This window comes from Melanerpes formicivorus, unplaced genomic scaffold (assembly GCF_026170545.1).
Source record: "Melanerpes formicivorus ecotype bairdi unplaced genomic scaffold, bMelFor1.0.p_v2 SCAF_121, whole genome shotgun sequence".
Taxonomy (NCBI): domain Eukaryota; kingdom Metazoa; phylum Chordata; class Aves; order Piciformes; family Picidae; genus Melanerpes; species Melanerpes formicivorus.
In genome coordinates this window covers 915907-1052873 of record NW_027142473.1, presented here as the reverse complement: position 1 = coordinate 1052873, position 136967 = coordinate 915907, and the positions used below count along the sequence as shown (strand labels likewise).

The following is a 136967-nucleotide window of genomic DNA, read 5'->3' as shown; positions in this document are numbered from 1 at the left end:
TTGGTTTCCTTCCTGTGCCCCTCCTCTTCTTCCTCTGCCAGGATCAAACCTGTCTGCATGCTGATCACCTCTGCTGCCTACGCTCAGCCCCGCGCAGGGCTACAGCGAGCTGCTGTGATTTGGTTTTGTTGCTGATCTGTTGTAATTTTTTTTTACCAAGTCCCTTTAAGCCCTTCATAAATAGCTCAGGACCCACCCAGGCCTGTTTCCCAGCCTTGTTTCTCCCTGTTTCCCAGCTTTATTTCTCCCCATGCTTGGTTTCTTCCAAGCAGGTTTAAATCCTTGCCCATTTTTACCTTTGCTGTTGAGTAACTAACAAAGGTAAAACTACAGCAATGACTTAGCTCTGCTCCACTCCAATGGGCAGCTCTGTAGATCAAGGATCTCCCTGGGAGCTGCTGCATGAACTTGATGCTCCATCACCTTTATCTGCAGGAGCTCTAGCAGGGATAACCATTTTCTTGAGGAGCTCCTAGCTTTCCATGTGGATTGAAGACTTCAGGACTTGCAGGCTGTGAGGTGAAGGGAAGTCATTCTGCCCTGTGCTCAGCACTGGTTAGGCCACACCTTGACTCCTGTGTCCAGTTCTGGGCTCCTCAGTTTAGGAAAGAGGTTGAGATGCTGGAAGGGGAAGAGAGCCCTGTGAGGAGAGGCTGAGGGAGCTGGGGTTGCTTAGCCTGGGGAAGAGGAGGCTCAGGGGAGATCTTCTTGCTCTCTCCAACTCCCTGAAGGGAGGTTGTAGCCAGGTGGGGGTTGGTCTCTTTTCCCAGGCAGCCAGCACCAGAAGAAGAGGACACAGTCTCAAGCTGTGCCAGGGGAGGCTTAGGCTGGAGGTGAGGAAGAAATTCTTCCCAGAAAGAGAGATTTGCCATTGGAATGTGCTGCCCAAGGAGGTGGTGGAGTCCCCATCCCTGGAGGTGTTTAGGAAGAGCCTGGATGAGGCCCTTGGTGCCATGGTTTAGTTGATCAGATGGTGCTGGTGAGAGGTTGGACTTGGTGATTTCTAAGGTCTTTTCCAACCTGGTTAATTCTGTATTCTGTGAACTGGTTGCCCCCTGGGAGAACCCAGGAGATGCTGCAAGCCCAAGGGGAGCTGCTGGATCCAGATGTCCAAGGTTCACCAAATCCAAGTTCCTAAGACCCCATTCTGGAATGTCTGGAGCTGGAGGCCTGGTAGCTTGCAAGGGAAATAACTTTGTGGGTGCTAGAGAGGTGTCCCAGTGATTTTTGGCTCTTGGCTTGCAACAGGAAGGCTGAAAGCCTAGAGGTAGGTTTGCCTATAAACTCTCATCCTACAGGCCTAGGCCTCTGCTCCTGACCCCTGAAAGCTTGCCAAAGCCCAGGTCTACCTCACAGAAGGAGTACCTAAAGATGAGCAACCTGGCATGTTTCTACAGTGCTCCACTTGCAGTGTCCTGTGGCTGCTGCTCTTGTGTTCCTGCGCTGAAGGCTGGAGGTACCAAATCAACACAGGTCCCCCACATGCATCTCTGTAGGGTCCACCCAGGCAGGGACCCTCATCCAACCTGCCCCATGTGAACCATTGCTGCTGGGGAACTGCAGTGCAGCAGCTCCCATTGAATCCAGCCTGACTGTGGCTTGGGAATATCTGCAACCCACACTCCACTCTTGGTCACTGCTCTGCTTTCTAAGCCTCTCTCGCTCCTCCTCTCCCTCAGTCTCCCTGAGCTGGGAGGTGAGTCCCCAGCCACAGGTGAAGGACTCACTGCACAGCCCCCCTGGCATTTTGGACGGTGGAGCTCCCAGCCCTGGGAAGAGCCCTGCAGCCACGCCGCTGCCGCCTGACACCGAGCACCTCCGATCGCAGGCGCGGGGTAAACAAAGAGCACCCTGCTGGAGCTGCCTCTCTCCAGGAAAGCTCAGCAACCGCTGTTTACAGGTAAACAGAGGTGCAGTGCCTGCTGGGGTCCGCTGCGAGGCTCCCGGGGCTGGAGGCTGCGCACCCAGCCGTGCCTGTGAATCAGCTGCGAGGTGCCAGTGCGGTGTCATCAGCCGAGGCAAAGGGCATGTTTACTGCAAGCAGAGGCACACGCTGCACTCACATGCAGCAGCAAGGCTCTGGGGGTGCAGGCAGCTCGCTCTTTGCATAGTGCTTTGATGAGTTTTCCACGAGGAGCCTGCTTTTATTGTATATATGGTTGGGTGTTTTTTTTCCACCTACTTTTTGGCATATTTTCCCCAGCAGCAATTGCTTCCTTCCCCCCCAACACCCCCCCCCCCCCCCGTGATTGACTTGGAGGTTTGGTTTGGTTTTGTGTTGGGGTTTGGGGTTTTTTGGGTTGTTTGGGTGGTTTTTGAGGGTTTTGTTGTGGTGGTGGTGGGGTTTTTTCTTTCTTTCTTTCTTTCTTTCTTTCTGATTTTTTTCCCCCCCTCATGTTCTGATAAATGTTTGTGCTTTTTTTGGCATCTCATTACACACCTCAGCAAACCTGACTGCAAGCCTGACTGCTTCTAAAGCTCCTGCCAGAAGAAATTCATTGCTCCCCTGAATTTGCTGTTCACATTCCTCCTTCCAACTGATATTTTTAATAAGAACTCTGCTTGCTAAGAATAGCTGTTTACCACCTCTCTGGGCTCCAGCCTTCTACTTGGACTCAGATCTCATCCTTGGCTTAACTGGCTGCCTTCAACAAAGCTCAGCACGGTGTGAAGGCTCTGTGGGGACCCTCCCAGCATGCTGCCCAGTGTCCTCAGGACATGCAGCAAGGAGCCAGCGCCGGCACTGGCACGCTGCAGCCTCCAACCTGCCTGGGGTGGCAGAGGGGCAGGGATTTTCAAGGCTAAGCCCAGGCTTTCCCAGTCCCTCTCCATGAATCACTTTGTTTCCCCCAGTGCTGCCCGCCACCAGCTCCGAGCCAGGTCCCAGCACCCCTCTCCTCCATCATGCTGGCCAGGTTTTTAAGCCCCTTCCCCCCACCCCTCCTTCTTTTTGTCCTTTTTTTCCCCCCCTGTCCTCCAGACCAAGCCCTCTTATTAGATATGCCCTTTTCACTGACCCTGAATTATTGCTACCCATGGTCTTAGAAGAACAGTGCTGTTTGTTAGTCTAAGAGCACATGTGACAAGCCTCTTCCTGGCCAACACCAGAGGTTGCAGCAGAGATTTCCAGGCCAAAACCCAAGTGTTCCAGCAGCAGCTCTGAGTGTGAGCAGTAGGGTCAGAAGCAGACAAAGGAATCAGCATCTATCTGGGGACCTACTGAGCTTTGGCTTTTCTAAGCAGGTCTCTTGCTGCTCAGGCAGCTTCCTTACATAGCCCCCATTCTAGATCTCCTCTCTTCCACTCCTTGTAGAGTCTCTCTTTGTGTGCCAGGGTGTCCAGCAGCTCCTTGCTCATCCAGGCAGGTCTCCTGGCATTCTTCCCTGCTTTCCTTTTTCTGGGTATGCTTTGCTCCTGGGCACAGAGAAGGTGATCCTTGAACACTGAGCAGCTGTCCTGGGCCCCTCTTCCCTCTAGGCCTTTGTCCCATGATACTTTGGCCAGCAGATCCCTGAAGCCATCACAGTCTGCATGCCTAAAGTCCAGGGCTGTGTGCCTGGGATACTCCTCCTAGTCGTCCTGAGGACCTTCAGCTCTGTCGCTTCATGGTCACAAAGTACTGGCAGACACCAATCAGAGAGACCTGCACAGACATAGTTGAGAGCACCCCAGACTCTCCCCGGGCTGCATCCAGCCTTCCTCAGTGACAAACATCCCTTTCTCATGGCAGCCAGGCTGCCAGCAGCACTTTAATGCTGGGGAATTTCACTGCAGCCCCTCTGCAGCGGGCGCTGCCCGGCCCAGCCTGCCCAGCGGTGGCAGGGAGCGGGACGCTAATGGGGAAGGGCATCCCAGTCCATAGGGGTCTGGCCTGAAGAAAGGTTCCCAGCTCTGCAGCAGCTCTTTAGGGCTTGCAACAATTTGCAGATTAGTGTTGGCACTTGCAAGGCCGTGCTGGCAGCAGGACCTTTAACCAAGACAGACAGATTCCCTGCTGCGGCACTGTTCAGCAGGCTTCAATGGAATACCCACGGCCCTGCAGCTTGGGTGATATTGGGTCAAGCTTTTTCCCTTTCACTGTGTTTCCCACCCCCACTCCTCCTCCTCCTTCCCATCCTCCCCCTGCTGCAGGTCAGTGCCACAGAGGGCTGCCTGTTGCCTCTCTTCTGCCTTTGTGCTGTGGGAGGTGCAGGGGGAAGATCATTTTTATAACTCCTTGTACCAGTGCAAGCAGAGCTGATGGTAACAGGCAATCAAATCTTCTGCTCCGAGGCATAAGCTGCTTGCCTGCAGGGTCAGGGAGGAATTTCACTCTTCCTTCCCTCCTGGCTTGGAGGCTGTTCAGCACCAGCACAGTTTGAGCCTCACCCCCAAAACACTCTTTTATTCTTATGACTATTCCAGGGTTTTTTAACGCTTTGCTGCATAGCTGTGAAAAATTGCAGAGGGAATGATAGATATTTGTGGTCTTTCCAAGGAAGGTCCCCAGCAGCAACCAGCAGAGAGTGGGGCTGGGGGAGCTGCTCATGGCTCTGCTGGACCTTGGGGCAAAGCCCTGCAATGGCATGAAGCTGCCTTTCCTCTGGGGGGTTCTGACAGCCTCCCTCTGATGTCCTTTTCCCTCTCTGTGGCACGCCAGCGGTGTTCTGCTTTGAGCTTCCTTCTCAACTCCCAGTCCCTATGGGTGCTGGATTCACCTAGACTAACCCTTTACATGTGCCTGAAGGGTGGAAGCCCCGGGGTGGGAGATGCTCCCTCCAGCACCCGAGCATCCCAGCTGTGCCCCTTCCCCAGAGACCAAGAGGCTCCAGCGTGGTCAAGGCGCAGCAGCGAGACCCACGGCGCACACGCGAGCAAGTACGAGCAGGGAAACCACCGCTGGGGAGGCAGGAGCTCAGCAGCCAGCCAGCTGTCCTCGGGTAACAAACTCTGGGCCACCCACATCAGAGCACCAACCTCAGCTCCCTCCCAACAGAAATGACCAGGGGCAAATCTGAGCGGCAGAGCCAAGGCCGAGACAGGCACAGCTATCGGCGCGGGGGAAGAGCAGGCATCAAAGGCAGCCTGGCCTCCGCTGCCGCAGCCCCGGGCTGCCGTGCTGGGGAGGATGGAGCCACGGGGCGGCCTCTCAGCACCCCTCAGCACCCCTCAGCACCCCTCTTCTCCAGCTGGATCCGTGGAGGGCTGAAGCCGCTGCTGCCGGGGAAGGAAGTGCGAACGTGCGAGGGCGCGAGCCCCGGGTTCGGGTGTTGGTGATGTTTTTGGGTCGGGTGGTTGTTGTTGTTGTTGTTGTTGTTGTTGTTGTGTTGTTGGCTTTTTTCTTTACTTTTTTTTTTTCTTTTCTTTTGTGTTCTGAAACCAATAATTAAATTAATAAGAAACAAAACTCAACAATCATTAAAGCAAATTAAGTGTGAGGTCTAAGCCACTGGCGGGAGCCTGATCTGAAAGCAGCACAGCAAGCCCTTCTGTTTCAGAGCCCTGAGAGTTTGTCTGGTGCAGATGGTCAGGGAGCCAGAGAGAGCGAAGGAGGGCAAGGGAGTGACAATCACAGAATCCTTTGGGTAGGAAAAGCCCTTTCAGATCATCCAGTCCAACCATTACCTAACTCTGCCCAGGCTGGGGCTAAGCCATGGGCCTCAGCACCACAGCTCGGACTCTTTAAAACACCTCCAGGGATGGGCATTCAGCTACCTCCCTGGGCAGCCTGGGCCAGGCTTTGAGAGCCCTTTCAGTCAAGAAGTTTCTTCTAACGTCCAACCTAAATGTCCCATGGTGAAACCGGAGGCTATTTCCCCTTGCCCTATCACTTCCTACCATGGCTAACACAGGATATGGCCTGCAGATGGCATGGGACCCTCCAGATTTGGTGTGTGAGCAACAGCAGCACTTTCCCCCTCACTGTGCACCAAAGGAGCATTTGGGTGGCTGTGGATGACTCCCTCTGGCTCCACTCCACAACCTCCAGCGTGCACAGGGTTGAAACAAGACAACCTTGCCCCAGAATCAGAGAGCTTTCAGGCCTAGAGGGGCAAGGAGAAATGCATGGGAGGTGCTGTGTTCAGGGGTGTGGTTGAATCACCCAGCTCTGCTAAGCATCTTTTAGGGGCAAGAAAATCTCACTGACCCTTGCAATGTTTGCCCATCTGCCCTCCTCACCTCTCAGGGCTGCCTTTTAGGTCCTAACCACTAAGTCAGCCCAAACCAAAGGCCTCCCCAACATACAGCTGTGTCTTAGTGCTACAGCCACCAGCTCATCCCTTTGGCAGGGGTGAACTCCCACATCACACAAGGCACAGCTGTGTCCCCCCTCAAGGGGCAGACCGAAGGGCTTCATCTGCCAGCCTCCAAAATGCTGAGCTCCAGACCTTCTCCCAGAGGGCAAAGCCCACAGCCCTGAGACCAGACTTCCTCACCCACCACAACCTGATGGCATCCAGGCTGTGATGCTCAACCTTTTTTAAAAGTCCTTAAATTGCCTTTTCCTTATTTGTTTGTTTGTTTGTTTGTTTATGTATGTATTTATTTATTCAGCTGGGTCTCTGTCCATCCCAGTTCCTGAAGATGGAAGAGTGGAAAGCGTCCTTTTCCCTCAGGGCTGATCCCCTTGGCCATCTCTCATCAGACACTCCTAGGACCACAGTGCCCAGCAACCCAGCTTCTGGGGGCTTCAGCTCTTGGGGGGCCCTAGAGAGGGGACCAGGATATTCTGGGCCACCCTGGGTGGCAGGGTCAGCAAACTCCCGGGCTCAGAGGAAGCAGTGCTGGCTACTTCCCTCCAGCACCACTCTGCAGCTCCCTCCCCACCTCCCCACCCACGTCCCTCCGCCGGGGGAGCCGCGGCGGTGCAGCCTGCCCAGGGCTGGCAGGTCTGCGCCTTGCAGAGACATCAAAGTCTCTGCTGGAATGTGTGTGGCTCTGCCGGGCTGCGGGAGATACGGAGCCAGGGATGATGAAAGAGATACCGTGATGGTTATCAGCCCATCAGATGGAGGGGAAGCTGAGCGTCGGGCTTGCCAACAATACCTGTTATTGTTCCTCCCCTCCGCGGTGCTTTATTAAGTGCTATAATATCAGTTTAATATTCATGCAGCTCTGCAGCCATTCCACCACTCCCCCCCCCCCCCCCCCTTCCTCCTCCTCTTCTCCTCCTCTTCACTTTTCAACATATTCCACCTTGGAAAGTGCCTTTCTTGCACTTCCTGGGAGCTGGCTTTCCCTCGGGGCAGCAGGTGTTTGGGTCCGCAGCACCCAGGCACCGTCCCTCTCCGCACTGACAGAAGGGGATTTTCTCTTGGTCTTTTGCTTTGCTCCCTTCCCACCTCCTTCCACCCACCCCTGCCCCCTTTTCCTTCAAGTGAAAGCCAATTAAACCCCGTCCTGCTCAAACGATGCCATTGTTTCACTATCAATGCAAGGGAGGAGCTGGAAGCCCGTGGCCATGCAGTGCTCAGGCTTTGGTGGGATGTGTGCCCCCAGGACATCCCTTCCACCTCAGCCTAAGAGTGCTCCGAGGAGGGCAGATGCTTTCCAGTGGCTGTGCATGGTGTTGGGGTTTGCTCCAGCCAGCCTTGGGGTGATCCAATGGAAGCACAGCAGTTTGCCTCACATTGGTGGTGCAAGGATGGAGGTGTCCCTTTGTCCATCCTTCACAGACTCTCCAGACTTCCTTACTCAGCTCAAAGAACAAAACTGTTTGTGGGCTGGATCTAAGTGTGGGTACCCCAGAAACTACAGCAAGGCTTCCCCAGCCTCCCAAACCTGGCAGCAGTGCTCCCCAGCATCATGACAGGCCAAACCCAGGCCAAACCAAAAGCCTCAAAGTGGCCCAAAAGCCATGGTCCAAACCTTCATCCTCCTGCCCTATCCAGATTCACAGACTCACAGACTGCTCTGGGCTGGAAGGGAGCCTCCAAGGGCAGCTTGGCCAAGCCCTGCAGGCAGCAGGGACAGCTCCAGCTAGAGCAGGCTGCCCAGGGACACAGCCAGGCTGAGCTTCAATGGCTCCAGGGACAGAGCCTCAACCCCAGCCCTGGGCAGCCTGTGCCAGTGTCTCCCCAGCCTCCCTCTGCAGAACTTCCTCCTCAGCTCCAACCTAACTCTGTCCTGCTCCAGGTTCAAACCACTGCCCCTGGGCCTATCCCCACAGCCCCTTCTGAACAGTCCCCTCCCCAGCCTGCCTGCAGCTCCCCTGCATATATTGAACTGCAGCTCTGAGGTCTCCCTGGAGCCTTCTCTTCTCCAGGCTGCACAGCCCCAGCTCCCTCAGCCTGTCCCCGTAGGAGGAGAGGTTCTTCAGCTTCTGATCATCTTTGTGGCCTCCCCTGGACCCTTTCCAGCAGCTCCAGGTCTCTTTTCTGTTGGGGGTCCTATCCCCAGACCAGTGGCAGCTTGTCACAGCAGCTTTGCTGGGGATGGTGCCCATCATGCAGTGCACAACAGGTTCAAGGGGCAGGATGTTTCTTCAGGCATTATCCCCCTGAGGAACCCCAAGGAGGTTTGTTGTGCAGCATTGCTTTCATCCCAGAGGAGGAGGAGTGCCTGTCCCTGGATCCCTGGGAGCAGTGGCTTGGTCTGGTGGCTCTAACCCATTGAGAAAACAGCAGATCTGGGAGTTGTTTCATGAATAAATACCACAAAAATCTCCTTCTAAGAGGTTTAGCAGCAGACAGGACAGCAGTGCTGCCCCTTGGAGCAGAGGCTGCTGCTGAGGACACTGGGAGTAATTTGGAGTGGAGGCTTCAAACCTGATGCTGGGCTGCTAGAATCATGGAATTGTTTGGGTTGGAGAAGCCCTCTGAGCTCACCCAGTCCAACCATCAACCCAACACCACCATGGCCTCTAAACCATGTCCCCAAGTGCCATAGCCACAGGTTTCTGGAACACCTCCAGCCATGGGGACTCCATCACCTCCCTGGGCAGCCTCTGCCAGTGCCTGACCTCTCTTTTCTTGCCTGCATGCTCACAGTGTTGCCTTCCTCCTGCCTTGCTCAGTTGTGATCCATGCAAAACCCAGAGCCAGAGATTGCTGTGGGCCCAGAGGCCCACCCAGGCCTGCTGGCAGGGTGAGGAGCACTGCAGCCAAGAGCAGAGCCCAACAACAGCAGCACCTCCACCTGCCGCCCAGCTCCATCCCAACGTTTACCTGCATTCTGAGGCAGCAAAATCCACTCCTAACCTTCTTCCTGGGTTCAGTAACTGAGCATTTTCCCTTGGAAATGAGGTGGGGAAAAGGAACCTCTGAAACCATTAGAATGAAATTAAAATTTAAAAAAAGGCCTCTGTGGGATAATTGCCCAAATGGCCCCAAGGGCTTTGGGATCCCTCCCAAACCCCAGCTCTCTGCTTACCAGATTTGAGCAAAACCTTCCCTTGTTTGCTGTGCTTGGAGCACCTGTGGCAAAGAGAACTGGGAGTGCCCAAAGTCTGATGGCAGTGATGGAGGCACAGAGGGGACAACCATGAGATGATAGAGCACAGGGGAGGAACAGGAGAGACCCAGCCCAGCCAGGGCACAGGGGATGGACAGCAGAGCCCCATCCCAGCCAGGGCACAGGTGAAAGACAGGAGTGTCCCATGCCAGCCAAGCCACAGGTGATGGAGAGCACACCCCCATCACAGCCAGGGCACAGGTGACAGACAGCAGAGCCCCATCCCAGCCAGGGCACAGGGGATGGACAGCAGAGCCCCATCCCAGCCAGGGCACAGGGGATGGACAGCAGAGCTCCATCCCAGCCAGGGCACAGGGGATGGACAGCAGAGCTCCATCCCAGCCAGAACACAGGTGAGGGACAGGAGTGCCCCATGCCAGCCAGGGCACAGGGGATGGACAGCACATCCCCATAACAGCCAGGGCACAGGTGAGGGACAGCAGAGCTCCATTCCAGACAGGGCACAGGGGATGGACAGCAGAGCCCCATCCCAGCCAGGGCACAAGTGACAGACAGCAGAGCTCCATCCCAGGCAGGGCACAGGTGAGGGACAGCAGAGACATATGCCAACCAGAGCACAGGTGATGGACAGCAGAGCTCCATCCCAGCCAGGGCACAGGGGATGGACAGCAGAGCTCCATCCCAGCCAGGGCTCAGGTGATGGACAGCAGAGCTCCATTCCAGCCAGGACACAGGTGACAGAGAGCAGAGCTCCATCCCAGGCAGGACACAGGTGACAGAGAGCAGAGCTCCATCCTAGGCAGGGGAAGGCATTGGCCATCCACCACACTCTGGAGGCAGGGTATCCTAAGGTGTCCCACTCGCAGGTGGGTCAGTTCTGGCCCCCGGAGCTGTGCCCTTCTGTTGGCTGCCAGCAGCAGGTCTGCCGGGCGGCGCCGGGCGCGGCGCAGGGTGCAGGTTGCGGCTGCCGGCTGCAGCTGCGGCTGAGGTATGCGCAGCTGGGCTCGCTGGCAGCGCGGTGCCGGCCCGGAGTTCCCCCGAGTTCAAAGCTCCGCTGCTGACTTTGTACCCCGCTGGAAGACACTTCCCCGGCCGCCTTCCGAGTGAGATCTCATAGCTGCAGGACAGAGGCTTTTCATCATCTGGCCTCAGCCCTTTCTTTCTCTCTCTCTCTCTTTCTTTCTTTCCCCCACCCTCTGCTCTTTTTTTGGTAACAATATCCCTACAGAGAACAGAAACAAACAAACCACCGCCGGGTCCCCGGGCTCAGCAGCCTCACCCACCCGCAGCGGCCGACCCCCTTGATCCCCAGATTGCTCCATCCCCTGCAGCACCCCAGGGGCACGGCGGTGGCAGAGCTGAGGGGGCAGCGGGGCTTTGGCAGCCGTGGGGAGCCCCACTCGCCCCCGGGCCCAGCTCCGGGTCGGGAGGGGGCTGCTTTGCTGGGGTAACCACGGTTCAACCCAGGGCTTGGCGTCAGGCTGGTGTGCAAACGTGCTGCTGCTCTGCTCTCCTGCAGGGCTTCTCCTGGGAGCACAGAGCCATTAGGGCGTTCTCCCTAGAAGGAGTGGAAGTGGTGGATGAGAAGCTCAACAGGAGCCAGCAGTGAGCACCTGCAGCCCAGAGAGCCAAGCAGAGCCTGGGCTGCAGCAAGAGAAGTGTGGCCAGCAGGGCCAGGGAGGGGATTCTGCCCCTCTGCTCCACTCTGCTGAGACCACAGCTGGAGCTCTGGGGCCAGCTCTGGAGCCTCTGTGCCAGGAAGGATCTGGAGGTGCTGGAAGGTGTCCAGAGAAGGGCCACGAGGAGGAGCAGAGGGCTGGAGCTGCTCTGCTGTGAGGACAGACTGAGGGAGTTGGGGTTGTGCAGGCTGGAGAGGAGAACGCGCCCAGGAGACTTCATTGTGGCCTTCCAGGATCTGCAGGGGGCTCCAAGAAAGCTGGGGAGGGACTTGTGAGGGTGTCAGGGAGGGATAGGACTGGGGGGGGTGGAGCAAAACTAGAAGTGGGGAGATTGAGATTAGATGTTAGGGAGAAGTTGTTCCCTATGAGGGTGGTGAGAGCCTGGCACAGGTTGCCCAGGGAGGTGGTGGAAGCCTCCTCCCTGGAGGTGTTTGCAGCCAGGCTGGATGTGGCTGTGAGCAACCTGCTGTGGTGTGAGGTGTCCCTGCCCATGGCAGGGGGGTTGGAACTGGCTGAGCCTTGAGGTCCCCTCCAGCCCTGACAATTCTGTGATTCTATAGTGCTTGGGGTACATCAGTGGAACCATTCTGTGGCACTAACACCTCAGCTCTGACTGCAAAGCAGAATTTAGCCCTAAAGGAGACCAGTAGTGCCCTGCATCCTCCTGCCAATCCCAAGCATCAGCTTCACAGCTACCTGTGAGGTACAAACCTCCACCAGTGCCACCTGCATCATTCTGTCTGTCGAGGGCTGTCTCTTGTGACTGTCACCAAAGCCATGCACTGCCATCAGGAAGAGGGGAGACACTCATAAGCTCTTGCATGCCCAGCAGAGGTGCTGTGTAGGGCTGCAGGGGAGGTCCATCAGCAGGAATGTTCCCTGTGACACTGCAAAGGGCTTGAGTCAGTCAGAGATCTTGACAGGCAAATAGAGGCCTTGGAGCAGACAAGGCTAGAGGAGAGGTTTGCCCTGCCCCAGGCATGTGTCCCTCTCAATGCAAAGCACCCCTGGTGCTCCTGTGCTCCCTGCCCAGCACCTTGCAGGGTACATGAGCTCAGCTGGGATCAGGGATCAGCTGAGGTCTTGGCTCACAGGGCTCAGCTGTGCTGGGAGGCTGCAGCTGTCCCCCACACATCAAAAGGCTCACAAGTGAGAGTGGAAGCCTTATGGAGGGCAGGGAAATCCATGGAAATGCACCAATAGGGCTTGACTTTGGAAATACACAAATAGTCTACCTGGACCTCAGCAAGGCCTTTGACACTGTCCCCCACAGCAAACTCCTGGCCAAGCTGTCAGCCCCTGGCTGGGACAGCAGCTCTCTGAGCTGGGTTAGGAACTGGCTGGAGGCTGAGCCCAGAGAGTGGTGGTGAATGGTGCCACAGCCAGCTGGCAGCCAGGCACCAGTGGTGTGCCCCAGGGATCAGTGCTGGGCCCTGTGCTCTTTAACATCTTCATTGATGATCTGGATGAGGGCATTGAGTCCATCATCAGCAAATTTGCAGATGACAGCAAGCTGGGGGCAGGAGTTGATCTGCTGGAGGGTAGAGAGGCTCTGCAGAGGGACCTGGACAGGCTGGGCAGATGGGCAGATGCCAAGGGCAGGAGATTTAACACATCCAAGTGCCAGGTGCTGCACATTGGCCACAACAACCCCAGGCAGTGCTACAGGCTGGGGTCAGAGTGGCTGGAGAGTAGCCAGGCAGAGAGGGACCTGGGGGTGCTGGTCGATGGTAGGCTGAACATGAGCCTGCAGTGTGCCCAGGCAGCCAGGAGGGCTAATGGCATCCTGGCCTGCATCAGGAACAGTGTGGCCAGCAGGAGCAGGGAGGTCATTCTGCCCTGTACCCTGCCACACCTTGAGTCCTGTGTCCAGTTCTGGGCTCCTCAGGTTAGGAAGGAGGTTGACTTGCTGGAACAAGTCCAGAGAAGGGCAACGAAGTTGGTGAGGGGTCTGGAGCACAGCCCTGTGAGGAGAGGCTGAGGGAGCTGGGGTTGCTTAGCCTGGAGAAGAGGAGACCCAGGGGTGACCTTATTGCTGTCTACAACTACCTGAAGGGGAGTTGTAAACAGGCAGAGGTTAGTCTCTTCTCCCAGGCAGCCAGCACCAGAACAAGAGGACACAGTCTCAAGCTGTGCCAGGGGAGGTTTAGGCTGGAGGTTAGGAGGAAGTTCTACACAGAGAGAGTGATTGCCCATTGGGATGTGCTGCCCAGGGAGGTGGTGGAGTCACCATCACTGGAGGTGTTCAGGAGGAGACTTGACAGGGTGCTTGGTGCCATGGGTTAGCTGTTTGGGTGGGTTGGATTGGTTGATGGGTTGGACACGATGATCTTGAAGGTCTCTTCCAACCTGGTTGTTTATTATTATTATTATTATTATTATTATTATTATTAACCCCAAAACCTTCAGCAAAGCAGGAAAAGAGACTCAGCTCTTGAGAGGTGGTTAAAGAGGAGGTGTTTGAGCCTGTGGGAAGCAGTGTAGGACCCTGGGCTATGACAGCTGGGCCATTTGAAGGGGCAAAATGAAGCAGTGGCACTGGTGTGCCCAACACCTCGCGAGGGCACAGCCATTGGAGCGGAGCTGCATCGATGCCGATAATGCCAGACACAAGACCAAACGTTGGGAGTTGCTGGGTGACCTAAATCCTCTTCCTAATTCTGAAGCCATATAAACCTGATACTTAACCCACAGAATGAAGTGGCAGAGGTCTAGTATGGGGCACAGAGTCAGAGTCTCCCTTTACAGTAAATAGGGAGGTCAGGCACGGGAGCGGATAAGGATCCCGGGCAGGGGTTGGGGCATTGTTCAGAGCTGTTTGGAGGAGATAAGATTTCTGACATCCATCATTGCTGCTGTCAAACCCCAGAGGTTGTGAGCTTGATAAGAAGTTGTCGTGGTTCCACGCTGTGAGGAGGCTTCCTTGGGTGGAGCACAGAGATTTTAGCCAAGGTGGATTCTGCCCTGCGAACAGGCAGCAGGGCTGAGAGCACGGCAGGGACCTGCTGCACCTCCACCTCCGGAGGCAGTGCTGGGCACAGGCTCTTGAGCTACTTTTGCCTATTGTCTATGCATTCATCTTTTGGTCTGTTTCACACAACCCCAGAGTGCCAGGCTGGAGGGACCCCAGGCTCCTCTGCTCCAAGCCTGGCAGGTCCTGGAGCAGCTGAGATGAGCTGGCCCAGCCCCCTGGCAAGCTGAGCCTGCAACCTGTCCCATGCAGGGGACTCCACTGCTGCCCCTGGGAGCTGATCCCAGGGCTGGCTGTGCTCCTGGGCTGCAATGGGAATGTCCCCAGCAGTAGCTTGTCCCCATCACCCCTGGGCTTTGCCATGGCACTCCTTGTGCCAAGGGAGTCTCCATGCCCCTGGTAGCCACCCCTGATGTGCTGGGCCATGGTGATAAGGCCTGCCCTGAGCCTTCTCCTCTCCAGGCTGGCCAAGTGCAGCTCTCTCACCTGGCAGGGCTGCCAGCCCTCTGATCATTCTCTGGCCCTTCTCTGGAGCCTCTCCAGCCTGTCCACAGGTATTTTTGTACATCAGGGACCAAACCTGCAGGCAGTGCTGCAGGTGTGGTCTGACCAGCACTGAGCAGAGTGGGAAAATGGCCTCTTTATCTCTGCTGGTGATGCAACCCAGCATCCTCTTGGCTTTATTTACTGCTTTAATTATTTTCTCCCAAGCCAGCACTCAGCCCAGGCAGGTAGCTATTTCTGCTGCCCAAACCTCCCTTGCTGAAGGCCTTACCCCTCACTGGGCTCTCTGTCACTCTGGGCCTCTCCATCCTCTCTGAGATGGAAGCCAAGGAGCAAGCCTCCCTCTCCAGAATGTTCATGTGGGAAAGCCACACAGGGCGTGGAGGGATCTCAGCCTACAGAGCTCAGAGCCTCTTCAAAGCTGCAGCACAGAAGCTGTTTACCCTGCAAACAGAGCCACAAGCAGCCAGGGCAGTCATTCTCCTCATGCTCCACTCTTCTGGGGAAGAAAGGCAGCTCCAGAGGTGCTGTGCCCAGACTTAAGAGCAGCAAAATCCTCCTGGTGTTGTTTCTGGGGGTGGTGGATGGGGTCCTCTGAAATCAACTAAGCAGAAGAAGGGCAAAGGTGCAGTAAGAGATCCTCATCTGAAACTGCAGCTTGCCAGAGGAGACACACAAAGTGATGATGGACTTGCTCCAGCCCTCCTGTGCCCAGGCATGCCTGGCTGCTCTGCCAGCATGGCCATCCAGGAGGAGCTCTGGGAAACAGGGGCAGTCCAGGGCTAGCTGGCATCATCCATCCCAAGGAGCTGGTTTCCAGGAGGGGAAAATTAGACTTCAGATGAGCAACAAGTGAATCATTTACTCCTCTCTGATTATTAGGGGGAAAATCTGGGCTGGGATGACAGGTTCAGTGAGTTACTGCTGCAGGTACCAGACTGTCAGGGGGTCCTGCATGAAGGACCCTAAAATGCAGCCCTGAGATGGCTGAGTGGGGAGGGAGAAAAGACTTTCCCCAGACTGGAGGATGGAAGGGAAGAAAAAGTCTCTGTCAGTGATGTGGAACATGGAGCAGGGCAGAGCAGCATCCATCCCTGGGGAGGACAGATGGTACCCACCCAGCACCCTGAGCACCCAGCAGGTCACAGAATAGGTTGGGTTGGAAAGCTCCTCTCATCCAGCTGCCTGCAGTGAGCAGGGACACTTTCAAACACCTCAGGTTGCTCAGAACCCCATTCCAACCTGACCTTGAAGGTTTCCAGGCATAGGGTATCTGCCACCTCTCTGAGCAACTTGTTCCACTGTTTCACCATCCTCACTATCAAACATGTCCCCTCTTTTAGTCTGGAACCAGCTGAGAAAAGCAAGAGGAGGAGCAGGGCAGGCTGCTGTCAGAGCACCCACGGGTGTCACTTTCAGCCACAGGACAGCTCTGCCACACTTCTCAGGGCTCTCAGATGTAGCAGTGCCTTGGGCTTGGCCACTCTGCACTCTGATGTCAGCACTGGATAAGGGCAGCAGAGGCTGCCTGGCCATGAAAGCAGCCTGAGCCCTTCATGTATCGAAGAGGGCTCCAAGAAAGCTGGGGAGAGACTTTTGAGGGTGTCAGGGAGGGATAGGACTGGGAGGGATGGAGCAAAGCTAAAATTGGGAGATTCATATTGGCAGCAAGCTTTGGAGCAGTCTGCCCCCAAACCTTGCTGTGTGGAGCCATGTGAGGGATGGCTTTGCCACACAACATGGGAGAGTGTTGATCCTTCACAAGCCTCTGAAGCTTGATCACCATCGAGGCACCTGCAGCTGACTCCACCACTGCAGGGGTGCCCAGCACAGGGGGCAGAGGACACACAGCACTTACCTGTTTGGGCAAGCCAGAGCCTTTTGTAGTATGGCTGCCAGAAAGGTGCCCACACCCTGGGTTATTTTAAAGCTCTCTCACCACCACCACACAGACTCTCCAAGCCCTGCCCCAACCACAGAGCACCTGGCAGAGGAAAATTTAATCCCACAAGGCTGGACAGGAGGGGAAAGCACATTTGGTGGCTGAAAGCCAAGCAATGCCACAAAGCTTCTGGTCCAGCCAGTACCACTCAGCCCACTGGGTGCTGCTGGATCCTGCAGAGCTGCCCTGGGCACACAGCTCCAACAGCTGCCTGGATCACATAGAATCATAGAATTGTTAGGGTGGGAAGGGAGCTCAAGGCTCAGCCAGCTCCAACCCCCTGCCATGGGCAGGGACACCTCACACTACAGCAGGTTGCTCACAGCCACATCCAGCCTGGCTGCAAACACCTCCAGGCAGGAGGCTTCCACCACCTCCCTGGGCAGCCTGTGCCAGGCTCTCACCACCCTCATAGGGAACAACTTCTTCCTCACAGCCAATCTCAATCTCCCCACTTCTAGTTCTGCTCCATCCCCCCCAGTCCTATCCCTCCCTGACACCCTCACAAGTCCCTCCCCAGCTTTCTTGCAGCCCCCTGCAGATCCTGCAAGGCCACAATTAGGTCTCCTGGGAGCCTTCTCCTCTCCAGCCTGCACAACTCCGACTCCCTCAGGCTGTCCTCAGGGCAGAGCAGCTCCAGCCCTCTGCTCCTCCTCGTGGCCCTTCTCTGGACACCTTCCAGCCCCTCCAGATCCTTCCTGGCACAGAGGCTCCAGAACTGGCCCCAGAGCTCCAGCTGTGGTCTCAGCAGAGTGGAGCAGAGGGGCAGAATCCCCTCCCTGGCCCTGCTGGCCACACTTCTCTTGCTGCAGCCCAGGCTCTGCTTGGCTCTCTGGGCTGCAAGTGCACACTGAGAGCTCCTGTTGAGCTTCTCCTCCCCCAGCACCCCCAAGGCCTTTTCTGCAGGGCTGCTCTGAGGAATGATCTGAGGAATTTCCCTGTGATTGCAGGAATAGTTGGACCAGATGTGTGTGTGCTGTTCTGTAGTGAATCCATATCCCCAACCTCTCCAGAGAGAGCCCAGGTCCCACTGTCCCCCAGCACAATGACACTGCTACCCCATCCAGAGCAGCAGGGCTGCACTGGAAGCCAAATGCTACCTGACAGCACTATGGGAGAATGAAAGTCCAGGATGGGCTTTCCCCAGGAGTTAGGCACCATTGTGCCTCCAACTAAGAACATGATCCTGCTACATCCTGGGAGTACACAGCCAAGCCTGGAGGACACAGTTTCAGAGTCACTGAATAGATCTGCTTGGAAGAGACCTCCAAGCTCATCCAGGCCAACCCTCCACCCAGCACTGCAGGCTCAGCACCGAACCATGGCCCTAAGCACCAGCTCCACAGCTGCTGGCACACCCCCAGGGATGGGCACTGCAGCACTGCCCTGGGCAGCCTCTGCCAAGTTCTGAGATCCCTTCCAGGGCAGAAAGATTTCCTGAGCTCCAGCCTGAGCCTCCCCTGGGACAGCTTGGAGCCATTGCCTCTGCTCCTGTCCCTTGCCACCAAGGAGCAGAGGCTGTGCCCCCTCCTCACTCCAACCTCCCTGCAGGAAGCTGTAGAGAGCAAGGAGGTCTCCCTCAGCCTCCTCTTCTCCAGCCTGAACACCCCCAGCTCCCTCAGCCCCTCCTCTAGCCCACGGGCTCCAGGCCCTTCTCCAGCCTCACTGCCCTGCTCTGGACACCTCCAGCCCCTCAATGTCCTTCAGATGCTGCTTGTAAGCCCATGTGCTGCAGACTCTTCACCAGTCTTGTTGCCCTTCTCTGGACACACTCCAGCACCACACCACTCAGGTGCATCTGCAACCTGCCCATGCAGTACCAGGCTCCAGCCACAGCCCCCCCCCACCTTTGGGTATTTATTTCCACCTAATTCTCTCAGTCTGGCCCCAGATGATTTCTGTCATGGGGCTGGTTCCCACCATCTCAGTTGGGCAGCTGGAAGTGTCCAGGGCACAGGGTGAGCTGCGGCTATGTGTTTCTGCTGTGGGAAGAGAGGAGACAGGGCAGGACGATGCCAGTACAGCTGGGAGAGAGCAGGAGGCTGCTCCTGCTGCTGCTGGAGGGATGAAGGGAAGGGGATGGGCAGGGAGAGCTACAAGTGGAGTGCATCCCCAGCCCAGAGCTCCCACCTGCCATCACCACAGCACCACTGGGGTGCTGGAGGCTTTTCCCCACCTGAGCACTCAACTGCTCACATCACTGAGTGCTCCACGTCCCCCAGTGCCACCTGAGTGCCACCTGACAGGGGAGGAGCAGCGAGGCGATGCTGCCTGTTTTGCTTGTGCTGGCTTTGCAGAGGTAATTGCCAGCAAACACCACAGCTTGATAAGCAAAGCCCTGGCAAGCTGCAATTTCTGAAGCATCTTCAGCTAAATTTGTAGCGGTTGTCTCCAATTTGCAGCCCTGTTTGTGTCTGGGAGGAAGGCACACACTTGCTCAGCTCCCTCCTCGTGTTGCCACTTGCCTCACACAGCCATGGAGGTAGAAGGAGGATTCCCCTCACTTTATGCAGCTTGGCTTTGACTGAATAGCTTCCAGTTACCTTGAAACCTAATCTTCTTTTGAACTCTTTTTAAGTCGGTTGCATTCTTGGAAGGAGAGGAGCCTGCGAACTTGTATCATCTGATGAGAGAGATAACAGCTCTGCAGAACCTACACCCAGTGGCAGGCACAAGCCAGGAAACATCTGCACCTGCTCCCATGGAGAGAGCACCCAAGTATCAGAGGAGCTGATTTGCCTTTCATGAGTCTGGGGAGGTTTGTTCCAGCAGGGAGCTTCTCAGAGATGTCCTGGCTGCCCGCTCTGGGAGGCCGAGATGCTGGTCTGGGATGTGCTGCAAGACAAACCAGCGCCTGGACGGCTCTGGATGAAGAAGATGTTTGTAATTTGCTCTCTGGAGTGCTCTGCTGCTGGTGAGGTGGGCCTGTGGAAAGAAGCTGGGAGCCCTGCCCCTCCTTGGATCCAGACTTTCCAAGCTTTGCTCTTCCTCTTGCCCTAAACCAGGCAGAGTAACAAGATATGCCCCAAACTCAACTCTATCTCCCTTGCCAGCCTAGTTCCCAGTGCCAGCAGCTACCCATGGCCAAATCACTTAGTTTCTGATGCTTACATGCTAGTGGCCCCTATTCTAGGGGGGATCTCTTCCCATTGTGACCCCAAGCCCTTGCCATTGGGTTGAGCTATAAGTATTGGGCAGCCTGCCTGGTTTCCTGCACTGGTGTACCTCCCTGCAGGGTCCAAGTGCCTGTGATGAGTGCTGGAAGAGCCTACGTGAGAGAGACAGCCAGGTCTGTTTGCTCTCATCCCTTCCTCCACCCAGCCTGGCCACAGGGCAGAACGGTGGCCACCACCTTTGGTCTCCACCATGGAGCAGAGGAGCATCAAAGCAGGGGAGGGCTGGAGACAGGAGAAAAGCTGCTGCACGTCAGGTCGGGAGGCAGGGCTGGATGATGAGCAACCAAGCTACCCAAGGGCAAAGATCTGGGCCCTCAGGACTCCTGTGGGGAGCTGTGGTGACGCCACCTTTGTCATGTGCCTTCAGTGCTCCTCCATGGCTCCTCGGATCCTGGGCTTCAAACACAGCTGCTTATCTCCTGCATTACTCAGCGGCTGCCTGTGTGTGCCCCAATGCTCTTCAAAGCGCAGTGCTCGCCGCAGGGACCAGACCAGATGATTACATGGGAGCCACTCAGGATCACCCATGGCAGGGGCTGCGAGGGCCAGGGAGATGCTCTGGGGCAGCTGGGAACAAAACTGCCCTAAAATGGCTGATTGCCAGAGCCATCTGAGGCAATACAAAGGCTACATCCAAAGCAGTGTCACCAGTAAGATGAAGGAGGGGATTCTGCCGCTCTGCTCTGGTGAGGCACAACCTGGAGCACAACCTCCAGTTCTGGTGCCCCCAACACAAAAGGGACCTGGAACTGTTGGAGAGGGTCCAGAGGAGGCCACCAAGGTGATCAGAGGGCTGCAGAACCTCCCCTGTGGGGACAGGCTGGGAGAGCTGGGGCTGTTCAGCCTGGAGAAGAGAAGGCTGCAGGGAGACCTTAGAGCAACCTTCCAGTACCTGAAGGGCTCCAGAAGAGCTGAGCAGGGACTTTTGACAAGGGCTGGGAGTGCCAGGATGAGGAACAATGGATTGAAGCTTGAGGAGGGCAAATTGAGACTGGAGATTGGGAAGAAACTCTTTCTAGTGCAGGTGATGAGCCACTGGCACAGGCTGCCCAGGGAGGCTGTGGCTGCCTCCTCCCTGGAGGTGCTTGATGAGGCCTTGAGCAACCTGGGCAGGGGGTTGGAGCTGGATTGATCTTGAAGATGCCTTCCAACCCAAACCATGCCATGAATCTATGAATTCATGTAACAACTCGGGAGCCTCCTGTAAGGTCTCATCCTTAGGGGCTCCGAGCAGCCTCTGCAAGAGCAGACGTGTACTAATGGCTTTTCCTTTTTTAGCAGTGTTATTCCCGAGTGGGATATTAAAGAGCTACCCCAGAGCATCTGGGCAAGCAGCTAATTCCCCTGAAACCCAGGGTGGTTCATCAGCCCAATCCATCCACTTGGAGCTCTTCCCAACACTTTGAACGCCAGGCATGGGTTTCAAACTGTGACGAGCGATGGTGAGCGAGAGGAAGCAGCCAGCCCCTTCCCCCCTCTGCAGTCATTTGCACATAAAAAGCAAAAGGCAAAAAGGTGGTGAAAATCTAAATTCTGGTTCCAGAGGGGGTGTGCAAGCTCTCAGCTGGAGCACTGGAACAGGCTGCCCAGGGAGGTCACCATCCCTGGAGGCGTTCTAGAAACATACGGCCATGGCACTTAGGGTCGTGGTTTGGGGGCCGTGGTGGTGCTGGGTGGATGGTTGGACTGGATGAGCTTGGAGACCTTTCCTGTGATTCTCTGAGATTGGTCTCTTGACCAAAGCAGGCTCTTTGTCCTGACAACCCCTGGGCACTGCTGGTGCTCAGGAGGGACTTTTCCCCTTGTATACATTTTTTGAGACATAATCCTCTCTGTTTGGTTTTACCTTCCCCCGAGAGATCAGTGCCTGCCCCCTCATCCATGGTGGGATGGCATCAGGGGTCCCCAGCGCCCGGAGAGAAGCCTCTTTGTCAAGTAACCCAACTGGAGCCCCCCCCCCCAGTACGTGATGGTCAGCCGGCTGGTTGCGGGGCCCTGGGAAAGGAGGGGAGTGGGAGTGGGACGGGCTGCTGCCAGGCGAGTTCACAGAGCCCACAGCGTGCTCCTGCCCACATCTGAGCAGCCGCGGGGAAGGCGGGCGGCAGGCAGGGAGCTGCGGAGCAGATGCCTTGCTCCGGTGGGCCGCCCGCAGCCGGCAGCCGGGGGGAAGGCGCGGCCCGCACCGGCGCTCCCGGCGGCTGCGCTTTGATAGGTGCCGCGGAGCCAGCTCCGGCAGCGGCCAGGCAGCCGGTCCGGGAAGTCGTCGTCTATCTTTGTTCTCCTCCTCCTGCCTGGCTGCGGGATGACTCATCCCCTTCAAACCGGCGAGGCTATTTCTGACACGAGGAGCTACTTGGCGTGAGTAAAGATGGAAAAGCCTGCCCCATAAGTCGGGATGATAAAAAGCAGCATAATTATGCTTTATATAGCAGACTTCCAGCTAATGGCTTGCTGCTTCGGCTCTTCAAGACCACACACGCTTTTTTTTTCCCTTTCCTCCCTCCCCCCCCCCCTCCCCTTTTTTTTTTCCAGGGGAGAGGTGTGGAGGGTTAATTTGGGACTTTTTTAGCTGGAACAGGAGATCTGTGTGGTCCCGTAGGCTCCTGTGTAATAATTCTTTTAGCTTAATATCTTTTGATCTCCCCTAAGTTATTCATCAGCCCTGAACAACACGCTGCTTGACAGACAGAACTTTTCCCTGGTGAAGGGGAGCTTCCTTGGGCCTCCAAACAAAGGCTGGGTGCAGAGCTTCCCTGGTTCCTGCTCCAAACCATGGGCAGGGGATGGGGATGCTGAGTGGAGGCAGGCAGGAAAGGGAGGAAACCAAAGGGCAGAGGTCAACAAAGGAAGGTACAGCTTAAAGGAAGAAAAACAAAATAAACCCCCCCAACCCTCCCCCAAAAGGAGAGGGGCTGGGGAGTTAACAACCAGTAACAATTGGGGGGAGGGGGGTTACCCACTGAAATGAAAGTGAGAAGAGGAGGAAGGGCTGAAGTGAGAGACAGGTAAAGGAAGAAAGTTAGTTCAAGTCATCCCAAGGCATGCAGTGACTCTCTGCTCCAGGTATCCACGGGGAGCAGACATGGAACATGGCAGGGAAGGGAGTCTGAAGGAGGAAATGGTCATGGATCAGGAACTGGGTTGAGATGCTCACAGTCTGGGAACCAGACTGCCTCATCCTGCAAAAGCTGTCCTTTTGGGAAAGACAGGAGGGAAGACCACCTCCAATTAAAGATCAGCCCCAGCTGCCTACAGCTGAGCAAGGAGGAAAGTGTTCTGTCCAGCTAAGCCCTGTGGCCTGGGATCAACAGCATGGCAAGCGCCAGCACATCTCCCAGACACCAGGAGGGACAGCACAGTTTCAGTGTCAATGCTTTGGAGCCTTACTAAATGCTGTAAGATGCTGGAGTCACCCTCAGGACATGGGAAGCTCCTCTGGGGAGACAGCAGCTGCCATGGGCTGCAGGACCCAGCTGAGAGCGAGCAGGCAGTGACCCTGTGCAGGAAAAGGTCAGCTGAAGGGGAGATCATTACTAGAGCTCCCTAGGGATCATCATCAGAAATCATCTCATGTCCCCCTGGTGACTTCAAAAGGCAACAGCATGTTGATGAGGCAACTGAATTCAAAACATGGGGGAAGGAGGAAAGGCAGAACCAGCCTGGGAAAAGCCATGAAGAGCAGTCCAGAAAAGCTAACTCCAGCAACAGGGACACCAGCACTGGGGTGGCACTGGAGAGCACAGAGGGCAAGCTGACACCTTTAGGATGATGTTCATCTGACCATGAGTTGGTCATCTGAAAGGAGTCCAGTCCCACTCCCTAGCCAATGCAGAGAGAAGGGCAGGTCCAGAGGGTAGCTTTGTCCACCCAAGACGTGTGTTGACTGTTGTATGGCTGAATTCCATGGCAGAAAGGGAGCTCTCCAGTAGGCAGCAGCAGCAACAGCTGTTGCTTCAGGTACATTGTGTGTGGGTATCATAGAATCATGGACTTGTTGGGGCTGGAAGGGACCTCAAGGATGCCATGGGCAGGGACACCTCACACTACAGCAGGTTGCTCACAGCCACCTCCAGCCTGGCTGCAAACACCTCCAGGGATGAGGCTTCCACCACCTCCCTGGGCAGCCTGTGCCAGGCTCTCACCACCCTTCTGGGGAACAACTTCTTCCTCACATCCAAGCTGAATCTCCCCACTTCTAGTTTTGCTCCATCCTCCCCAGTCCTATCCCTCCCTGACACCCTCACAAGTCCCTCTCCAGCTTTCTTGCAGCCCCCTGCAGATACTGGAAGGCCACAATTAGGTCTCCTGAGAGCCTTCTCCTCTCCAGCCTGCACAACCCCAACTCTCTCAGGCTGTCTCCATGCAGCCCACTGGAGATGGAAAGCACTTGCTCTCCTGGATGGTTTCCCTATGGAGAGGCACAGACAGTGCAGGACAGAGCACAGTCACAAAGGCAGGGAGCCCTGAAGACACCACCAGCATCTCTGCACCACCTGCTTCAGGAAGTGATGGTCACACAACAGTGCTTCTTAGTCCCAGCATGGAAGAGATCACAGCAACACACTGAGGAGCTGAGTACCCCAGAAAGTGGCAGGAGGTAGCTAACCAGCTTGGGGCTGGCTGCTGGCACATCCCCAGCTCACAGGAGTAGGGATTTTGAGTTTCATCATGGAGTCTAGAGTGGTGAAAATCCATCCTTTGGCCTCCTACCAGTGCTGCTCTTCTAAGGCCTCTGTACCTCATGTGGTACAGTAGCCAGGAAGGATTCCAACTGTATTAATCACTGAGAGATGACATTTCCCTTCCTTGCCTTGCCTGGGTGCCCACATTTATCCTGTAGGGTGCAAAGAGAGCAAAAGAAAGCTGAACAAATGCCACCTTGAGGCACCTGTAGCAGGGTCACCTTGGTTCTTCCCTGGGGGACCTACTGCTGCCAGGCCTGAGGTAAGCCCTTGTGAGGCCAGAGATTGAGGGAGAGCCTTCTTCAGCTTGGTGCCCACCACATGTGTCTGTGCTGCTGAGACCTGCCTCCAAGGAGAGCCCTGGGCTAACAGCAGAAAACAGCAAGGGACTTCTGATGCCTGAGAAGCAAAAGAACAGATGCAGAGGTGAGAAATACCAGTCCCAGTGACCTGTGGCCACTCTTGGCGAGCTACCCAAAGCAGAGGTTCTCTTTCCAAGCTTTAACTCCATCCTTGCAGCAGAGCAGACAGGTCAAAGCCTGCTTTGAAGCCAAACCCAGGCTGTAGCCTGTATGCCCAGGCAGGCACATGGCCAGGTTCACAGCATGCATTAACCCTGGCTCTCAGGGCTTGTGTGTGGCCAGTCTGGGTGGAAGCTTTGGTGGAAGAGCTGAGGCTGCATGGGAAGCAAGCTCCTCAGGAAAGGGACCAGCAATGCAAGGGCTGCAGCAGAGCCAGGTGGCCACTGGGCTGACAGGAGCAAAAGCTCCCAGACTGAGAACTGGACACAGTATTCCAGATGAGGCCTCACCAGGTTCTCCTGCCCCTCTACTCTGCCCTGCTGAGACCACACCTGGAATATTGTGTCCAGTTCTGGGCTCCTCAGCACAAGATGGAGCTCAGGGAATTGATTGAGAGAGTCCAGCACAGAGCCACAAAGATGCTGCAGGCAGTGGAACATCTTCCTCACCAGGAGAGCCTGAGGGAGCTGAGGGCTCTGGAGCTTGGAGAGGAGGAGCCTGAGAGGTGAGCTCCTTGCTGCTGCTAAAGCTGTGCAGGGGGAGTGCCCAGAGGCTGGAGCCAGGCTCTGCTGGGGGATGCCCAATGCCAGCACAAGGGGCAGTGGTGGAAGCTGAGGCAGAGGAAGTGCCATGGACACAGGAGGAAGAATTTTTCCTCTGTGAGGTGACAGAGGCCTGGAGCAGGCTGCCCAGGGGGGTTGTGGAGTCTCCCTCTCTGGAGATATTCAAACCTACCTGGATGTGTTCCTGTGTGACCTGCTCTGGGTGCCCTGCTCTGGCAGGGGCTTGGCCTGGATGAGCTCTGGAGATCCCTTCCAGACCCTAACATTCTGTGACTCTGTGATCTGCCCAGAGCAAAAGCTCCCAAAATGAGCTGACAAGAGCAAAAGCAGCCCAGCACTGGGAACCAGCACATGTGGACAAGAGCCAGGATCGAGATCCTAGCTGGGAATGGCTGTGAGGAGACTCACTCCAGCCAAGCCTCCATGTGGCACTCCCCAGCTGTGGTGCTTTGGCAATGCCAGCTCATGCTGGCACTGGGACAAACCCAACCTTGGGACAGTTGCAGCACCCAGATGTCAGGGAAAGCAGGGCCATGCTCTGATCCCTGCTCCCATGAGGGCTTTGCAAAGCAGCCCCCTGCCCACACCCACTGCCCCATCCCAGGACTACCCAGGAATAAAGTCTGTGTGAAAGTGCTGGGAGGGCAAAGGGCAGAGCTGCTCATGCAGGGCCTGGATGTGGGAAATCTGCAAGGTTATTGGCATGAATGTTCTGTTTGGGGCTGGAAAATGAAAGAGTATGGTATTTAGGTGTGGATCAGAAAGGAACAGTAAACAGTGGGCAAGAAGGTAGCCAGGAACTGGACTATGACAAATGGCAAAGGCAGCTAAAGCCATCAGAGAGCTGTGGGTCTGGATCTGAGCAGCAGAAGGAAGGATGCAAAGTAAAGCCAGGACTGAGCTGACAAATGTGTTTGTGCCCTTCAAATACAGCAAGCTACAGATGGGATCCTGGTGCTGGTTTTCTATGGGAAGCTTGAGGGTGGTGGTGGAGGCTTCAGCTGTGGGACATCTGCACCTGTAAGGACTGAGGATAAACCAAGTGATAGGCTCAGTGCTGGGGACACTCCTGGCTCAGCATCCCTGAGACTCTGCTCTGAAAGGGGTAGAAATACACAGGGGGAAGTTGAAGCTGTGGCTAAAAGCTGCCCCTCCTGTTATCCTCGGGGACTACAGGAAAGTCACTTTAACCTCAGCTGAGAAGCAGGCTCTGACTAAAGCTCTGTTGCCTTAAGAGATGCACTCAAGTACTCCCCTGAAGCCCACAGCTGCTGCTGCAGAAGGGCACCGCTCTCCCATGAGCACTCAAGCCAGCCCTTGAGGATGTCTCAGACACCCCAGAGCCTCTCAGATGGCCTCAAGTGCCATGTGTGGCTGACAGAGTTTAACCCTCAGAGTCAGCAGAGCTGCTGAAGAGAGCTCCCATGGCCCAGACAGCTCTGTGGAAATGTCCTCAGCTTTAGGGCCTTATGGCTCAGTCCTGAGTCCAGGCAGGCTCAGAGTAACTCTGCACTGCAGCTGGAGGATCCTTTTCCTGCTCATCCCTGAGCCACCAGCTTTCCCAGCTGTAACAGAATCACAGAATTAATCAGGTTGGAAAAGACTTTTGAGCTCATCAAGCCCAACCTATCACCCAACACCATCTAATCAACTAAACCATGGCACTGAGTGCCTCATCCAGGCTCTTCTTAAACACTTCCAGGGATGGTGACTCCACCACCTCCCTGGGCAGCACATTCCCATGGCCAATCTCTCTTGCTGGGAAGAATTTTTTGCTCACATCCAGCCCAAACCTCCCCTGGCACAGCTTGAGACTGTGTCCTCTCTTTCTGCCACTGGGTGCCTGGCTGTTGCACAAGGCAGCCTCACAGCTCATAAGCAAGGCAGAATTTGTGCATGCAGTAGGTAAAGCCTCAAGAGACAGCAAGGGAGCCCGTGGGTCCAGTGGCTAATGCTGCCCTGTGCTGTCAGCAAGCTGGCTGCTACATTCAGATCAGGCACATCGGTTTGCACCTGCTGGAGAAGTGGACCCAAGCAACATGACAGGAGAGCTGCTTCGTCTGTCACAGCTTCCCTCTGCATAGCAGCTCTGGAGGTACTTCATTGACTGCAACGTCCAGATGCTACCTGATAAGGTGGTGCTGTGCCTGGAGGAAACAGCTGTCTAGAGAGACTTTAATAATGACTGCCTTGCAAAAGGGCCTCAGTGCTGTGCAGCAAGTGTCCTCATCCAGCCTGTGAAGGAGAGGTGCGCTGAATCCTGGCCCCCAGCTTTCCTGCTCAACCAGCCTGCTGGGGAAGGCTGATGCGGAAGGAGATGCAATCAGGGCAAGCCGGTGGAAAGATAACTCATCAATTCCCCAGCGGCTTGGGATATTCCTTCAAAGGCCCGTCCAATTAGACACCTGATTTGCATGTCTTTCCCATTTGCTGCAGGTACTCATTAGGGGCATTTAAATACAACCCTGACTGCAGCCCCACAAAGCCCTGGGTGGATGCTTTTGAGAGGCTCATTTTCGTTTATCGGAGCTGTCAGAAGTTGCAATTACTGGCGAGCGGGAGACAAAGTGTGCTATCAGCTCCTGGCATCTGCCTCCATTCACACCCCCCCTGCGAAAAGAAACGGCTGGGCAGTCTTCAGAGATCCCAGAGATCAAATCTCTGCGGTCCCACCAGAAGGACAAAGCACAGGGACCCTCAAACACTGGGCTCACGCTCAGCTCAGCCCCCTCTTTTTAACAGATTTGCACCCAAGTGGTTGGTCCTGGTCCATGTCAACTCCTACCACAGCTCAGACTAAGCTGGGGACAGCTCTTCTCCCTTCAGCAAGAGAGCAGGGCTGGGACCTGCCTGTCCTCGGCTGCAGTATCTCAACCTTTGGGCAGTGGGGAGGGGACCGCCCTGCAGTCCCCACACAACAGGTCTGTCTTGTCCTCCTGTCCTCCCTCCCTGACCTTTGCTGTTCTATCCAAGACTTGCAAGCTCCCTCCTGGCTTTTTAGGCTGAGCAGCTGTCTCAGCGTCATTTGAGCTGAATGAGGACTGGAGTGGCATGTGGACCCAGCTGCAGCCAGATGCTCAGCTGAGAGTTTGGCTTTTCAGAGGCAGCTCAACCTCACCAGGCCTGGTTCATGGCTGCAACATTCAAGCTGCCTCTCTCACGTGGGTGCTGATCTCTACCAAGATCGATTCTAGCTGGAAACTGCCCAGAAGTTTATTTTCATAGAAGATGCAGGGACTGAATGTCCTCAAGTTTGCCTTTCCAGAGGGGGAAAACTTGCCTGAAGTTGCCCAAAGCTTCGCAGAGTGCTGGGGAAGAAGAGGTTTGAGAACTGATGGATCCTTGAAGAGCTTAAAAAATAGTCAGCCCTCCCTTTCTCCTTCCACCCCCTCCCCCCTTGGCAGAGCAACAGAAGCAGGGATGGTGTAGACACAGCTGTACCCACACAGGAGGGCTTTGGTCAGCGTGCTGTGTGTTACTGTGGGAGGCAGTGCTGCTAAACACGCCCTGGCAGGAGCAATCTGGGCAGCACTGGCCCAGCCTAGGACAGGATTTGTCCTTAGCTTGCACAGAGACAGCTCCAAGCTTGGCAAGGATGGCTCCAGATCCCCACATCTGCCAGGCCAGGAGACCTGACCAGGCATGAGGGCGCTGCACATCCACCATATGCAGCTTCTGGTGGCCTTCTGAAGGGGGCTACAAGAAAGCTGGGGAGGGACTTGTGAGGGTGTCAGGGAGGGATAGGACTGGGGAGGATGGAGCAAAACTAGAAGTGGGGAGATTCAGATTGGCTGTGAGGAAGAAGTTGTTGCCCATGAGGGTGGTGAGAGCCTGGCACAGGCTGCCCAGGGAGGTGGTGGAAGCCTCCTGCCTGGAGGTGTTTGCAGCCAGGCTGGAGGTGGCTGTGAGCATCCTGCTGTGGTGTGAGGTGTCCCTGCCCATGGCAGGGGGTTGGGACTGGCTGAGCCTTGAGGTCCCTTCCAGCCCTGACAGTTCTGTGATTCTATGATTGCCAGCAGGTGCTGGACAGGTGCTGGAGGAGGCATGAGAGAGAAACCAAGGATGACCCCAACCCCCCACCCAGCCTGGCCTCAGCCAGCCCTGGGTGCTGCCCTTGTGCCCCAGCACCGCACGCAGGGAAGCAGGCAGCGGTGTTTTGAAGGAAGAGAACCATGTCAGCCCCATCCCAGCCTTTGATTTCTGCTTGAATGTTCTTGTAGAAGGTATAAAGGTAGTGTCTCTAATGAGATTACACATTATAGGCAGCGAGGAGCTGTCAAAGGGCTGTTTCTAATGGGATTAAAATGTATAGCACCCAGTTCTAGCTGTAATTGCATTACAGCCCAAAGGAGAGCCTGCAGTGTAAACTGCAGGCAGGTCAGGGATTCGGCTCACAGTGCTGCACTTCGGTATCTTCTGAGCTGCTTCCCTGTTTTCCCTTTTTTCCCCGGTCTTGGATGAAGAACAAAGAGGGAGAAGATTTAGCAGAGTGTCAGGAAGTGACTGGAGGCTAATCCCTCTGCTGACACTCCCCAGCACCAGGGGGAAGTAACTGAGATCAGCCAAATTGGCATATCAAAAGCCTTCTAATTATGTCACTGGTGGCTTGAGCCAATTCCTAACATTCTTATTCATGGAGTTTCCAGCACAAGAAAACCCTCCTTAATCTGAGCTGCTGTTGTGCAGAAGGCAATGTCGTGGACGGGTTTCTCTTTGTCGGTGCTGGGGGACACTGGGATGGGCTCCCCAGCCACGGGGCTGCTGCCCTGTGTGAGCTCAGGATGTGGTGGGGCATCCCCCAGATGCTTTTGTGCAGCAAGGTTCTGTCAGCATGGACCTATTATCCAAACACCCAAATCAGTTCCCTCCTCCTCAGGCACTTGCACTTTGGCCTTGGAGAGCAGCAGGAAGCTCACAGTCACAGAACTGTCAGGGTTGGAAGGGACCTCAAGGATCATCCAATTCCAAACCCCCTGCCATGGGCAGGGACACCTCACACCCTCTCTTGCTAACAAATGATGGTGTGGCAGGAGAGACCTTGCCTCCCTGCCGTCCACACAAGGTTGTGCAGCTCAGCACCAACCAATGTGCCACCAAACCCCACTTGCAGGTCGTTCAGTGACCTGCTGTTAAAGCCACCAGAGCCAGTAGCTTGTTTGGCTCTGTCCCACAGTCTAGCTCTTAAAGAGTTGCTCTTCCCCAGCTCCTCTCCCCAGGTTTCTGTTCCTTGCTGCCACCCCAGTGCAGCAATGGGGAGGGTCCATGCCAGCAGGATGTGCCCATGGCCATCAAGCAGTCAGTGGCAAGGACGAGCCAAGGACCCAGGGCATCCTGGCAGGCAGTGTCTGTCCCACCTGTTTGGTGCCTTTCAAGAGGGACACGCAGCTGGCTCAGAGGTGTGACTTTAAAGCAGTAGTAATGCTCGGTCTGTAGGTAGCACTTTTCATCTGCAGCCTCAAATCTCTTGACAAGTATTGCTCACAGTAGCAGAGATCTGAAAAGAACAAAGGAGTTGGGTGCCTGCCCATCTTGCTCCTTTGTAATATGCAAAGAGGGCCAGAAATCACTTTGTTCATGTTAGATTTTCTTCTTCTAAGGTATTAGAAATGCAGATCTTCATTGCTCCAGAGCAAACAGTGCATCCCTGTCATGGAGCAGATCCTGAGCAGGTGATGCTTGAGCAAACAGGGAAGTGATTTGTTCTCAAGTGACTTTAAATCACTGCCTTCTGCACCTTTCTGTTGCTATTGTTGCAACTCAAGAGCCTGCAAAACACCGGGGAGCAAAGAGACCTCTGGTAAGACCCCAGCAAGACAACATCACTGTTGGGTGGAGCTAAGGTGCTCCAGCCCCATCTCACATGCTGGAGCTGCTGTATCCAGCAGTGCCCAAGCCACAGGTGAGCTGTGCAGAGTACCCAGGCAGGGCACAGGGCCTCTGGGGCTTTGGAAAGCTCTCTGTGCCCTTTATCTTTGGCACATCTGTGAGGATGGAGTTTGAGTCCATGTCTGAGAGTAGCACACAGAGGCTTCAAGGTCAGTGCTGTGGAAAGCAGCACCCCGGGCAGCACCCAGACCTCTCAGCTCCTCACACGGTGTTTTGCCCTCATCAGTGCCCTCCTGCCCCAAAGCCACCCTCCCTGGGAAACACCTGTCCCTGGCTCCAGCATTCCCACTGCCATGTGAGACTGCCACTGCTGCTGGGGAGGGAGTGCTGAGAGCCTGCTGGACCCACAGCTCTGTGGCCAAGGACGCAGGCAGTGTCTCTGAGCCCCCTCTGCCCTCCACAGGCCTACAGATGGGAAGGTGAAGATCTCCCAACCTACGCAAGGCAGGGCAAAGATCTGGCACCCCCTGAGCGCCCTGCAGCACTTGATCAAAGGCACTGGGCCCAGGGAAACGTGCAGAGCCCAGTGTAGTCCTGAGGTGGCTCCTAGGGGATGAAACAGGGGTGCAGGCCATCAGCAGGGCGCTTGGGCTGAGGGTCCCTGCTCATGATGGCCAGGGACAAGCTCCATCTTCATTGGTGCCAGGAGCAGGAGCGGAGAGAGTTGCCAAGGTCCTGGGGAGACAGCAGTGGGGGCAGAGGTCTCCTGACGCCACCCACTGGGGAAGTGGCAAGAGCAGGACCTGACACAGGTTTTCAGCAGAAGGCAGCACGGCTCATGGCTCAGCCACATCCCATTTTTTACCAGTTAACACTGGCTGGTTTTCCAGCCCAGCTGCTTGGGATGAACAGGGGGTGAATGAAAAACTCATCTCCTCTTGCATGGTACAGCTGGGAGAGGAGAGGATATAAGCTCCTGCCTGTTTCAGATCCCATCAGTGCTTTACTGCAGGGATATGACAGCCAGGAGCAGGGCTGGTGACACTGAGGACATGTGGAGGCCTCTCCCCAAGCACCTCCTGGCTAACAGGGCCAGAGAGGGATGGGGGAGGAAAACAGGCTCAGGAGCAAGAGGCAAAGACACCTGGACACTGAGCACCAGGCCATGCTATCAGTCCCGTCCAGCCACCTGTCTTGCTGACCTTCTGGCAGTGGGTCTTGTCCTGGGGTGAGCTGGTGGGGAGACAGCCCCTTCCCAACCCAGAGCCCCAGCACAAGCTCTCCCTCCTCGACAGCAGCTCTGCACCACAGCTCACGCTGCTGACGCTTGGGGCAGGGGGGGGACCCATTTCCACTCCTTCCCCTTTGGGTAAGCTGGAGCAGAAAGAAGCCACTCTGGCTCCTGAGAGCTGCCTCCCTCGTGATGCCAACAGGCAGAGCCAGGAGCCTGGCCAGGGGCTGGCTGCAGCAGCTGCACGCTCCAGCCCCTACCCCGGGCCCCGGGTGCCACTCGCCTCCCCCAGCTCCGGCATCACCTGCCTGTTTATACGGCAGATCTGAAAGCTGCTACCTCCACCTCTTTTTATACCTTGGTCTAATCTAGATACTGTTAATGATATTTACTTTCAAGATGCTCACCTTAGATTGGCTTTTCAACATCTAAATTAAGCGTTCCATCCCAGGCTTTGATATCATGACGGCACTGCAGCTACCTTTGATCATATCTCCTAAGTGTTCTCATTAGTAATCAACATTACTTACTTAAAATAAACACATGTTTTCTCCAAGCTTTGTGGTGAGGCTCCAGCAGCCGCAAAAATTCCCCTTCAGAGGGCTGGTATCATCCGAGGGCATTCACGTCCATCACCCTGGAGATGGCTGCTGCTTGCCCCGCGCTCTCCCAAGCGCCGTCTGCTGACACCCAGCCTGCCAGGGGAAGGCTCTGACATCCCTAACATCCCCCCCTGAGCTGCTGTTCCGTGGAAGCTGAGCCGAGGGGAGCTGCTCTTGGCGAGCTCCACCCTTCCCATCCCGGCCTGCCAGGCTCCGGCAGGAAACAGCTCAGCGGAGGGGAGCCTGAGCCCTGCCTTGAAACCACCAGAGTCATCCCAGGGCTTGTCACAGAGGTCTTGCCATGAGAGGCAGCTCCTCTGTACAGCCCCTGTGTGACTTAGGCAATAGAAGGCCTTACAATAAAGGTCCCTCTGAGATGCAGAAAATGGTGATAAACTGCTCTGGTTTGGGCGAGCTCTGTGTGAATCAGCTGCACCCTGGGCAAACAAACCCTGCCTGGCTCAGAGTCCCGCAGCTGACACACTTCACATTGCTAATGAGCAGCTTTGTGCATGAGCAGCCCTGACTCACCCCTGCTGGCATCTGAGGAAGCCTCCAGGGAAGGCAGATAGCTGCCTCTCTTCTTCCTCCAGTTCTGAGTGTGTCCCCGCGTCCCCTTCCACCTCCTCCCTGTGCTACTGCCCTTGTTCCCCACTGTTCTTCAGCATCTCCATTCTGGTGTCCCACGGCTCTTGGTGACCCCAGATCCTCCAACTGCAGCAGCTGATGGTGGGGAATGGCAGAGGAGGTCGACCCCGGGATGCGGTGGTGGTGGTGCTGGGCTCCCACAAGGGCTTCCCCAGCCTGCCTGTCTCCGGAGGGAGAGGACCATGCCACCTCCCTGCCCGCAGGGCACAGAGGGATCGGGGACACAAAAAAACCCTGCCAGGGGGGTGGGATTTGCAGGGCTTAACCCTTCCCTGCTGCTGATAATGCTTCAGCCTACCCGCTCCACCCTTTGACAGAAGCAGCAGGTCTACAGCAGCCGCTGCTGTTGATTACACTAATCAGTCCCTAATCAGTCCCTAATGCCCCCTGAACTCCCGTTTTAAAAGGAAGCCATTCAGCACCTCCAGGCCTGAGACGGCCCTGGCTGAAGGCAGCTCTAGAGGCTCTGCAGAGGGAGGCAGAGTGCTGCCAGGTAGTGGCATTGGCTCAGCAGGCTGGGCAGGAGGGCAGGCAGGCAGGCAGCGTTCCCCAGCCTAGGAGCAGCCCCCTAGACCCATGGCTCCTTCTCCATGGAGGAATCCCTGGTGTAGGGGACTGCCTGTTCCTCCACTGAGAGGTGCTGATTCCTGGTGGGGGAAGGAGCCATCAGTGAAGCAGGAAGGAGGAAACGGGATGAAGGCTCTGGCAGTCCAGGAATAGCGCTGCTGGTTTGACTCCCAACAGCAGCGTTTGGCTGACCAGAGGTACTTTTGGACACCTGTTGAATCAGCACCCCCTGGGGAGTGGAGAGGATGAAGAGGGTTTTGGCTTAGGAGACACAATGGGGATGAAGTCCCATTTATCCTCCACTCCAGTGCCATTTATCCTCCACTCCAGTGCCATTTATCCTCCACTCCAGTGCCACTAATCTCTGCAGCTCCTTGCTGCTCCATCCCCATCCCTATGAGGCTCAGCAGCTGGGAACGAGCTCTAGCCCAGGCCTGGGCCTTTACCTCAGCCACACAACTCGCCTCCCGCCTTTAGGTCCAACTTTCTCTAGAAACCAGGCTGGAGTCCAAATTAATTTTGTGTGTGTGCTGCTGGGGTGATTAGATCTGCAAAGCAGCAGAGCCACAGCCTGCGCCAGGCTGCAGCGGCAGCGCTGCCGGGGCACGGCCCCAGCTTCCTCGGCAAGTCAGGTCCTGCACAGCCTGTAACTAATGATTTTTCTGCCCTGGCTGGCTGTCAGTGCCCTGGCTGGCTGTCAGTGCCCTGGCTCTCAGCTGCTCACACAAACACCCTGCGTGTGCCTCCTTAGCATAGCCTGATCTGCAGATAAGGCCTGGAGAGGAGAGCAGCGCTGGGGCACCCCTGGGACACCTCACCCTCGGTGCTCAGCCGGAGATGCTGAGGTCAGGAGAGGCAGCAGGGTGCTGGGAGCAGCATCCCAAAGCCTGGCTCCAGCCCTGTTGTGCTGCTTTCCCCTCTGCCTTGTTGGGACATTCTTCAGGCTTGTTTTCTGTCCTGTTATTGAGGGCTGGGCCAAAGCCCAGAGCTGTCAATGGAAGTGTACTGGCTGGTCCCATGCCTGGATACCACCACCCTGACCACATGGGAATGGAAATAGAGGGGGATGGTAACTCCCAGAAACTTTCCAAGTGTCACCTGGGTGGATCCAGGCAGAAGAACCATGAGTGAGAACCAGGCACAAGATACCTTCTTCAACAAGCATAGTATCATAGAATCACAGAATGGGCTGGGCTGGAAGGGGCCTCCAAAGCTCATGCAGGCCAACCCCCTGCAGTCAGAAGGGACACTCTCCACTAGATCAGGTTGCCCAGGGCAGGATGGTTGTGAAGGACAGCAGCAGATTTAGACCCAACCCATGCCAGCACTCATCAATTTTGCTAACTTGGAAGAGTCTACAGGCAATATCTTTGGGAGAGGACAGAGGTGCCAATGGCACAGCTGGGCAGGGGCCTGCAGCACATCCCACACTGTGCTGGGGAACAGCTGGGAAAGATCTCTCTACAGTCAGCAGGGACATCCTCCACTGGATCAGGTTGCCCAGAGCCCTGTCCAGCCTCACCTTGAATAGCTCCAGGGAGGGAGCCTCAACCACTCCCCTGGGCAACCTCCTCCTGTGTGCCAGCAGCATCATAGTAAAGAATTTGTTCCTTACATCCAGCATGTGCAGGTTCCCAGGGTTTCTTTGTGGGAGATGTTGGATGCTGACAGGATCTCCTCCTGACAAGTTAGGGTTTCCATCCACATTCCCACCCTTCTCCAAGCCACAAGATTCATCTCTGCAGGTGGGCTCTGCCGTGGCTCACAGCATCTCAGACCAGTCTGGGACACACTGGGTGTGCTGGAGTGGCACAGGAATGCCCTGCAGTGGAGAAGCTCCAGGCTGCTCTGCTCTGCAGCCATCCTCTTGCAGCCATAGTGGTGTGTCCATGTTCCCAGGCTCTCCAGCAGCCTGGTGGGAGGCAGTAAGGAAGGGAGAATACTCATTTTATAACCTACCTCCTGGAAGCTACTTGTGGCACATTCACAGCCCACAGCAAGAGATAGAATCCCATCTTCTGTGACAAGACTCAGAAGAGTTTGATGCTGTCTCTCCCACAGCAACTTGCTGAAGCAATTGGCTGCTCATGGCAGCCTGGGGAAAAAATGGGGTGATGTCCAGGCTCAAAGAGTGCTGGGGAATGGAGTTAACTGCAGCTGGTGGCTGGTCACCAGTGGTGTTCCCCAGGGATCAGCACTGGGGCCAGTTCTCTTTAATGTCTTTATCAATGATCTTGGCAAGGACATTGAGATTGCCCCCAGAAATGTGCAGATGACACCAAGCTGGGTGGCAGTGTTGATCTGCTTGAGGGCAGGAAGGCTCTGCAGAAGGGCCTGACCAGGCTGGATCCATGGCTGAGTGCAAGGTTCAACAGGGCCAAGCGCTGGGTCCTGCACTTGTGGAACAACAACTCCAGGAAGGGCCCAGGCTCGGGGCAGAGTAGATGGAAAGTGTCCAGCAGTAAAAGACCTGCGGGTGTTGATCAACTGAACATGAGCCAAGGGGTGCCCAGGTGGGAAAGAAGGCCACCAGCAGCCTGGCCTGGAGCAGCAGTGCTGTGGGCAGCAGGAGCAGGGCAGGGATTGTGCCCCTGGGCTCAGCACTGGGGAGGCCACAGCTTGAGTGCTGGGGTCAGGTTTGGGCTCCTCACTCCCAGAAGGACCTTGAGGAGCTGGAGCAGGGCCAGAGAAGGGCAACAGAGCTGGGGAAGGGTCTGAGAACAGGGCTGGGGAGGAGCAGCTGAGGGAGCTGGGGGGGTTTGGTGTGGAGCAGAGGAGGCTGAGGGAGACCTCACTGCTCTCTGCAGCTCCCTGAGAGGAGGCTGCAGCCAGGGGAGGTTGGGCTCTGCTGCCTGGGAACAGGTGATAGAAGGAAAGGAAATGGCCTGGAATTGTGCCTGGAGGTGTTCCAGAACCCTGTGGCCATGGCACCTGGGGCCATGGTTTGGTGGCCAGCACTGCATTGGACTCAATGATCCTGGAAACCTTTTCCAACCCAAAGGGTTCTGTGCCTGTGGGAGCAGGCAGGCTGAGCTGCACAGTGTGACATTCACAGCACTCACCAGTGAGCTCCTGAGGTGCTTAGTTCTGGAGCTGAGCAGGTCCCTCAGCTCCCTTTGTAGTCACCAAAGGCCCTCTGGAGGCAGGATTCACCCAGCCTGCCTGCAGCTGCCTTAACACAAACTGAACTGCAGCCTGAGCTGCCCTGGCTATGCAGGTTAGGTCTCCACCAGTCCAAAGGGAGCACAGTGAGACCTCTGGACCTTTCCCCCGCTGGCATCCAGCTGTGTCTTTCCCACCCTTGGTGACCAAAGCTGGCTGGGATAGGGATTCACACTCAAGGAGAAGACCCAGGGTAGGTGAGGCCCCCAGAGCCAGAACGAGGAGAAAGATCAGCAAAATGGATTTGGGGGTGAAAAAACTGATCTGTCCCACAGGGATGTCCCTGCTTGGATGGGAGCTGTGCTGATGCCTGCTCAGGGCAGGGAGGACCTCCGTGGTGGACATTAGTTCCTAGGGCACAGTGGGTGGTTAGTCCCAGCTGCCTGTGCCAACTAGAGCTGGGCAGAGGGGTTGGCTGTGGACCCCCAGCAGTGCCATGCAGTGCCATCATGGCACAGGTCAGCTGGTGGCTTTAGCCTGGCTTAATTAACCCCCCCTGCACCAACCCAGCCCACCCTGCTGCTGCCACCAGAAGGAGATGACAACTCCCTGAAAGCAGGTTGGAGTGAGGCCAGTGATGGTCTTTTCCCCCAGGTAACCAGCGACAGGATGAGAGGAAATGTGCTGAGGCTGTGCCAGGGGAGATGAGGAAAAATGTCTTTGCTGCAGGAGTGGTCAGGGACTGGCAGAGGCTGCCCAGGGAGGTGGTGGAGTCCCCATGCCTGGAGGTGTTCCAGAGCTGTAGCTGTGGTGCTTCAGGACATAGTTTAGTGCTCCATGATCTTAAAGGTCTTTTCCAACCTTACTGATCCTTTGGCACTTTCCAGCACTGCCATAATGTTTGCTGCAGAAGCATCTTTGTGTGTGGCTTGGCCTCTCAGCTTGCCATCTCTGTGTTGCAACTGTTCACCTGATGCCTGCACACCTGAAGTTTAATGCAAAGCAGAGCAGCAAACCTGCCATGCCAGTGCTGACCAGGACACTCTCATGCTCAGCTGCTGTCACCAGCTCTCTCACCTGCTCCATAACCCTCCTCATTCACTTCCTTTATCCTTCATCCCTTCTGTTGTTTATGCTTGGCTGTCACTCAGGTGTGGTAGCTGTACAGGAGGTTATTCTTTGCATTACATCTCCTAAACAGACTGGAGCCTCCAAATCTGACAGCAGCAGGAGCAGATCTACCTCCCTCTGTCCCTTTCTCCCCATCCCATGAGCTGGCTGCCACCCCGAAGCAGCCTCTCACAGCCTCTTTCCACTACAGCACTTCTACCCACACTCCTTTGAGGTGCTTCCAAAGGATACTGCCTCAGCATGAGCCTTGAGGAAGAGGTTGTGTGCTCAACCCAGCTCCATCTGCCACAGAATGGTGCAGCTAGAAGGGATCTCTGGGGATCACTTCAGTCCAATCTCCCTTTCTTGTGCCCATGCAGTGGCTGAGCCAGCTCAGCACTAACCTGGCAGGGCTTGGGCCAGCTTTGCTGAAAAAGATTCTACAAGGCTGGATCTTGAGGGGCTGCAACCAGGACCCCTAAAGCCATACAAGATGCCACCTGTGCCAGAAGATGGCAGAGGACCAGCACTGCTCTGGTGTCCCCTCACCACCCACCTTGTGCCAGCACTGATCTCTTGAGGTAGTCCTAGCTCACACCAGCAGGAAGGGGAAGAAGTTGTGCAGGTGTAGCTTGTACCAGCTTGCCAGGCAAGAGATCAGTGCAGAGGAATGTACCTGCAAGTACCCCCTCATGGATTTACCTTGCAGCCTCTGTCACAGAGACAGAACTGTCACCTGGGCTCACACCCCAGCCAGACATTGCCATACAGAAAAGGGTTTGGTCACCCCTGGGAGAGGAGAAGCTAAGAGGATTTCTGTTCTGGCCTGGCTCTCCATTGTGCACATGGCCACAGAATGGACAAGCCAGGCTCCCCAGCTGACCACCCAGCAGAGGCTGTGCAGCCCTGCCCAGGGCATCCATCAACCAGCATTCTGCTGTGGAAACCTGCCAAGGACCTTCTCCTCTTTCCATGTTTTTTCTGGGAAGCCAAGCTGTAGAGCTAGCCAGGCAGAAGCAGGACAAGCAGGAGCCTGGGAAGGGCACAGCTTGCACCCACTGCTCAGCCTGGGTGCCTTCAGGAAGGGGAGGGCAAACCTGCTGTCAAGTCAGCAGCAAGTCACAGAGTCACAGAATGTTAGGGGCTGGAAGGGATCTCCAGAGCTCATCCAGGCCAACCCCCTGCCAGAGCAGGGGCACCCAGAACAGCTCACACAGGAACTCATCCAGGCAGGTTTGAATATCTCCAGAGAGGGAGACTCCACAACCCCCTGGGCAGCCTGCTCCAGGCCTCTGTCACCTCACAGTGACAGAATTCTTCCTCCTGTTCCCATGGCACTTCCTCTGCCTCAGCTTCCACCACTGCCCCTTGTGCTGGCATTGGGCATCCCCCAGCAGAGCCTGGCTCCAGCCTCTGGGCACTGCCCCTGCACAGCTTTAGCAGCAGCAAGGAGCTCACCTCTCAGGCTCCTCCTCTCCAAGCTCCAGAGCCCTCAGCTCCCTCAGGCTCTCCTGGTGAGGAAGATGTTCCACTGCCTGCAGCATCTTTGTGGCCCTAAGTCCTGCACAGATGTCTCCTCTCTGCAGCAGACAGAGGGGCACAGCCACGCCTGGCTGTCACCAGCTCCTCCTGTGTGCCGCCTAAGCAGTGTCAGGGACGTGCTCAGGAAGCCCAAGTGTGCACCAGGACATGGCACAGCCCTGGAAGCCCCTGGCTGGATCCTGGCACAGGGGTGGCTGTGCCAGACAGGGCCCCAGGGCCTGTCTCAGCCACCCACTCCTGCATCACCTCCTGGGACCCCACCACGAGGCTTCTCTCCACAGGGCCTTTGCTCGGCAGGCAGATCAAAAGGCCTCCAGCCCCCTGATGGCTCCTTTGGTGCTGAAAGGCTCCCCTGGTTACCTCACCATCAGCTGCACCCATGAAACAAAATCCTGAAGGTTTTAGACAAAGCTGAGGTTTGAAATGAGAGGGCGAAGGGATGACTCAGTGCCTTCAAATGCCAAAGCCTTCTCCTCCGTCCTGTTTGTGCAGCAGCTCGCACAAGGGGTCCAGGTGCACGCCTAGGGCTCTGAAACACCGCCACAATTAAATCATCAGGCTAATAGCAGCTCTACTCCCACCAGCAGCCTTCCCTCCCCGGCCTCCAGCAGTCAGCTCTGCTCAGCAGCACCTCTGGCAGAGGTCATTTGCTTCAGCCAGCTGGAGACTGACCCCCTGTCTGGCCACTGGTAGCCACAGCCGCAGCATGGCTGTGGCCATTGGTGCGTACTGCTGCCTGCAGGAGCAGCCCTGGTGCTGGGTAAAGCAAGGATGGGGCAGGAGGCAGTGGCCCCAGGGTCCTCTGGTTGCCTGTGGAGTGGGGCAGGGACGGGCAAGGGGGGGTTGAGCTGGTATTAGAATTGTAGAATGCTCCAGGCCAGAAGGGAGCTCCAAAGCTCATCCAGTCCAAGCTCCCCACACTCAGCAGGGACATCCTCTACCAGATCAGGTTGTCCAGAGCCCTGTCCAGCCTCACCTTGGATACCTGCCCACCTCCCTGGGCAACTTGTTCCAGTGTTCCACCACCCTCGTACTAAAGAATTTATTCCTAGCATCCAATCTCAATCTGCTCTTCTCCAGCTCAAAGCCATTGCCCCTGGTGCTGTCCCTGCAGGCCTTTGCAAACAGTTGCTCTCCATCCTTCTTGTAGCCCCCTTCAAGTACTGACAGGCTGCTCTAAGGTCTCCCCAGACTGTTCTCTTCTCCAGGCTGAACACCCCCAGCTCCCTTAGCCTGGCCTTGTAGCAGAGCTGCTCCAACCCCCCAGTCATTCTCGTGGCCTCCTCTGGACTTTCTATTAGCTTCATGTCCTTCCTATATTGAGGGCTCCAGACCTGTACAAAGGACTCCAGGTGAGGTCTTACCAGAGCAGATCCCCTCTCTGGATCTGCTGGCAATGCATCTTTTGATCATTGGGGCTATGAAGGTGGTGAGCACCCTCCATGGGACTTTCCCAAACAAGACCCCCAGCTGTAGGCACCTCCCCAGCTGGGAGCAGCTGGGGTCAGTGGTCACAGCTGTGTCATCTGGTGCTAAATGCAGGCAAAGGGGAGCAGAGAGGGGCACAGAAGCTCTCTTCTCCCTTTCCACCTGGTGAATCAGCTACACCAAATTCCAACCCTGAAAGCAGAGTGGATACAGCAGCAGCAGCTCCGTGGCCTGGCAGCACTGTCTGGGGGCTGGGATCACGATCACTGACTTGCTCTTGGCCACTGAACCCAGTGGGAAGGCAGCCTGCAGGAGAACAGGGCTCCATAGACACCCTGGGGACACTCTGCCCGGCTCCTGGCGTCATCCAGCTGCAGCCCCTTATGGACCTCACCGCTGGCAGCCAGGGCTGAGGGAAGAGGGAAACAACCTCCCCTCAGCCTGCTGCTTCCCCTGCCAGCAGCCGCTCCGGGCTGAGGGCAGCGCCGCGGAGCAGCTGCGCTTATCCCAGAAGAAACAGCGCCACCTGCTGGCAGCCTTCGCTCCCTGCCCGGAGAGCCAGGGGCAGGGGCTCAGCCCCCTCCTGCTGCTGCTGCTGCTGTCCCTCGGGATCATGCCTGACTGAGCATCACAGAATCACAGGACGTTAGAGCTTGGAAGGGAGCTCCAGACATCATCCAGTCCAACCCCGCTGCCAAAGCAGCATCACCCAGGGCAGTCTGCACAGGAATGCATCCAGGTGGTTTAGAATGTGTGCAGAGCAGGAGACTCCACAACTTCTCTGGGCAGCCTGCTCCAGGCCTCCAGCACCCTCACTGTATAGAAGTTTCTCCTCATGTTGAGGTGAAACCTTCAATGTTCAAGTTTGTATCCATTGTTCCTTTGTCTTATTATTGTGCACCACCCAAAGGAGCTTGTCCCCCTCCACTTGACCCCCACCCCTCAGCTATTGACAGACATTGGTCAGATCCTCTCTCAGCCTTCTCTTCTCCAGACTAAACAGCCCCAGGGCTCTCAGTCTCTCTTCATAAGGGAGATGCTCAAGTCCCCTAAGCATCCCACAAGGAGGCATGCTGGTGGGTATCTCCTTAAGTGTCCCATGTACAGGGCATGCAGGTAGCTGAGAGCCCCACAGACACCCAGGGGTAGGACAGCCTCCACACCAGGGATACAGACCTTGGGCACCCCCCAGCTGGAGGGGAAGGTGCTGGTCACTGTCCCCCAATAGGGTTTAATTAACCTCTGACCCCATTCACCATAAGTAATGAATAAAGCTAACCCCCTCCAGCTGGCTGCTCCATCTCATACAATTCCTCAGTACAGCTTTCCCCTCCCCCAGTCTGTGAGCCTACCCAATCCTAGCCTGCGGGGTGCTGGAGTTACAGGGGTTCCTGGAGGGGTTACTGAAGAAAGTCCCTTGGCTGAGGTCTGACCCAGCACAGCAAAGTCAAGGCAAGGCTCCCACCGAACAGCACGGCCACAACCAAGGCCACAGCACTTACATGTAACCAAGACTGGGCTATTATTTCTCCTCATGGTTTTATCCAAGACTTCATCCCTTCAGAGCTCCATCTCATCCTACAACAAGGAAGCCAAATTATAGAGAGGCATGAAGCACAAGGACAAGGGTAGAGTCTTGCATCTAAGAAAAGAACAACCCCATGGAGCAGTAGAGGCTGGGGGCTGACCAGCTGGAGAGCAGTGTAGGGGAAAGGGATCTGGGGGTCCTGGTGGACAGAAGGATGCCCCTGAGCCAGCAAGGAGCCCTTGTAGCCAAGAAGGCCAAGGGCATCCTGGGGTGGATTAGAAGGGCTGTGGTCAGCAGGTCAGAGAGGTCCTCCTTCGTCTCTGCTCTGTCCTGGTGAGGCCACACCTGGAATATTGTGTCCAGTTCTGGGCCTCTCAGCTCAAGAAGGACCTCAGGGAACTGCTTGAGAGAATCCAGCACAGATGTACAGAGCTGCTGCAGGCAGTGGAACAGCTCCCTGTGAGCACAGGCTGAGGCAGCTGGGACCTGGAGCTGGGAGCAGAGGAGCCTGAGGGCTGCCCTCAGTGCTGGGATAAAGCTGTGCAGGGCTGGAGCCAGGCTCTGCTCAGGGATGGCCAAGGACAGCACAAGGGGCACTGGGGGTAAGCTGGAGCAGAGGAGGTGCCAGGGGAACAGGAGGGGAAACTTTGTCCCTGGGAGGCTGCTGGAGCCTGGAGCAGGCTGCCCAGAGAGGTTGTGGAGTCTCCTGCTCTGGAGCCTTTCCAGCCCCCCCTGGATGTGTTCTGTGTGCCCTGCCCTGGGTGCCCTGCTCTGGCAGGGGGCTGGGCTGGATGATGCCCAGAGGTCCCTCCCAAGCCCTCATGTTCTGTGATTTTAACAGAACAGGTAACTAAGCAGATGGAGTCAGAAGCCCCCCCGTGGATGTGTCCCTGTACACAAGACCTCTACATCAGATCTGCACACACCTAACTCCTGAAACGAGAGCCCAGTGTGAAAAAACAACAAACACTGCAATAATTCTAATTATGCCACACACTCTGCCTAACAGATTTATTTTTAATGGCAGTCATTTTAATAGCTCTGAGGCCCTGAATTAGTCCAATCTGCTCTTAACTACGTTCCCTTTACACACGAATGTTAATCACTTGTCCAGAGGGTCGGGAGCCCGGGCTGAGCCCGCTGCACGGCAGCACTTTTCTCCCGAACCTGTTTGCTTTTAATAACAGCTTTAATGATGCACTCGGGGCCTCGTAACCGCGGTTAGTCACAAAGAGAGAAACCAGCTCCAAAAACGCCTGCTCCGAAAACTAGGCTACAGGGGATGGCCGGCGGCCTCCCAGCCGCGGCAGCCTCCCAGCCGCGGCAGCCTCCCCCGGCCGCCGCCCTGCGCCGCGGCGCTGCCCGCGCTCGGCATGGGCGCTCCGGCCGCGGCCGCGCAGCCACACCACAGCTTCCCAGCCGGTTTCGGGGTGACCCGGGGACCTCGAGCAGCAGCAGAGTCATTCGGGGTGAAGGAGTGGTGCCAAACGTGGCCTCGCCCCCTCCCACCCCTGCTGCTTGGCGGTTGGAGCTGGGGAGACACACGGGAGGGTTTCAAAGGTGTTCCTGGGCTGGGGCAGAGGCATCCCGGGGCTCTCGCTGACGTCACCGGCAGAGACGTGCCAGAGGGAGCAGGTTTGAAACATCACACCCACCATCCTTAAAAAAAAACAAGAAAAACACAAAGAACCCTCAACAACACCACCAAAACTCCAACTCCCACACTTGGCTTTACAAGAGCTGGAAACACAACCAAATGAGGAGGCAGGAGGCAGCTGCTCTCTGCTTTTGTGCCCAGGCCAACCCATTCCTGCAGGCCCACAGCCCAGCCAGCCCCACTCATCTCTCAGCCCTCTTGGCTGGGACCCCATGGGTACATCCAGCCCAGCAGAACTCACAGCTTACAGCTCCCTACCAGAGAGAGTCACCCAGCGGTGTGGCTGGCAGGGCTCTGCTCTCCCTGCCTGTGTCCAGACCTGTCCAAGCCCAGACCTGTGAAATCTCACGCACTGAGGAGCTGCTGGGAGCTGCCCCTGTGACCCGTGGGTGTAGAACCAGCCTGACCCATCCCTTTCCACCCACAGTGTGAAGGGTCACTCCATGGGGTGTCACTGATCTCCCCAGGGTGTGGTGGGTCTGTGGTTGTCAGGGCTGGAGCTACCCCATGGTCACTGCACCTCTCATTCTGTGCAGGAACATTGCAGGGTGTTCACAGATCCACAGATTGCATTGAGCTGGAAGAGACCCTCAAAGGGCACCTTGTCCAGCCCCACTGAGGTCAGCAAGGACACTTCCAGCTAGAGCAGGCTGCCCAGGGACACAGCCAGGCTGAGCTTCAATGGCTCCAGGGACAGAGCCTCAACCCCAGCCCTGGGCAGCCTGTGCCAGTGTCTCCCCAGCCTCCCTGGGCAGAACTTCCTCCTCATGTCCAACCTAACTCTGCCCTGCTCCAGGTTCAAACCACTACCCCTGGGCCTATCCCCACAGCCCCTTCTGAACAGTCCCTCCCCAGCCTGCCTGCAGCTCCCCTGCAGATATTGACCTGCAGCTCTGAGGTCTCCCTGGAGCCTTCTCTTCTCCAGGCTGCACAGCCCCAACTCTCTCAGCCTGTCCCCATAGCAGAGGTGCTGCAGCCCTCTGACCATCTTTGTGGCCTCCTCTGGACCCACTCCATCAGGTCCATGAGCCTCTTGCGCTGGGGGCCCCATAGCCAGACGCAGCACTGCAGGAGAGGTCTAACCAGAGCAGAGGGGCAGAATCCCCTCTCTCCATCTACTGGCCACGCTGCTTTGCATGCAACATGCACCAAAAAAAACCCAAACCCTTGTGGATGGGTCCCCAATGTAACCAGGGCAGACCCCACCGGGCTGCAGCTCTGCCTGCACGACAAGCATTCACCAGGCTTGAACCAGCTCCGAGTTGGATCCCTTCTGCCCCAGGGCCCGAGCGAAACAGGCAGTGGAATCCAGCAGCATGTTGTGCACGAAGAGATGATGGCAGAGATAACCTTATAGCTAATAATAACCCGGGGATCCGAGCTGCTGAATGGGGCCTATTGAGCGTTTGAACGCAGGCATTCCTCGGTTAGGCTGCGCTGCCTACAAATACTTCACCTGAGTCTTTAAATACTAATCACAGAATTCACATGAAGGCTTTTTTATCTTCAAAGTGCTGTAGGAAGAAAAAAAAAAAAAATAGAGTTCGTTAATCAGGTATAATTAAAGGGCACAAAATATGCCTTATTTAAGCACAGGGAGCCAACCGAGGCAGCGTGAAGCCTTGGTGGGGACCCTGAGCATCTCTCCTGCCGCGGACACGATTTTCCCGGAGCGGTGCCCAGGCGGTGCCTTGCTTGGTTCCCAGCGGCTCTGCTCAAGCTGTCTTCCTGACATGTGTTAGGCTGTATGTCTGCCATGCAGGAAATAGGGTTTGAAGCTCACAGCCAGGAGCAAAAGCTGAGATTGAGGCTTTAATGAAGCTGGGATTGAGTGGCTAGGGTGGTTCAGTGAAGCAGCAAATGCAAACACATTATCACCTGAGAACTTGCTCCAATTTCACACCAATTAACTAGGAATGAGAGAGGAGGGCTGGGGCTCGCTGCAGAGATGCCTGATAATCCCGTGAATGGGCAGAAAGGGCTCGCTCACAGCCCTGCTTCTGCCAAGAGGAGTTTGTGCCTGGCAGTTTTGTCTGGAGGAGCGAGCGTGTCCTTACTGCAGCTTTTATTAGCACGTATTGAAAGCCCTTACAGCAATCCAGATGCTCCCTTGAGGGGGCTGGAAAGTAATAAAGCAATAGCTGATTATTTGATTTCTCTGCCAATGTGTCACATCACATGGGGAGAGGGAAAGGGCAAGGGGAGAGGGAGAAGAGGGCTGAGACCTGGAGGACTGCTGGTGCAAAGCTGATCGAGGAGAATATCCCATCCTCAAGGAGTCCCATAGGATGCTCAGCTCTGGTTCTAGGGTGGGTTGGACATGTGTAGGTCTGAACTCCACAAGGAGGGCAGAGCAGGTCCCCAGAACTCACCTTGGTGGTAGCAGTGGAGCTCATCCCCATCCCTGCACTCAGCTCCCCTTCCTCCTGAGCTATTTCCCTTTTTTCCTGCTGGGATTATTTCCAGGTAAGGAGTTAGGGTGGAAAGAGGGCAGCAATTTAGGAGTGCTATTAAGCAGATTTCCACGGATTAGATGCTAAAACAAATCACATCCTCAGTGTGCTGTGCCCCACATCACTCCCCACTAGCTGCTGGCTTCGATGCCTGTGAGCAATCCTGCAGCCCACACTGGCCATGAGATGCCCTGCAGTCAGCAGGCTGAGCTGCAGCCACTTCTGGTGTTCAGGTGAAATCTTCTCCTCACTTTGAAATGCACCAGGTAGAAAGAGGCTACCACAGATGCAAGGGCAGGAATCACTTGCTGGGCTTCATACTGACAACACCAGGCTGGAGAAGGTCTCAAGGAAAACGGGGGTTTGGATCTTTTTTTGGTTTGGGTAGGAAGTGTTTGAGAGGTAGACTGTATCCCACCTCCTGCTGGGGAGGGTGCCAAGGACAAGGCAAGAGGCGCTCCTCATCCTCTTCAGCACAGTCAGATGGATGTGAGCAAAGCCCTCCAGGCTCAGCATTATGGCACTGTTGCTGGTCTTGTCCATCAGTCATGAGCAGCAGCACCTTAAACCGTGGCAAAGCAGCAGCCACCTGGCCAGCAAAGCACACCAGTGTCCTTGGGTGAAACAGAGGAGGCTGAGGGGAGACCTCATTGCTGTCTACAACTCCCTGAAAGGAGGTTGTGGAGAGGCTGCTGCTGGTCTCTTCTCACAGGTAATTAGTGACAGAACAAGAGGGAATGCCCCCAAGCTGTGACAGGGGAGGGTTAGACTGGACAGTAGGAAAAAATATTCCCAGCAAGAGTGGTCAGGGATTGGAATGTGCTGCCCGGGGAGGTGGTGGAGTCCCCAACCCTGGAGGTGTTTGAAGGTGATTTGGATGTGGTGCTTGGGGCTATGGTTTAGAGTTGACCCTTGCAGAGCAGGGCTGTGGGCTGGAGTTGGTGATCCTGAGGGACTTTTCCAACCTGGATGTTTCTGTGATTCTGTGACATGGATTGGAGGCTCTGATGTTGGGTGTCAGGATGCACTTCACCAGGGGACTGCAGCGTTTGTAGATGACAAACCCCATGTGCATGGTCAGCCCTGGGCAGGGGCTGTGCCCCCAGGGGGGTCCTCAGCGCTGTCCCAGAAGCTGGGAAGCTGTGTTATCCCTGAGATCTGGCCTCTCCTGCTCTCAGCAGGGAGCTCCAACGAAATAATTGCAAGAAAGGTGCAAACAGGTCAAAAGCACTCACCCTGCTCCTCACTCAATGCTGAATGGCTCGAGGCCGTGGGAGGGGCTGAGGTATCGCTCTTTAAAATCAGGCAAATCTTTTCTCTGGTGATGGATAGCCAGCCAGCGACCAGGACAAACCATAATACCCTGAAAACCCACCCAGAACAGACCACCCCACTAAGAGCCAAGGAGAGTGCTGAGGCTGAGTGAAGTTTATGCTTCATTTGTGAGCAAGGAGGGTGCTCCCTGCCCTGCTGCGAGTCTGGTTTTCAGCACCCTGCTCACTCCAGGGCTGTGTTCCCTTCTGAACAGACCTGGGGAAAAGTTGTGGCTTAAATGAGCAGGAGTCAGCATCGGCTCAGCAGGGGGATGCTCTCCCCTGGGGCAGTCAGCGTGGGGAGGGACACCTTGCTGCAGCTGTTCCAGCCATGGGGAGCGGGGACCTGCAGCCCTTCCCTCCCTGCAAACCTCTCTCCCGGGCAGGAAAAACACTGCTCAGTGGCAAATCTCCTGCACCATACACAACGGTGTAAATCCACGGGGCTCTTCCTGTCTGCTCTCTGCAGCCTGTAATTATCTTAAAGGCAACAATTAAAACTATTGAGACGCATGTGATGGGTTTAGGGAGCAGAGCTTTGCTAATCCCCACAAGCATCCCGGAGCAGCGGAAGCGAGGAGCTCCCAGGGGTTGGATGCTGCTGCCTTGCCGGGCAGGTAGGGACCAAGCATTGCTGCAGCGCAACCGAGCTCGGGCTGAGGAAGTGACAGCCAGTGTGGGACCCCAGGAGTCACCCAGGTGGCAGTGCCCAGACTGGAGCCAAGGGCTGGGTGGGCTGTGGGAGGGTCCCCCTGGTCCAAGCCCCATCTGGATGCTTGCTAAGGTCACAAAGAAAGCTGGTGACAGCAAAAAGTCATCTCCCTGTCCATGTCAGTCCAGATCTAGCACAGTCAGTCCTGCTCTATTCCATATGCCAGATACCAAAACAGCCAGAGAGGAGTCAGAGAGGTGCAGGGGATTGGATGTGGCACTTGGTGCCATGGTCTAGTCATGAGGTCTGTGGTGACAGCTTGGACTCGATGATTTTTGAGGTCTCTTCCAACCTTGGTGATTCTGTGATACTGTGATTTCTGGAGAGACTCCAAACCCACCTGGACACGTTCCTGTGTGACCTTCTCTAGGTGACCCTGCCTTGGAGAGGGGCTGGAATTGATCTCTAGAGTTCCAACCCCCACCTTTCTGTGATGCTGTGATTCATACACAGCCCCTTCTGCCTTCCTTGCCCTTCACTGCAGCATCCCTCTGCTTTGTGCTCACATCTCCCTGTGTACCAGGCTGTGCAGTTGATGCTCTCTGAACAGGGAATCACAGCGTCACAGAAACGTTCAGGTTGGAAGAGACCCTCAGGATCACCAAGTCCAACCCAGAGCCCTGCTCTGCAAGGGTCAACTCTAAACCATAACCCCAAGCACCACATCCAAATCACCTTGAAGCACATCCAGGCTTGGGGACTCCACCGCCTCCCTGGGCAGCACATTCCAGTCCCTGACCACTCTTGCTGGGAAGTTTTTTTTCCTAATGCCCAGTCTAACCCTGCTGCAGCCTGAGGCCCTTCCCTCTTGTTCTGTCACTAATGACCTGTGAGCAGAGACCAGCATCAACCTCTCCACAGCCTCCTTTCAGGGAGCTGCAGAGAGCAGTGAGGTCTCCCTCAGCCTCCTCTGTTTCACACTAACCATGCCCAGCTCCTTCAGTCTCTCCTCATCAGATTTATTCTTCAGGCCCTTCCCAGCTTCCTTGCCCTCCTCTGCCCTGGCTCCAGCACCTCCACATCTCTCTTGTACTGAGGTGCCCAGAACTGAAGCCAGCACTCCAGGTGTGGCCTCCCCAGAGCTGAGTCCCAGGGCACAATCCCCTCCCTGCTCCTCTGGACACAGCATTGCTGATCCCAGCCAGGAGGCCTTTGGCTTTCTTGGCCCCCTGGGCACACTGCTGGCTCCTGTTCAGCTGCTTGTCCATCAGCACCCCCAGGTCCCTTTCTGCCAGCAGCTTTCCAGCCACACTGCCCCAAGCCTGCAGCATTGCTTGGGGTTGTTGTGCCCCAAGTCAGGACCTGGCACTTGGCCTGCTTGAAGCTAGGCTGTTGAAGGGAGTCCCAAAGCACGAGCAAGGAGATGGAGGGTGAGGAACTGCATGAAGTATCACTGCCCTCCTGTGCTCAGCACTTCTTCTTTGTTTCTTTTTTCCCCAGGAACTGTTGTCTTTACTCTTGTTCTGGAAGCATCTCCCTCCTGGAGCCACGTTGTGTGTGCTTTTGCACTCTGCTTTCCTTAAGAAGCAGTTTCTAACCTGCCCTAAAAGTGCTGAACAACTGAGAGAGCATAAACTCTCAGTTCTCAGTAGCTCAAGATGTTGAAGTGCTCAGGGTGATCTCAGGGGTGTCAGGGCAGCTGCTGGCTCCTCTCCTTCCTGGCCCTTTAGTGCCAGCAAGGCAACACTTTTCCTCTCCCCCATATCATCTTCTGTTGTGACGTGGTGTAAACATTTCTACCAGTTGAAAAATTTCTCCAGCTGCTTCCTTTCCCAAACCAAATCTTTAATCAAGTATTGAATTTCTGAATGCAGGATGGCTTTGCAGGTCACAGATTGCACTGGCTTGGAAGGGAGCCTCCAAGGGCATCTTGTCCAAGCCCCTGCAGGCAGCAGGGACACCTCCAGCTAGGGCAGGCTGCCCAGGGACACAGCCAGGCTCATTTGGGAGGTCTCCAGGAATGAGGCCTCAACCCCATCCCTGGGCAGCCTGTGCCAGTTTATTTTCTCCTTTCTGTAGTTCTCTCTTTCCTCATTTTTAAACTGCAGATATCTGGGGAATGTCCTCTTCAGAGCCACTTCTGTTACTGCTCATATCAACAGCCCCATGGATTCTCCCAGCCCTGTGCTCCCTTTGCCAAAGAATGAGCCTGTCCACGACCCTGGGAGGACAGGGAGGACAGAAGAGCCCACAGCAAATCCAACCTTCAGCAGATGGGACCTCAAAAACAAGGAGGCTGTGGCTGTTATCTGAAAAGTGAGGAGACAGCGAGGCAGAGAGCATCTCCTGGAGGGCTGCACTGCCCCAGCTCAGGGTGCCCTGGCAGCAGGCAGTGAGGCTGTCCTGTGTTCTCTGTGCATTTTCACACACACTCTGCAGATCTCAGGCTACAAATCACAGAAGTGCATCCTTGAATGTTCTTATTCAAGAGCCACACATGTGGAGCTTGCTCCTCACTGCTGCTGGCTGTAAAGAGCCAGGTCCAGCCATGGATGAATGTAACAGGCTGAAAGAGTTGGGGCTGTGCAGCCTGGAGAAGAGAAGGCTCCAGGGAGACCTCAGAGCTGCAGTTCAATATCTGCAGGGGAGCTGCAGGCAGGCTGGGGAGGGACTGTTCAGAAGGGGCTGTGGGGACAGGCCCAGGGGCAGTGGTTTGAACCTGGAGCAGGGCAGAGTTAGGTTGGACATGAGGAGGAAGTTCTGCAGAGGGAGGCTGGGGAGACACTGGCACAGGCTGCCCAGGGCTGGGGTTGAGGCTCTGTCCCTGGAGCCATTGAAGCTCAGCCTGGCTGTGTCCCTGGGCAGCCTGCTCTAGCTGGAGCTGTCCCTGCTGCCTGCAGGGGCTTGGACAAGATGCCCTTCGAGGGTCCCTTCTAACCTGTTGCAATCTGTGAGTCAGTGATTTGGGCTGCCAGGCAGGAGCTGGTTCCATTCACCTGCACCTTGTCTCTTCCCTCCCACACGCCTCACAGTGGCTGTGGAACAGGAACTTGTCTCATGGGAGAGCTGTGACCAGGCTGTCCTCCACCCAAGCTGTATCTTGTCCCCAACTCCTCCAGTGCTACAGCAGGTGGCCAGTTTCTGAGTTTATTGATCAGCAGCAGTTTTGGGCAAGCCCAGCCCAGCTGCCATTAGGGCAGGAGGAATGCCAGGTGTAGGCTGTTCAGCACTGCAGTCACAGAGCAAATCTTACTTGGGGCTGCTTTCCATCATGTGTACATCTGACTTCTTTGCATTTCTAGAGGGCTTTAGTGCTGAGTCTCTACTTGAAGGTGGGGAGGTGAGAGGCGGAGCCCAGAGTGGTGGTGAATGGTGCCACAGCCAGCTGGCAGCCAGGCACCAGTGGTGTCCCCCAGGGATCAGTGCTGGGCCCTGTGCTCTTTAACATCTCCATTGATGATCTGGATGAGGGGATTGAGACAGTCATCAGCAAATGTGCAGATGACACCAAGCTGGGAGCAGATGTTGGTCAGTTAGAGGGCTGAATGGCTCTGCAGAAGGACCTCGACCGACTGCACAGATGGGCAGAGTCCAACAGGATGGCATTCAACAAGTCCAAGTGCCAGGGGCTGCACTTTGGCCACAACAACCCCAGGCAGAGCTACAGGCTGGGGTCAGAGTGGCTGGAGAGCATCCAGGCAGAAAGGGACCTGGGGGTGCTGATTGACAGCTGCCTGAACAGGAGCCAGCAGTGTGCCCAGGGGGCCAAGAAGGCCAATGGCATCCTGGCCTGCATGAGGAACAGTGTGGCCAGCAGGAGCAGGGAGGTCATTGTGCCCTGTGCTCAGCACTGGTTAGGCCACACCTTGAGTCCTGTGTCCAGTTCTGGGCTCCTCAGTTTAAGAAGGACATTGAGAGACTTGAAGGTGTCCGGAGAAGGGCAACAAAGCTGGGGAGGGGTCTGGAGCACAGCCCTGTGAGGAGAGGCTGAGGGAGCTGGGGTTGCTTAGCCTGGAGAGGAGGAGGCTCAGGGGAGACCTCATTGCTCTCTCCAACTCCCTGCAGGGAGGTTGGAGCCAGGTGGGGGTTGATCTTTTCTTGCAGGCACCCAGCACCAGAACAAGAGGACACAGTCTCAAGCTGTGCCAGGGGAGGTTTAGGCTGGAGGTGAGGAGAAAGTTCTTCCCTGAGAGAGTTGTTAGCCATTGGAATGTGCTGCCCAGGGAGGTGGTGGAGTCCCCATCCCTGGAGGTGTTCAAGAGGGTATTGGATGTGCCATGGTTTAGTCATGAGGTCTTGGGTGACAGGTTGGACTCGATGAGCTTTGAGGTCTTTTCCAACCTTGGTGATACTGAGAGGGCAGCAGGGCTGGAGGGAGCTCAGGTTTCCCCAGGAAGCACAACCTGCACTGGGAGATTAATAGTGACCATGGGAGGAGGATGGGGATTTACCCTGGGTTTTTTTTCACAGGAAGGGTGAAAAACACCCGGGGAATTCAAGAAGCAAGTGAGAGGGATGGAGTCCTGTCTCCAGACAGAGAGCTTCGTAAGCCAACAATGATGAACTCAGCAGAGTGACGTTCAGTAGCCTGCGCTGTGCCAGAGATCAAACCAAGTGATCTCCTCTGCCTTGAAAATGTATGAAGCTCTGCAGGGCATGTAGCCTCTTGGGAGTCACATCCTTGGAACTTCCTGGAGATGGCTGCTTTCCCCGGGAAGGACCTGCACAGGGTGGTGAGTTTCCAACGGGAACAGGTTTGGCCTCATTCTCCGCTTCTCTCCTGCTGCAAGGAAAGCAGAGCCGAGCTCCAGAGCCTGCCTGCCTCTTTCAATGCAGACAGAAAGGGCTGGGTGTCTGTGCTTAATTACAGCCGAAAGAGCTGCATTTAAAAGACAACAGCCAGCTATTTAATTAATACTTATCATTAGCACACAGAGCAATGCCTGGCAGCAAATTGCAACAACAAAGCAACTCCTTTTTATTCCGCCCCCCCCCCCCCCCCCCCCCCTTTTTTTTTTTCCCTTCCCCTTGCACTTGGGATGAATTAATTTTAAGCAAGGAGCACACAAATGATCTGCAGGAGATTTGAGATTACTTCTGCTGGAGTGAGAGCACTGGCAGAGCAGGTATTGCCTTGGGACTGCAGAGATCTAAGAGAGCAGGCTTTGCAATCTCCAGCTCTCCTGGGCAAGAAGCTTATCTCCTCCTATCCATCTATCTCTCTCTCTATCTCAGCACTCACGCTGGGCTCATCCCCGTGGCTGAGCGCCTGCTTGTCCTCATACCTGTCCAGGAATTACACAGCATCCCCGGGCTGTTATAAATAGTAATTCAGCTCCCAACCCCTCAGAGCCCTGCTTTGAAGCACTGCCTTAGAACTCACCACGTTGCCTGCTCCTCCTCCCAGCCCACCAAGGCAACGCTGGAGCAGAGGGGCAGCAAAGGGAATGTCCCCAGATCACAGCAACCTGACCTAGTGTGAGGTGTCCCTGCCCGTGGCAGGGGGGGCTGGAACTGAATGATCCTTGAGGTCCCTTCCAGCCTTGACAACTCTATGATTCTGTGACTCTATCAGCTCCCCAGGTGGATGACCAGGAGTTGGAAGATGGGGATGGGCATCATGGCAAAGCACAGGGGAAGGCTGGACTGCCCTGCTCGTGGGCAACAGCATCGTCTTCTGCAGTCCAGTGGGGATTGTTCCTACATCCCCCTCGAATTCTAACCCAGCCAGCACTGCAGGCAGCTCCCCCTCAGTGAGCAGCACTCACTGGCACTGCCAGTGGCTGGGGTGCTGAGCCACAGCGTGGCTCTGCTGCTGCTCTCTCCATGGGCTGCAACACCAGGAGATGACTGCTAGCTCCGAGCAAGACAGCTGAAAGGGAAGCCCCCAGGAGAGGCAGACAGATCCCAACCCACACACAGGACAGACAATCCCCTGGTGGAGGTGCCCACAGACAGCTACAGACTGCAAGGGGCTTTGGTGAGATGCTGGGTAGACTCCTCCAGCTGAGCCATAAGGACCCTATTCCTCTCCCAGTTTCTAGCCCAACACAGCCCATCTCCATTCCAGCTCTCTCCTTGAGGCATGTGAGCGTTAGGAACACATCCCAGCCGTGTCCGTCAGTGAGAAGGGACCTCTGGGTCCCCATGAGGGATGGTGTCTGGCTCATGGGCATCACAGTCTCCTGGACCATGTTGGTCAGCTCAGCCTGTGGGGCAGGACCTGAAATTGGTTATTTTTTCTGGAGCTTGAGCAGCTGATGAATTATTTCTGAAGTCTGGCTTGGGTTTGTGATCAGCTCTGGGAAGGTGAAGAACTAAGATGCTGCTAAGCCCAGGAGCGTGGCAAGCTGCCACAGCCCACAGCTACTCACCTGAGTGTTGGCCTGCCAGCCTTCCTTCCCAGTCCTGAGGATGGCTGAGCAGAGCCCCGAGCACCCAGTTTGGATCCAGTGGGAGCTGCCTGAGTGGGAGCAGCCAGGGATGCTGTGAGCAGGGGTCCCTGAGCAGGTGGTGGCACATGAGAGGCCTGCATGGCCAGCTTCATCCCCACACCCCAGGCAGCTGCCACCTGCAGCCAGGCACTGCCCTCTGTGGGAGCCCAGCCTGGCTCTGCTGCCTCTGCCTGCACCATGACACAGGCTCTGCCAGAGAAAGGTTTCATTGCCCCACTCCCATCTGCTTTGGACCAGCAGCACCCTCACCCCACAGGGCTATCCTCAGAGGTGGTTGGTGATCAAACCCTTTTCACCCCACATGGGCATCCCAGGTGGGAGGTCAGAGCCTTTGTCCATCCTGCTGCCCTGGGGTGCTGGGAGGGCAGCGTGGGGATGCATTTGCTTTGCACTGCCAGAGCCCACCAGGGCTTTACTGGGCTGCAGGCCCAGTGCCCCTCACCCTGCCCTTCCTGCTGCTTCCCTGCTGGGGATCTGGGTCCAGCCCTTCCCCCTCCCACCTCCCCCTCCTGCTGCAGTCCCAGGCAGAAGCCAGATGTGTAACCTCTTGCTTGGATGAGGAGCTGGGTGTGATTTCAGGCCTCTGTCCCCTCACCCAGAGTCTGGAGCTATGATTAAGAGCTGAAACTACAACTGGGCAGCCATGCCTGGCTGGGAACCACACGAGGTAGGGAGGCAGACCTGAGGTGGTGGAGTCCAGTCAGTGCAACCTCTGCATCCACCTCAGGGGCAGCAGATCACGGCAGGCAAGGGGCATCAAGGGGCTTCTCACCAGCACCACCAAGGACCTGCTGCAGTGCCCCCCAGCGCCAGGCCAACCCTTAGGGCAAGGCTGTTCCTGAGGAGAAGGCTGCACTGCTGCTTCTATAGGAGGCTGCTTTGGCTGTTAAGGAGGGGAATGCTGGCCCCATGAAACATCAGACCTCTCCTGGACCCCACCACCGTTTCCCTCCCAGGTGCTCGGTGCACACACCCAGCGGAGCTGTCAGCTTTAGAAACATCAGAAGCATGCAGGAGCTGCAGGTTTTCCCACCACAATCAACACAGCGTTTCCCTTACCCCATTACCTGGGCTGGAGCAGCCCCAGCCCCAGCCCCTGCCCTGGCTGAGGTGTGGGTCCCTCCTCTGCTGAGGAGTTTCGGTGGGACGGCAGGAGGCAGCGCGGGGCTGGGGGGAGCCAAGGAGCAGGCTGCCCAGGTGCCAGCAAGGCAGCCTGCAGCCAGGCAAAGCTTCCCACCCCCTCCCCCCGCACATTCGGCACCATCCCATGCCGACTCACTTCACAGAAGGTGCTTTCACCCCGCTAAACGCCACTAAACCTTCACATTAATCCTCCCATTACAGGACTTCCTTTGATGTCAGAGGGGGAATTTTGGGATGGTGAAGGGGGATTTTTTTCCCCCCACTGATGTAATTAATCCTTTTTTTCATTCCCTCCCCTTTTAGGCACAAGAGATTCCTGCCAGATGCATGGCTTGTGGAGGCAGCTCCCACACAAGGTATTTATATATTTCTCTGTCTGTGATGGGGAGGTGGCATTGAAAGGCCTGAAGTCTCAGGCAGCAGATAAAGGGAATTTCCCATTTGCCTCAGTGGTGGAAGCTGCCCAGGAAGAGTCTGCGGCAGCACGAGGACCCAAAGCTGTGAGATACAGCACTGGAGAGTAAAACCCTTAAGGGACCACTTTTGTCTGCTTCTGAACTACCCATCTGCTCCATCCAGGCAGATGTGTCCAGGACAAGCATCTGCTATTGATCACTGAGCAAGCCTCCATGCCTGGGAATGAGCCCTGGCACTGCTTAAATTACAGGGATGGGTAAAGCAGATCCACCCCACATCTGCAAAGATTTCCCGTTGAGCATGGAGTCACAGGATGCTAGGGCCTGGAACAGACCTCCAGAGATCATCCAGTCCAACCCCCTGCCAGAGCAGGGCACCCAGGGCAGGGCACACAGAACACATCCAGGTGGGACTGGAAAGGCTCCAGAGCAGGAGACTCCACAACCTCTCTGGGCAGCCTGCTCCAGGCTCCTGCAGCCTCACACCAGAGAAGTTTCTCCTCCTGTTGAGGTGGAACCTCCTGGCTGCCAGCTTGTCCCTGTTGGTCCTTGTCCTGTCCCTGGGCACCACCAAGGCCAGACTGTCAGCTGGGGTGCTGCTGGGGTGCTACTGGGGTCGCTGGGTACCCCTGCACAGGGCTGGAGCAGCTGGATGGTGCTCAGGAAAGTGGTGACTGTGGGTGGTGCTGAGGAAGCTTTCTGCAGTAGCAAGGGATGCTGGAGCAGGAGGCTTAATTCAGGGCTTCAGTCAGTTTTTATGAATCAGGAGGAAAGAGGACAGAGCTGCAGAGCTCTCTGCTGGAACTGGTATCAAACAGTCTCCCTGACCACAGCTGTCTGTCCTGGCTGAGAACTCACTGCACAGGGAGCACAGGCTCCATCCACTCCCACTGCAGCACAGGGCTCTGCTGGCTGGCACTGCCCAGCCCTGCCCTGGTAGCTCAGGGCTGTGTGGCTCCCTGCCCAGCCCTGCCCTGGTGGCTCAGGGCTGTGTGGCTCCCTGCCCAGCCCTGCCCTGGTGGCTCAGGGCTGTGTGGCTCCCTGCCCAGCCCTGCCCTGGTGGCTCAGGGCTGTGTGGCTCCCTGCCCAGCTGCCCCCCACTGCTCTGCTGCCGCTGCGATCCGCTCCCGGAGCAGCTGTGCCCAGTCCTGGTCCCGCTCCAGGGGTGTGGATCTGGTCTCCATGGCTGTCAAGGCTGTGATTCCAGGGGGGAGCTGGGGAGCCAGGCCAGCTCGGAGCACAGCCTCTTGAAACTTGGCTGGAGAGGCTGGAGCTAAGCAACACCTTGGTGTGCTGCAAAGGAAAGAAAAGCAAGCCCTGAGCTGCTGCAGGAAGAAGTGATAAATCATGGAATCATTAATGTTGGAAAAGACCTCTAAGATCATTCAGTCCAACCATAACCCAACTACCATGACCGCTACACCACGTCCTGAAGCACCACAGCTTCTTGAACTGTAGGCATGGGGACTCCACCACCTCCCTGGGCAGCCTGTGCCAATCCCTGACCACTCTTACAGCAAAGAATTTTTCCTCATCTCCAACCTAAGCCTCCCCTGGCACAATTTCAGGCCAGTTCCTCTCCTATCACCTGACAGAAGAGCCCAACCCCCACATGGCTGCAGCCTCCTCTCAGGGAGCTGCAGAGAGCAAGGAGCTCTCCCTCAGCCTCCTCTGCTCCACACCAAACCCCAGCCTCCCCAGCCCTCTTCTCCAGACCCTTCCCCAGCTCTGTTGCCCTTCTCTGGCCCTGCTCCAGCTCCTCAAGGTCCTTCTGGGAGTGAGGAGCCCAGAGCTGAACCCAGCACTCAAGCTGTGGCCTCCCCAGTGCTGAGCCCAGGGGCACAATTCCTGCCCTGCTCCTGCTGCCCACAGCACTGCTGCTCCAGGCCAGGCTGCTGGTGGCCTCCTTGCCCCCCTGGGCACCCCCTGGCTCATGTTCAGACAGCTGCCAGCCAACATTTCCAGTGCCCCCCCTGTCTGTCTCACCCATCTGGCTGGCAGTAGTGGTAGTGAGCAGCCAGGGCCGAGTGTGGGCACAGCAGGTAGAGGTTCTCCTCCCAGCAGCGCCGCATGGCTCCCACGATGTCCTCATCCGAGGCCGAGCAGGAGCGCAGGGTCGCGGACAGCTGTGAGCCAGGGGGAACAAAGGTTTGCCCAGGACATCACCACCCACCACAGTGCCTGCCAGGCTGGTCCCACAGGCACTCAGCAAAGCAGCTGGGAATGGGGAGGCTGGAGGTCCCCAGGGACTGCAGACAAAGGAGTTGCTCAGCAGCTGGGGCAGGAGGCACTGCTGGGAAGTGCTGTGGGGCTGGGGCCAGAGCGAAGGGTTCCATCCACAGGGGCTGGGGGGGTGGAGAGGAGCCAAGGCTCAGCTCCACACCATTTTCATGCTCCCAGGGAGCTTCTGAAGCCCACCCCAGTGGAGATGCTCTTCTCCCTTAGAATCACAGGATCACAGAATTGTCAGGGCTGGAAGGGACCTCAAGGCTCAGCCAGTCCCAACCCCCTGCCATGGGCAGGGACACCTCCCACCACAGCAGGTTGCTCACAGCCACATCCAGCCTGGCCTTCAAAGCTTCCAGGGATGAGGCTTCCACCACCTCCCTGGGCAGCCTGTGCCAGACTCTCACCACCCTCCTACTCAAGAACGTCTTCCTGAGCTCCAGTCTAACCCTGCTCTGCTCCAGCTTCAAACCATTCCCCCTTGGTCTGTCTGCAGACACCCTCAGGAAAAGTCTCTCTGCAGCCTTCCTGCAGGATCCCTTCAGCTATTGGAAAGCAGCTATAAGGTTCCCCCAGAATCCTCTCCTCTGCAGGCTGCACAGCCCCAGCTCCCTCAGCCTGTGCTCACAGCAGAGCTGCTCCAGACCTTGAAGCATCTTGGTGGCCCACTTAGACTCACCCCAGCAGCTCTGTGTCCTTTTGGTGCTGGAGACACCAGAACTGGAGGCAGAATTGGAAGTGGGGTCTCAAACACCACAATGTGAAACTCTTCTGGCCTCACACTCAAGCTTTTGGTAGGAAGATCTCCACTATCCCAGACAGACAGAATGGGATGGGTTGGAAGGATCCTTTAAAGGCCAACCCCCTGCAGCCAGCAGGGACATCTGAGGACAGACTGAGGGAGTCTGACAGACTGGGGGGGATGGGGAGAAGTGGGGAGATTCAGCTTGGGTGTTAGGAAGAAGTTGTTCCCCATGAGGGTGGTGAGAGACTGGCACAGGTTGCCCAGGGAGGTGGTGGAAGCCTCCTGCCTGGAGGTTTTGAAGGCCAGGCTGGAGGTGGCTGTGAGCAACCTGCTGTGGTGTGAGGTGTCCCTGCCCATGGCAGGGGGCTGGAACTGGATGAGGCTTGAGGTCCTTTCCAGCCCCTAACAATTCTGTGATTCTCTGATCTGCAACCAGAGCAGGTTGCTCAGAGCCCCAACCAACCTGACCTGGAATGGTTCCAGGGATGGGGCTTCCACCACCTCTCTGGGCCAGGGTCTCACCACCCTCAGGGTAAAAAATTCACCTTTGTGTTGAGGCTGAATCCCCCTCTTGTAGTTCCAACCCAGCAGCCCTTGTCCTGTCCCATACAGCTTTGTCACACCATGTGAAGATTCATTTGGTGACTTCCTTCACCGTGGAGGGGAGAGGAATCCCTTATCAGACCAGTACCTGGAATCCCTTATCAGACCAGTACCTGGAAGTACTTACTGTAATTGTTTAATTCTGAAACCCACTTGAGAACAGCTGGTAGCTACAAATCCCCTCCCACAGGGACACAGAGGGCCCTGCCCAAGTGAGGAACTGACCTTCCTGTGCAGGTCCTGCGGCAGCTGCAGGCTCCTGCTGGCTCTGAACTGCTCCATCAGCGCCCGCGTCCGGCAGCTGTCCGAGCCCGACAGCAGCCACAGGATCCTCTCCATGTTGTAAGGCTCCTGGGTTAACAAGGCAGGAGGTGAGCACCAGAACTCTCAGGCAGGAGATATCCCCTGTGGATTCTCTGGTGTCTAATTAGAGTGGAGGTCCTACTGCCACGTGTGTCGTGGTGGGAGCTGAGGTGAGCTCTGTGTCTTCCCCCTGCATCCTGAGACAAGTCTCTGGGATCACAGACTGCAGTGGTTGGGAGGGAGCCTCCAAGGGCAGCTTGGCCAAGCCCTGCAGGCAGCAGGGACAGCTCCAGCTAGAGCAGGCTGCCCAGGGACACAGCCAGGCTGAGCTTCAATGGCTCCAGGGACAGAGACTCAACCCCATCCCTGGGCAGCCTGTGCCAGTGTCTCCCCAGCCTCCCTCTGCAGAACTTCCTCCTCATGTCCAACCTAACTCTGCCCTGCTCCAGGTTCAAACCACTGCCCCTGGGCCTATCCCCACAGCCCCTTCTGAACAGTCCCTCCCCAGCCTGCCTGCAGCTCCCCTGCAGATATTGAACTGCAGCTTTGAGGTCTGCCTGGAGCCTTCTCTTCTCCAGGCTGCACAGCCCCAGCTCTCCCAGCCTGTGCCCATAGCAGAGGTTCTCCAGCCTCTCATCATCTTTGTGGCCTCCCCTGGACCCTCTCCATCAGGTCCATGTCTCTCTTGTGTTGGGGGTCCCAGAACTGCAGGTGAGGTCTCCCCACACCTGACATCACTGATGTCCTTCAGACCTCTGACCTGTGAGGGCAGTCTGTCAGTGACCATCAGACAGCAAAAACATCTAACAAAGGGACAAGTGGCACACAGGCAGTGTGACCACATCTGCACAGCCACCCCGAGCAGCCCAGGCTGGTAACAGCCCCTGCAGCTGCCAGCCAGCAACACCCTGGGCTCCTGGGCACTCACCCAGCTGCTGTGTGCCTGAGCCAGACAGCAGCTCCCTGCAGGGCTGCCCCACAGCCTCCATGGGCATGCAGGGCACGTGCAGGGCACATGCAGGGCAGGCCTGGCCCGCATGGCTGTGCAGCAGTTGCTGTTGTGACCCTGCAGCAAAACTCAGTGCAGGACCATGCAGGAGGGTCCCAAACCCACTGCCCTGACCACTGCCTCACCCCTGCACAGGCACCAAGATGTTTCCCCCTGAGCACAGCCAGCCCTGGGATCAGCTCCCAGGGGCAGCAGTGGAGTCCCCTGCATGGGACAGGTTGCAGGCTCAGCTTGCCAGGGGGCTGGGCCAGCTCATCTCAGCTGCTCCAGCACCTGCCGAGCTTGGAGCAGAGGAGCCTGGGTCCCCTCCAGCCTGGCCCTCCGGGGTTCTGGGATACATTCATCCATTTTTTTTGGCTGAAAGGAACAGACAGGACCAGGGGCACACAATCCCCAGTCCTATCACACCTGGGCTTGAGTCCTGCTCTGGATGAGCTCTTCATACCCTTCAGCAGCTGACAGTCTGTGACCTTTTGCCTTTCCATCCTGTCCTGCCTTGGACTTACTCAGCCTCTTGTGTCCTTATCTAGGTGGTTTATGGCCCCAGTCCTGTTCTTCATCTTCTCATCATCACCTCCCAGAGCCTCAGCTTGTAATCATCAGCCTGGTCTGGGTGTACCCTGCACTTTGCTTTGGGCTGTCCTCTGCTTCCCAGCCTGGCTGTCCTGAGAAGCTGTGTGTCCACCTTTCAGTGATGTGCTGCTGGGGGTGCCTCCATCACTGCCCTCCTGACACCTCTTCCCCTGTCTTCTTCTGCTCCCACACTCAGACCTTCCTCTTCACCCTCCACTCATACCACCCTGTGGTTTACACTGCAGCCATCACATTGACACCAGTAAGCTGAACTGGGCCAGGACACTGGTCTAAGCCCTGGCCTTGCCATTTCAGTTATTAGCCATCCCTCTGGTCTCTTTGTCCCATGCCACTGGAGCTGCTGGGTCCCAGTTAGAGGTCATGCTGAGGACTGTTGCCAAGGAAAGTCCTGCCATGATGACATGAGGCATGTGGTGCTCCCTGACCTCATTGCCAGAGAGGAGTCCTGGTTGGCTTTGGGAACTGCAAAGACACAGCAGCTGCTGGGATTCTCCTGGGATTACTCCTTCCAGGGCTCATCCACACACAATCACAGAACCACAGAAGGTTGGAAGGGAGCTCCAAAGCTCATCCAGTCCAACCCCCTGCACTCAGCAGGGACATCTTCCACTGGAGCAGGCTGCCCACAGCCCTCTCCAGTCTCACCTGGAATAGCTCCAGGGATGGAGCCTCAGCCACCTCCCTGGGCAACCTGCTGCAGTGTCCCAGCAGCCTCCTGGTGCAGAACTTGTTCCTCACATCCAATCTCAATCTGCTCTTCTCCAGCTCAAAGCCATTGTCCCTGGTCCTGTCCCTGCAGGCCTTTGCAAACAGTCTCTCTGCAGCCTTCTTGTAGCTCCCTTCAGGTCCTGGCAGGCTGCTCTAAGGTCTCCCTGGAGCCTTCTCTTCTCCAGGCTGAACACCCCCAGCTCCCTCAGCCTGTCCCCATAGCAGAGCTGCTCCAACCCCCTGAGCATTTTTGTGGCCTCCTCTGGACCCTCTCCATCAAGTCCAGGTCCTTCTGTTGTGGGCTCCAGACCTGGACACAGCCCTGCAGGTTTCACCATGAGACTCTGATTTACCTTTTACTCTTCATTAGTGTCTATCTGGAAAGTTTGCTCTGTTTCAGCTTGGTCTGCAGAAGAGGCAACCTAAAGGGGTTGTGCATGCTCCACCCTTAAAGGTTTCCAACACCCAACTGGACAAAGCCCTGAGTCACCCATGCTGACCTCAGGGCTGACCTCCTTGAGCAGGTCCCAACTAGAGACCCCCTGAACTCCCCTCCAGCATGAATGATCTGTTGAGCTGTGGAAACATTTGCATGGATGCTGCAGATGTGAGCTGAACAATGATGTCCCATGCAGCTGCACAGGTTGATGTGCAGAGGGACACAGCCATCCAAGTCCTTGGCACCTCTGGACATCACCTGGCTGCCTTCCCTTGTGATCCCAGAGTCTGGCACACACCTAGATGCCTCAGCAGACAATGCTGCTGAAGGAACATGGACCAAAAGCGGGGGGTCCAGCTATCCTTTGAGCCCTGAGAAGCCCCCAGAATTAATGCCTCAGGAGGAAAGTCAAGCTGCAGACCACAGCAGCCTGGTGATAGGAGCATAATGGCTCAGTGACCACAAAGCATGGCAGCTCCTCCAGCCTCCCAGGTGCCCCCTGGGTGTTTGAAGAGCTTTTGGACAATCCAGGTAGCTTAAGGCCATGGTGATGCACCCCCAAGTGTTTCACCCTTTGGTCACTTGTTTGGAAGCAGATCCAGTCCCTGTGGATCACAGGGAAGGTGTGAAAAGGGAGGTGCTTGCTTCCAGGTGCTTGCATTCTGTGCCTCTATGGCTTCTCATTTCTGAGGCTGCAGATGGCCATGGAAGAGGCATTTCTTCTGGGCTTTCCTACCTTCCTCTTGGTATTTTGCTCCTGGTGGAGCCTTTCAGAAGCATGAAGAAAGCCCTGGAGATGTGATGGGCTTTAGAATTGCCTAAGTGCCACCTTTTGAGAAATTGTCCCTCTCTTGCTCACCTTGCAGGGAGCAAAGCCCCAGAACACCAGCATTTAACAACGAGGTTTACCAAGTCAGGCTTGAAAAGTGAGGCAGAAGGTGTGTGAAGAAGGTGTCTGTGCACAAATGCTTGCTGTGTCTCACACCTCTTACTGCCTGGCATGGCCAGTGGCAGAATCATGCTCTCATGAACCAGGCAGAGCAGAGAACAAGAGAGAAAAGATGATCACAAGCTCTACTACTGGGTATCTTTCCCTCTGTGGCCAGTTCATTACATACCTGAATGTCCATGGCTGAAGCCAAGGTGGCCTTCACGCTCTGGGAGAGGGAGAAATCTCCATGCTGCACAGCCCTGTGAATGATGTCATTGCTGTTAACCACAGCAACGAGTCGAATGGGCAGCCCCATCCTCTGGGCAATGCAGCCAGCTGGAAACACAGGGACACAGGTGACTGATGGACAGCATCCACAGGAGGTGTAGCAGTGCATGGAGCAGGTAGTGCAGAAGCAGACAAATGTGGTCCCTTAGTGGACTCTGAGGTGTCTGTCTCAGTGTTTTGGTAGAGCACCAGACGACAAAACCCAGGGATGCAATGCCCCATCTGCCATCAAACACTGACCCTCCAGCAGCTGCTCCTGGGAAGAGTGATGGGTAGGGGACCAAGAGGCCAAGCAGCTGCTCTTCAAGCAAGAAATCACAGAATCAAAGAAAACATCCAGCTGGAAGAGAGCTCCAAGCTCACCCAGCCCAAGCCTCCACCCAGCACTGCAGGCTCAGCACCAAGCCATGGCCCTAAGCTCCACAGCTGCTGGCACACCCCCAGGGATGGGCACTGCAGCACTGCCCTGGGCAGCCTCTGCCAATCTCTGAGATCCCTTCCAGGGCAGAAAGATTTCCTGAGCTCCAGCCTGAGCCTCCCCTGGGGCAGCTTGGAACCATTGCCTCTGCTCCTGTCCCTTGCCACCAAGGAGCAGAAGCTGTGCCCCCTCCTCACCCCAACCTCCCTGCAGGGAGCTGCAGAGAGCAAGGAGGTCTCCCTCAGCCTCCTCTTCTCCAGCCTCAACACCCCCAGCTCCCTCAGCCCCTCCTCTAGCCCAGGGGCTCCAGGCCCTTCTCCAGCCTCACTGCCCTGCTCTGGACATGCTCCAGCCCCTCAGTGTCCTTCCTGGAGGGACAGCTCAGAGCTGAACACAGCACTCCAGCTGTGAAGCTTTTGGGCTCTTGCAGATTATTAATGCTGCCTCAGACAGGCAGCCTGGAAGTGGAATGAATGCAACTGAGTGCAGCACAGCTGTGCACCTATTTTGGGACTGAGATAACCCAGGACTCACCTTCAGAAGGCCAGACAAGGCAATTAAGAGTGGTTCCCTTGACTGTGCACTAACCTGCACACCACACAGGACTCCACACCTCTGTTAATGTCTTAGGAAATCAGAACCACAATATTTTGCCTCTTTTCTGAACCAAACACATTCTGCCCTCTTCTAGTGTGCCCAACCTCAAGATAGCTCCAGCCATCATCAAAGGGTGGTTTGGGACTTCTGCAGCTTGCAAATCAGCAGTGACAGCTGAATGAGTAACAAGCAGGCGTGAGTAATGAAATGCAAGTGGTTCTGAAGAGATCCCAGCAGCACCCAGAGTGGGTGTTTTAATAAGCAGCAGTGCTCAGTATCTGCAAAGGGCTTGCAGTCCACAGGTCACTGCACTCTTCCTCACCTAACCTATCTTTCCCCCCTCACCTGTGATGTTTCCTCCTCCTCCTGTTGGCACAACAATTTCCACCAGGGGCAGGGGGGTGGTGTCCAGGGCCGGGGCGCACTGGAAGTAAGCGTAGAAGTGGTGAGCGATCTGCACCATGATCCTGGACCAGTTGACAGAGTTCAGGCTCATCAGGTTGTATTTTCTGGCAAAATCCACATCAGCAAACAGCTCCTTGATGGGCTCATCGATTTCGTCGCTGTTCCCACGAGCTGTCAAGAGCAGAAGGGAAAGATTAGATCTGCCAGCATCAGCACAGCAGGCACCAGGTCCTTCTGCTGAGAAACAGGGCCAGCTGCAGGCCCTGCTGCACCCTGAGCTGCCGCTGTGCCAGAGGAGCTGTGTGAGCTGGGGGTGGGCAGCAGAACAGGAGTGCTAGGGGGGATTCTGCAGACATAGCATGCTGGGCTCTTGCCTAGACCAAGGAAGGTAAATGGCTTATGCCAAGGAGGTAAATTGCTGCATCCCGTGAGATCCCAAGGCAAGACCTGGCTGAACAGAGGAGTCACAGAATCAATCAGGTTGGAAAAGACCTGAGAGCTCATCAAATCCAACCTAACAACCAATAGCTAACACCACCTGACAACTAAACCATGGCACCAAGTGCCACATCCAATCCTTTTCTGAACACCTCCAGGGATGGGGACTCCACCACCTCCCTGGGCAGCACATTCCAATGGCCAATGACTCTTTCTGGGAAGAACTTTCTCCTCACCTCCAGCCTAAACCTCCCTGACACAGCTTGAGACTGTGTCCTCTTGTTCTGGTGCTGGGTGCCTGCAAGAAAAGATCAACCCCCACCTGGCTACAACCTCCCTTCAGGGAGTTGGAGAGAGCAAGAAGGTCTGCCCTGAGCCTCCTCTTCTCCAGGCTAAGCAACCCCAGCTCCCTCAGCCTCTCCTCACAGGGCTGTGCTCCAGACCCCTCCCCAGCTTTGTTGCCCTTCCTGGACACCTTCCAGCAGCTCAATATCTCTCTTAAACTGAGGAGCCCAGAACTGGACACAGGACTCAAGGTGTGGCCTAGCCAGTGCTGAGCACAGGGCAGAATGACCTCCCTGCTCCTGCTGGCCACACTATTGCTGATCCAGGCCAGGGTCCGTGGCAGAGTCCATGGGACAGCTCAGGCACCCAGTGGTGTTTCCTGCCCATGGGCATGGCACAGCAGCGGGGGATGGACCACCCATGAAGGCGAAGGTACAGAGGTGACCTTCAATTGTCTTGGTGCCAGGAAATGGTGCTGAATACAGGTCAGCTACACAGGAACTGCCTGCATGGAGATAGCTCTGATCTGTGGCCAGGAAACAAGGAAGCCCTGAACCATTTGGTCATCACACTGGGGATGGCTGCTGCAGGCTCAAACAGGGACAGTCTGTTACTGTGCTTCTGTCTGACCCAGTGACCGTGGTGGCAATGACCTGGCTGGCTGCAGCTGCTAAAGCAGCAACCCCCTGACTTTTGGGGTCCTAGATCTGCCACAGCAGGGGCATACAGCAGACAGCTCAACAGCAATGCCAACCAGCAAAGACGTGGACGTTGTCTTCAATGACTGTGGTCATCTGGAGTTCCTGTATCTGGGTGCAGAGCCCCTTGGGCAGCAGAACAAAGATATCCATGTTCTTCTGCCCTCTCACACTCTCGATGGCTGAGCTCCCTGTGTCCCCTGAAGTGCCTGTTTCAAAGTGAAGAAGAAGCAAGAAAAGCAAAAAATTCAATCACAGAACTGTCAGGGCTGGAAGGGAGCTCAAGGCTCAGCCAGTCCCAACCCCCTGCCATGGGCAGGGACACCTCACACCACAGCAGGTTGCTCACAGCCACATCCAGCCTGGCTGCAAGCACCTCCAGGCAGAAGGCTTCCACCACCTCCCTGGGCAGCCTGTGCCAGGCTCTCACCACCCTCATGGGCAACAACTTCTTCCTCACAGGCAATCTCAATCTCCCCACTTCTAGTTTTGTTCCATCCCCCCCAGTCCTATCACTCCATGACACCCTCACAAGTCCCTCCCCATGATGAGTTAGGCAAACTTGCAGTGCTGCACTGTAAGAAGATGCAGGGATGCTCCATGAGATGCTTTTTGATGGAGCAGCCACCCTGGCATTGCCCAGAGACCAATCACCAGCCACATACAAGGCAGTACCACCCTGGTTCATCCATGGGGAGGATCATAGGCTCACAGCTCCCAAGGTAAAGAAATTTTCACCCCCCCCCAAAGGGATGTACTCACCCACCAGGATAGTGACATGCTTCTGCTGTTTCTCCAAGAAGTACTGCAAGAACTGCCCGGTGCAGGACAAGGACAGGTCCTTAAAGGCGTAAGTAACCCCATGCCACAGCTCCAAAACATTCAGCCCACCCTTCAGCCTGGACAGATGGATGATGTCCTTGTGTCTGAACCTGCTGAAGGCCCTGTCAATCAGGTCTGGAGGGGGAAAGGTGCTCTTAGATTGGGCTGAGAAGCATTTTCTGACCCACAGCTTCCTTCACTTGTGCTCTTCATGCTGCTGGGAGGCTTTCTACATAACCAAAGACTCTAAATTGCAGAAGTGACAGATACCTAACAAGTTATTCTTAGTTATTAGTAGTTGTTAGCTACTAGGAGCAGCCCAGCCCAGTGTCACTGTGCTTGATAGCTGCACGCAAAGTTACACCCAGGGCAAACTGCGGTAAAATACAATAGAGGGGCCTCAAATGCCACCACAGCGCAGCAGAGAGAGAGACTGAAGCTGCCCTCTGCTGGCAGTGAGAGCTGATAAATGTCACAAACACGCAAAGCAGGGTCTGGAGGAGAGCATGGAGCAGCAGCAAGCTCTGGTGGGAGGGCAGGTCTGGAGCCCCGCAGCAAGCAGCCCAAGCTCCTGTCTGCACACAGGCAACGCCTGCTCTTCTCCAGGAGGTGACAAGCCCCAGGAAGATGACAGGGGAGGGGATGACAGAACGGAGCAGGCAGTACGCATCAGGCTCCATCCTCCGGGGACACGCAGCCACATCTGACCGCTCCCAAATCCTCAGCCGGTGGCTGCGGGCAGCTCCCGGCACGGCTGGGGCTCACCGTTGAGCGTGGTCGGCGGCACCAGCGCGGCCGGGATGAAGAGGGCACAGAGCTCCTTCACCAGCTCCCGGTAGGAGAGGCGGCTCCACCGCCGCAGGGTGTCCCCATCCAGCGAGGGGATGTGCTGGGGCATGAAGAGCCCCCCGTCGGGTGCGTAGCCGGAGAAGAGGGCTCCCTCGAAGTCCACAGCCCCCACGCCTCCCCGTGTGCTGACGTACTGCATGGGTGCTGGGGAGGCAACACCGTCAGTGCTAGGGCCCTGCAGCTTCTCTCCTGCCAGGAACAGCCCAAGCTGGCTCCCCACAGAACTTCCCCTGCGCCTAGGCAGAGCTCCTCAGGGAACAAACCACCTCCTGCGGAGGCAGCGGCAGGGCTGCGGCGCAGCGGGGCCGGCAGGGGGCACGGGGGGGTTGCAGGCAGTGGGATTTGCACTGCAGGGGCTGCTGCCTCCTCACCCTGCGGTCCCCGCGCACTTCCCACCCTGCCCAGGAGCCATTGCCCGGCCGGAGCAAAAGCCCTGACGGCACTGAAGTCACTGTACCAAGTACGTCATGTCCCTACGGGCTGCCTGCCAAAGCAAAGGGAAAGGGGGGGGGGGGGGGGGGGGGGGGAGAAAAGAGAAGGGGAAAAAAAGAAAAAAAAAAAAAAGGGGGAAAAGGAGGGAAAGCTAAAGAGAGGAAAAAAAAAAGGGGGGGGGGGTGGAGAAAAAGAAGAAAAAGAGGAGGAAAAAGAAAAGGAAAGTAAAACTAAAAAGAGGAAAACTCAGCGCCGGCAGGAGCGGTGTTTTCAGAGCAGGTCGATCACAGGGGTGAAGCTAAGGGCAGGATTTAACTCGGCGTGGGAAGAGCTGCGTTCAGTCTGCCGGAATCGTGCACACCCCACCGGGCAGCCCCTGGCCCTGCCAGCAGCGGCACCTCCTGACCCAGGGAACCCCCCCCCCCCGCCCCAGCCCTTCCCACCTGGGCCCCTCTGGCCAGCGCTGAGCCCCTCGGCGCGGCACAGTCACACAGCCACCTGCCCCCGCCCAGAGCCAGCGGCGCAGCCAAGCGACCGCCGCCGCCTGCAACCCAGCTGCCTTTGCACCGGTGCTCACGGAAAACTGCTCCCCGTTGCAACCAGCCCAGGATGTTCTTCTCATGCAGTCGCTGCTCCTCTAGCTGCAGCACCGCTGCTGCAAGCAGCAGCCCTGCAGCGACCCCGAGGACGATGCAGGAAAGGTGGAGCCGAGCTGCGCTTGGAGGTACTGGGCAAGAGGCGGCAGGGCACAAATCCAGTTAAATATTAGGAAATAGCTTCTAACAGAGAGGGTGATGAGGCACGGGGCATGGAGAGCTTGTTATCACCACTGCCACCACAGGGGAGCTCAAAATTCGACTGGGGAAGCACTGAGCTGCCTGATTTATCTGTGCAGTTGGATTTAAAGCTGAGGCTGAACCTGCTTAAAGCAGAGTTTGAGTCAGAAACCTGCATAGGTCCCTTCCAGCCAAACTCTGCCTGTAACTGGGCTGTGCAAAGCTTGCAAGGATGGGATGTCCCAATAGCCCCATCCCACCCATGGGGAAACTGAGGCACAGGAGGGAGAGGGGACCTCATTGTTCCTTGCAGGGAAGGAACGTCTCTTTTCTTACTCTTTAACAAGCAGTGGTTTTCAAAGGGCAAGATCAGCACAGGAGTTGTGGCTGCACAGTCCAAGAGTGCAGCCACTGTGTGCTGCTGGAGCATGTGCAGGGACTTCAGCCCAGGAAAACAAGGTGCAGAGGATGGCTGGTAGCAGCCAGCTGTGAGCTGGGAAGCCCAGGTCTGCAGTAAGGGACACAAAGCAGCAGAGTCCAACCCAGCATCGTTGCCTCTCCAGGTCTGGGGAGTACCTGGAGCTGTGAGAAACATCTCTGGTAGAGAGCAGTGCAGTCATTACCCCAAGCACCAACATGGAAATAGACTTCTGCAGCCAGCATGCAGCAGGGACTCTTCTGCAAGCTTCTCAGTGGGAGGCCAGAGATAAACTTCAGGCTCTGGGCAAAGATCACAGAAGCAGAGAATCATTATGGAAGGGAAAGACCTTTAAGATCGTTGAGTCCAACTGTAACCCAAATACCATGACCACTAAACCACATCCTGAAGCACCACAGCTACAGCCTCTTGAACACCTCCAGGCATGGGGACTCCACCACCTCCCTGGGCAGCCTCTGCCAATCCCTGACCACTCCTGCAGAAAAGGGACTTTTCATCATCTCCAACCTAACCCTCCCCTGGCACTACTTCAGCCCCTTGCCTCTCATCCTATCACCTGAGACTAGGAAGCAGAGCCCAACTCCCACCCCACTGCAGCCTCTTCTCAGGGAGCTGTGGAAAGCAATGAGGTCTCCCTCAGCCTCCTCTTTGCCACACTAAACATCCCCAGCTCCTTCCAATGGTTAACAACTCTCTCCTCACCTCCAGCCTAAACCTCCCCTGGCACAGCTTGAGACTGTGTCCTCTTGTTCTGGTGCTGCTTGCCTGCGAGAAGAGACCAACCCCCACCTGGCTACAACCTCCCTTCAGGGAGTTGTAGAGAGCAAGAAGGTCTCCCCTGAGCCTCCTCTTCTCCAGGCTAAGCAACCCCAGCTCCCTCAGCCTCTCCTCACAGGGCTGTGCTCCAGACCCCTCCCCAGCTTTGTTGCCCTTCTCTGGACACCTTCCAGCATCTCAACATTTTTCCTAAACTGAGGGGCCTAGAACTGGACACAGGACTCAAGGTGTGGCCTAACCAGTGCTGAGCACAGGGCAGAATGACTTCCCTGCTCCTGCTGGCCACACTGTTCCTGATGCAGGCCAGGATGCCATTGACCTTCTTGGCCCCCTGGGTACACTGTGGGCTCATGTTCAGCTGCTGTCAACACAGTGTTAAAGGCTTTACTGAAGTCCGTGCAGACTGCATCCACAGCCTTTCCCTCATCCACTGTGCAGGTCACTGGTCATAGAAGGACGTGAGGTTGGTCAGGCAGGACCTGCCTTTCATGGTCCCGTGCTGGCTGGGCCTGATCCCACCCTTGCCCTGCATTTGCCATGTGAGCACACCTGAGATGAACCTCTCCATAATCTTCCCTGGTACCAGGGTCAGGCTGACAGGCCTGGAGTTCCCCTTGGAAGATGGAGTTGCTCAAGGTCAAACAGAGCAGCAGCAGCAGAGCAGCAGGCAAACAGCAGCTCTTGCATAATGTATCTGACTTTACCCAGTGGACCAGAGTTCTGCTGATGGTCTTCCCTTCTTGGCCACTTCCAGAAGTCATCTAGAAGGAGAGCTGCTTGCCTGTAATCACATCAGTTGTGGTGCCCAAGCAGCCCACACCTCCCTGCCACCAGGAGGTCTCCCTGCTCAGCTTTTCTACAAAGATGAAGCCTGAGCCACTCAAACCTGCTGTGGGTCCCCCCCACACCTGCAGCCCCCAGGTCCTCATGGCACACTGGTCTGTAATGGGGTGTTGGCCCCTAGCATCCTGGTCCATTCACTGGAAAAAAAAGAGGCAGCAGGGCTGGGTCTTGTTCTTCAAGAATGACTCAGGTCACTGAAAGCCTCCAGGTTCACCTGGCCAGCTGAGGCAAGTGGCCATGTCCCTGAAACAGAGCCTTAGCTCCCTGTCATGTTCCAGAGGTAGCTGACAACAAACCCTTCATAACATCTCTGGACAGAGCAGAGCAATACTAGAAATGAAGCAAATGCTGAGAGCTGCAGGACACTTCACCTGTCTCCTCTGACCTCTCCCAGTGTGCAGAGGGGAATTCACTGCACTCTCTGCCTACACAGAGGCAGAGCACACCTTGAGCCCAGCTCAAAGTTACGCCAGAATGAGGAAGGGAAGGGACTTTTGACAAGGGCTGGGAGTGAATGGATTGAAGCTTGAGGAGGGCAGATTGAGACTGGAGATGAGGAAGGTCTTGCCAGTGAGGGTGGTGAGACACTGGCACAGGTTGCTCAGGGAGGTTGTGGATGTCCCTTCCTGGAGGTGTTCAAGGCCAAGCTGGATGAGACCTTGAGCAGCCTGTGCTGGTAGGAGGTGTCCATGCCCATGGCAGGGCATTGGAACTGGGTCATCATTAAGGTCCCTTCCAACTCAAAGCATTCCCTGAATCGATGAAATGCCCAGGAAAAGCTGCACAAGCTGATAGGTTTCATTGCCAGTGTAATAATTAATACAGCAACGTGCAGCTGATCACCTCCACAAGGGTCACCCAGTACACCCCAGCAGCACCTCAGCCACTCCCTGCTCCGTGGGGCTTTATGCCTCTGGGCCTTTACTTAGCAGGTGTCTCATTCTTTCAGTGTCTGATAGCTCTGCCAGATGCCCTCCATCCTCTAATGGATTTATTTTCATCAAGTGAAGAGTTTACAACGAGGTTGATGATTAAAGACACAGAGATCTGGTGCTGAGGGACGTGGTTTAGCACCAGGCTTGGCAGAGTTAGAGAGTGGTAGGGCTGGAGCATGTCCAGAGAAGAGCAAAAAAGGCTGGAGAAGGGCCTGGAACCCCCGGGGCTAGAGGAGGGGCTGAGGGAGCTGGGGGTGTTCAGGCTGGAGAAGAGGAGGCTGAGGGAGACCTCCTTGCTCTCTACAGCTCCCTGCAGGGAGGTTGGAGTGAGGAGGGGGAACAGCCTCTGCTCCTTGGTGGCAAGGGACAGGAGCAGAGGCAATGGTTCCAAGCTGCCAAAGGGGAGGCTCAGGCTGGATCTCAGGAAATCTTTCTGCCCTGGAAGGGATCTCAGAGATTGGCAGAGGCTGCCCAGGGCAGTGCTGCAGTGCCCATCCCTGGGGATGTGCCAGCAGCCTGTGGAGCTGGTGCTTAGGGACATGGTTCGGTGCTGAGCCTGCAGTGCTGGGTGGAGGGTTGGCCTGAATGAGCTTGGAGGACTCTTCCAACCAGATGTGTTCTGTGATTCTGTGCTGTTCTTGAAGGCCTTTTCCAACTCAGAGGAGCCTGTGGTCCTATGATTCAGCAATGCACGTCCCATGCAGCGCCCCTGCCACAAAGAAAAGCTCTAGCAGGATAGCTGCTGTTCCATATCTGCAGACAGAAAGGGCAGCAGGGCTGTTGCCAGAGTTTGCTGTGCCCTGGGCCAACCAGCAGTGACAGCCCTCCCTAGTGAGGTCATCAACAGCAGGGACTGCTTGTGTGGCAGCCACAGGTGAGCAGAGAGCACAGGGGAGGCATGGGGGCATGCACCCCCACAAGGCTGTTTCTTGGGAGGTCTTTCCCTATGCTCAGCCCTGCAAGTTCCATGAACTCCAGGTGAGAGCTCCACAGCTTCAACAGCATTTGGACTTTTAAAAAGCAAGGAGGGGAAGAAAGTGCCCACTGGGGCTCCTCCACTGCAGCACAGACCCACAGCTGGAAAATGGCATAGCCTTTAATTAGCCTGTCCTGGTGTGAGCTAGGCCAGAGCTAATTCTGGTCAGGGGTTTGCCTTCTCAGCTCAGTCCCTGCTCAGAGAGGCACTTTCCAGGAGGATTTTCTGGAGAACCTGCCCTAGAGACAACGTGAAGCTCACCAGGGTCTAATATCTCAGATCTTCCTACTGAATCCTCAAACACAGGAGGGCTCTGAGATTTCTCACACTCCTCAAGAATAGCTCCAAGGCACCATGGCCATCCCAAGCTAAGGCACAGTGGCCTCCCAAGGTCAGCAGTCAGGTCCCTCAGCATTTTTGCCCATTCCCACACCACTCCTTCCCACCTCCATTCATCTTCCCAGCATCCAGCGCTGCTTGTCTGACAAACAGCCTGGAAATGCTCATCTGGCCACATAGCCATTGTCCAACCCTTGGGAGGAAGCCCCAGCACAGGCCCTGGACTCTGCAGCCACAGGCTACATGCTGGAATCTAGGGAGAAACACCAGGCCTACGCACAGGCTCAGCAGCACCTGAGCCTGGCTAAGTCACATGTTCTGTGTTCACCTAGGTTGCTCTTATTCAAACCTGTTCATCTTTAGGAAGATGGGGACAGTCTGCACTTGAATCTGTATGACTTCCAATGGAAAGCCTGTTGGCCCTTCTGGGCGCTTTTGACCTTCATGTCTGACTCCAAAGAGACTCTTGCACACCAAGCACCTCAAAAGGCCATAATCTGTGTTCTGAAAGTGCAGAGTGGCAGAGCTGCTGACCTCACTGCTTACTCCTCTCAGAACAGAAGGCTCCACCACTGAGGAACCGCTGTGCCCAAGATGCCCTCCAGGCTCCAGCTCACATCCAGCTCCCTCTTTGCTCATAAACCACAGAGCCAGAGGAAAATTTGCAGGGCTGCCAGGAAATGAGGCCCCTGGACACAAGGCACCTACAAACCACAGCACCCCAGTGCCACGCCATGACCTCACTGCTGACACCCCACCTCTTCTGGGCTGGGCTCACCTCTGCTGACAGCCCTGCCAGCATAAAGCCGGCCCAGCGCCTCTCTCCCTCACAGACGCCTCCTGACGCCTTCTCCTGCGCTCTGCTCCCTCCACCAGGTCAGCCTCCAGCCCCTCACCCTCCTTCTCCTGCCCCACTGGCCATCTCTCTCACACCCCCGAGCCCCTGCGCTCCCTCCACACCCTCTCTCTCTTCCAGGGACCCTCCACCCCACACCCATGGCCTGCTACGACCGCTGCCACCCCTGCGGACCCACCCCGCTGGCCAACAGCTGCAACGAGCCCTGCGTCAGGCAGTGCCAGGACTCCCGCGTCTTCATCCAGCCTTCCCCCGTGCTGGTCACCCTGCCAGGACCCATCCTCACCTCCTTCCCCCAGAGCACCGCCGTCGGATCCTCCTCAGGGGCTGCCCTGGGCACCGAGCTCAACGCCCAGGGAATGCCCATCTCCTCCGGCGCCTTCGGCAACGGCTACGGCTACGGCTTGGCTGGCCTGGGCTATGGCTGCGGCGCCGCAAGAGGCTCCTACCCCTGCTGAGGGCCCTGCACACCAACCCTGACACCACACGCAGCCTGCAACAGCTCCTGCAACACAAGCCCCTGGCCTCATGCTCGCCCTGCTTGCCCCTCACACTGCCTCCCTTCCTGTGCCTTGCTGCTCCTGCCTCTGCCCTCTGCTTTGCCCTCAATAAACTTCTCCTGCAGACCAGACCCACATGCCTCCTCTGAATTTCTTCTCAAGGCCAGGCCTCACCTGGCCTTTGCAGTCGCTCAAAAAGGTCAACAGCAGCTCTCCTCACAAATACGCCACCAGCAACACCTCACAGCAGCACCTTGGGAGGGTTTGGATTGTGACACAGCCCCAGCTGTGCCTCACACAAAGGCTCCAACACCACAACGTTCCTCTGTGATGCCTCTGGCCAAGTCCCTCCACAGGCTGCTCAGCTGACCACCAGCCTTGCTGTCGAACCCTCACTTGGTGTAGTGCTTGGTCCTTCTTGGACCATCTGCCTGGCCAGTGTACCCATTCCCCCCAGGTGGCTGTTCCCAGGCCATGCTCTTACCTTCCTATGGCATCCTCAACTCACCCCCTGGGGAGCAGCCTTAGGACACCATTTCCTCTTCACTGCAGGCTCTGGGCTAGTGTTGTAGTTTTTGCTGGGTGCCCTCTGCTACAGGGGTGCTTCCTGTGTCCAGAGCCCAGCCCATTGGGTGGACACAGGTAATTAGGTATTTCCTACCATGATTCCTGCACCACTATAAAATCCACGTCGAGGTCTGGCACTTCCTCTTTTCCTTCCTCTCCGCCACCCGGTAACTGGGGGATATGTCTCCCGGCCGTGGCCCTGGTTAGGACCAAAGCCATGGGGGGATGGGCAATCTCAGACCTGGCCAGCTGAGGCTCGCCTAGCAGTGGGGGCGTGGGGAGGGAGGAGGAGACCTGTGGGTCTTTGGAGCACCCTCAGGTGGGGATGGGATCGTTCAGGGTCTGTTTTGGGGTCTCTCTTGTCACTGTGCTTCTAGCTTTCTGCACGCACTCACTGTTCTCTATTTACACTTTCCATCACTTTGGCAATCCGTTTGTCTGGCTCGTTATTTCTGCGCGTGGTGGGGAGGGGCTTTGCCCCAACCCATTACAACTAGCATTCTCCAGCCTCACAGGGGAAAACGTCTGAGCTGAAGAGGCCATGGGGGTGGGTTGGAAAAGGGCCTGAAGACCTCTCTTCAAACCAAAAGACCCAGCCAGAACACCACAGAGTAGCACTAGGAGACTTCCAGAATGTAACTCAAACCATTCTCATGGCCAAATTCAGGCTTGGACGCACCAAGGCTCTTCTGCCCACACCTCAGCCATCCTCTCTCCCTGGCACCACACTCCTGAAGCACAGAGTCACAAGTTGGAAATGTCCCTCAGTAGAACTGACTGCAGCCTTTAACCAACACTCCCAATCCAACTCCAAACCAGTGCCCTACGCACCACAGATAGAACAGAGTTTTGGTGACCCTCATGCCATTGTCCCCCCATGGCCAGAGCCCTCTCTAGAACATTCCTACCCTCAAGCACATCCGTCTTCCTGTGGATCTTGGTGTCATCTGCAAGCTTCTTGAGTGTGCCCTCCATCCCCTTGCCCACATCAGGGTTAGAAGATCCTAAAGAGAACAGGCCCCAGCGGAGCCCTGCAGAACAGCACGGCTGAGCAGCCCCCAACTGGATTGGCCTCCATCCACCACCACTCTATGGGCACAGCCATGCTGCCAGTTTGGTCTCCAGGGCAGAGTCTGCAGCTCCCAGCTGTGAGCAGCCACTTTCTCCAGGAAGAGCCTGTGGGGCACACTGGCCAAGAGCTTCCTAAAGCCCTGCTGAAAACCACCCAAAGCTTCTCCCTCACCCACCACGTGGGGCACTTGTTATGGAAGGAGATCTGCTCAGGCAGGCAGCACCTGCCTTTCAAAGCCCTTGCTGACTGGGCCTGATGGCTCAGTTCTCCACCGTGTGCTGTGGGATGGCATGCACGATCATCTGCTCCATCACCTTCCCTGGCACCAAACTCACACCAACAACCCTGTAGCGTCCAACAGTCTTGTTCTGGCTCTTTGGTGCCATGGGCAACACCTTGACAAATGTCCATTCAGCTGGGCCAACCAGGACTGCTGGGAAACAATGGAAAGTGTCTTGGGGAGCTCCTCCACCAGCTCCCTCAGTAGCCTTGCCTGCCTCCATCCAGCCCCACAGACCTGGCTGTGTCTCACTGGTGCTCCTTACTGACCATTTCCCCTTGGAGAAGACAAAGGCACTTCTGCTGTGCAGAAGCAGGAGCAATCCTACTTGGCTTTGCCCTCTCTCATTGTCTCCCTTCAGAAGCTCACAAAGCCCTTGGAGTCCTCCTGGGTTCCCTGCTTTGGCATCCACAGGTCAAGAAGTCTTCTCTTGAGGAGCTCCAGCCCAAGCTCTCTATGCAGCCAGCCTGCCCTACCCCAATGCCTTCTCTTTCTCCAGGAAGTGGTCAAGAAGCCTGTGCACATGGCACTTTGGGACGTGCTTTAATGCCCATGGTGGGGCTAGCTCAATGGTTGCACTTGATGCTCTTAGAGGTCCTTTCCAATCCAAACAATTCTCTGATTCTGGGACTCGATGACCTGCTGCTGAGCCACCCAGAGGTCCTGCTTGAAGAATGTCTGCTCATGCCTGCTCATCCTGGACTCCTGTGCCCTTCAGGACGGCCTCCCAAGATCCTTTGTCAAGCAGGTTACCAAACAAGGCCAAGTGTGTCCTCTGCAACTCCAGGGTGGCAGAGCTGCTGACCTCACTGCTTACTCCTCTCAGAACAGAAGGCTCCACATTGAGGAACCGCTGTGCCCAAGACGGCCTCCAGGCGCCAGCTCACACCCAGCTCCTTCTTTGCTCACAAACAACAGGGCCAGAGGAGCCGTTGCAGGGCCAGCAGGAAATGAGACCCCCGGCCACAAGGCACCCACAAACCACAGCACCCCAGTGCCACGCCGTGACCTCACTGCTGACACCCCACCTCTGCTGGGCTGGGCTCACCTCTGCTGACAGCCCTGCCAGCATAAAGCCGGCCCAGCGCCTCTCTCCCTCACAGACGCCTCCTGACGCCTTCTCCTGCGCTCTGCTCCCTCCACCAGGTCAGCCTCCAGCCCCTCACCCTCCTTCTCCTGCCCCACTGGCCATCTCTCTCACACCCCCGAGCCCCTGCGCTCCCTCCACACCCTCTCTCTCTTCCAGGGCCCCTCCACCCCACACCCATGGCCTGCTACGACCGCTGCCGCCCCTGCGGACCCACCCCGCTGGCCAACAGCTGCAACGAGCCCTGCGTCAGGCAGTGCCAGGACTCCCGCGTCTTCATCCAGCCTTCCCCCGTGCTGGTCACCCTGCCAGGACCCATCCTCACCTCCTTCCCCCAGAGCACCGCCGTCGGATCCTCCTCAGGGGCTGCCCTGGGCACTGAGCTCAACGCCCAGGGAGTGCCCATCTCCTCCGGCGCCTTCGGCAACGGCTACGGCTACGGCTTTGCTGGCCTGGGCTATGGCTGCGGCGCAGCAAGAGGCTGCTTCCCCTGCTGAGGGCCCTGCACACCCCCCCCGACACCACACACAGCCTGCAACAGCTCCTGCAACACAAGCCCCTGGCCTCATGCTCACCCTGCTTGCCCCTCATGCTGCCTCCCTTCCTATCCCTTGCTGATCCTGCCTCTTCTGTCTGCTTTGCCCTCAATAAACTTCTCCTGCAGACCAGACCCACATGCCTCCTCTGCCTTTCTTCTCCCAGGCCTCTGCCAGCCTCACAGGGGACAATGTCTTAGCTCAAGAGGCCGTGAGAGTGTGTGCAAAAAGGGCCACAATGTCTCTCTTTGGTGTTCTGTCCTGAACAACAGCTCCACAGGACAGCACAGCAGGGTTGACGTGAGGACACTAAAGCTCTTCCATTGCCCCTAGAGATGCCTGGCCTCAGACCATCAATGCAGCCTGTGCTGACCCCTCTGTAGAACCCTCCTACTCTCATGCTGGTCAACGTTCCTACTCATGTTGGTGTTGTTTGTAGACACACAGAGGGTGCCCTCAATGCCTGCACTCTGAAAAGCATGGAGATACCAATGAGCTCTGCCCCCATGTGTGAGCTCTGCAGAGCACCACTTGTCAGCAGCCACCACCTGGAATCACCTCCATCCACCACCACCTTTGGGCCCGGCTATGCTGTCAGTTTTTTATCCAGTGCAGAGGAGACACGTCCAAGGCAGCAACAGCCTGGTTCTCTGTAAGGGTGCTGTGGGTAGTGGTGTCAGAGACTTTGCTGAAATTCAGATGAAAACCATCCCCAGCTGCTCCCTTTTTCACTCTGTGGATCACTTTCTCACACATAGCATCCTGTCAAGTCCATGCAGGACGACTTTCAAGATGCCCTGCTGAACAGGGCCTGATCTCCTCCTTGTTCATTGCCTTCCATAAAGTTCTCCTGCACACCAGCCTTAGGTGTCTGCTCTGCCTTTCTTTTACCAAGCCTCTGCTACCCTCAGCCAACACAAAGCCAGCCCCTATTACAAGAGGGATATGAGCATGCTGGAAGGTGTCCAGAGAAGGGCCACGAGGAGGAGCAGAGGGCTGGAGCAACTCTCCTATGAGGAGAGACTGAAGGAGTTGGGGCTGTTCAGTCTGGAGAAGAGAAGGCTGCCAGGTGACCCAGTTGTGGCCTTCCAGTATCTGAAGGGGGCCTACAAGAAGGCTGGGGAGGGACTTCTCAGGATCTCAGGGAGTGATAGGACTAGGGGGAATGGAATGAAGCTAGAGGTGGGGAGATTCAGGCTGGACGTGAGGAGGAAGTTCTTCACTGTCAGAGTGGTGAAGCCCTGGAATGGATTGTCCAGGGAGATGGTTGAGGCCCCATCCCTGGAAGTGTTTAAGGCCACGCTGGATGAGGCAGTGGCCAGGCTGATCTAGTGTGGGGTGTCCCTGCCCATGGCATGGGGTTGGAACTAGATGATCCTTGTGGTCCCTTCCACAATCCAATCTGGCTGTCCTCTGATGTAGATGATTCAGAAGTCCAAAAACCAGGAAACAGAAAACAGTTTGTCTCTCCACAGACAAAGCAAAGAAAAGGAGCAGGGACTCTCAGGTGACGCAGGGCTCTCAGGGTTCTCAGGCCTCGTGCACCGTAGACTCCTCATGGGTTCTTCCTTTGGGCACGATGTATCTGTACGACACTCTGAAATTAAACTCTCTCAGCTAAAGTTAAATTTCTTTGTGGAACACACTGAATTTCACCATTCACACACGTGATTGGAGTCCTACACTGAGGGGATATAGGCTCTTTAGGAGAGACAGGAGAGGGAGAAGAGGAGAAGGGTGGCTCTGTATATTAGGGAGTTGCTCGATGCCACAGAGGTTGAGGTGGAGAATGAAGGGATTGAGAGCCTGTGGGGTAAAATCAGAGGGCGGCCTAACAGTTCTGACATCCTGGTTGGAGTCTGTTATGGACCACCCAACCAGGAGGAGGCAGCAGATGAAACATTCTATAAACAATTGGAGGCTGTCTCAAGATCATCAGATCTTGTCCTTGTGGGTGACTTCAACCTGCCAGATATCTGCTGGGAACTTAATTCATCAGAGAGGAAGCAGTCCAGAAGATTCCTGGAGTGCCTGGAGGACAGCTTCCTGATGCAGCTGTTAAGTGAGCCTACCAGGGGTCAGGCTCTGCTTGACCTGCTGTTCTCCAATAGAGAAGGGCTGCTGGGAGATGTGATGGTGGGAGGCTGCCTAGGGTGCAGTGACCACGAGATAGTGAAGGTTTCAATATGCAGGGAGCTAGGGAGGAGCACCAACAGAACCTTCACCTTGGACTGCAGGAGGGCAAACTTCAGCCTGTTTAAGAAACTTATTTGCAAAGTTCCCTGGGTAGCAGCCCTCATGAACCAAGGGGTCCAGGCTGGTGGGAGCTGCTTCAAACAGGAGCTCTTGAAGGCACAGGAACTGGCAGTTCCCATGAGCCAAAAGATGAGCCCAGGGGAAGGCTCTGGGCCTGGATGAGTAAGCATCCCCTGGAGGAGTTAAGGGGAAAAAAGAGGCTGTATCACCTTTGGGAGGAGGGGAAGGCTTCTCCTGATATATTTAATGATGTTGTTAGATTATGTAAGAGAAAAATTAGAGAGGCAAAGGCCCAGTTGGAACTGAAGCTGAACACCTCTGTGAAAGATAACCAAAAGCATTGTTACAAATACATTAACACTAAGAAGAAGGGCAAAAAGAACCTGCACTCCTTATTGGACCTGGAGGCGAACACTGTGACTGAAGATGAGGACAAGTCTGAGGTCCTGAACACCTTCTTTGCCTCACTGTTTAACAGCAAGGCAGGAGGAGTTCAGGACGAGTGGCCTCCTGAGCTGGGTGATGGGGTCAGGGAGCAGTGTAGTGCCCCGGAAATCCATGAGGAATTAGTACGGGAACTGCTGAGCCACTTGGACACTCACAAATCCATGGGACCGGATGGGATCCATCCTAGGGTGCTGAGAGAGATGGCAAATAAGCTGCCAAGCCACTCTCCATCATTTTCCTCCAGTCCTGGCTCACCAGACAGGTCCCAGATGACTGGAAACTGGCCATTGTGGTCCCCATCCACAAGAAGGGTGGGATGGAGGAACCTGGAAACTCCAGGCCTGGCAGTCTGACTCCAGTGCCAGGGAAAATGATGGAGCAGATTATCCTGGCGGCAATAACTGCGCACCTGAAGGACGGCCAAGGGCTCAGATCCAGCCAACATAGATTTAGGAGGGGCAGGTCCTGTCTGGACTTCAGCAAGGCCTTTGACACTGTCCCCCATAGCAAATTCCTGGCCAAGCTATCAGACCCTGGCTTGGACAGCAGCACTCTGAGCTGGGTTAGGAACTGGCTGGAGGCTGAGCCCAGAGAGTGGTGGTGAATGGTGCCACAGCCAGCTGGCAGCCAGGCACCAGTGGTGTGCCCCAAGGATCAGTGCTGGGCCCCATCTTCTTTAAAATCTTCATTGATGATCTGGATGAGGGGATTGAGTCAGTCATCAGCAAATTTGTAGCTGACACCAAGTTAGGAGCAGATGTTGGTCAGTTAGAGGGCAGCAGGGCTCTGCAGAGGGACCTCGACCGACTGGACAGGTGGGCAGAGTCCAACAGGATAGCATTGAACAAATCCAAGAGCCAGGGGCTGCACCTTGGCCACAACAACCCCATGCAGAGCTACAGGCTGAGGTCAGAGTGGCTGGAGAGCATCCAGGCAGAAAGGGACCTGGGGGTGCTGATTGACAGCTGCCTAAACATGAGCCAGCAGTGTGCCCAGGTGGCCAAGAAGGCCAATGGCATCCTGGCCTGCATCAGGAACAGTGTGGCCAGCAGGAGCAGGAAATTCATTGTGCTCTGTGCTCAGCACTGCTTAGGCCACACCTTGAGTCCTGTGTCCAGTCCTGGGCCCCTCCGTTTAAAAAGGACATTGAGACTTGAAGGTGTCCAGAGAAGGGCAATGAGGCTGGTGAGAGGCCTTGAACACAGCACTGTGAGGAGAGGTGAGGGAGCTGGGGTTGCTTAGCCTGGAGTAGAGGAGACTCAGGGGAGACCTCATTGCCCTCTACAACTCCCTGAAGGGAGGCTGTAGCCAGGAAGGGGTTGGTCTCTTCTCCCAGGCAACCAGCCCCAGAACAAGAGGACACAGTCTGAAGCGGTGCCAGGGGAAGTTTAGGCTGGAGGTGAGGAGAAAGTTCTTCACCAAGAGAGTCATTTGCAATTGGAATGTGCTGCCCAGGGAGGTGGTGGAGTCACCATCTCTGGAGGTGTTCAAGAGGGGATTGGAGGTGGCACTCAGTGCCATGGTCTAGTCATGAGGTCTGTGGTGACAGGTTGGACTTGATGATCTTTGAGGTCTCTTCCAACCTTGGTGATACTGTGATACTGTGTTCAGGCTGGAGAAGAGGAGGCTGAGGGAGACCTCCTTGCTCTCTACAGCTCCCTGCAGGGAGGTTGCAGTGAGGAGGGGGCACAGCCTCTGCTCCTTGGTGGCAAGGGACAGGAGCAGAGGCAATGGTTCCAAGCTGCCCCAGGGGAGGCTCAGGCTGAATCTCAGGAAATCTTTCTGCCCTGGAAGGGATCTCAGAGATTGGCAGAGGCTGCCCAGGGCAGTGCTGCAGTGCCCATCCCTGGGGATGTTCCAGCAGCCTGTGGAGCTGGTGCTTAGGGACATGGTTTGGTGCTGAGCCTGCAGTGCTCGGTGGAGGGTTGGCCTGAATGAGCTTGGAGGACTCTTCCAACCAGATGTGTTCTGTGATTCTGTGCTGTTCATGAAGGCCTTTTCCAACTCAGAGGAGCCTGTGGTCCTATGATTCAGCAATGCACCTCCCATGCAGCAACCCTGCCACAAAGAAAAGCTCTAGCAGGATAGCTGCTGTTCCATATCTGCAGACAGAAAGGGCAGCAGGGCTGTTGCCAGAGTTTGCTGTGCCCTGGGCCAACCAGCAGTGACAGCCCTCCCTAGTGAGGTCATCAACAGCAGGGACTGCTTGTGTGGCAGCCACAGGTGAGCAGAGAGCACAGGGGAAGCATGGGGGCATGCACCCCCACAAGTCTGTTTCTTGGGAGGTCTTTCCCTATGCTCAGCCCTGCAAGTTCCATGAACTCCAGGTGAGAGCTCCACAGCTTCAACAGCATTTGGACTTTTAAAAAGCAAGGAGGGGAAGAAAGTGCCCACTGGGCCTCCTCCACTGCAGCACAGACCCACAGCTGGAAAATGGCATAGCCTTTAATTAGCCTGTCCTGGTGTGAGCTAGGCCAGAGCTAACTCTGGTCAGGGGTTTGCCTTCTCAGCCCAATCCCTGCTCAGAGAGGCACTTTCCAGGAGGATTTTCTGGAGAACCTGCCCTAGAGACAACATGAAGCTCACCAGGGTCTAATATCTCAGATCTTCCTACTGAAGCCTCAAACACAGGAGGACTCTGAGATTTCTCACACTCCTCAAGAATAGCTCCAAGGCACCATGGCCATCCCAAGCAAAGGCACAGTGGCCTCCCAAGGTCAGCAGTCAGCTCCCTCAGCATTTCTGCCCACACCCAGTCCCACACCACTCCTTCCCACCTCCATTCATCTTCCCCAGCATCCAGCGCGGCTTGTCTGACAAACAGCCTGGAAATGCTCACCTGGGCTCATAGCCATTGCCCAACCCTTGGGAGGAAGCCCCAGCACAGGGCCTGAAGTCTAGGGATAAACACCAGGCCTACACAGAGTCTCAGCTGCACCTGAGCCTGGTTAAGTCACATGTTCTATGTTCAGCTAGGCTGCTCTTATTCAGAACCTGCTTCTCCTTAGGAACATGGGGGCAGTGTACATTGAATCCATATGACGTCCAATGTAAAGGCTGCTCACCCTTCTGGGCGCCTTTGACCTTCAAGTCTCACTCCAAAGGGACTCTTGTACACCAGGCAACCCAAAAGGCCATAATCTGTGTTCTGAGAGTTCAGGGTGGCAGAGCTGCTGACCTCACTGCTTACTCCTCTCAGAACAGAAGGCTCCACCACTGAGGAACCGCTGTGCCCAAGACGGCCTCCAGGCTCCAGCTCACACCCAGCTCCTTCTTTGCTCACAAACAACAGGGCCAGAGGAGCCGTTGCAGGGCTGCCAGGAAATGAGACCCCCGGCCACAAGGCACCCACAAACCACAGCACCCCAGTGCCACGCCATGACCTCACTGCTGACACCCCACCTCTGCTGGACTGGGCTCACCTCTGCTGACAGCCCTGCCAGCATAAAGCCGGCCCAGCGCCTCTCTCCCTCACAGACGCCTCCTGACGCCTTCTCCTGCGCTCTGCTCCCTCCACCAGGTCAGCCTCCAGCCCCTCACCCTCCTTCTCCTGCCCCAGTGGCCATCTCTCTCACACCCCCGAGCCCCTGCGCTCCCTCCACACCCTCTCTCTCTTCCAGGGACCCTCCACCCCACACCCATGGCCTGCTACGACCGCTGCCGCCCCTGCGGACCCACCCCGCTGGCCAACAGCTGCAACGAGCCCTGCGTCAGGCAGTGCCAGGACTCCCGCGTCTTCATCCAGCCTTCCCCCGTGCTGGTCACCCTGCCAGGACCCATCCTCACCTCCTTCCCCCAGAGCACCGCCGTCGGATCCTCCTCAGGGGCTGCCCTGGGCACCGAGCTCAACGCCCAGGGAATGCCCATCTCCTCCGGCGCCTTTGGCAACGGCTACGGCTACAGCTTGGCTGGCCTGGGCTATGGCTGCGGCGCCGCAAGAGGCTGCTTCCCCTGCTGAGGGCCCTGCAAACCCCCCCTGACACCACACACAGCCTGCAACAGCTCCTGCAACACAAGCCCCTGGCCTCATGCTCGCCCTGCTTGCCCCTCACACCGCCTTCCTTCCTGTCCCTTGCTGCTCCTGCCTCTGCCCTCTGCTTTGCCCTCAATAAACTTCTCCTGCAGACCAGACCCACATGCCTCCTCTGAATTTCTTCTCAAGGCCAGGCCTCACCTGGCCTTTGCAGTCGGTCAAAAAGGTCCACAGCAGCTCTCCTCACAAATATGCCACCAGCAATACCTCACAGCAGCACCTTGGGAGTCTTTAGATTGTGACACAGCCCCAGCTGTGCCTCACACAAAGGCTCCAACACCACAACGTTCCTCTGTGATGCCTCTGGCCAAGTCCCTCCACAGGCTGCTCAGCTGACCACCAGCCTTGCTGTCGAACCCTCACTTGGTGTAGTGCTTGGTCCTTCTTGGACCATCTGCCTGGCCAGTGTACCCATTCCCCCCAGGTGGCTGTTCCCAGGCCATGCTCTTACCTGCCTATGGCATCCTCAACTCGCCCCCTGGAGAGCAGCCTTAGGACACCATTTCCTCTTCACTGCAGGCTCTGGGCTAGTGTCGTAGTTTTTGCTGGGTACCCTCTGCTACAGGGGTGCTTCCTGTGTCCAGAAGCCCAGCCCCTTGGGTGGACACAGGAAATTAGGTACTTCCTACCATGATTCCTGCACAACTATAAAATCCACGTCGAGGTCTGGCACTTCCTCTTTTCCTTCCTCTCCGCCACCCGGTAACTGGGGGAGATGTCTCCCGGCCGTGGCCCTGGTTAGGACCAAAGCCATGGGGGGATGGGCAATCTCAGACCTGGCCAGCTGAGACTGGCCTAGCAGTGGGGGGGTGGGGAGGGAGGAGGAGACCTGTGGGTCTTTGGAGCACCCTCAGGTGGGGATGGGATCGTTCAGGGTCTGTTTTGGGGTCTCTCTTGTCACTGTGCTTCTAGCTTTCTGCACGCACTCACTGTTCTCTATTTACACTTTCCATCACTTTGGCAACCCGTTTGTCTGGCTCGTTATTTCTGCACGTGGTGGGGAGGGGGTTTGCCCCAACCCATTACAACTAGCATTCTCCAGCCTCACAGGGGAAAACGTCTGAGCTGAAGAGGCCATGGGGGTGGGTTGGAAAAGGGCCTGAAGACCTCTCTTCAAACCAAAAGACCCAGCCAGAACACCACAGAGTAGCACTAGGAGACTTCCAGAATGTAACTCAAGCCATTCTCATGGCCAAATTCAGGCTTGGACACACCAAGGCTCTTCTGCCCACACCTCAGCCACCCTCTCTCCCTGGCACCACACTCCTGAAGCACAGAATCACAAGTTGGAAATGTCCATCAGTAGAACTGACTGCAGCCTTTAACCAACACTCCCAATCCAACTCCAAACCAGTGCCCTACGCACCACAGATAGAACAGAGTTTTGGTGACCCTCATGCCATTGTCCCCCCATGGCCAGAGCCCTCTCTAGAACATTCCTACCCTCAAGCACCTCAGTCTTCCTGTGGATCTTGGTGTCATCTGCAAGCTTCCATCCCCTTGCCCACATCAGGGTTAGAAGATACTAAAGAGAACAGGCCCCAGCGGAGCCCTGCAGAACAGCACGGCTGAGCAGCCCCCAACTGGATTGGCCTCCATCCACCACCACTCCATGGGCACAGCCATGCTGCCAGTTTGGTCTCCAGGGCAGAGTCTGCAGCTTCCAGCTGTGAGCAGCCACTTTCTCCAGGAAGAACCTGTGGGGCACACTGGCCAAGAGCTTCCTAAAGCCCTGCTGAAAACCACCCAAAGCTTCTCCCTCACCCACCACGTGGGGCACTTGTTATGGAAGGAGATCTGCTCAGGCAGGCAGCACCTGCCTTTCAAAGCCCTTGCTGACTGGGCCTGATGGCTCAGTTCTCCACCGTGTGCTGTGGGATGGCAGGCACGATCATCTGCTCCATCACCTTCCCTGGCACCAAACTCACACCAACAACCCTGTAGCATCCAACAGTCTTGTTCTGGCTCTTTGGTGCCATGGGCAACACCTTGACAAATGTCCATTCAGCTGGGCCAACCAGGACTGCTGGGAAAGAATGGAAAGTGTCTTGGGGAGCTCCTCCACCAGCTCCCTCAGTAGCCTTGCCTGCCTCCATCCAGCCCCACAGACCTGGCTGTGTCTCACTGGTGCTCCTTACTGACCATTTCCCCTTGGAGAAGACAAAGGCACTTCTGCTGTGCAGAAGCAGGAGCAATCCTACTTGGCTTTGCCCTCTCTCATTGTCTCCCTTCAGAAGCTCACAAAGCCCTTGGAGTCCTCCTGGGTTCCCTGCTTTGGCATCCACAGGTCAAGAAGTCTTCTCTTGAGGAGCTCCAGCCCAAGCTCTCTGTGCAGCCAGCCTGCCCTATCCCAATGCCTTCTCTTTCTCCAGGAAGTGGTCAAGAAACCTGTGCACATGGCACTTTGGGACGTGCTTTAATGCCCATGGTGGGGCTGGGTCAATGGTTGCACTTGATGCTCTTAGAGGTCCTTTCCAATCCAAACAATTCTCTGATTCTGGGACTCGATGACCTGCTGCTGAGCCACCCAGAGGTCCTGCTTGAAGAATGTCTGCTCATGCCTGCTCATCCTGGACTCCTGTGCCCTTCAGGACGGCCTCCCAAGATCCTTTGTCAAGCAGGTTACCAAACAAGGCCAAGTGTGTCCTCTGCAACTCCAGGGTGGAAGAGCTGCTGACCTCACTGCTTACTCCTCTCAGAACAGAAGGCTCCACATTGAGGAACCGCTGTGCCCAAGACGGCCTCCAGGCTCCAGCTCACACCCAGCTCCTTCTTTGCTCACAAACAACAGCGCCAGAGGAGCCGTTGCAGGGCTGCCAGGAAATGAGACCCTTGGCCACAAGGCACCCACAAACCACAGCACCCCAGTGCCACGCCATGACCTCACTGCTGACACCCCACCTCTGCTGGGCTGGGCTCACCTCTGCTGACAGCCCTGCCAGCATAAAGCCGGCCCAGTGCCTCTCTCCCTCACAGACGCCTCCTGACGCCTTCTCCTGCGCTCTGCTCCCTCCACCAGGTCAGCCTCCAGCCCCTCACCCTCTTTCTCCTGCCCCAGTGACCTTCTCTCTCACACCCCCGAGCCCCTGCGCTCCCTCCACACCCTCTCTCTCTTCCAGGGCCCCTCCACCCCACACCCATGGCCTGCTACGACCGCTGCCGCCCCTGCGGACCCACCCCGCTGGCCAACAGCTGCAACGAGCCCTGCGTCAGGCAGTGCCAGGACTCCCGCGTCTTCATCCAGCCTTCCCCCGTGCTGGTCACCCTGCCAGGACCCATCCTCACCTCCTTCCCCCAGAGCACCGCCGTCGGATCCTCCTCAGGGGCTGCCCTGGGCACCGAGCTCAACGCCCAGGGAATGCCCATCTCCTCCGGCGCCTTCGGCAACGGCTACGGCTACGGCTTGGCTGGCCTGGGCTATGGCTGCGGCGCAGCAAGAGGCTGCTTCCCCTGCTGAGGGCCCTGCACACCCCCCCTGACACCACACACAGCCTGCAACAGCTCCTGCAACACAAGCCCCTGGCCTCATGCTCGCCCTGCTTGCCCCTCACTCCGCCTCCCTTCCTGTCCCTTGCTGCTCCTGCCTCTGCCCTCTGCTTTGCTCTCAATAAATTTCTCCTGCAGACCAGACCCATATGCCTCCTCTGCCTTTCTTCTCCCAGGCCTCTGCCAGCCTCACAAGGGTAAAAGTCTGTCGAGGGTTGGGGGGAAGGGCGCAAAGCCTTCTTCCCCCCCCGTAAGTAGAGGGAAGAAAATCGAAAGGAAATAAAAACAGAGCCTTATTAGCAAAGGGATTGTGTGCTATATTTACAAAGCAGTTTAGGAAATGCAGGTTTATGCACAGAATTTAGAGTATTTACAATATATACAGAAATATACAACAAAGTAACACAGAAATGAGAGTTCCCTCCTCTGCTGAGGGGGGTTCCCCACCCCTGCTCCCCCTTCTCTCCCCCTTTCCCCAGAGAGGATTAGAAAGAGAGAAAAAGAGAGACTGGTAATTTAAGCAGAATTTGTTAGTAGAGGCCTCACGCTTTTATCAGCTTCAAGGTCAAGCCTGGCCAAAAGCCCAGAAAGCTGCGAGCTGCAAAGGGGAAGAAAGAAAGACTGACCAGAAAGCTGCTGTACTCCCAGTTCAAAAGGTGCTTTCTCCCAATCTACCAATGAAATTAGTTTAGATCTGTCTTTCGTTTATAAACATTCAGCCACAATATGCCCTTTCTTAAAGGGACAGCCTCAAACGGTCACAACGTCTGAGCTGAAGAGGCCATGGGGGTGGCTTGGAAAAGGGCCTGAAGACCTCTCTTTGAAACAATAGACCCAGCCAGAACACTGTAGAGTAGCACAAGGAGACTTCCAGAATGTAACTCAAGCCATTCTCATGGCCAAATTCAGGCTTGGACACACCAAGGCGCTTCTGCCCACACCTCAGCCATCCTCTCTCCCTGGCACCACACTCCTGAAGCACAGTTGGAAATGTCCCTCAGTAGAACTGACTGCAGCCTTTAAGCAACATTCCCAATCCAACTCCAAACCAGTGCCCTACGCACCACAGATAGAACAGAGTTTTGGTGACCCTCATACCATTGTCCTTAGCCATCAATCCCCCATGGCCAGAGCCCTCTCTACAACATTCCTACCCTCAAGCACATCCGTCTGCCTGTGGCTCATGGTGTCATCTGCAAGCTTCTTGAGTGTGCCCTCCATCCCCTTGCCCACATCAGGGTTAGAAGATACGAAAGCGAGCAGGCCCCAGTGGAGCCCTGCAGAACAGCACGGCTGAGCAGCCCCCAACTGGATTGGCCTCCATCCACCCCCACTCTATGGACACAGCAGTTTGGTCCCCAGGGCAGAGTCTGCAGCTCCCAGCTGTGAGCAGCCACTTTCTCCAGGAAGAGCCTGTGGGGCACACTGGCCAAGAACTTCCTAAAGCCCTGCTGAAAACCACCCAAAGCTTCTCCCTCATCCACCACGTGGGGCACTTGTTATGGAAGGAGATCTGCTCAGGCAGGCAGCACCTGCCTTTCAAAGCCCTTGCTGACTGGGCCTGGTGGCCTAGTTCTCCACCATGTGCTGTGGGATGGCACGCACGATCATCTGCTCCATCACCTTCCGAGCCAACCTTGCACGGGACAATGCCTGAGCTCCGGAGGCCTGGAGGGTGGCTGGGACAGGGCCACAGGACCTCTCTCAGGAAGAGGTAGCTGCCAATATCCCAAGACACACAGTCTGGCTGCTGGGCTCTTCCAGAATTTGCCACAAGCCCACCACTTGCTCCAAGCCTTCAACACCACACCACTCTGCTGCTCATACTTCAAATGCACTCAGGCTGCTCCAGGGACACTTGGCTGAATCTCTTCCCACCAGCCAGGCTGAACAAGACCAACTCTCTCAGCCACCTCCTGATCATCATTCCACACTCCTTAGCATTTCAAGGCATTAAAATAGAATAGAATTAACCACCTTGGAAAAGACCTTTGAGATCATTCTCTGCATCCACTCCAGCATGCTCATGTCCTTCCATGGCTGTGGCCCCACAGCTGAGCACTTCACAGCAGCTCAGCTCTCATGAGACTTGAGCAAAGATGGAGATTCGCCCTGCCCACTGACACAGCCCCTGCCCGATCAGCTCGTCTCGGGGCATGCAGTGGACACAGCACCAAAGGCTTTACCAACACTTCAAGGTGATCACCTCCCATGGCTTCCTCCTCTTCCACAAAGCTCCTCACTTCAACACCAAAGACATGCAGGCTGTTCAGACACCACTTACTCTTCCTAAGGCCACACCAATCACTCCCTCTCACCTTCCTGTCCCTTTCAGCTTGGCAGTGCTCGCCTGGACAAATCCTTCTACCCCCTGTCCTTCCAGCAAGGTCAGGCTCACCAGGCACTATTCTCCCACATCCTGCACCTTGATATTTTTCCATTTACTAAGAGCAGGAGCTCTGTGCCATTCTTCAGGAATTCCTGCAGGACCAGGACCTTCAGGAGCTAAAGGAGAGTGGCCCCCAAGGTCATTACCCAGCTCAAACAGCACTGGTGGCCATATACAATGCTGCAAAGCCAGCAGAGCAACCTAGGCTGACAGGAAATGAGACCCCCGGCCACAAGGCACCCACAAACCACAGCACCCCAGTGCCACGCCATGACCTCACTGCTGACACCCCACCTCTGCTGGGCTGGGCTCACCTCTGCTGACAGCCCTGCCAGCATAAAGCCGGCCCAGCGCCTCTCTCCCTCACAGACGCCTCCTGACGCCTTCTCCTGCGCTCTGCTCCCTCCACCAGGTCAGCCTCTAGACCTTCACCCTCCTTCTCCTGCCCCAGTGGCCTTCTCTCTCACACCCCCGAGCCCCTGCGCTCCCTCCACACCCTCTCTCTCTTCCAGGGCCCCTCCACCCCACACCCATGGCCTGCTACGACCGCTGCCGCCCCTGCGGACCCACCCCGCTGGCCAACAGCTGCAACGAGCCCTGCGTCTTGCAGTGCCAGGACTCCCGCGTCTTCATCCAGCCTTCCCCCGTGCTGGTCACCCTGCCAGGACCCATCCTCACCTCCTTCCCCCAGAGCACCGCCGTCGGATCCTCCTCAGGGGCTGCCCTGGGCACCGAGCTCAACGCCCAGGGAGTGCCCATCTCCTCCGGCGCCTTCGGCAACGGCTACGGCTTCGGCTTGGCTGGCCTGGGCTATGGCTGTGGCGCCGCAAGAGGCTCCTACCCCTGCTGAGGGCCCTACACACCCCCCCTGACACCACACACAGGCTGCAACAGCTCCTGCAACACAAGCCCCTGGCCTCATGCTCGCCCTGCTTGCCCCTCACACCGCCTCCCTTCCTGTGCCTTGCTGCTCCTGCCTCTGCCCTCTGCTTTGCCCTCAATAAACTTCTCCTGCAGACCAGACCCACATGCCTCCTCTGAATTTCTTCTCAAGGCCAGGCCTCACCTGGCCTTTGCAGTCGCTCAAAAAGGTCCACAGTAGCGTGGTGGGGAGGGGGTTTGCCCCAACCCATTACAACTAGCATTCTCCAGCCTCACAGGGGAAAACGTCTGAGCTGAAGAGGCCATGGGGGTGTGCCTGAAGACCTCTCTTCAAACCAAAAGACCCAGCCAGAACACCACAGAGTAGCACTAGGAGACTTCCAGAATGTAACTCAAGCCATTCTCATGGCCAAATTCAGGCTTGGACGCACCAAGGCGCTTCTGCCCACACCTCAGCCATCCTCTCTCCCTGGCACCACACTCCTGAAGCACAGAATCACAAGTTGGAAATGTCCCTCAGTAGAACTGACTGCAGCCTTTAACCAACACTCCCAATCCAACTCCAAACCAGTGCCCTAAGCACCACAGATAGAAGAGAGTTTTGGTGACCCTCATGCCATTGTCCCCCCATGGCCAGAGCCCTCTCTAGAACATTCCTACCCTCAAGCACATCCGTCTTCCTGTGGATCTTGGTGTCATCTGCAAGCTTCTTGAGTGTGCCCTCCATCCCCTTGCCCACATCAGGGTTAGAAGATACTAAAGAGAACAGGCCCCAGCGGAGCCCTGCAGAACAGCACGGCTGAGCAGCCCCCAACTGGATTGGCCTCCATCCACCACCACTCTATGGGCACAGCCATGCTGCCAGTTTGGTCTCCAGGGCAGAGTCTGCAGCTTCCAGCTGTGAGCAGCCACTTTCTCCAGGAAGAGCCTGTGGGGCACACTGGCCAAGAGCTTCCTAAAGCCCTGCTGAAAACCACCCAAAGCTTCTCCCTCACCCACCACTTGGGGCACTTGTTATGGAAGGAGATCTGCTCAGGCAGGCAGCACCTGCCTCTCAAAACCCTTGCTGACTGGGCCTGATGGCTCAGTTCTCCACCATGTGCTGTGGGTTGGCACTCAAGATCATCTGCTCCATCACCTTCCCTGGCACCAAACTCACACCAACAACCCTGTAGCATCCAACAGTCTTGTTCTGGCTCTTTGGTGCCATGGGCAACACCTTGACAAATGTCCATTCAGCTGGGCCAACCAGGACTGCTGGGAAAGAATGGAAAGTGTCTTGGGGAGCTCCTCCACCAGCTCCCTCAGTAGCCTTGCCTGCCTCCATCCAGCCCCACAGACCTGGCTGTGTCTCACTGGTGCTCCTTACTGACCATTTCCCCTTGGAGAAGACAAAGGCACTTCTGCTGTGCAGAAGCAGGAGCAATCCTACTTGGCTTTGCCCTCTCTCATTGTCTCCCTTCAGAAGCTCACAAAGCCCTTGGAGTCCTCCTGGGTTCCCTGCTTTGGCATCCACAGGTCAAGAAGTCTTCTCTTGAGGAGCTCCAGCCCAAGCTCTCTATGCAGCCAGCCTGCCCTACCCCAATGCCTTCTCTTTCTCAAGGAAGTGGTCAAGAAGCCTGTGCACATGGCACTTTGGGACGTGCTTTAATGCCCATGGTGGGGCTGGGTCAATGGTTGCACTTGATGCCCTTAGAGGTCCTTTCCAATCCAAACAATTCTCTGATTCTGGGACTCGATGACCTGCTGCTGAGCCACCCAGAGGTCCTGCTTGAAGAATGTCTGCTCATGCCTGCTCATCCTGGACTCCTGTGCCCTTCAGGACGGCCTCCCAAGATCCTTTGTCAAGCAGGTTACCAAACAAGGCCAAGTGTGTCCTCTGCAACTCCAGGGTGGCAGAGCTGCTGACCTCACTGCTTACTCCTCTCAGAACAGAAGGCTCCACATTGAGGAACCGCTGTGCCCAAGACAGCCTCCAGGCTCCAGCTCACACCCAGCTCCTTCTTTGCTCACAAACAACAGGGTCAGAGGAGCCGTTGCAGGGCTGCCAGGAAATGAGACCCCCGGCCACAAGGCACCCACAAACCACAGCACCCCAGTGCCACGCCATGACCTCACTGCTGACACCCCACCTTTAGTTTAGTTTTTAGTTTAGGAAATGCAGGTTTATGCACAGAATTTAGAGTATTTACAATATATACAGAAATATACAACAAAGTAACACAGAAATGAGAGTTCCCTCCTCTGCTGAGGGGGTTCCCCACCCCTGCTCCCCCTTCTCTCCCCCTTTCCCTAGAGAGGATTAGAAAGAGAGAAAAAGAGAGACTGGTAATTTAAGCAGAATTTGTTAGTAGAGGCCTCACGCTTTTATCAGCGTCAAGGTCAAGTCTGGCCGAAAGCCCAGAAAGCTGCGAGCTGCAAAGGGGAAGAAAAGACTGACCAGAAAGCTGCTGTACTCCCAGTTCAAAAGGTGCTTTCTCCCAATCTACCAATGAAATTCGTTTAGATCTGTCTTTCGTTTATAAACATTCAGCCACAATATGCCCTTTCTTAAAGGGACAGCCTCAAACGGTCACAACGTCTGAGCTGAAGAGGCCATGGGGGTGGCTTGGAAAAGGGCCTGAAGACCTCTCTTTGAAACAATAGACCCAGCCAGAACACTGTAGAGTAGCACAAGGAGACTTCCAGAATGTAACTCAAGCCATTCTCATGGCCAAATTCAGGCTTGGACACACCAAGGCGCTTCTGCCCACACCTCAGCCATCCTCTCTCCCTGGCACCACACTCCTGAAGCACAGTTGGAAATGTCCCTCAGTAGAACTGACTGCAGCCTTTAAGCAACATTCCCAATCCAACTCCAAACCAGTGCCCTACGCACCACAGATAGAACAGAGTTTTGGTGACCCTCATACCATTGTCCTTAGCCATCAATCCCCCATGGCCAGAGCCCTCTCTACAACATTCCTACCCTCAAGCACATCCGTCTGCCTGTGGCTCATGGTGTCATCTGCAAGCTTCTTGAGTGTGCCCTCCATCCCCTTGCCCACATCAGGGTTAGAAGATACGAAAGCGAGCAGGCCCCAGTGGAGCCCTGCAGAACAGCACGGCTGAGCAGCCCCCAACTGGATTGGCCTCCATCCACCCCCACTCTATGGACACAGCAGTTTGGTCCCCAGGGCAGAGTCTGCAGCTCCCAGCTGTGAGCAGCCACTTTCTCCAGGAAGAGCCTGTGGGGCACACTGGCCAAGAACTTCCTAAAGCCCTGCTGAAAACCACCCAAAGCTTCTCCCTCATCCACCACGTGGGGCACTTGTTATGGAAGGAGATCTGCTCAGGCAGGCAGCACCTGCCTTTCAAAGCCCTTGCTGACTGGGCCTGGTGGCCTAGTTCTCCACCATGTGCTGTGGGATGGCACGCACGATCATCTGCTCCATCACCTTCCGAGCCAACCTTGCACGGGACAATGCCTGAGCTCCGGAGGCCTGGAGGGTGGCTGGGACAGGGCCACAGGACCTCTCTCAGGAAGAGGTAGCTGCCAATATCCCAAGACACACAGTCTGGCTGCTGGGCTCTTCCAGAATTTGCCACAAGCCCACCACTTGCTCCAAGCCTTCAACACCACACCACTCTGCTGCTCATACTTCAAATGCACTCAGGCTGCTCCAGGGACACTTGGCTGAATCTCTTCCCACCAGCCAGGCTGAACAAGACCAACTCTCTCAGCCACCTCCTGATCATCATTCCACACTCCTTAGCATTTCAAGGCATTAAAATAGAATAGAATTAACCACCTTGGAAAAGACCTTTGAGATCATTCTCTGCATCCACTCCAGCATGCTCATGTCCTTCCATGGCTGTGGCCCCACAGCTGAGCACTTCACAGCAGCTCAGCTCTCATGAGACTTGAGCAAAGATGGAGATTCGCCCTGCCCACTGACACAGCCCCTGCCCGATCAGCTCGTCTCGGGGCATGCAGTGGACACAGCACCAAAGGCTTTACCAACACTTCAAGGTGATCACCTCCCATGGCTTCCTCCTCTTCCACAAAGCTCCTCACTTCAACACCAAAGACATGCAGGCTGTTCAGACACCACTTACTCTTCCTAAGGCCACACCAATCACTCCCTCTCACCTTCCTGTCCCTTTCAGCTTGGCAGTGCTCGCCTGGACAAATCCTTCTACCCCCTGTCCTTCCAGCAAGGTCAGGCTCACCAGGCACTATTCTCCCACATCCTGCACCTTGATATTTTTCCATTTACTAAGAGCAGGAGCTCTGTGCCATTCTTCAGGAATTCCTGCAGGACCAGGACCTTCAGGAGCTAAAGGAGAGTGGCCCCCAAGGTCATTACCCAGCTCAAACAGCACTGGTGGCCATATACAATGCTGCAAAGCCAGCAGAGCAACCTAGGCTGACAGGAAATGAGACCCCCGGCCACAAGGCACCCACAAACCACAGCACCCCAGTGCCACGCCATGACCTCACTGCTGACACCCCACCTCTGCTGGGCTGGGCTCACCTCTGCTGACAGCCCTGCCAGCATAAAGCCGGCCCAGCGCCTCTCTCCCTCACAGACGCCTCCTGACGCCTTCTCCTGCGCTCTGCTCCCTCCACCAGGTCAGCCTCTAGACCTTCACCCTCCTTCTCCTGCCCCAGTGGCCTTCTCTCTCACACCCCCGAGCCCCTGCGCTCCCTCCACACCCTCTCTCTCTTCCAGGGCCCCTCCACCCCACACCCATGGCCTGCTACGACCGCTGCCGCCCCTGCGGACCCACCCCGCTGGCCAACAGCTGCAACGAGCCCTGCGTCTTGCAGTGCCAGGACTCCCGCGTCTTCATCCAGCCTTCCCCCGTGCTGGTCACCCTGCCAGGACCCATCCTCACCTCCTTCCCCCAGAGCACCGCCGTCGGATCCTCCTCAGGGGCTGCCCTGGGCACCGAGCTCAACGCCCAGGGAGTGCCCATCTCCTCCGGCGCCTTCGGCAACGGCTACGGCTACGGCTTGGCTGGCCTGGGCTATGGCTGTGGCGCCGCAAGAGGCTCCTACCCCTGCTGAGGGCCCTACACACCCCCCCTGACACCACACACAGCCTGCAACAGCTCCTGCAACACAAGCCCCTGGCCTCATGCTCGCCCTGCTTGCCCCTCACACCGCCTCCCTTCCTGTGCCTTGCTGCTCCTGCCTCTGCCCTCTGCTTTGCCCTCAATAAACTTCTCCTGCAGACCAGACCCAAACTCACACCAACAACCCTGTAGCATCCAACAGTCTTGTTCTGGCTCTTTGGTGCCATGGGCAACACCTTGACAAATGTCCATTCAGCTGGGCCAACCAGGACTGCTGGGAAAGAATGGAAAGTGTCTTGGGGAGCTCCTCCACCAGCTCCCTCAGTAGCCTTGCCTGCCTCCATCCAGCCCCACAGACCTGGCTGTGTCTCACTGGTGCTCCTTACTGACCATTTCCCCTTGGAGAAGACAAAGGCACTTCTGCTGTGCAGAAGCAGGAGCAATCCTACTTGGCTTTGCCCTCTCTCATTGTCTCCCTTCAGAAGCTCACAAAGCCCTTGGAGTCCTCCTGGGTTCCCTGCTTTGGCATCCACAGGTCAAGAAGTCTTCTCTTGAGGAGCTCCAGCCCAAGCTCTCTATGCAGCCAGCCTGCCCTACCCCAATGCCTTCTCTTTCTCCAGGAAGTGGTCAAGAAACCTGTGCACATGGCACTTTGGGACGTGCTTTAATGCCCATGGTGGGGCTGGGTCAATGGTTGCACTTGATGCTCTTAGAGGTCCTTTCCAATCCAAACAATTCTCTGATTCTGGGACTCGATGACCTGCTGCTGAGCCACCCAGAGGTCCTGCTTGAAGAATGTCTGCTCATGCCTGCTCATCCTGGACTCCTGTGCCCTTCAGGACGGCCTCCCAAGATCCTTTGTCAAGCAGGTTACCAAACAAGGCCAAGTGTGTCCTCTGCAACTCCAGGGTGGCAGAGCTGCTGACCTCACTGCTTACTCCTCTCAGAACAGAAGGCTCCACATTGAGGAACCGCTGTGCCCATGACAGCCTCCAGGCTCCAGCTCACACCCAGCTCCTTCTTTGCTCACAAACAACAGGGCCAGAGGAGCCGTTGCAGGGCTGCCAGGAAATGAGACCCCCGGCCACAAGGCACCCACAAACCACAGCACCCCAGTGCCACGCCATGACCTCACTGCTGACACCCCACCTCTGCTGGGCTGGGCTCACCTCTGCTGACAGCCCTGCCAGCATAAAGCCGGCCCAGCGCCTCTCTCCCTCACAGACGCCTCCTGACGCCTTCTCCTGCGCTCTGCTCCCTCCACCAGGTCAGCCTCCAGCCCCTCACCCTCCTTCTCCTGCCCCAGTGGCCTTCTCTCTCACACCCCCGAGCCCCTGCGTTCCCTCCACACCCTCTCTCTCTTCCAGGGCCCCTCCACCCCACACCCATGGCCTGCTACGACCGCTGCCGCCCCTGCGGACCCACCCCGCTGGCCAACAGCTGCAACGAGCCCTGCGTCAGGCAGTGCCAGGACTCCCGCGTCTTCATCCAGCCTTCCCCCGTGCTGGTCACCCTGCCAGGACCCATCCTCACCTCCTTCCCCCAGAGCACCGCCGTCGGATCCTCCTCAGGGGCTGCCCTGGGCACCGAGCTCAACGCCCAGGGAGTGCCCATCTCCTCCGGCGCCTTCGGCAACGGCTATGGCTACGGCTTTGCTGGCCTGGGCTATGGCTGCGGTGCCGCAAGAGGCTGCTACCCCTGCTGAGGGCCCTGCACACCCCCCCTGACACCACACACAGCCTGCAACAGCTCCTGCAACACAAGCCCCTGGCCTCATGCTCGCCCTGCTTGCCCCTCACTCCGCCTCCCTTCCTGTCCCTTGCTGCTCCTGCCTCTGCCCTCTGCTTTGCTCTCAATAAATTTCTCCTGCAGACCAGACCCATATGCCTCCTCTGCCTTTCTTCTCCCAGGCCTCTGCCAGCCTCACAGGGGTAAAAGTCTGTCGAGGGTTGGGGGGAAGGGCGCAAAGCCTTCTTCCCCCCCCTGTAAGTAGAGGGAAGAAAATCGAAAGGAAATAAAACCACAGCCGTATTAGCAAAGGGATTGTGTGCTATATTTACAAAGCAGTTTAGGAAATGCAGGTTTATGCACAGAATTTAGAGTATTTACAATATATACAGAAATATACAACAAAGTAACACAGAAATGAGAGTTCCCTCCTCTGCTGAGGGGGTTCCCCACCCCTGCTCCCCCTTCTCTCCCCCTTTCCCTAGAGAGGATTAGAAAGAGAGAAAAAGAGAGACTGGTAATTTAAGCAGAATTTGTTAGTAGAGGCCTCACGCTTTTATCAGCTTCAAGGTCAAGTCTGGCCGAAAGCCCAGAAAGCTGCAAGCTGCAAAGGGGAAGAAAGAAAGACTGACCAGAAAGCTGCTGTACTCCCAGTTCAAAAGGTGCTTTCTCCCAATCTACCAATGAAATTAGTTTCGATCTGTCTTTTGTTTATAAACATTCAGCCACAATATCCCCTTTCTTAAAGGGACAGCCTCAAACGGTCACAACGTCTGAGCTGAAGAGGCCATGGGGGTGGGTTGGAAAAGGGCCTGAAGACCTCTCTTCGAAACAATAGACCCAGCCAGAACACTGTAGAGTAGCACAAGGAGACTTCCAGAATGTAACTCAAGCCATTCTCATGGCCAAATTCAGGCTTGGACACACCAAGGCGCTTCTGCCCACACCTCAGCCATCCTCTCTCCCTGGCACCACACTCCTGAAGCACAGTTGGAAATGTCCCTCAGTAGAACTGACTGCAGCCTTTAAGCAACATTCCCAATCCAACTCCAAACCAGTGCCCTACGCACCACAGATAGAACAGAGTTTTGGTGACCCTCATACCATTGTCCTTAGCCATCAATCCCCCATGGCCAGAGCCCTCTCTACAACATTCCTACCCTCAAGCACATCCGTCTGCCTGTGGCTCATGGTGTCATCTGCAAGCTTCTTGAGTGTGCCCTCAATCCCCTTGCCCACATCAGGGTTAGAAGATACGAAAGCGAGCAGGCCCCAGTGGAGCCCTGCAGAACAGCACGGCTGAGCAGCCCCCAACTGGATTGGCCTCCATCCACCCCCACTCTATGGACACAGCAGTTTGGTCCCCAGGGCAGAGTCTGCAGCTCCCAGCTGTGAGCAGCCACTTTCTCCAGGAAGAGCCTGTGGGGCACACTGGCCAAGAGCTTCCTAAAGCCCTGCTGAAAACCACCCAAAGCTTCTCCCTCAATCACCACGTGGGGCACTTGTTATGGAAGGAGATCTGCTCAGGCAGGCGGCACCTGCCTTTCAAAGCCCTTGCTGACTGGGCCTGATGGCCCAGTTCTCCACCATGTGCTGTGGGATGGCACGCACGATCATCTGCTCCATCACCTTCTGTGCCAACCTCGCACGGGACAATGCCTGAGCTCCGGAGGCCTGGAGGGTGGCTGGGACAGGGCCACAGGACCTCTCTCAGGAAGAGGTAGCTGCCAATATCCCAAGACACACAGTCTGGCTGCCGGACTCTTCCAGAATGTGCCACAAGCCCACCACTTGCTCCAAGCCTTCAACACCACACCACTCTGCTGCTCATACTTCAAATGAACTCAGGCTGCTCCAGGGACACTTGGCTGAATCTCTTCCCACCAGCCAGGCTGAACAAGACCAACTCTCTCAGCCACCTCCTGATCATCATTCCACACTCCTCAGCATTTCAAGGCATTAAAATAGAATAGAATTAACCACCTTGGAAAAGACCTTTGAGAACATTCTCTGCATCCACTCCAGCATGCTCACGTCCTTCCATGGCTGTGGCCCCACAGCTGAACACTTCACAGCAGCTCAGCTCTCATGAGACTTGAGCGAAGATGGAGATTCACCCTGCTCACTGACACAGCCCCTGCCCGATCAGCTCGTCTCGGGGCATGCAGTGGACACAGCACCAAAGGCTTTACCAACACTTCAAGGTGATCACCTCCCATGGCTTCCTCCTCTTCCACAAAGCTCCTCACTTCAACACCAAAGACATGCAGGTTGTTCAAACACCACTTACTCTTCCTAAGGCCACACCAATCCCTCCCTCTCACCTTCCTGTCCCTTTCAGCTTGGCAGTGCTCGCCTGGACAAATCCTTCCACCCCCTGTCCTTCCAGCAAGGTCAGGCTCACCAGGCTCTATTCTCCCACATCCTGCACCTTGATATTTTTCCACTTACTAAGAGCAGGAGCTCTGTGCCATTCTTCAGGAATTCCTGCAGGCACCAGGACCTTCAGGAGCTAAAGGAGAGTGGCCCCCAAGGTCATTACCCAGCTCAAACAGCACTGGTGGCCATCTACACTGCTGCAAAGCCAGCAGAGCGACCTAGGCCGCCAGGAAATGAGACCCCCGGCCACAAGGCACCCACAAACCACAGCACCCCAGTGCCACGCCATGACCTCACTGCTGACACCCCACTTCTGCTGGGCTGGGCTCACCTCTGCTGACAGCCCTGCCAGCATAAAGCCGGCCCAGCGCCTCTCTCCCTCACAGACGCCTCCTGAAGCCTTCTCCTGTGCTCTGCTCCCACCATCAGGTCAGCCACCAGCCCCTCACCCTCTTTCTCCTGCCCCAGTGGCCTTCTCTCTCACACCCCCGAGCCCCTGCGCTTCCTCCACACCCTCTCTCTCTTCCAGGGACCATCCACCCCACACCCATGGCCTGCTACGACCGCTGCCGCTCCTGCGGACCCACCCCGCTGGCCAACAGCTGCAACGAGCCCTGCGTCTTGCAGTGCCAGGACTCCCGCGTCTTCATCCAGCCTTCCCCCGTGCTGGTCACCCTGCCAGGACCCATCCTCACCTCCTTCCCCCAGAGCACCGCCGTCGGATCCTCCTCAGGGGCTGCCCTGGGCACTGAGCTCAACGCCCAGGGAATGCCCATCTCCTCCGGCGCCTTCGGCAACGGCTACGGCTACGGCTTGGCTGGCCTGGGCTATGGCTGCGGTGCCGCAAGAGGCTGCTTCCCCTGCTGAGGGCCCTGCACACCCCCCCTGACACCACACACAGGCTGCAACAGCTCCTGCAACACAAGCCCCTGGCCTCATGCTCGCCCTGCTTGCCCCTCACACCGCCTCCCTTCCTGTGCCTTGCTGCTCCTGCCTCTGCCCTCTGCTTTGCCCTCAATAAACTTCTCCTGCAGACCAGACCCGCATGCCTCCTCTGAATTTCTTCTCAAGGCCATCCTCACCTGGCCTTTGCAGTCGCTCAAAAAGGTCCACAGTAGCTCTCCTCGCAAATATGCCACCAGCAATACCCCCAGCAGCACCTTGGGAGTCTTTAGATTGTGACACAGCCCCAGCTGTGCCTCACACAAAGGCTCCAACACCACAACGTTCCTCTGTGATGCCTCTGGCCAAGTCCCTCCACAGGCTGCTCAGCTGACCACCAGCCTTGCTGTCGAACCCTCACTTGGTGTAGTGCTTGGTCCTTCTTGGACCATCTGCCTGGCCAGTGTACCCATTCCCCCCAGGTGGCTGTTCCCAGGCCATGCTCTTACCTTCCTATGGCATCCTCAACTCGCCCCCTGGAGAGCAGCCTTAGGACACCATTTCCTCTTCACTGCAGGCTCAGGGCTAGTGTCGTAGTTTTTGCTGGGTGCCCTCTGCTACAGGGGTGCTTCCTGTGTCCAGAGCCCAGCCCATTGGGTGGACACAGGAAATTAGGTACTTCCTACCATGATTCCTGCACAACTATAAAATCCACGTCGAGGTCTGGCACTTCCTCTTTTCCTTCCTCTCCGCCACCCGGTAACTGGGGGAGATGTCTCCCGGCCGTGGCCCTGGTTAGGACCAAAGCCATGGGGGGATGGGCAATCTCAGACCTGGCCAGCTGAGACTCACCTAACAGTGGGGGCGTGGGGAGGGAGGAGGAGACCTGTGGGTCTTTGGAGCACCCTCAGGTGGGGATGGGATCATTCAGGGTCTGTTTTGGGGTCTCTCTTGTCACTGTGCTTCTAGCTTTCTGCACGCACTCACTGTTCTCTATTTACACTTTCCATCACTTTGGCAATCCGTTTGCCTGGCTCGTTATTTCTGCGTATGGTGGGGAGGGGGTTTGCCCCAACCCATTACAACTAGCATTCTCATGCCTCACAGGGGAAAACATCTGAGCTGAAGAGGCCATGGGGGTGGGTTGGAAAAGGGCCTGAAGACCTCTCTTCAAACCAAAAGACCCAGCCAGAACACCACAGAGTAGCACTAGGAGACTTCCGGAATGTAACTCAAACCATTCTCATGGCCAAATTCAGGCTCGGACGCACCAAGGCGCTTCTGCCCACACCTCAGCCATCCTCTCTCCCTGGCACCACACTCCTGAAGCACAGAATCACAAGTTGGAAATGTCCCTCAGTAGAACTGACTGCAGCCTTTAACCAACACTCCCAATCCAACTCCAAAGCAGTGCCCTACGCACCACAGATAGAACAGAGTTTTGGTGACCCTCATACCATTGTCCCCCCATGGCCAGAGCCCTCTCTAGAACATTCCTACCCTCAAGCACATCCGTCTTCCTGTGGATCTTGGTGTCATCTGCAAGCTTCTTGAGTGTGCCCTCCATCCCCTTGCCCACATCAGGGTTAGAAGATCCTAAAGAGAACAGGCCCCAGCGGAGCCCTGCAGAACAGCACGGCTGAGCAGCCCCCAACTGGATTGGCCTCCATCCACCACCACTCTATGGGCACAGCCATGCTGCCAGTTTGGTCTCCAGGGCAGAGTCTGCAGCTCCCAGCTGTGAGCAGCCACTTTCTCCAGGAAGAGCCTGTGGGGCACACTGGCCAAGAGCTTCCTAAAGCCCTGCTGAAAACCACCCAAAGCTTCTCCCTCACCCACCACGTGGGGCACTTGTTATGGAAGGAGATCTGCTCAGGCAGGCAGCACCTGCCTTTCATAGCCCTTGCTGACTGGGCCTGATGGCTCAGTTCTCCACCATGTGCTGTGGGATGGCACGCACGATCATCTGCTCCATCACCTTCCCTGGCACCAAACTCACACCAACAACCCTGTAGCATCCAACAGTCTTGTTCTGGCTCTTTGGTGCAATGGGCAACACCTTGACAAATGTCCATTCAGCTGGGCCAACCAGGACTGCTGGGAAAGAATGGAAAGTGTCTTGGGGAGCTCCTCCACCAGCTCCCTCAGTAGCCTTGCCTGCCTCCATCCAGCCCCACAGACCTGGCTGTGTCTCACTGGTGCTCCTTACTGACCATTTCCCCTTGGAGAAGACAAAGGCACTTCTGCTGTGCAGAAGCAGGAGCAATCCTACTTGGCTTTGCCCTCTCTCATTGTCTCCCTTCAGAAGCTCACAAAGCCCTTGGAGTCCTCCTGGGTTCCCTGCTTTGGCATCCACAGGTCAAGAAGTCTTCTCTTGAGGAGCTCCAGCCCAAGCTCTCTGTGCAGCCAGCCTGCCCTATCCCAATGCCTTCTCTTTCTCCAGGAAGTGGTCAAGAAGCCTGTGCACATGGCACTTTGGGACGTGCTTTAATGCCCATGGTGGGGCTGGGTCAATGGTTGCACTTGATGCTCTTAGAGGTCCTTTCCAATCCAAACAATTCTCTGATTCTGGGACTCGATGACCTGCTGCTGAGCCACCCAGAGGTCCTGCTTGAAGAATGTCTGCTCATGCCTGCTCATCCTGGACTCCTGTGCCCTTCAGGACGGCCTCCCAAGATCCTTTGTCAAGCAGGTTACCAAACAAGGCCAAGTGTGTCCTCTGCAACTCCAGGGTGGCAGAGCTGCTGACCTCACTGCTTACTCCTCTCAGAACAGAAGGCTCCACATTGAGGAACCGCTGTGCCCAAGACGGCCTCCAGGCTCCAGCTCACACCCAGCTCCTTCTTTGCTCACAAACAACAGGGCCAGAGGAGCCGTTGCAGGGCTGCCAGGAAATGAGACCCCCGGCCACAAGGCACCCACAAACCACAGCACCCCAGTGCCACGCCATGACCTCACTGCTGACACCCCACCTCTGCTGGGCTGGGCTCACCTCTGCTGACAGCCCTGCCAGCATAAAGCCGGCCCAGCGCCTCTCTCCCTCACAGACGCCTCCTGAAGCCTTTTCCTGTGCTCTGCTCCCACCATCAGGTCAGCCTCCAGCCCCTCACCCTCCTTCTCCTGCCCCAGTGGCCTTCTCTCTCACACCCCCGAGCCCCTGCGTTCCCTCCACACCCTCTCTCTCTTCCAGGGCCCCTCCACCCCACACCCATGGCCTGCTACGACCGCTGCCGCCCCTGCGGACCCACCCCGCTGGCCAACAGCTGCAACGAGCCCTGCGTCAGGCAGTGCCAGGACTCCCGCGTCTTCATCCAGCCTTCCCCCGTGCTGGTCACCCTGCCAGGACCCATCCTCACCTCCTTCCCCCAGAGCACCGCCGTCGGATCCTCCTCAGGGGCTGCCCTGGGCACTGAGCTCAACGCCCAGGGAATGCCCATCTCCTCCGGCGCCTTCGGCAACGGCTACGGCTACGGCTTGGCTGGCCTGGGCTATGGCTGCGGTGCCGCAAGAGGCTGCTTCCCCTGCTGAGGGCCCTGCACACCCCCCCTGACACCACACACAGGCTGCAACAGCTCCTGCAACACAAGCCCCTGGCCTCATGCTCGCCCTGCTTGCCCCTCACACCGCCTCCCTTCCTGTGCCTTGCTGCTCCTGCCTCTGCCCTCTGCTTTGCCCTCAATAAACTTCCCCTGCAGACCAGACCCACATGCCTCCTCTGAATTTCTTCTCAAGGCCATCCTCACCTGGCCTTTGCAGTCGCTCAAAAAGGTCCACAGTAGCTCTCATCGCAAATATGCCACCAGCAATACCCCCAGCAGCACCTTGGGAGTCTTTAGATTGTGACACAGCCCCAGCTGTGCCTCACACAAAGGCTCCAACACCACAACGTTCCTCTGTGATGCCTCTGGCCAAGTCCCTCCACAGGCTGCTCAGCTGACCACCAGCCTTGCTGTGGAACCCTCGCTTGGTGTAGTGCTTGGTCCTTCTTGGACCATCTGCCTGGCCAGTGTACCCATTCCCCCCAGGTGGCTGTTCCCAGGCCATGCTCTTACCTTCCTATGGCATCCTCAACTCGCCCCCTGGAGAGCAGCCTTAGGACACCATTTCCTCTTCACTGCAGGCTCAGGGCTAGTGTCGTAGTTTTTGCTGGGTGCCCTCTGCTACAGGGGTGCTTCCTGTGTCCAGAGCCCAGCCCATTGGGTGGACACAGGAAATTAGGTACTTCCTACCATGATTCCTGCACAACTATAAAATCCACGTCGAGGTCTGGCACTTCCTCTTTTCCTTCCTCTCCGCCACCCAGTAACTGGGGGAGATGTCTCCCGGCCGTGGCCCTGGTTAGGACCAAAGCCATGGGGGGATGGGCAATCTCAGACCTGGCCAGCTGAGACTCACCTAGCAGTGGGGGCGTGGGGAGGGAGGAGGAGACCTGTGGGTCTTTGGAGCGCCCTCCGGTGGGGATGGGATCGTTCAGGGTCTGTTTTGGGGTCTCTCTTGTCACTGTGCTTCTAGCTTTCTGCACGCACTCACTGTTCTCTATTTACACTTTCCATCACTTTGGCAATCCGTTTGCCTGGCTCGTTATTTCTGCGCATGGTGGGGAGGGGGTTTGCCCCAACCCATTACAACTAGCATTCTCATGCCTCACAGGGGAAAACATCTGAGCTGAAGAGGCCATGGGGGTGGGTTGGAAAAGGGCCTGAAGACCTCTCTTCAAACCAAAAGACCCAGCCAGAACACCACAGAGTAGCACTAGGAGACTTCCAGAATGTAACTCAAACCATTCTCATGGCCAAATTCAGGCTCGGACGCACCAAGGCGCTTCTGCCCACACCTCAGTCATCCTCTCTCCCTGGCACCACACTCCTGAAGCACAGAATCACAAGTTGGAAATGTCCCTCAGTAGAACTGACTGCAGCCTTTAACCAACACTCCCAATCCAACTCCAAAGCAGTGCCCTACGCACCACAGATAGAACAGAGTTTTGGTGACCCTCATGCCATTGTCCCCCCATGGCCAGAGCCCTCTCTAGAACATTCCTACCCTCAAGCACATCCGTCTTCCTGTGGATCATGGTGTCATCTGCAAGCTTCTTGAGTGTGCCCTCCATCCCCTTGCCCACATCAGGGTTAGAAGATACTAAAGAGAACAGGCCCCAGCGGAGCCCTGCAGAACAGCACGGCTGAGCAGCCCCCAACTGGATTGGCCTCCATCCACCACCACTCTACGGGCACAGCCATGCTGCCAGTTTGGTCTCCAGGGCAGAGTCTGCAGCTTCCAGCTGTGAGCAGCCACTTTCTCCAGGAAGAGCCTGTGGGGCACACTGGCCAAGAGCTTCCTAAAGCCCTGCTGAAAACCACCCAAAGCTTCTCCCTCACCCACCACGTGGGGCACTTGTTATGGAAGGAGATCTGCTCAGGCAGGCAGCACCTGCCTTTCAAAGCCCTTGCTGACTGGGCCTGATGGCTCAGTTCTCCACCGTGTGCTGTGGGATGGCACGCACGATCATCTGCTCCATCACCTTCCCTGGCACCAAACTCACACCAACAACCCTGTAGCATCCAACAGTCTTGTTCTGGCTCTTTGGTGCAATGGGCAACACCTTGACAAATGTCCATTCAGCTGGGCCAACCAGGACTGCTGGGAAAGAATGGAAAGTGTCTTGGGGAGCTCCTCCACCAGCTCCCTCAGTAGCCTTGCCTGCCTCCATCCAGCCCCACAGACCTGGCTGTGTCTCACTGGTGCTCCTTACTGACCATTTCCCCTTGGAGAAGACAAAGGCACTTCTGCTGTGCAGAAGCAGGAGCAATCCTACTTGGCTTTGCCCTCTCTCATTGTCTCCCTTCAGAAGCTCACAAAGCCCTTGGAGTCCTCCTGGGTTCCCTGCTTTGGCATCCACAGGTCAAGAAGTCTTCTCTTGAGGAGCTCCAGCCCAAGCTCTCTGTGCAGCCAGCCTGCCCTACCCCAATGCCTTCTCTTTCTCCAGGAAGTGGTCAAGAAGCCTGTGCACATGGCACTTTGGGACGTGCTTTAATGCCCATGGTGGGGCTAGGTCAATGGTTGCACTTGATGCTCTTAGAGGTCCTTTCCAATCCAAACAATTCTCTGATTCTGGAACTCGATGACCTGCTGCTGAGCCACCCAGAGGTCCTGCTTGAAGGATGTCTGCTCATGCCTGCTCATCCTGGACTCCTGTGCCCTTCAGGACGGCCTCCCAAGATCCTTTGTCAAGCAGGTTACTAAACAAGGCCAAGTGTGTCCTCTGCAACTCCAGGGTGGCAGAGCTGCTGACCTCACTGCTTACTCCTCTCAGAACAGAAGGCTCCACATTGAGGAACCGCTGTGCCCAAGACAGCCTCCAGGCTCCAGCTCACACCCAGCTCCTTCTTTGCTCACAAACAACAGGGCCAGAGGAGCCGTTGCAGGGCCGCCAGGAAATGAGACCCCTGGCCACAAGGCACCCACAAACCACAGCACCCCAGTGCCACGCCGTGACCTCACTGCTGACACCCCACCTCTGCTGGGCTGGGCTCACCTCTGCTGACAGCCCTGCCAGCATAAAGCCGGCCCAGCGCCTCTCTCCCTCACAGACGCCTCCTGACGCCTTCTCCTGCGCTCTGCTCCCACCACCAGGTCAGCCTTCAGCCCCTCACCCTCCTTCTCCTGCCCCAGTGGCCATCTCTCTCACACCCCCGAGCCCCTGTGCTTCCTCCACACCCTCACTCTCTTCCAGGGACCCTCCACCCCACACCCATGGCCTGCTACGACCGCTGCCGCCCCTGCGGACCCACCCCGCTGGCCAACAGCTGCAACGAGCCCTGCGTCTTGCAGTGCCAGGACTCCCGCGTCTTCATCCAGCCTTCCCCCGTGCTGGTCACCCTGCCAGGACCCATCCTCACCTCCTTCCCCCAGAGCACCGCCGTCGGATCCTCCTCAGGGGCTGCCCTGGGCACCGAGCTCAACGCCCAGGGAATGCCCATCTCCTCCGGCACCTTCGGCAACGGCTACGGCTACGGCTTTGCTGGCCTGGGCTATGGCTGTGGCGCCGCAAGAGGCTGCTTCCCCTGCTGAGGACCCTGCACACCCCCCCTGACACCACACACAGGCTGCAACAGCTCCTGCAACACAAGCCCCTGGCCTCGCGCTCGCCCTGCTTGCCCCTCACACTGCCTCCTTTCCTGTGCCTTGCTGCTCCTGCCTCTGCCCTCTGCTTTGCCCTCAATAAACTTCTCCTGTAGACCAGACCCACATGCCTCCTCTGCCTTTGTTTCCTAAGCCTCTGCCAGCGTCACTGTGGTCAATATCTGAGCTCAAGAGGCCATGAGAGTGTGTGCCAAATGTGCCACAATGTGTTTCTTAGGTGTTCTGTCCTGAACAGCAGCTCCACAGGACAACACAGCAGGGCTGACATGAGGATACTAAAGCTCTTCCCTTGCCCATAGAGATGCCTGGCCTCAGACCACTGACACAGCCTGTGCTGTCTCCTCTGTAGAACCCTCCTACTCTCATGCTGTAGAACATTCTGACTCCTGTTGGTATTGTCTGCAGACATACAGACGGTGCCCTCAATGCCTGCACTCTGAAAAGCATAGACTTACCAAAGAGCTTAGCCTCCATTTCTGAGCTCTGCAGAACACCACTTGTCAGCAGCCACCACCTGGAATCACCTCCATCCATCAACACCCTTTGGGCCCAGCCATGCTGCCAGTTTGTTACCCAGTGCAGAGGAGACATGTCTAAGGCAGCAACAGCCTGGTTCTCTGTAAGGGTGCTGTGGGTAATGGTGTCAGAGGCTCAGGATCTCAGGGAGTCATAGGACTAGGAGGAATGGAATGAAGCTGGAGGTGGGAGGATTTAGGCTGGACATGAGGAGGAAGTTCTTCACTATCAGAGTGGTGAAACCCTGCAATTGGCTGTCCAGGGAGGTGGTTGAGGCCCCATCCCTGGAGGTGTTTAAGGCCAGGCTGGATGAGGCTCTGGCCAGGCTCACCTAGTGTGGAGTGTCCCTGGCCATGGCAAGGGGATTGGAACTAGATGATCCTTGTGGTCCCTTCCACATTCCATTCTGGCTGTCCTCTTATGTAGATGATTCAGAAGTCCAAAAACTAGGAAAGAGGAAAACAGGAAACAGTTTGTCTCTCCACAGACAAAGCGAAGAAAAGGAGCAGGGACTCTCAGGTGACTCAGGGCTCTCAGGGTTCTCAGGCCTCGTGCACCGTAGACTCCTCATGGGTTCTTCCTTTGGGCACAATGTAGCTGCACAACACTCTGAAAATAAACTCTCTCAGCTAAAGTTAAATTTCTTTGTAGAACACACAGAATTTCACCATTCTCTTGCATTACCCAGCAAGTGTGACCAGGACCTTCAGCTGAAACCACCCCTTGGAGAGGTTTAGCCTCTCCTGAGGGAGAAAATACCCAAACAGTTTTACCGAACAGATTCTTCTCTCTAACAACAGGAACTCTAACACCTTCTTCTTTCTGTAGCAGATCTGAGTGTGCAGGCCCAGCTCGATTCACTGAACCTCTACTATTTACCAGCCAGGTTGCTTGTGCTAAATGTTTTTCCCAGTTTTTCAAAGATCCACCCCCCATGGCTTTAAGAGTGGTCTTCAACAAACCGTTGTAGCGTTCAATCTTCCCTGAAGCTGGTGCAGAGTAGGGAATATGGAATATCCACTCAATACTGTGCTCTTTTGCCCAGTTCTTCACAAGGTTGTTCTTGAAATGAGTTCCGTTGTCTGGCTCAATCCTCTCTGGAGCTCCGTGTCTCCACAGGATCTGTCTCTCCAGACCGAGAATGGTGTTGCATGCAGTTGCATGTGGAACTGGATAAGTTTCCAACCATCCAGTGTTTGCCTCTACCATAGTAAGCACGTACTGCTTACCAGAACAAGAACGTGGTAGAGTGATGTAGTCAATCTGCCAAGTTTCACCATACTTGTACTTGGACCATCTGTCACCATACCACAAGGGCTTAATTCACTTTGCCTGCTTAATAGCAGCACACATGTCACAGTCATGGATGACTTGTGTGATAGCATCCATGGAAATGTCTATGGATCTGTCACGAGCCCATTGGTATGTGGCATCTCTGCCTTGATGTCCTGATGAATCATGAGCCCACTGAGCTAAGAATATCTCACCTCGGTGTTTCCAGTCAAGATCAAGATTAGAGTCCATGTCTACTTGAGAAACTCTTGCAGCTAGATCTGCCTGATGGTTGTGTTGTTGTTCCTCAGTAGCTTTGCTCTTAGGAATGTGAGCATCGATGTGTCTCACTTTCACTGGAATTCTCTCAACTCAATCAGCAATGTCTTGCCACAGGTCAGCTGCCAAGCTCAGAGAGAGAAACAGCAGCGGTTTAGACTCAAAACCGTGCACTTTGGCCCAGTTCTTTACGAGGTTGTTTTTGAAATGAGGGCAATGAGGCTGGTGAGAGGCCTTAAGCACAGCCCTGTGAGGAGAGGCTGAGGGAGCTGCGGTTGTTTAGCCTGGAGTAGAGGAGTCTCAGGGGTGACCTCATTGCACTCTACAACTACCTGAAGAGAGGTTGTAGCCAGGAGGGGCTTAGTCTCTTCTCCCAGGCAACTAGCACCAGAACAAGAGGACACAGTCTCAAGCTGCGCCAGGGGAAGTTTAGGCTGGAGGTGAGGAGAAAGTTCTTCACCAAGAGAGTCATTTGCCATTAGAATGTGCTGCCCAGGGAGGTGGTGGAGTCACCATCCCTGGAGGTGTTTAAGAGGGGATTGGATGTGGCACTTGGTGCCATGGCCTAGTCATGAGGTCTGCGGTGACAGGTTGGACTTGATGATGTTTGAGGTCTCTTCCAACCTTGGTGATACTGTGATACTGTGTTCAGGCTGGAGAAGAGGAGGCTGAGGGAGACCTCCTTGCTCTCTACAGCTCCCTGCAGGGAGGTTGGAGTGAGGAGGGGGCACAGCCTCTGTTCCTTTGTGGCAAGGGACAGGAGCAGAGGCAATGGTTCCAAGCTGCCCCAGGGGAGGCTCAGGCTGAATCTCAGGAAATCTTTCTGCCCTGGAAGGGATCTCAGAGATTGGCAGAGGCTGCCCAGGGCAGTGCTGCAGTGCCCATCCCTGGGGGTGTTCCAGCAGCCTGTGGAGCTGGTGCTTAGGGACATGGTTTGGTGCTGAGCCTGCAGTGCTGGGTGGAGGGTTGCCTGAATGAGCTTGGAGGTCTCTTCCAACCAGATGTGTTCTGTGATTCTGTGATGTTCTTGAAGGCCTTTTCCAAATCACAGGAGCCTGTGGTCCTATGATTCAGCAGTACACCTCCCATGCAGCGCCCCTGCCACAAAGAAAAGTTCTAGCAGGATAGCTGCTGTTCCATATCTGCAGACAGAAAGGGCAGCAGGGCTGTTGCCAGAGTTTGCTGTGCCCTGGGCCAACCAGCAGTGACAGCCCTCCCTAGTGAGGTCATCAACAGCAGGGACTGCTTGTGTGGCAGCCACAGGTGAGCAGAGAGCACAGGGGAGGCATGGGGGCATGCACCCCCACAAGGCTGTTTCTTGGGAGGTCTTTTCCTATGCTCAGCCCTGCAAGTTCCATGAACTCCAGGTGAGAGCTCCACAGCTTCAACAGCATTTGGACTTTTAAAAAGCAAGGAGGGGAAGAAAGTGCCCAGTGGGGCTCCTCCACTGCAGCACAGACCCACAGCTGGAAAATGGCATAGCCTTTAATTAGCCTGTCCTGGTGTGAGCTAGGCCAGAGCTAACTCTGGTCAGGGGTTTGCCTTCTCATCTCAGTCCCTGCTCAGAGAGGCACTTTCTGCAGCTCAGGGCAGGCTGCTTCCAGCCGTGCTAACACTCAGTGCTTAGACTTAGTACCAAGGGTTGGTGTGCAGAGCAAGGTCACTACTACATCTTGTGGACTGCAGTGGGGGTGCAGAGTCAGAAGACACACCTGCCGGGAGGAGGGGACAGTTCAGACGACCCTACACTGACCCACAGGGGATTCAGGGTAAGAGGGATCACCAGGGTCAGGTTCTTTCTCTCCTCTTCTTCCATGGGCAGTGTCTGAGGGGCACTCTTGTCCATTCTGCCTTTGATTCCAACCCATGAGTTCCTGAATTCAGTTCCAGAATCTAGCTCCCGCTGAACCCAGTTCCTATCTGCTGCTGAGTCCAGTCTGGCACTTATGCCACAGCGTCAGTGGAGGTGGTGACTGATTGCAGTCAGGGGTTGGGTTGGATATTGGTTTGTATCTATTTGCATCTATTTCATGTTATTGTTCTTATTTGCACCCCAGCTGGTTTAGCTTCTTTCCCATCAGACTCTCTCCATTACTCACTTTCTTTTCCCTTTGGGAAGGCAGAGGCTTTCCTGCCCTGTCACTCATTCAGTGGCTGGCCCAGCCCTGATCCTTTATGTAACCTTTCTCATATTCCTCCTCATTCCTGCTGTGATTTGCACTTCCACTTGGGACCTCATCTGTTCATGATCAGTTTGTGTTCTTTGGACTCATGTCACAGATCAGCCATGCTGGCAAACTCCAGGCAAGGCTGCTCTCATCTTTCTCCAGCTTTTCTTCATACCACAGCCATTCTCATCCCTCAGGAAGAACTTCCTCAGCCTCTCCACCCACCACCCCAAAGCGTGCTGAGGACTGGGAAGGAGAAGGGCACATAGAATCATAGAATTGTTAGGGTGGGAAGGGACTTCAAGGCTCAGCCAGTTCCAACCCCCCCTACTATGGGCAGGGACACCTCACACTACAGCAGGTTGCTCACAGCCACATCCAGCCTGGCTTCAAAAACCTTCAGGCGTGAGGCTTCCACCACCTCCCTGGGCAACCTGTGCCAGGCTCTCACCACCCTCATGGGGAACAACTTCTTCTTAACATCCAATCTGAATCTCTGCATTTCAAATTTTACTTCATCCCCCCCAAGTCCTATCACTCCCTGACACTCTGAAAAGTCCCTCCCCAGCTTTCTTATAGCCCCCTTAAGATGCTGGAAGGCCAGAAGCCAAAGTAGTAGAGGTTGTGGAGGGGCACAGTGTCAGCAGATGGTGGCAATGCCCTGTGTGCACCCAGCAGGTGCTGCCAGCTGCTGGGGTTTGCCCTGCTCCCCCCCGGCCTCGCCCGCCCCTGCACAGCTGCCTGCAGCTCTCATGTCATAGACACCCAGGGAGCTCCATCACTTCATCCTGAAGCTGTGCCAACTGGCTAAGCAGGTCAAAAACCTGCTCACACCCACAGTTAGTATTGCCCCCTGTTGCCTGTTGTGGTGGGTTGAAGTTTCCACTCCCCCAGTATTATCTTTGCCAGATCAACTCAGTCAGAAGCAAATGAAGCTGTATTTACAAGCAAGAACTACACTCTACAGTGGAATGCAATGAATGTGTACAACATAGCCAGGAGTTACAATATTCTACAGATATTTACAATTACCAAACAACACAAACCCCCTCTGGTCAAAAAGACCAGGGAAGCTGTCCCACTGCCCCCCCTAACCCCTGTCCCACATGAGAAAGGGAGCAGAGAGAAAGCAGGGGTTAGACTTAACTAAACAGCTCAGCCAAGGCCAGCTGACAAGCAGGTGAGTCTCTCCCAAGCGAAGCAAAAACATCAGAGATCAGGAAAGAAGAGAGAATTGTTATGGTACAGACTGTCTCGTTCTAGATATTTATCCAATGAATCTGTTTTGAATAATCTTTTGTTTTCCTTTTTACACCCAACAGTGATTTATTTATATTTTTCTACTTCTCTGCTCAAAATCTGTAACTAAATTTTAAAGGCATAGCCTAAACCCCCCACAATCCACCCCTGCTGAACAGTTCCACTGGCTGCTAATACTATGCTCACCCTGCTTGCCCCTCACACTGCCTCCCTTCCCCTTGCTGCTCCTGCCTCTGCCCTCTGCTTTGCCCTCAATAAACTTCTCCTGCAGACCAGACCCACATGCCTCCTCTGCCTTTCTTCTCCCAGGCCTCTGCCAGTTTCACAGGGGACAATGTCTCGGCTCAAGAGGCCATGGGGGTGGGTGGGAAAAGGGCCAGAAGACCTCTCATAGGAAGGAGTGACCATTATTACCTCTAGACACTCTAGTCTACCACCTGGACTCTTCCAGAATGGGCCACAAGTCCACCACTTGCTCACAGTCTTCAAGCACTCTCCTGCACACCCTTCCAATGAGTTCAGCCTGCTGCAGGGACACTTGTCTGAATCTCCTCCCACCAGCCAGGCTGGACAAGCCCAACTTTCTCAGCTTGGCCTCATCTTCTTGGCCTCCTCTGGATCCATTCCAACACCTCCATGTCCTTCCTGGCCTGGGCGCCCCACAGCTCAACCCCACACTGCAGCTGAGGTCTCATGACAGTTGAGTAACCATGGAGCATCACCTCCCTTGACCTGCTGCTCATGCAGCATCTCGTCCCTCCAGCCTGTCAGCCATACCACACAGCTTGCTGTCATCCACAGACTTGCTGAGGGTGCCTTGATCCCATGTCACCAACAAAGACCTTAATTAATCCTGCTCCCAAGGTGCACCTCTGAGGGACACCACTCATTACTGGTCTCCACTTGTACATCAAACCTTGGACCACAACTCTTTGAGTGTGAGCATCCAGACTATTCCTTATCCACCAACCTGTCCACCCAGCAAGCCCACAGCTCTTCAGTTGAGAGACTTGGCTGTTGTGCAGGACACTAACAAACACTTTGCACACGTCCAGCTAGGTGACATCAGGTGCTCTGCCCTTACCCACCAACACTCCAACCCTCTTGCAGAAGGCCACCAAATTTGTCCGGCACACTGAGACCTTCTTGAAGCCATGCTGGTTGTCACTGAGCACCTCTCTGTTCTCTGCTCATCCTGCCACAGTCTCCAGCAAAATCTTCTCCATGCTCTTGCTGGGCGCAGGGGTGACACTATCAGGCCTGTGGTCAAGTTCAGACTTCCCCTTTAGCCTCCTCACATGGCCATCACCTGCTGCCATCTGGCTGCTGGACACTCCTTCACATTACCCCAGGGATGGATGAGGATGTCCAACACTGGGCCCCATGGATACAAGTTCTGGGCTACACCACTTGAGACTTGCCCCAGCCAGATTTTAGGGCACTCATCAGAAGCCTCTGGGCCCAGAGCTTAAGCACTTTGCAATCCAACTCACTGGCCACTTATACAGCATGCTCCTGGCCAGCTTCTATAGGAGCATGCACTGCAGAAACTGTCACAGCTTTACAAAGGACAACATCAGCCACAGGTCTCTGTCCATCCACAAAGCCACTCAGTTCAATGGAGAACACATGGAGGATGGCCAAGGAGAGTTTCCCTTCTAGAATCCAGGTGGACAACTCCCCATCCCCTTCTTGGATTTCAGGAGCCTGGCAGAGCCACTTTCCAGGAGGATTTTCTGGAGAACCTGCCCTAGAGACAACGTCAGGCTCACCAGGGTCTAATATCTCAGATCTTCCTACTGAAGGCTCAAACACAGGAGGGCTCTGACATTTCTCACACTCCTCAAGAATAGCTCCAAGGCACCATGGCCATCCCAGGCTAAGGCACAGTGGCCTCCCAAGGTCACCAGTTAGCTCCCTCAGCATTTCTGCCCACACCCAGTCCCACACAACCCCTTCCCAACTCCCTTCACCTTGCTCAGCATCCAGCACTGCTTCTGTGACAAACACCCTGGAAATGCTCACCTGGGGTCATAGGCATTGTCCAACACTTGGCAGGAAGCCCCAGCACCAGGGCCCAGACTCTGCAGCCACATGTTCCCTGTTCAGCTAGGCTGATCTTATTCAGAACCTGCTTCTCTTTAGGAACATGGGAACAGTCTGCATTTGAATCCACATGACTTCCAAAGGAAATGCTACTGGCCCTTCTGGGCACTTTTGACCTTCATGTCTGACTCCAAAGGGACTCTTGTACACCAAGCACCTCTAAAGGCCATAATCTGTGTTCTGAAGTGCAGGGTGGCAGAGCTGCTGACCTCACTGCTTACTCCTCTTAGAACAGAAGGCTCCACCATTGAGGAACCGCTGTGCTCAAGACGGCCTCCAGGCTCCAGCTCACACCCAGCTCCTTCTTTGCCCACAAACAACAGGGCCAGAGGAGCCATTGCAGGGCTGCCAGGAAATGAGACCCCCGGCCACAAGGCACCCACAAACCACAGCACCCCAGTGCCACGCCATGACCTCACTGCTGACACCCCACCTCTGCTGGGCTGGGCTCACCTCTGCTGACAGCCCTGCCAGCATAAAGCCGGCCCAGTGCCTCTCTCCCTCACAGACGCCTCCTGACGCCTTCTCCTGTGCTCTGCTCCCTCCACCAGGTCAGCCTCCAGCCCCTCACCCTCCTTCTCCTGCCCCAGTGGCCATCTCTCTCACACCCCCAAGCCCCTGCGCTCCCTCCACACCCGCTCTCTCTTCCAGGGCCCCTTCACCCCACACCCATGGCCTGCTACGACCGCTGCCGCCCCTGCGGACCCACCCCGCTGGCCAACAGCTGCAACGAGCCCTGCGTCAGGCAGTGCCAGGACTCCCGCGTCTTCATCCAGCCTTCCCCCGTGCTGGTCACCCTGCCAGGACCCATCCTTACCTCCTTCCCCCAGAGCACTGCCGTCGGATCCTCCTCAGGGGCTGCCCTGGGCACCGAGCTCAACGCCCAGGGAGTGCCCATCTCCTCCGGCGCCTTCGGCAATGGCTACGGCTACGGCTTGGCTGGCCTGGGCTATGGCTGCGGTGCCGCAAGAGGCTGCTACCCCTGCTGAGGGCCCTGCACACCCCCCTTGACACCACACACAGCCTGCAACAGCTCCTGCAACACAAGCCCCTGGCCTCATGCTCGCCCTGCTTGCCCCTCACACCGCCTCCCTTCCTGTGCCTTGCTGCTCCTGCCTCTGCCCTCTGCTTTGCCCTCAATAAACTTCTCCTGCAGACCAGACCCACATGCCTCCTCTGCCTTTCTTCTCCCAGGCCTCTGCCAGCCTCACAGGAGACAATGTCTGAGCTCAAGGGGCTATGAGAGTGTGTGCAAAAAATCCACAATGTCTCTCTTTGGTGTTCTGCCCTGAACAACAGCTCCACAGGACAACACAGCAGGGCTGACATGAGGACACTAAATCTCTTCCCTTGCCCATAGAGATGCCTGGCCTCAGACCATCAATGCAGCCTGTGCTGACCCCTCTGTAGAACCCTCCTACTCTCATGCTGGTCAACGTTCCTACTCATGTTGGTGTTGTCTGTAGACACACAGAGGGTGTCCTCAATGCCTGCACTCTGAAAAGCATGGAGATACCAAAGAGCTCTGCCCCCATGTGTGAGCTCTGAAGAACACCACTTGTCAGCAGCCACCACCTGGAATCAACTCCATCCATCACCACGTTTTGGGCCCGGCCATGCTGCCAGTTTGTTACCCAGTGCAGAGGAGACATGTCCAAGGCAGCAACAGCCTGGTTCTCTGTAAGGGTGCTGTGGGTAACGGTGTCAGAGACTTTGCTGAAATTCAGATGAAAACCATCCCCAGCTGCTCCCTTTTTCACTCTGTGGATCACTTTCTCACACATAGCATCCTGTCACCCATGCAGGACTTGACTTTCAAGATGCCTTGCTGAACGGGGCCTGATCTCCTCCTTCTTCTCCACATTGCCTTCCATAAAGTTCTCCTGCACACCAGCCTTAGGTGTCTGCTCTGCCTTTCTTTTACCAAGTCTCTGCCAGCCTCAGCCACCACAAAGCCATTCCCCATTACAAGAGGGATATGGACATGCTGGAAGGTGTCCAGAGAAGGGCCACGAGGATGAGCAGAGGGCTGGAGCAACTCTCCTATGAGGAGAGACTGAAGGAGTTGGAGCTGTTCAGTCTGGAGAAGAGAAGGCTCCGATGTGACCCAATTGTGGCCTTCCAGTATCTGAAGCCAGCCTATAAGAAGGCTGGGGACGGACCTCTCAGGATCTGAGGGAGTAATACGACTAGGAGGAATGGAATGAAGCTGGAGGTGGGGAGATTCAGGCTGGACATGAGGAGGAAGTTCTTCACCATCAGAGTGGTGAAGCCCTGGAATGGGTTGTCCAGGGAGGTGTGTAATGGGTTGGGGCAGACCCCCCTCCCCACCACGCGCAGAAATAACGACTCAGACAAAGGGATTGCAAAAGTGATGAAAAGTTTAAATAGAACGGTGAGTGCGTGCAAAGAGCTAGAAACACAGTGACAAGAGGAAACCCCAAAACAGACCCAGAGAGATCCCATCCCCACCTGGGGGTGCACCCAAACCCCCAGGGCTCCTCCTTCCCCCCCGTCCACTGCTAGGCTAGTCTCAGCTGGCCAGATCTGAGACTGCCCATCCCCCTGTGGCCTTGGGCCGAACCAGGACCATGGCCGGGAGATCTCTCCCCCAGTTACCGGGTGGCGAGGAGGAAGGAAAGAGGAAGTGCCAGACCCCGCCGTAAAACTTATAGTGGTGCAAGGGATCATGGTAGGAAATAACCTAATTTCCTGTGTCCTCCCACTGGGCTGGACTTCTGGACACAGGAAACACCCCTGTAGCAGAGGACACCCAGCCCAAACTACGACAGAGGTGGTTGAGGCCCCATCCCTGGAGGTGTTTAAGGCCAGGCTGGATGAGGCTCTGGCCAGCCTGATCTAGTGTGGTGTGTCCCTGCCCATGGCAAGGGGGCTGGAACTAGATGGTCCTTGTGGTCCCTTCCAACCCTGACTGATACTATGATACTAAGTTCACAGTCCATTCTGGCTGTCCTCTGATGTAGATGATTCAGAAGTCAAACACCAGGAAACAGGAAAACAGAAAACAGTTTGTCTCTCCACAGACAAAGCGAAGAAAAGGAGCAGGGACTCTCAGGTGACTCAGGGCTCTTAGGGTTCTCAGGGTTCATGCACCGTAGACTCCTCATGGATTCTTCCTTTGGGCACGATGTAGCTGTACGACACTCTGAAATTAAACTCTCTCAGCTAAAGTTAAATTTCTTTGTGGAACACACAGAATTTCACCATTCTCTTGCATTACCCAGCAAGTGTGACCAGGACCTTCAGCTGAAACCACCCCTTGGAGAGGTTTAGCCTCTCCTGAGGGAGAAAATACCCAAACAGTTTTACCGAACAGATTCTTCTCTCTACAACAGGAACTCTATCACCTTCTACTTTCTGTAGCAGATCTGAGTGTGCAGGCCCAGCTCGATTCACTGAACCTCTACTATTTACCAGCCAGGTTGCTTGTGCTAAATGTTTTTCCCTGGGTAGCAGCCCTCAAGAACCAAGGGGTCTAGGCTGGTTGGAGCTACTTCAAACAGGAGCTCTTGAAGGCACAGGAACTGGCAGTTCCCATGAGCCGAAAGATGAGCCCAGGGGAAGGCTCTGGGCCTGGATGAGCAAGCATCTCCTGGAGGAGTTAAGGGGAAAAAAGAGGCTGTATCACCTTTGGGAGGAGGGGAAGGCTTCTCCTGATATATTTAATGATGCTGTCAGATTATGCAGAAGAAAAATTGGAGAGGCAAAGACCCAGTTGGAACTGAAGCTGAACACCTCTGCGAAAGATAACCAAGAGCATTGTTACAAATATATTAACACTAAAAAGAAGGGCAAAAAGAACCTGCACTCCTTATTGGACCTGGAGGGGAACACTGTGACTGAAGAGGAGGACAAGGCTGAGGTCCTGAACACCTTCTTTGCCTCAATGTTTAACAACAAGGCAGGAGGAGTTCAGGATGAGTGGCCTCCTGAGCTGGGTGATGGGGTCAGGGAGCAGTGTAATGCCCCGGAAATCCATGAGGAATTAGTTCGGGAGCTGCTGAGCCACTTGGACGCTCACAAGTCCATGGGACCGGATGGGATCCATCCTAGGGTGCTGAGAGAGCTGGCAGATGAGCTGCCAAGCTGCTCTCCATCATTTTCCTCCAGTCCTGGCTCACTGGTGAGCTCCCAGATGACTGGAAACTGGCCAATGTGGTCCCCATCCACAAGAAGGGTTGGATGGAGGAACCTGGAAACTCCAGGCCTGGCAGCCTGACCTCAGTGCCAGGGAAAATGGTGGAGCAGATTATCCTGGCGGCAATGACTGTGCACCTGAAGGGTGGCCAAGAGCTCAGGTCCAGCCAGCATGGGTTTAGGAGGGGCAGGTCCTGCCTCTCCAACCTGATCTCCTTCTATGCCCAGGTGACTGCCTGGGGGATGTGGGGCAGGCTGTGGATGTGGCCTACCTGGACTTCAGCAATGCCTCAGACACCATCCCCCACAGCAAACTGCTGTCTAAACTGTCAGCCCCTGGCTTGGACAGCAGCACTCTGAGCTGGGTTAGGAACTGGCTGGAAGCTGAGCCCAGGAAGTGGTGGTGAATGGTGCCACATCGAGCTGGCAGCTAGGCCCCAGTGGTGCCCCCCAGGGATCAGTGCTGGGCCCCATCCTCTTTAATATCTTCATTGATGATCTGGATGAGGGGATTGAGTTGAGTCAGTCATCAGCAAATGTGCAGATGACACCAAGTTGGGAGTGGATGTTGGTCAGTTAGAGAGCTGAAGGGTTCTGCAGAGGGACCTCGACCAACTGGACAGATGGGCTGAGTCCAATAGGATGGCATTCAACAAATCCAAGAGCCAGGTGCTGCAGTTTGGCCTCAACAATGCCATCCAGAGCTACAGGCTGGGGTCAGAGTGGCTGGAGAGCATCCAGGCAGAAAGGGACCTGGGGGTGCTGATTGACAGCTGCCTAAACATGAGCCAGCAGTGTGCCCAGGGGTCCAAGAAGGCCAATGGCATCCTGGCCTGCATTAAGAATAGTGTGGCCAGCAGCAGCAGGGAAGTCATTGTGCCCCTGTACTCAGTATTGGTGAGACCACACCTTGAGTACTGTGTCCAGTTCTGGGCCCCTCTGTTTAAAAAGGACATTGAGAGACTTGAAGGTGTCCAGAGAAGGGCACTAAGGCTGGTGAGAGGCCTTGAGCACAGCCCTGTGAGGAGAGGCTGAGGGAGCTGGGATTGTTTAGCCAGGAGTAGAGGAGGCTAAGGGGAGACCTCATTGCACTCTACAACTACCTGAAGAGAGGTTGTAGCCAGGAAGGGGTTTGTCTCTTCTCCCAGGCAACCAGCACCAGAACAAGAGGACACAGTCTCAAGCGGTGCCAGGGGAAGTTTAGGCTGGAGGTGAGGAGAAAGTTCTTCACCAAGAGAGTCATTTGCCATTAGAATGTGCTGCCCAGGGAGGTGGTGGAGTCCCCATCCCTGGAGGTGTTCGAGAGGGGATTGGATGTGGCACTCGGTGCCATGGTCCAGTCATGAGGTCTTGGGTGATAGGTTGGACTTGATGATCTTTGAGGCCTCTTCCAACCTTGGTGATACTGTGATACTGTGTTCAGGCTGGAGAAGAGGAGGCTGAGGGAGACCTGCTTGCTCTCCTCAGCTCCCTGCAGGGAGGTTGGAGTGAGGAGGGGGCACAGCCTCTGTTCCTTTGTGGCAAGGGACAGAAGCAGAGGCAATAGTTCCAAGCTGCAGCAGGGGAGGCTCAGGCTGCATCTCAGGAAATCTTTCTGCCCTGGAAGGGATCTCAGAGATTGGCAGAGGCTGACCAGGGCAGTGCTGCAGTGCCCATCCCTGGGGGTGTTCCAGCAGCCTGTGGAGCTGATGCTTAGGGCTATGGTTCGGTGCTGAGCCTGCAGCGCTGAGTGGAGGGTTGGCCTGGATGAGCTTGGAGGACTCTTCCAACCAGATGTGTTCTGTGATTCTGTGCTGTTCTTAAAGGCCTTTTCCAAATCACAGGAGCCTGTGGTCCTATGATTCAGCAGTACACCTCCCATACAGCGCCTCTGCCACAAACAAAAGCTCTAGCAGGATAGCTGCTGTTCCGTATCTGCAGACAGAAAGGGCAGCAGGGCTGTTGCCAGAGTTTGCTGTGCCCTGGGCCAACCAGCAGTGACAGCCCTCCCTAGTGAAGTCATCAACAGCAGGGACTGCTTGTGTGGCAGCCACAGGTGAGCAGAGAGCACAGGGGAGGCATGGGGGCATGCACCCCCACAAGGCTGTTTCTTGGGAGGTCTTTTCCTATGCTCAGCCCTGCAAGTTCCATGAACTCCAGGTGAGAGCTCCACAGCTTCAACAGCATTTGGACTTTTAAAAAGCAAGGAGGGGAAGAAAGTGCCCAGTGGGGCTCCTCCACTGCAGCACAGACCCACAGCTGGAAAATGGCATAGCCTTTAATTAGCCTATCCTGGTGTGAGCTAGGCCAGAGCCAATTCTGGTCAGGGGTTTGCCTTCTCAGCTCAATCCCTGCTCAGAGAGGCACTTTCCAGGAGGATTTTCTGGAGAACCTGCCCTAGAGACAACGTGAAGCTCACCAGGGTCTAATATCTCAGATCTTCCTACTGAAGCCTCAAACACAGGAGGGCTCTGACATTTCTCACACTCTTCAAAAATAGCTCCAAGGCACCATGGCCATCCCAGGCTAAGGCACAGTGGCCTCCCAAGGTCAGCAGTCAGCTCCCTCAGCATTTCTGCCCACACCCAGTCCCACACCACTCCTTCCCACCTCCCGTCATCTTCTCCAGCATCCAGCGCGGCTTGTCTGACAGCCTGGAAATGCTCACCTGGGCTCATAGCCATTGTCCAACCCTTTGAAGGAAGCCCCAGCACCAGGGCCTGGACTCTAGGGAGAAACACCAGGCCTACACACAGGCTCAGCTTCACCTGAGCCTGGCTAAGTCACATGTTCTATGTTCAGCTAGGCTGCTCTTATTCAGAACCTTCTCTTTGGAAGATGGGGACAGTCTGTAATTGAATCCATATGACTTCCAATGGAAAGGCTGCTCACCCTACTGGGCGCTTTTGATCTTTATGTCTGACACCAAGAGACTCAGAAGGCCATAATCTGTATTCTGAAAGTGCAGGGAGGCAGAGCTGCTGACCTCACTGCTTACTCCTCTCAGAACAGAAGGCTCCACCATTGAGGAACCACTGTGCCCAAGACGGCCTCCAGGCTCCAGCTCACACCCAGCTCCTTCTTTGCTCACAAACAACAGGGCCAGAGGAGCCATTGCAGGGCTGCCAGGAAATGAGACCCCCGGCCACAAGGCACCCACAAACCACAGCACCCCAGTGCCACGCCGTGACCTCACTGCTGACACCCCACCTCTGCTGGGCTGGGCTCACCTCTGCTGACAGCCCTGCCAGCATAAAGCCGGCCCAGCGCCTCTCTCCCTCACAGACGCCTCCTGACGCCTTCTCCTGTGCTCTGCTCCCTCCACCAGGTCAGCCTCCAGCCCCTCACACTCCTTCTCCTGCCCCACTGGCCATCTCTCTCACACCCCCGAGCCCCTGCGCTCCCTCCACACCCTCTCTCTCTTCCAGGAACCCTCCACCCCACACCCATGGCCTGCTACGACCGCTGCCGCCCCTGCGGACCCACCCCGCTGGCCAACAGCTGCAACGAGCCCTGCGTCAGGCAGTGCCAGGACTCCCGCGTCTTCATCCAGCCTTCCCCCGTGCTGGTCACCCTGCCAGGACCCATCCTCACCTCCTTCCCCCAGAGCACCGCCGTCGGATCCTCCTCAGGGGCTGCCCTGGGCACCGAGCTCAACGCCCAGGGAGTGCCCATCTCCTCCGGCACCTTCGGCAACGGCTACGGCTACGGCTTGGCTGGCCTGGGCTATGGCTGTGGCGCCGCAAGAGGCTCCTACCCCTGCTGAGGGCCCTGCAAACCGCCCCTGACACCACACACAGCCTGCAACAGCTCCTGCAACACAAGCCCCTGGCCTCATGCTTGCCCTGCTTGCCCCTCACACTGCCTCCCTTCCTGTGCCTTGCTGCTCCTGCCTCTGCCCTCTGCTTTGCCCTCAATAAACTTCTCCTGCAGACCAGACCCACATGCCTCCTCTGAATTTCTTCTCAAGGCCATCCTCACCTGGCCTTTGCAGTCGGTCAAAAAGGTCCACAAGAGCTCTCCTCACAAATATGCCACCAGCAACACCTCACAGCGGCACCTTGGGAGGGTTTGGATTGTGACACAGCCCCAGCAGTGCTTCACACAAAGGCTCCAACACCACAACGTTCCTCTGTGATGCCTCTGGCCAAGTCCCTCCACAGGCTGCTCAGCTGACCACCAGCCTTGCTGTCGAACCCTCACTTGGTGTAGTGCTTGGTCCTTCTTGGACCATCTGCCTGGCCAGTGTACCCATTCCCCCCAGGTGGCTGTTCCCAGGCCATGCTCTTACCTTCCTATGGCATCCTCAACTCGTCCCCTGGAGAGCAGCCTCAGGACACCACCTCCTCTTCACTGCAGGCTCTGGACTAGCATCCTCCTAACTGCAAGGTCCCTAGACCACCTCTGAGGGGTCTGCAAGCAACCGTCTCTCTGATCTGAGGTCACACAGAAAGCTCCCTCTGGGAGGTCAGCTGCCTGCTGAGTGTGGGCTCCCTGAGGTCCTGAGGACCAGAAGCAAGAGCAGGCCCTTGGCCCTGCTTGGCTGGGCTGGTGAGGCTCCTGTGGGGCGGCGTGGCCAAGAAGGTGGCAGTTTGGGCACATTCCCCTCTGCTACCCTTTTACCTCTCTGCCTTCTCAGCCTGGCCACTTAAACCTTGACCTCTGGCCACTGAAGATCTTTGCTTGCCCCCCACTTGCTTCTCACCAAGGCAAAGGACCTAGAGATGTTGGTCAATATCCAGCAGGAGATCAGCCAGCTTGTGCCCAGGTTGCCAAGGCAGCCTCCAGCCTCCTGGCTTGGATCAGCAAGAGTGTGAGCAGCAGGACCAGGACAGTGACCATGCTCCCACACTGTGGGGCACTGTGGAGGCCACACCTCCCATCCTGTGTTCCCTTTTCAGGCCACTCACTCCCAGGACGACATTGAGGTGCTGCAGCAGGTTCAGAGAAGGGCAATGAAGCTGGTGAGGTGTTTGGAGCACAGGTCTGGAGAGGAGCAGCTGGGGGACCTGGGCTTCTTCAGCCTGGGAAATAGGAGGCTGAGGGAAGACCTCTGGAGTGTGTGCAAATCTCAGAAAGGAGGTTAGAGACTAGAAGAGGTTGGTCTCTTCTCCCAAGGAACAAGGCATAGGGCAAGAGCAAATGGCCTCAATTTGCACCAGGGGAGCTTTCAGTTGGATATGAGGAAGAATTTCTTAATGGAAAGGCTTGGCGAGCCCTGGAGCAGGCTGTCCAGGGCTGGAGGGATGGAGAAGCTGTGCAGATGTGCTGCTAAGGGACTTGTTTTAGTGGTGGCCTTGGCACCACGAGGATGCTTCTTCTCAATGCTTCTCAGCAGCAAGCAACCATGCTGTTGGCCAGGTGAGTGGGAGAGAAAGCTCTCCCTGGGCTTGCCTTTAAGGGCATGCCCATATCTCCATGCCACAGCAAGCCCTGGCTGCTCCCAGCACATCTCAACACACTTTAACACCATGTTTGACAAGGAGATGGCAGCACTCTTGCATCACAGACTCACTTGAGATGGAAACCTCCATCAAAATAACCCAGCCCAAGCTTTAACCAACACTACCAATCCAACACCAAACCATGGCCCGAGGCACCACCCCTCCTCACACCGCCTCCCTTCCTGTGCCTTGCTGCTCCTGCCTCTGCCCTCTGCTTTGTCCTCAATAAACTTCTCCTGCAGACCAGACCCACATGCCTCCTCTGCCTTTCTTCTTGCAGGCCTCTGCGAGCCTCACAGGGGTAAATGTCTGTGCTCAAAAGGCCATGGGGGTGGATTTCAAAGGGCCTGAAGACCTCTCTTTGAAACAATATACCCAGCCAGAACACCACAGAGTAGCACAAGGAGACTTCCAGAATGTAACTCAAACCATTCTCATGGCCAAATTCAGGCTTGGACACACCAAGGCACTTCTGCCCACACCTCACCCACCCTCTCTCCCTGGCACCACACTCCTGAATCACAGAGTCACGAGCTGGAAATGTCCCTCAGTAGAACTGAGTCCAACCTTTAACCATCACTCCCAATCCAACTCCAAACCATTGCCCTAAGCACCACAGATAGAACAGAGTTCTGGTGACCCTCATACCATTGTCCTTAGCCATCAATCCCCCATGGCCAGAGCCCTCTCTAGAACATTCCTACCCTCAAGCACATCAGTCTTCCTGTGGATCTTGGTGTCATCTGCAAGCTTCTTGAGTGTGCCCTCCATCCCCTTGCCCACATCAGGGTTAGAAGATACTAAAGAGAACAGGCCCCAGCGGAGCCCTGCAGAACAGCACGGCTGAGCAGCCCCCAACTGGATTGGCCTCCATCCACCACCACTCTATGGACACAGCAGTTTGGTCCCCAGGGCAGAGTCTGCAGCTCCCAGCTGTGAGCAGCCACTTTCTCCAGAAGCAGCCTGTGAGGCACACTGGCAAAGTGGTGTGCCTGTGCATGGTGTGCAGCCATGCAGCCATGCAGCCTCAGGCTACTGGAAGCAGTCAGCACTGGGCTTGGGATAGGTTCGTGCAGTTTCTGAGAGGCTCAGCATGCTGTTTCTTGGAGGGGTGGAAAAGGAGTTACAGCCTGATTGTTCTGACTTGCTCACCCCAGGGGTGGAAACATGCCACTGAGTAGATGTGGATGGAAATAAAGGTTTGGTTGAGAAGTTGTGAGGCTCTTCCAGGTGACCAGGATGTCCAACAAGTCCATGAAGAGCTTGCCCTGCAAAAGAATGAATTCTTCATCGCTGGGAGGCTCCATCAGATGAGGGGGAAGGACTGGAATGGACTGATACCTGAGCCTGAGCGAGAGACTGTGTGGAAAGACACCCAAATGAAGACACGGACTTTGCTAGACATGTCATCAGAACAGTTTTCAATCTGATGATATGTTTTAGGTGCAGTGATTATGGTATGAAATAAGGGGTGACATGTGGCAGTTTGGGCTGGGTGCCTCCTGCTGCTGCCACACAAGATATACCTCTGGTGCCCCGAGTGTCCAGCCCAGTGAGTGGGCACAGGAAGCTGTGTATTTCATTCCCATAATGTCCTTCTCCCTATATATCTATCTGCAAAGTCTCTCGCTTCCTCTTCCTTCCCTTGCTGCTCCCACGGAAGATGCTCCCTATCTGGTAATGGAGGGGGAGTTATCTCAAGGCCTCTTGGGCCTGGCTAGGCCTAATGCCAGGAGGAAAGGGGGGAAAGGCAATCTCAGATCTGTCCAGCTGAGATTAGCCTAACAGTGGACGGGGGGGAAGAAAGAGCCCTGGGGATTTTGGGTGTACCCTCAGGTAGGGAGAAGGGGAGTGCTGGGAGGCTTCTGGGTATGTTTTGGGGTCTCATTTGTCACTGTGCTTGTAGCTCTCTGTAAAACACTCACTGTTTTTCCATTTAAACTTCCCATCGCTTCTGCAATCCTTTTGTCTGAATTTCATTTTTTTTGGCCCCAGTGAGAGGCAAGAGAGGATCTGCCTCAACCTGGGGCAGCCATGAAGGCAGAAAAACTAGTTTGACTGAAGGCCCTAACTAAGGTTACCCACACATTGTTACTGTCCCATGGTGTCAGTTGAGAAGAGTGGCACTCAATGAGCAGATGACTCAATGTCATGGTCATTATTACAGAAAATATTGCAAGCTTCATCATGCTTTGATGTCAGGACTCTTGTGTTGCTTCTGCAGGAGGGCTGGTAAGGGCTGGTCAAACACTTTGTGCTGGGATCCACCTGGGTCCTGAGTCTGTTAAAACACAAGCATAACCCTTTCCCCACCTTAGGAAGTCATAAGGGCCTTCCTATCTACCATCATGCAGAGACCTAATGTAGACCTTGGCTTCCTGGGGACTTGTAAGATCCTCGGGCTGCAGTGAAGCAAAAATGAGAATAAATTATTGGTGTTTCTGCCTCTGTGAGAGGAAGAAAGTTTAATACTTCTAATGCATTCCTGAGCCTGTTCTGAGGAGTTTCCCCAATCATTCCCCCTCTTTGTCCTTCTGATAATTCTTTCACTGTGTGGTGAGAGCATTCCACAATTGCTTGACCTGTGGGGGAACGCAGGGTGCCAGTCAAATGTGTCATCCCCCACTGTGTTAAACAGTGTTGGGTTGCTGAGAAACATCTGCAGGACCATTGGCAGAGTTGGCAGTGTGAGGAGTTCCCAACACAGCAAATGCCAAAAGCCAATGCCTGATACCATCCCTGCTTTTTGCTCCTGTATGCACTGTGGCCCAGAGTGCTCCTGAGCAGTATCAAGAGGAGCATGAGTGCATTGCAGTCAACCAGATGCTGTGATGTGAGTGGCAGCTGTTTGCCATAACTGTAGAGCTTGTAGCCCATGTGGGTTGGTCCCTGTTGGAGTGAAGGAGGAAAAGGCCTGACAGTCTGGTCAGGCAGGAACAACTTGTTTGCCTGTGTCCATGAGAGGGCAAATTGTTTTCTCAGTGCCTCTGATGAAAAACCTCATGAGACAACCTGGCTTGAGATAAACCCTGAGGTGTAGGAGAGAGGTGCACAGGAAATGTAAGTGCACCTGCAAGTGCATTTCCCTCTGGGATAAACGCTGGCAGACTTGCATGGCTCCTGCCATGCATGACATAAAGAGGATGTTCTCGATATGTCAAAAGACTCCACAAGCTTTTAAACAGGAAAAACAATTGCTCCCTTGCAGTGTGATCAGGCCAGGGTGTGTCTGATCTTGGAATCACATTAGCAACATATTGTGAGTCATTAAGTACATTTACAGGAGGTTTTTCCCATTTCAAAAAAGCCTGAATCACAGCATAGAGCTCCACAATTTGTGGTGAGCCTTGAATTGAAAAAATGCTTTGTTTCCACTCTTCGTGTTCCTGCCAGGCTGTGGCAGCCTTGCCTGATTGTCCAGACCCTCAGTAAGCACTGTTGGGCTTTCCAGCGGTGCTGAGTGGCACAGTGGCTTGGACACTAGCACAATGTCCCTGCAAAAACTCAGCAATTTATGAGCGGGAAAGTGTATATTATTTTTTCCTGGAAAGCCTTCCAAGGAAAACCTTAAAGGTAAACTATCAGCCTGACACCAATCCAAATCATCTGCAGCTATGGGAATACAAATTGTGGATGCTTCTTGTCCAGACTTTTTTTTTTCACAGTATCACAGTATCACCAAGGTTGGAAGAGACCTCAAAGATCATCAAGTCCAACCTGTCAACCAAAACCTCATGACTAAACCATGGCACCGAGTGCCACATCCAATCGCCTCTGGAACCCCTCCAGGGTCAATGACTCCACCACCTCCCTGGGCAGCACATTCCAATGACGAATGACTCTCTCCGTGAAGAACTTTCTCCTCACCTCCAGCCTAAACTTCCCCTGGTGCAGCTTGAGACTGTGTCCTCTTGTTCTGGTGCTGGTTGCCTGAGAGAAGAGACCAACTTACTCCTGGCTACAACCACCCTTCAGGTAGCTCTAGACAGCAATGAGATCTCCCATGATCCTCCTCTTCTCCAGGCTGAACAATCTCAGCTCCCCCAGCCTCTCCTCATAGGGCTTGTGCTCGGCCTCTCACCAGCCTCATTGCCCTTCTCTGGACACCTTCAAGTGTCTATTCTTAATACGGGCCAGGATGCCATTGGTCTTCTTGGCCCCCTGGGCACACTGCTGGCTCATGTTTAGGCAGGTGTCAATCAGCACCCTCAGGTCCCTCTCTGTTTGGCAGTTCTCCATCCACTCCGACCCCAGCCTGCAGCTCTGCATGGGGTTGGTGTGGCCAAACTGCAGCCCCTGGCCCTTGGGTTTGTTGAATGCCAACCTGTTGGATTCTACTCATCTGTCCAGTCAGTCAAGGTCCCTATGCAGAGCCCTTCTGCCCTCTAACTAATCAACATCTGCTCCCAACTTGGTGTCATCTGCAAATTTGCTGATGACTGACTCAATGCCCTCATCCAGATCATCAATGAAGATATTAAAGAGGATGGGGCCCAGCACTGATCCCTGGGGCACACCACTGGTGCCTGGCTGCCAGCTGGATGTGGCACCATTCACCACCACTCGCTGGGCTCAGCCTCAAGCCAGTTCCTAACCCAGCTCAGAGTGCTGCTGTCCAAGCCAGGGGCTGACAGTTTAGACAGCAGTTTGCTGTGAGGGATGGTGTCTGAGGCATTGCTGAAGTCCAGGTAGGCCACATCCACAGCCTGCCCCACATCCACCAGGCAGTCACCTGGGCATAGAAGGAGATCAGGTTGGAGAGGCAGGACCTGCCCTTCCTCAATCCATGTTGGCTGGACCCAAGCCCTTGGCCACCCTTCAGGTACACAGTTATTGCCGCCAGGATAATCTGCTCCATCATTTTCCCTGGCACTGAGGTCAGGCTGCCATGCCAGGAGTTTCCTGCCTCTGCCCTCTGCTTCATCCTCCATAAACTTCTCCTGCAGACCAGACCCACATGCCTCCTCTGAATTTCTTCTCCCAAGCCTCTACCAGCCTCACAGGGGACAATGTCTGAGCTCAAGAGGCTATGAGAGTGTGTGCAAAAAGGGCCACAATGTCTCTCTTTGGTGTTCTGTCCTGAACAACAGCTCCACAGGACAACTCAGCAGGGCTGACGTGAGGATACTAAAGCTCTTCCATTGCCCCTAGAGATGCCTGGCCTCAGACCATCAACGCAGCCTGTGCTGACCCCTCTGTAGAACCCTCCTACTCTCATGCTGGTCAACGTTCCTACTCATGTTGGTGTTGTCTGTAGATACACAGAGGGTGTCCTCAATGCCTGCACTCTGAAAAGCATGGAGATACCAATGAGCTCTGCCCCCATGTGTGAGCTCTGCAGAACACCAGTTGTCAGCAGCCACCACCTGGAATCACCTCCATCCACCACCACCCTTTGGGCCCAGCTATGCTGCCAGTTTGTTACCCAGTGTAGAGGAGACACGTCCAAGGCTGCAACAGCCTGGTTCTCTGTAAGGGTGCTGTGGGTAATGGTGTCAGAGACTTTGCTGAAATTCAGATGAAAACCATCCCCAGCTGCTCCCTTTTTTACTCTGTGGATCACTTTCTCACACATAGCATCCTGTCACCCATGCAGAACTTGACTTTCAAGATGCCCTGCTGAACAGCGCCCGATCTCCTCCTTCTTCTCTACACTGCCTTCCATAAAGTTCTCCTGCACACCAGCCTTAGGTGTCTTCTCTGCCTTTCTTTTGCCATGCCTCTGCTAGCCTCAGCCACCACAAAGCCAGCCCCTATTACAAGAGGAATATGGACATGCTGGAAGGTGTCCAGAGAAGGGCCACGAGGATGATCAGAGGGCTGGAGCTGCTCTGCTATGAGGACTGACTGAAGGAGTTGGGGCTGTTCAGTCTGGAGAAGAGAAGGCTCCCAGGTGACCTAATTGTGCCCTTCCAGTATCTGAAGGGGCCTACAAGAAGGCTGGGGAGGAACTTCTGAGGATCTCAGAGCCTAGGGGGAATGGAATGAAGCTGGAGGTGGGGAGATTCAGGCTGGACGTGAGGAGGAAGTTCTTCAGCATGAGAGTGGTGAAGCCCTGCAATGGCTTGTCCAGGGAGGTGGTTGAGGCCCCATCCCTAGAGGTGTTTAAGCCCAGGCTGGATGAGGCTGTGGCCAGCCTGATCTAGTGTGGGGTGTCCCTGCCCATGGCAAGGGGGTTGGAACTAGATGATCCTTGTGGTCCCTTCCAACCCTGACTGATACTATGATACTAAGTTCACAGTCCATTCTGGCTGTCCTCTTATGTAGACGATTCAGTCCAAACACCAGGAAACAGGAAAACAGAAAACAGTTTGTCTCTCCACAGACAAAGCGAAGAAAAGGAGCAGGGACTCTCAGGTGACGCAGGGCTCTCAGGGTTCTCAGGCCTCGTGCACCGTAGACTCCTCATGGGTTCTTCCTTTGGGCACAGTGTAGCTGCATGACACTCTGAAATTAAACTCTCTCAGCTAAAGTTAAATTTCTTTGTGGAACACACAGAATTTCACCATTCTCTTGCATTACCCAGCAAGTGTGACCAGGACCTTCAGCTGAAACCACCCCTTGGAGAGGTTTAGCCTCTCCTGAGGGAGAAAATACCCAAACAGTTTTACCGAACAGATTCTTCTCTCTAACAACAGGAACTCTATCACCTTCTACTTTCTGTAGCAGATCTGAGTGTGCAGGCCCAGCTCGATTCACTGAACCTCTACTATTTACCAGCCAGGTTGCTTGTGCTAAATGTTTTTCCCTGGGTAGCAGCCCTCAAGAACCAAGGGGTCCAGGCTGGTTGGAGCTACTTCAAACAGGAGCTCTTGAAGGCACAGGAACTGGCAGTTCCCATGAGCCGAAAGATGAGCCCAGGGGAAGGCTCTGGGCCTGGATGAGCAAGCATCTCCTGGAGGAGTTAAGGGGAAAAAAGAGGCTGTATCACCTTTGGGAGGAGGGGAAGGTTTCTCATGATATATTTAATGATGCTGTTAGATTATGTAGAAGAAAAATTGGAGAGGCAAAGGCCCAGTTGGAACTGAAGCTGAACACCTCTGCGAAAGATAACCAAGAGCATTGTTACAAATATATTAACACTAAAAAGAAGGGCAAAAAGAACCTGCACTCCTTATTGGACCTGGAGGGGAACACTGTGACTGAAGATGAGGACAAGGCTGAGGTCCTGAACACCTTTTTTGCCTCAATGTTTAACAGCAAGGCAGGAGGAGTTCAGGACAAGTGGCCTCCTGTAATGGGCTGGGGCAAACCCCTTCCCCACCATGTGCAGAAATAATGAATCAAACAAACTGATTGCAGAAGTGATGGAAAGTTTAAATAGAGAACGAGTGCATGCAGAGAGCTAGGAACAGTGACAAGAGAGACCCCAGAACAGTCCCAGTAAGATCCCATCCCCACCTGAGGGTGCACCCAAACTCCCAAGGTTCCTCCTTCCCCCCCCCCCCCCCCCAACTGCTAGGCTAGTCTCAGCTGGCCAGATCTGAGACTGCCCATCCCCCTGTGGCCTTGGGCCTAGCCAGGCCCATGGCTGGGAGATCTCTCCCCCAGTTACCAGGTGTTGGAGAGAAAAGGAAAGAGGAAGGACCAGACCCGACGTAAAATTTTTGCAAGGGATCATGGTAGGAAATACATAATTTCCTGTGCCCACCCACTGGGCTGGACTTCTGGACACAGGAAACACCCCTGTAGCAGAGGGCACCCAGCCCAAACTGGGACACCTCCTGAGCTGGGTGACGGGGTCAGGGATCAGTGTAATGCCCCGGAAATCCATGAGGAATTAGTTCGGGACCTGCTGAGCCACTTGGACACTCACAAGTCCATGGGACCGGATGGGATCCATCCTGGGGTGCTGAGAGAGCTGGCAGATGAGCTGCCAAGCCGCTCTCCATCATTTTCCTCCAGTCCTGGCGCACCGCTGAGGTCCCAGGTGACTGGAAACTGGCCAATGTGGTCCCCATCTACAAGAAGGGTGGGATGGAGGAACCTGGAAACTCCAGGCCTGGCAGCCTGACCTCAGTGCCAGGGAAAGTGATAGAGCAGATTATCCTGGCGGCAATAACTGCGCACCTGAAGGATGGCCAAGGGCTCAGGTCCAGTCAGCATGGATTTAGGAAGGGCAGGTCCTGCCTCTCCAACCTGATCTCCTTCTATGCCCAGGTGACAGCCTGGTGGATGTGGGGAGGCCTGTGGATGTGGTCTGCCTGGACTTCAGCAAGGCCTTTGACACTGTCCCCCACAGCAAACTGCTGGCTAAGCTGTCAGCTCGTGTCTTGGACAGCAGCACTCTGAGCTGGGTTAGGAACTGGCCGGAGGCTGAGCCCAGGGAGTGGTGGTGAATGGTGCCACATCCCATCTGTTCATGTTCTCACCAAACTGATCGCACAGTGTTATCCAAATACTCCCACGGGATTGCCTCTGTGGTCTGTTTTGGTTTGATCTGTTTTGGAAAGACCTCCTAGGAGGACATCTGTTCCTCACAGATGAAACTTGTATCCATCTGGAGGAAGAATTGGAATTATCTCCTGTGCCAATTGGGATATGGAATTTTTAAATTCCTACTTCAGCTCTTTCATGCAACTCTTTATCTCACCAGACAGAGTTTCAACTGCTGAAACCAAAGAAACACGTGTGAGACTATCCTGCTGTTGTCTCATTTGATCAGTGAAATGGCCAACTGTAGGAGGAGCTCCACATTAATTTATGCCACAATTCTGCTTGCCAGAATGTTTGCATAATTAGGAGGAGCAAGTTTGATGAGCTTTTTGGCAAGACCTGTTCCCACAGGAATTTCATCAGGATTCAGAGTATCATGGTCTCCATACATCACTTCTCTCACAGCAAACTCTCTCAAGTGTTTAATACCCTCATCCACGCTGTTCCAAGGCTTAGGGTTCCAGGGAAGGTCATCTCTGGATGGGACCTCACAAGAGCTGCCAGTAAAAGGCATGACCACAGAGAAACCTTACCAAGTGCCAGGAGCTGCACTTTGGCCACAACAACCCCAGGCAGTGCTACAGGCTGGGGTCAGAGTGGCTGAGAGCAAACAGACATAGAGGGACCTGGGGGTGCTGGTTGAGAGCAGCTGAACATGAGCCAGCAGTGTGCCCAGGGGGCCAAGAAGGCCAATGGCATCCTGGCCTGCATGAGGAACAGAGTGGCCAGCAGGAGCAGGGAAGTCATTGTGCCCTGTCCTCAGCACTGCTTAGGGCACACCTTGAG

At 55.7% G+C, this 136967-nt stretch overlaps 13 protein-coding genes across 16 annotated transcripts; 12 read left to right on the top strand and 1 right to left on the bottom strand.

The window, feature by feature from the left end:
• Nucleotides 1-56592: 56592 nt before the first annotated feature.
• Nucleotides 56593-70515, bottom strand: THNSL2 (threonine synthase like 2). 2 transcript variants are annotated; one of them, XM_068167603.1, is made up of 9 exons: nt 70472-70515; nt 69379-69606; nt 68554-68748; nt 67848-68000; nt 66311-66541; nt 64850-64998; nt 60904-61029; nt 59091-59230; nt 56593-58397 (listed from the first exon to the last, which is right to left on the bottom strand). In XM_068167603.1, exons 2-9 carry the CDS (start codon nt 69599-69601, stop codon nt 58169-58171), a joined length of 1446 nt encoding a protein of 481 aa, XP_068023704.1. In that variant the 5' UTR covers nt 69602-69606; nt 70472-70515; the 3' UTR covers nt 56593-58168. The 2 variants fall into 2 exon arrangements, with proteins under 2 accessions (XP_068023704.1, XP_068023703.1); XM_068167602.1 differs by lacking the exon at nt 70472-70515 and adding an exon at nt 70338-70450.
• Nucleotides 68999-76547, top strand: LOC137456288 (feather beta keratin-like). 3 transcript variants are annotated; one of them, XM_068167605.1, is made up of 3 exons: nt 68999-69922; nt 75312-75855; nt 75956-76547. In XM_068167605.1, the coding sequence occupies exons 2-3, from the start codon at nt 75660-75662 to the stop codon at nt 76291-76293; spliced, it is 534 nt and encodes a 177-aa protein (XP_068023706.1). In that variant the 5' UTR covers nt 68999-69922; nt 75312-75659; the 3' UTR covers nt 76294-76547. The 3 variants fall into 3 exon arrangements, with proteins under 3 accessions (XP_068023706.1, XP_068023707.1, XP_068023705.1); XM_068167606.1 differs by lacking the exon at nt 68999-69922 and adding an exon at nt 70039-70618 and having other exon boundaries at nt 75535-75855; XM_068167604.1 differs by lacking the exon at nt 68999-69922 and adding an exon at nt 70039-70618.
• A 2973-nt stretch (nt 76548-79520) lies between these two features.
• Nucleotides 79521-80011, top strand: LOC137456314 (feather beta keratin-like). The gene has a single exon (XM_068167637.1). It carries the CDS (start codon nt 79521-79523, stop codon nt 79836-79838), a length of 318 nt encoding a protein of 105 aa, XP_068023738.1. The 3' UTR covers nt 79839-80011.
• A 6209-nt stretch (nt 80012-86220) lies between these two features.
• On the top strand, nt 86221-86565 carry LOC137456337 (feather beta keratin-like). Its single transcript, XM_068167671.1, has one exon. The coding sequence runs from the start codon at nt 86221-86223 to the stop codon at nt 86536-86538; it is 318 nt and encodes a 105-aa protein (XP_068023772.1). The 3' UTR covers nt 86539-86565.
• A 3166-nt stretch (nt 86566-89731) lies between these two features.
• LOC137456320 (feather beta keratin-like) lies at nt 89732-90185 on the top strand. The gene has a single exon (XM_068167648.1). It carries the CDS (start codon nt 89753-89755, stop codon nt 90068-90070), a length of 318 nt encoding a protein of 105 aa, XP_068023749.1. The 5' UTR covers nt 89732-89752; the 3' UTR covers nt 90071-90185.
• A 2814-nt stretch (nt 90186-92999) lies between these two features.
• LOC137456309 (feather beta keratin-like) lies at nt 93000-93475 on the top strand. Its single transcript, XM_068167632.1, has one exon. The coding sequence runs from the start codon at nt 93021-93023 to the stop codon at nt 93336-93338; it is 318 nt and encodes a 105-aa protein (XP_068023733.1). The 5' UTR covers nt 93000-93020; the 3' UTR covers nt 93339-93475.
• Nucleotides 93476-98105: 4630 nt separating this feature from the next.
• On the top strand, nt 98106-98423 carry LOC137456308 (feather beta keratin-like). The gene has a single exon (XM_068167631.1). It carries the CDS (start codon nt 98106-98108, stop codon nt 98421-98423), a length of 318 nt encoding a protein of 105 aa, XP_068023732.1.
• Nucleotides 98424-99818: 1395 nt separating this feature from the next.
• LOC137456301 (feather beta keratin-like) lies at nt 99819-100153 on the top strand. Its single transcript, XM_068167624.1, has one exon. The coding sequence runs from the start codon at nt 99819-99821 to the stop codon at nt 100134-100136; it is 318 nt and encodes a 105-aa protein (XP_068023725.1). The 3' UTR covers nt 100137-100153.
• A 2934-nt stretch (nt 100154-103087) lies between these two features.
• Nucleotides 103088-103405, top strand: LOC137456332 (feather beta keratin-like). Its single transcript, XM_068167666.1, has one exon. The coding sequence runs from the start codon at nt 103088-103090 to the stop codon at nt 103403-103405; it is 318 nt and encodes a 105-aa protein (XP_068023767.1).
• A 3225-nt stretch (nt 103406-106630) lies between these two features.
• LOC137456331 (feather beta keratin-like) lies at nt 106631-106948 on the top strand. Its single transcript, XM_068167664.1, has one exon. It carries the CDS (start codon nt 106631-106633, stop codon nt 106946-106948), a length of 318 nt encoding a protein of 105 aa, XP_068023765.1.
• Nucleotides 106949-110173: 3225 nt separating this feature from the next.
• LOC137456330 (feather beta keratin-like) lies at nt 110174-110491 on the top strand. The gene has a single exon (XM_068167663.1). It carries the CDS (start codon nt 110174-110176, stop codon nt 110489-110491), a length of 318 nt encoding a protein of 105 aa, XP_068023764.1.
• An 8329-nt stretch (nt 110492-118820) lies between these two features.
• On the top strand, nt 118821-119168 carry LOC137456302 (feather beta keratin-like). The gene has a single exon (XM_068167625.1). It carries the CDS (start codon nt 118836-118838, stop codon nt 119151-119153), a length of 318 nt encoding a protein of 105 aa, XP_068023726.1. The 5' UTR covers nt 118821-118835; the 3' UTR covers nt 119154-119168.
• A 6560-nt stretch (nt 119169-125728) lies between these two features.
• Nucleotides 125729-126171, top strand: LOC137456305 (feather beta keratin-like). Its single transcript, XM_068167626.1, has one exon. The coding sequence runs from the start codon at nt 125750-125752 to the stop codon at nt 126065-126067; it is 318 nt and encodes a 105-aa protein (XP_068023727.1). The 5' UTR covers nt 125729-125749; the 3' UTR covers nt 126068-126171.
• The last annotated feature ends 10796 nt before the right edge of the window (nt 126172-136967 follow it).

Coding starts and splice junctions, on each gene's coding strand:
- THNSL2 (XM_068167603.1), bottom strand. CDS start 69,601: ATGCAGTACGTCAGCACACGGGGAGGCGTGGGGGCTGTGGACTTCGAG. Junction 66,542..67,847: donor CAACGTCCACGTCTTTGCTG/GTTGGCATTGCT, acceptor TGCTCTTGACAG/CTCGTGGGAACAGCGACGAA. Junction 58,398..59,090: donor CACTACTGCCAGCCAGATGG/GTGAGACAGACA, acceptor TTTCCTTTGCAG/CACACCAAGGTGTTGCTTAG.
- LOC137456288 (XM_068167605.1), top strand. CDS start 75,660: ATGAGGCCCCTGGACACAAGGCACCTACAAACCACAGCACCCCAGTGC. Junction 75,856..75,955: donor CGCTCTGCTCCCTCCACCAG/GTCAGCCTCCAG, acceptor TCTCTCTTCCAG/GGACCCTCCACCCCACACCC.
- LOC137456314 (XM_068167637.1), top strand. CDS start 79,521: ATGGCCTGCTACGACCGCTGCCGCCCCTGCGGACCCACCCCGCTGGCC.
- LOC137456337 (XM_068167671.1), top strand. CDS start 86,221: ATGGCCTGCTACGACCGCTGCCGCCCCTGCGGACCCACCCCGCTGGCC.
- LOC137456320 (XM_068167648.1), top strand. CDS start 89,753: ATGGCCTGCTACGACCGCTGCCGCCCCTGCGGACCCACCCCGCTGGCC.
- LOC137456309 (XM_068167632.1), top strand. CDS start 93,021: ATGGCCTGCTACGACCGCTGCCGCCCCTGCGGACCCACCCCGCTGGCC.
- LOC137456308 (XM_068167631.1), top strand. CDS start 98,106: ATGGCCTGCTACGACCGCTGCCGCCCCTGCGGACCCACCCCGCTGGCC.
- LOC137456301 (XM_068167624.1), top strand. CDS start 99,819: ATGGCCTGCTACGACCGCTGCCGCCCCTGCGGACCCACCCCGCTGGCC.
- LOC137456332 (XM_068167666.1), top strand. CDS start 103,088: ATGGCCTGCTACGACCGCTGCCGCTCCTGCGGACCCACCCCGCTGGCC.
- LOC137456331 (XM_068167664.1), top strand. CDS start 106,631: ATGGCCTGCTACGACCGCTGCCGCCCCTGCGGACCCACCCCGCTGGCC.
- LOC137456330 (XM_068167663.1), top strand. CDS start 110,174: ATGGCCTGCTACGACCGCTGCCGCCCCTGCGGACCCACCCCGCTGGCC.
- LOC137456302 (XM_068167625.1), top strand. CDS start 118,836: ATGGCCTGCTACGACCGCTGCCGCCCCTGCGGACCCACCCCGCTGGCC.
- LOC137456305 (XM_068167626.1), top strand. CDS start 125,750: ATGGCCTGCTACGACCGCTGCCGCCCCTGCGGACCCACCCCGCTGGCC.